This window comes from Antennarius striatus, chromosome 8, assembly GCF_040054535.1.
Source record: "Antennarius striatus isolate MH-2024 chromosome 8, ASM4005453v1, whole genome shotgun sequence".
Taxonomy (NCBI): Eukaryota; Metazoa; Chordata; class Actinopteri; order Lophiiformes; family Antennariidae; genus Antennarius; species Antennarius striatus.
Window position 1 is genome coordinate 11824697 of NC_090783.1, and position 114568 is coordinate 11939264.

Genomic DNA, 114568 nt, shown 5'->3' on the forward strand with positions numbered 1-114568 from the left:
TAATAAAGGATGGTGTTTCTAGATGTACTTCATCTACTAAATGAGCAAGTTAAAACCATATTGAGATGAGCAAGAAAATATATTGTCCTACAACACAATAGACAGACAGATAATAGATCAATACATAATTACCGGTATGCATCGTGGTCAAGACACATTTCACAGTAAAAATTGAATTAAATAAAACATGCAACAGTAAAAACAATAAAGACAAATATTAGAAGATAACAGAAAACGTTAAGGACAAAATAAAGACATTAAAAAAGCATTCAGTAGACACTTCCATTTACAAGAATTAAATGGTGGTTGAAAGGGTGATAACTAAATACTTTTCAACCTTGAACATTTCAACTGAGGTTGCCCTTCATTCATTAAGTGTTTTCCAGAGATAAGGAGCAAGCTAAGAAAATTTTATGAAGCAAAGTGATTCTTTTTCTCTGAAGAGTAGCATTAACAGAAGACTGTTATATTGTATATGGTCTAAGTAACTCTGGTAAGTAACTTGGTGCGGATATATGCAAAGCTTTAGAGGTTAAAAGAAGAACCTCAAAATCAGCTCTCACTTGTAGTGGTAGCCAGTGTAGAGAGGCCAGAATGTGTGTCATATGATTGTATTTTCTAGTTTTCAGGAATCTGGCACCAGTATTCAGTACATTACAGTAATACATTAGGGAGGGTATAAACACATGGATTAAAGTTTCAGAATTTCATAATGGCATTCACCGCGGTGCACCGGCGTCGCGCCCGGAGTTTTCCCCGCCTCACGCCCTCTGTCAGCTGGGATAGGCTCCAGCTCCACGCGACAGCGAATAAAGCGGTAGAAAATTAATGAAGGAATAATGGCATTCAGACATGACCATGCCTTGTCTCATGTAATGATGTCAATTCAGAACTGAATTTTTTCCCCCCTCCGTTTATTTCAATATTTTCTGAGCTAAAAAATTTCTTAAATGACTTTCCAGCCCTGAGCACTCTTGATACTCTCTTGGTGTTCAAGAGCGTATCAGGATAAATAAGGCTAAATCTTATCAATATTACTGAGAAAAATGCTGTCTTGATAATGACTTGATTTGAGACTAAAAGGAGACCAAAAATCACTTCAAAGTCTTTCCAGTTGAACTTAATGAAGTATAGTGCAGCCATCAATATTTAGAGTATGTTTCTCCAACAAATGTTCATACTTTGCTGGTCCAATAACTGACAGATCTACTCTGTAACCACTATTTGCACAATTGTTTGTCCATCAATATTTGATTTATAAAAGTCATGCCTCTAAGTTACAGAACAAAGACATTGATTTGGCTTAACAGGTCCATACAGTTGTCAGTTATCAGTGTAGCAATGTCATTTCCGTAAATTACAAATAAAATAACCTCAGCCTAGGGTCAAAGACCAATCCTTAGGGTATACCAAATTTCAGAAGAGAAAGCAGAAATTGCAGGGCTGTAATAGATATATTTTATTGATCCCAAACTGGGAAATATGTATATCCACTATATATTTTTTTTTCACATATACATGTTCAGTTCTATTTTGATAAGAATGAATGCCATAAAAGCCCCCTCCAATACCAATATGCTTGTACAAGTAACTTAGAAGTATATTGTGGTCCAAAGTTTCAAAGGCAGCAACTCAGGTAGAGAAGCAGCTGCAATTCTGAATTAGAAACAGCAGTAATTAATAGATGGTGGTAAGTAAACTGGTAACGACAGTCCTTCTAAGTAGTATTTGTCGGGGTTAGCATTATGCCGGGAGGAATTGTGAATCCAGAAGCAGACTCTAACAGAATAATGGATACGTTGTTGCAATTCAAAAGACTAGGCAAAAGGTTCCCTGCACAGGCAGACAGGGTTGAGCATGCACAGCAGAGGAACAGTCAAGACTGAGGCAGATTTCCAATGGTCAAAAAGAAAAAAGAAAAAAAAGAAAAAAGGTACACAGGCAGGCAAAGAAAAACACAAGGTGTGGCACAAGGGACTTGACAAGACCCACGTGGTTCTACAGAAATAGGGTTGGCAACAGAGGTGATCAAGCAAAGCAGAGGTGTCCAAGAATTGGTCGTCAAAAATCACTCAGCAACAGGATAAGTTCTTGTTACAGCCCAGCTCACTAAATGAAAGTTGCAATTAAAAAAAGGTGATATAGGATAGAATAAAATGATTTATAAACCAAGAATTACTCAAATTCTTTGCAGAGGGGAGTTTCACAAAAAACAACAACATAAGGACAAATAGATGCTCCTAGAACTAAGAAAGAAGTACTGTATAGGACTTCAAAAGCAGGGTTAACTAATTTGTCTTACATGCCTGAAAGAGAATTTAACCAAAAACCTACCAAATCCTGTAGATAGTACAAAACAGTGAGCAGCACCCAGATACTTCAATTTATAGTAAAGCATTACAACAAGTGAGCAAACTGGATTGTGATTATGAAAGCCGCCGCCACGTCCAATCAGCTACCAAACTTTTAGGGATGCCACTCTAATTGATGCCCAGGTGGCAAAGCACGGCGCACCAATCAGAACCCAGGAATGGAACCAAGAGGTGGAATGAGTCAGGACAGAAGTATGGCTGAGTGAGACCAGGAAACTCAACAGGTATACCAACATGCCCACATGCACGTCTAAAGCAGGCGTGTCCAAAGTCCGGTCTTGGTCCGCGTGCGGATTTAAATGGCCCATGCTTTATATCTAAATGGTTTGCATATGTCCAGAGGAGGGCGGCACGGTGGCGCAGTGGTTAGCGCTGCTGCCTCACATCACGGCGGACCCGGGTTCGAGTCCCGCTGTGTGCGGAGTTCGCATGCTCTCCCCGTGTCTGCGTGGGTTCTCCGGCTTCCTTCCACCTCCAAAAGCATGCGCTTCAGGTTAATTGGCCGGTCCCAAATTGACCATAGGAGTGAGTGTGTGTGTGTGAATGCTTGTTTGTTTCTGTGTGGCTCCGCGGTACACTGGCGTCGTGCCCGGAGTGTCCCCCGCCTCACGCCCTGAGACTGCCAGGATAGGCACTGGCTACCCCGCGACCTGCGTTAGCGGATTAAGCGGGTTGGAAAATGAATGAATGAATGAATGTCCAGAGGAGAGTGAATATATTGGTAGAACTAGAGGAAGACCAAAGAGGTTTATGGATGTAGTGCACGAAGACATGAAGGTAGTTGGTGTGAGAGAAGAGGACGCAGAAGACATGGATAGAGGCAATTGATTCGCTGTGGCAACCCCTGAAGGGAAAAGTTGAAAGAAAAAGAAGTACTGTACATGCTTTATGTCTAAAAATGTGCAATACAGAACTTAGCCGGCCAGACAGTACACAAACGTGCACTTCCCTAGTTTCACTCTTCATATCATTGTCAGTGGTTTATTCCTTGGTTTGGTGTCAGAGCAACATGTCTTATCACAGAGTTGTAATTTTCAGAGTATTCTATGTGTCCTGACATCTGAATGCTTACATTTGGTTACTTCATTGTTCACTACATTAAAAAAAAATTCGAATATGCACATGCATCTTTGTTTTAAATATTGTCATCAGGGATTGTTAACCCTCAGACACATTCCGTTTATCAAAGCTGGCCCAATTTCCAAAAAGTTTGGACATCCATGAAATATGTTGTCAACAGACAAGAACTTGGTTCCTCATTGAGAAATCAGGAACAATTTGGCCGATTTTCTCCTTCCATACTAATTCTATGTAAATTTCATACAAACTATTTTACATCTTTTTATGAACATTGACAATTAAAAACAAAATATATCCAATTTTATTTTTTTATCATTTTTTACTTATGACCATTTAATAACTGAAATCCATACAGAAAGCATTTGTCCTAATACATAACACAAGTCATTTGTTTCATCTATGGGAGATCGGAATATGACAGACTAAATGGGTAGAGAGGTCTGTAACGCTGGTCATGCCAAAGCAGCTTATTTTCAAAAAACTTGATCGTTTCCAGCGTGAGGATGACTGCCTCGTGTTTCAGCAAACTGTGGACATTTAGACCTGATGGAGACAAGACAAAAACTTACGTTGCTTACAGCATTTGCATACTTCTATAGACAGCAGGAACATTTTCATACATAATTAACTATATTAAAGTTACTTAAACAATGATGAACAAGGTCTGTGCCAGTAGCTGCTAGGTCAACCACACACACACACACACACACACACACACACACACACACACACACACACACACACACACACACACACACACACACACACGTTGAATGTAAATTTACCAATTGCTGGAATAACGTTGACAGTCTTCAAATTCATTGTTGCCTGCTTGATGTTTTCAGGAATCTCTGCATCTCTAAGAACAACAAGGACATCTTCAGCACTGAGGGAACCACAAAGAACATCTCACATTGCTGATTATACTCACAGATTAACTATTAACAGTGACTCTCCCCAGTGTCTGTGTCTGATGAGGTCCAGCAAGTACTGAGAGTCTGGTGTGGGTATATTTAGTGAGTCCACGATGTAAAGGTAGTTCTGAGGGAATGTGCAAAATTCAATTCAACATGTGAGTTTGTAACTCAAAATAGTATTGATAACCACAACGTTGTTAAGATATTATTTTTAAAATATAGGAAATGTTCATGACTGAATTAATTCTGATGATTTTATTTTGATGAAGTTGTGAAAATCTGATATATTGATTGACTTATGAAGTTAACTAGAACCAAGGCAGTCAGAGACTGCAAGATCCCGCGACACCCCTGAATTCAAAATTTTACCCTGACCTTCTTTTAGGGTAGGTCAGGGTAAGTCGCGGAATGTTACAGTCTTTGAATTCAAAATTTTACCCTGACCTACTTTCATAGGCCAGGGTTATTCAAAGCATAAGTTTTGATCTATGGCCTTATTCACACTGGCCTTCTCCCTTGTCTGTCCTAAGTGTACAAAAGTTGAAATTTGACCTTGACCTAGTTTTCTCAAGGTCATCATCTCATGTTCATCCCCTTTGCCGCCCGAGTAATGTGCTTTTTGTTTCATCTTTCTACCTACAACGGTTGCGAAGATATTTAGTGGACTAATGGACGGACGGACACACAAACACTGACAATTACATCCTTTTACATCCTTTGCGGGAAGCAAAAAAAGGTATTGGAACTAAAAGTTAAATCAAATATTTTGACAATAAGATATTTAATTGAAACCCTGTCTGATTCAACTGCTCAAATAATATTTAGCTTTGTTATATTCAAGTAATTTGAATAGCTTTGAAATTTTAGCAAGGCAAATACGTATTTCTCAATCCTGAATAATACACGGCTAAATAAATAAAACAAACCAAAAACTTGATTGAAGGTAGGTATTCAAACAGAGACTGCTTTTAAAAAAAGCAAAAACAGTGCACACACCTGTGCCACCTTGGAACTCAAAGCCACTTTGAGCCCCTGAACTCGAACCTTCATGGGTAGCATGTAATAGTAACTCTTTGGCCCTCTGGGTCCATGGGACACCCCACCTTAGAATAACACAACACATATCAGTGTCTTATAATTTCATACCTGTCAATTAGTGAGAACAAAAACACTGACAACAGTGCCAATTCTAGGTAGGAGGTTCCAAGTTCCTTCAGGATGGTCAATGATATACATGGTGCTTTTATATTTAAATAAAATTAGAAATACGCAGCAGATGAAGACAAAAGCTACAATTTGGTACCTCCTCTCCATATCGGCGATCTGATGCTTCCATGGCGAGCTCTTCCACTTCCTTTCTGACGCCATGGTTTCTTGCCTCCCCCTCTGACCTCCGACCTGACCTTTGTGTTGGCATGGCTCTAGCAGATCACAACAAACATCAGTAAAGGAATTATTTATGCTTTCCTTTGTATGGTTTCAGTTAATCAGTCATGATTCTCACTGCTTGCTACAAATAAGATGGAAAATCTCTCTGGTAGTCTAGTGGACATGTTGGATGTCATGTCCATCAACAACTTAATTTTGACTCGTCAGACCACAGTAGTTTGCCACTGGGCCTTGAGCGCATTGACAGTCATGATGTTTGCGGATTATGGGCGGTGGAAAATGATGGTAAGACAGAGGCATTAAAATATGTCCCTAAGCCGACGCAATTCTTTTCACAACAGGGTCAAGTCTGTTTTCATGATGCTTTGACTGCAGATAATGAATGTCCAAAATATTTACAGTTCTACATTGAGAAATTATTTGAAAAGTGCTGTTGGCATCAAATTCAAAATAGGTATATAGTGCGCCCTTGTTCTTTGTGGTTAATGCGTTCCAGGAACCATACGCAATTAATGAATTGCGCGAAAGAGCAACGATCTATTTATCTTATTATTTATGGTAAATTAAACGTTTACGACCTTCCCCAGGTTTTGCAGCAACATTGCATGTAGTTTCTTTCATTGCTAAATAATAAGTTGTGAAGTTGTTACTATGAGTGTTTCCCAAAAAAGGTGCAACCCGCAATACCAGACTTCAAACAATTCTGTGTATCCAGTGGATACTGCACCTTGAATATGTCCACATACAAATAGGAGATGCTTTTCAAACATGCATTATCCAATGCATGTTTATTAAAAAAAATATCTTTGCCTTTTCTTTAACTTGTTTTCTTTTTACATGTTTGACATTAATATATACATTAAAGTGAGTAAATCTGTAACTTACAATTCTTTTATAATTTCTCTGCCATATTTCCACCTGATGGAGAATATCGAGCCTGGAAGAAAAAAAAGTGTGTGTCTCATTTCAGGCAGACTTTCCTTTTATGACTACTGACTTCAGTTGTTTCTTAGGATACATGGTAGCTGTTGAGTAGTATCAATGCCCCTCATTCTGCTCAAATAGACTGTTATTTATTGCGGATTGTGTCCACAGCTTTTGACAAAAATAATGGAATGTTCAAGAGTATAGTTCCTAAACCACACAGTTGGTGGCACAGATAACCACTTACTGATGCTGAGGACAGGAATTGATATTTTTTTCTGACAAAAGGCAAGAATTTTATTATTGAAGCTTTGAAGACTCAGCTCACCTCGGGGGCACTGCAAAGACATCTGGGTGGAGATGAGCCAAACCCAAAGGCTCACTGTCTTCTGCCTCTAGAGTCTCCACCCATGTCTGTATAGGGCTCAGATGAGCAGGGACAACAGCATCACATTTTCTCAGGACAGGCATGGGGCAGTCTGAAGCAGGAGGAGCACGCTCTAAAGAGGTATAATCCAGTTACGTAGGAAGATAAGTAATATGATAAATCACACAGTTTATATTGTATTATCAAGACATCTGAGAGAAATTAAATTATGAAGTACACGCATTTGCAAACTCTAAGAATAGGTGTAATTAATGAGTAATTTTCTAACAAAGACAAAAAACTTCCGAGGAACAACATGCACAATCTAGTAAAGTTATTTCAAAAACTTTTTTCTTGATACTTAAAAGTATCTTAGCTAGAACAACAGCAGCATACATGTCAGATATTTCAAGATTTATCTCACTTAATCTGGCAGGATCCACAAGGTTTGTGGGAAGCAGTAGATTTGGCGGCAGAGTACTTGTACTGGAAAAGACTGAGGCAAACTGAGGAGGAGAAAACCAAGCATTTAGTGGAGCAGCTCAAGAATTAAGCATGCAAGAAAAACATTTCTTAATTTTGAGTACGTAAGTGCAAACCCTACACAAATCGCATGATCAAATTTATTAGTCAGAACAGTGTTATAGAATTAAAATTGGAGCTTGTGGCTGCCACCACTATCAGTCTTTAGTATTGACAAATTTTTATATACAATTTAAAAATGTTAAAATGGCATTCCAATTATAAGTTCTTAGCATAACAACTGATGATGTCAGGTAATTTGATCGTACGTGGGTCTTAGCCTAAAATATTCCGTGTACAATACAAAACGTTTTATAAGTACAAAATATTTTTCTAAACATTATAAAAATGAAATATTTTCTATACATGCTTTTAATACAGAAAACAATTATTCAAAAATTATATAAAATGAATGAAAATTGTTAATTGAAAGAAAATCACCGTTCATAACTTTCATTAGTGCGTGATAGAATAAGTGGGAAACAATTATTGGCAACAAATTTGAGACCTTGTTTTGCTATCTGCCTCAATGCTAACTTTACAGCTTACCGGTATAGTGTTACAGCTACGCTCATCGTCACTTAGGAAAATTGCGACCACATAAAAGGTCATGTTCATAGCAAAGCACGATAATGACGCAAACAAATGTAGGCCTATAGTCAGTGTGGCTGCAGGTTAAACATTACTCACCCTTCTAGCAACTCCTCTGCCGCAAATGACCTGACACCAAAGAAACATTTCACTTGTACACACAGTCCCACGGGCAAGTAATCTAATATTATTTTAATTACTTGAAAAACATATAAACAGAAAAGACTGGATAGAAGGTCGCAATCCTCGAGGATGAAATGTACTGGCGCATGCTGATTACGTAAGGACGTTCGTCGTCGTCGTCTTCTTCTTCTTCTTAAAGTGGCAGCTTTTAAATTTTATTTCTGGGGAGGCAAAACTTGCAATTCATGTGACCAGGAAGAGGAAAATTGAAAACGATACCGCTCAAGAAGCAGCTACTGTTTTTTGCTGTAACATCAGATGTCGCTTAAAACTAGAGTTTGGTTTCTATAAATTGACAAAAGACCTGAATAACTTTAGGAACATCTGGTGTTACAAAAATGTCCTATGCACTTTAGTTGATGACCACCTCACTTTTGCAAACTTCCTGTTATAATGCACTAATTCTTATATTGTATTTCTCTTTGTTTCTTGGTGTTTAATGTTTTTGAGTGTTTCGTATTTTTGAAATTTCATCTGATGAAAATTTGTAAAATGTTCTAAATGTTCTAAATGTTCTACATGTTAAATGTGATTGAAGTTTGTTTGGAAAAGATGTTTTGAGGCACTTAAATGCTTTCATCTAATGTAAAACTGCAAAATATTTGAATGAGATTAAAGTGTTTTTGCAAAAATCAAAAAAAAAAATCTTCTTCTTCTTCTTCTTCTTCTTCTTGGTCCCACCTGACAGAAGGCAGGGTGTCTTTAGCCAGGCTGGATCGCTTTTACTGTTTTAAACACCATTTCAATGCTTTCAAAGACTGTAATATAATGCCAGCTGCTTATACTGATCATTCTCTGGTTTCATGTCGCGTTGTGATGGGAAATATTTTACCTAGGAGTGCATACTGGCATTTTAATTCAACTTTAGCCTTGGACAGAGGCTTTAGAGAGATCTTCAGTTATTTTTGGAGCACTTTTAGACTTAGAAAAGCTGATTTTACCTCTCTTAGCCAGTGGTGGGACTATGGCAAAACAGAGATAAAAGTCCTGTGCCAACAGTATACTTTGAACGTCACACGAGACACCTGCCGGTCAATGAAACACCTAGAGGCTGAAATTGTGGAGTTGGAGACAAGCGCTTCCACAGGAAATCAGAGGTGTACTGAAATCCTCAAGTCCAAAAGAATGGCTTTAGCCGACCTGTTGGATACTAAAGTACAGGGTGCCCTAGTTCGATCCAGGGTACAAAACATCACCGAGATGGATGCTCCCTCTAGCTTCTTCTTCGGCCTGGAAAAAAAGCATGGACAGACCAACGTGATCCACTCCCTGCTGTCTGACACAGGACAAGAGCTGACAGAGCCTGGTCAGATCAGAAGGCGAGCTGTGAGTTTTTATTCATCTTTGTATGACAGTGAATACCGGGAAAACCAGCCACTGTTAGAGGAGTTCTGTGCAGAGCTACCTCAAGTCTCCACGGAGACAAATTCACAACTTGACCGGCCGCTGGAGTTAGAGGAACTCCACACTGCCCTGCAGAACATGCAGGGACGACGTTCTCCGGGTATCGATGGTCTAACGGTTGAGTTCTATACAGCCTTCTGGGACATTCTAGCATGTGATATGCTGGAAGTGTTCACCGAAAGTCTATCCTCAGGCTCTTTGCCACTGTCCTGCCGGAGGGCGGTCGTTGCCCTCCTGCCTAAAAAAGGCAATCTGCAGGACATCAAGAATTGGCGCCCTGTGTCACTGCTCTGCACCGATTACAAGATTCTGTCCAAGGCTTTGGCTACCAGGCTGAGGGAAGCTATGGAGCAGGTCATCCACCGGGATCAAACCTACTGTGTGCCCGGCAGGTCCATGGCAGACAATGTCTACCTAATTCGTGATGTTTTGGAGGTGTCCAGATCATTGGGTATAAACGCTGGTCTCATTTCGTTAGATCAGGAAAAGGCATTTGACCGTGTTGAGCACGGCTTCCTCTGGACAACCATGGAGGGGTTTGGGTTCAGCACCGAGTTCATTGCCAAGATCAAGGTGTTGTACAGTGACGTTCAGAGTATTCTGAAGTTTAACGGCAGTTTGTGTGCCCCCTTCGGGGTGCATCGGGGCATCCGGCAGGGTTGTGCCCTGTCTGGGATGCTCTATGCACTCTCTCTGGAGCCCCTCCTCTGTAAAATTCGCAAAAGCATCGACGGTTTGATTTTACCTGGTGTTAGAGAGAACATTCTTTTATCTGCCTATGCTGATGATGTTGTTGTTCTTATAAAAAACCAAAGGGATGTTAATGTTCTAGTGGGTTTGACAAACTCATTCAATGTTTTAACTGCTGCAAAAGTAAACTGGAACAAAAGTGAAGCCCTTGCTGTTGGTGAGTGGCATGGCAACCTCCCAGTTCTTCCTCAAAACTTGTGTTGGAAGACTGATGGTCTCAAATATCTCGGTGTGTACCTGGGAGATGAGACAACAACCAGGAAGAACTGGGAGGGCGTCATTGACAAAATAGAAGGGAAACTTAAAAAATGGAAATGGTTGCTCCCCAGAATGTCATACAGAGGTCGAGTTTTAGTGATAAACAATCTGGTAGCCTCGCAGCTGTGGCACCGCTTGACCTGTATGGAACCTCCATCAGGGTTTCTAGCCCAAATCCAGACCAAACTTGTTAACTTTTTCTGGGATGGGCTGCATTGGGTACCTCAAGGAGTGTTGTTTTTATCAAGAGAGGAGGGGGGACAGGGCCTCATCCACCTGGCTAGCAGAACAGCCACGTTCAGATTACAGTTCATCCAGCGGTTTCTGACCGGACCAGCGGATCTGACGTGGAGAGAGGTGGCCGGCTGCATATTCAGACGAGTGAGCCACTTGGACCTGGATGCTGCACTGTTTTTAATGGACTCTAAGCTTCTAAAGTTGGAAGGTTTGCCTCCGTTTTATCATGGTGTTTTTAAGTCGTGGGCCCTTTTTAAAAGCAGCCCAGGAAAAAACTCTGACTCTTTGTTCTGGTTACTGAGGGAACCACTAGTGCATGGGGCCAGGCTGGACGTCTGCAGTGGAGCCACACCTGGTCTGTCTACAGCGCTTTGCAGAACCAGGACCGTGACCCTCCAGCAACTGGTAGACAACGTCGGGCCTGCGCTGGCGGATGCCCAGGCTGTGAGCTCCCTGCTGAACATCCAGTCCACCAGGGTGGCTCAGAGGGTGCTACAACTGTGGAGGCAAAGACTTTCCTGGAAGGAGAAAAGCCTCCTCCTGGACTATAGTACAGGGACTGTACCAGACAGCAAAGATCCTTTCCCAGAGGTCCACATCAGTCCCCTGTTTGGAGAACTGGAGGGTCCTCTCCTCGGAGATGAACGACAGATCAGCCTGCACACGGCCAACAAAAAAATACTGTACAAACAATGTGTAAAAGTAATCAACAAGAAAAACCTGTGTAACAGAGCACCTACTACCTGGGCCAACAAGATGACGGGAAATGGACCTGACCCGCAGTGGAGACTTCTGTACAAACCTCCCCTCAAGAAAAAAACAGCCGACCTCCAGTGGAGGATTTTGCATGGTGCCGTCGGTTCCAATGCTTTTGTCTCTGTTTTTGCCCCTGCGGTGTCCAGCCAGTGTCCCTTCTGTCCTCTTCAGGAGACAGTCTTTCATACTTTCAGTGAGTGTGGGAGACTTGCAGTACTCTTCACTCTTCTAACAAATGTTTTTAACTTGTTCAATGAAAACTTTAGTATCAGGAAATTCATCTACGGTGCTGGGTACAATAGATCGAATCAGAGAAAGTGGCAGCTTTTAAATTTTATTTCTGGGGAGGCAAAACTTGCAATTCATGTGACCAGGAAGAGGAAAATTGAAAACGATACCACTCAAGAAGCAGCTACTGTTTTTTGCTGTAACATCAGATGTCGCTTAAAACTAGAATTTGGTTTCTATAAATTGACAAAAGACCTGAATAACTTTAGGAACATCTGGTGTTACAAAAATGTCCTATGCACTTTAGTTGATGACCACCTCACTTTTGCAAACTTCCTGTTATAATGCACTAATTCTTATATTGTATTTCCCTTTGTTTCTTGGTGGTTAATGTTTTTGAGTGTTTCATATTTTTGAAATTTCATCTGATGAAAATTTGTAAAATGTTCTAAATGTTCTAAATGTTCTACATGTTAAATGTGATTGAAGTTTGTTTGGAAAAGATGTTTTGAGGCACTTAAATGCTTTCATCTAATGTAAAACTGCAAAATGTTTGAATGAGATTAAAGTGTTTTTGCAAAAATCAAATCTTCTTCTTCTTCTTCAGTCCCCTGTTTGGAGAACTGGAGGGTCCTCTCCTCGGAGATGAACGACAGATCAGCCTGCACACGGCCAACAAAAAAATACTGTACAAATACTGTGTAAAAGTAATCAACAAGAAAAACCTGTGTAACAGAGCACCTACTACCTGGGCCAACAAGATGACGGGAAATGGACCTGACCCGCAGTGGAGACTTCTATACAAACCTCCCCTCAAGAAAAAAACAGCCGACCTCCAGTGGAGGATTTTGCATGGTGCCGTCGGTTCCAATGCTTTTGTCTCTGTTTTTGCCCCTGCGGTGTCCAGCCAGTGTCCCTTCTGTCCTCTTCAGGAGACAGTCTTTCATACTTTCAGTGAGTGTGGGAGACTTGCAGTACTCTTCACTCTTCTAACAAATGTTTTTAACTTGTTCAATGAAAACTTTAGTATCAGGAAATTCATCTACGGTGCTGGGTACAATAGATCAAATCAGAGAAAGTGGCAGCTTTTAAATTTTATTTCTGGGGAGGCTAAACTTGCAATTCATGTGACCAGGAAGAGGAAAATTGAAAACGATACCACTCAAGAAGCAGCTACTGTTTTTTGCTGTAACATCAGATGTCGCTTAAAACTAGAATTTGGTTTCTATAAATTGACAAAAGACCTGAATAACTTTAGGAACATCTGGTGTTACAAAAATGTCCTATGCACTTTAGTTGATGACCACCTCACTTTTGCAAACTTCCTGTTATAATGCACTAATTCTTATATTGTATTTCCCTTTGTTTCTTGGTGGTTAATGTTTTTGAGTGTTTCATATTTTTGAAATTTCATCTGATGAAAATTTGTAAAATGTTCTAAATGTTCTAAATGTTCTACATGTTAAATGTGATTGAAGTTTGTTTGGAAAAGATGTTTTGAGGCACTTAAATGCTTTCATCTAATGTAAAACTGCAAAATGTTTGAATGAGATTAAAGTGTTTTTGCAAAAATCAAAAAAATCTTCTTCTTCTTCTTCTTCTTCTTCTTCTTCTTCTTCTTCTTCTTCTTCTTCTTCTTCTTCTTCTGTTTGGTTTAATGGCAGTTTACCCCTTCGTGTCTGGAGCATTACCGCCACCTACTGAGTCTACATTGGAACTGGAGATTAGGCAGTTACAGACTAGAACCCCTTAGTGACGGATCCTCCAAAATTCTGTCCATTAACCTAGTTTCCCGCATAAAGTCCATCAGTCGCCCCTGTCTTGCATTGTTATCAACTTTTAGCAGGTGTCCTAATCTAAACGGTTCCTTCTCCTTCTCCATCATTGCATTCAAGGTCTTCCTCTCCTCTTTGTATCTCTCACATTCTATCAACACATTTTGCACTGATTCTGTTACCCCACATTGTTCACATTTCCCATCTGTGTGTTTACCTATTTTGTACAATGTTTCATTCAACCTTGTATGCCCGATCCTTAAACGTGTTAATGTTGTTTCCTCCTTCCGGTTCCTTCCAATCCTCCTTCCCTCTCCCACCTGTCTCTGTATTGAAAATAAATGCCTGCCCGTTTCTGCCAACTCCCAGTATTCTTGCCACTGTTTCTGACTGTATTTTTTAATGAGTGCCTTCCCTTCTGGTTTGCTTAAACTGATTTGCAGGTCTATGTCTTGTTGCCTTAATGATTGCTTTGCTAGCAAGTCTGCCTCCTCATTTCCCTCTATTCCCACATGGGCAGGAACCCACACAAAACTCACCCCCAGCCCTCTCTCCCAGATTTCATACCGATTACTGTGTGCCTCAAATATTATATCTTGTCTACATGAATTCATTGTTTGTATACTTGAAAGAGCTGCCCAGCTGTCTGATGCTATAACTGTGTATTCCTTCCCATGCTTTTTATCCACTGTAATGCTATTATTATCGCTACTACTTCTAATGCATAAACTGATATGTGATCTGAACACCTATGCTTTATTCTAATTTTTCCTCTATGGATATATACTGCAGCCCCAGTTTGGCCAGTATCTGGGTCCTTTGATCCATCTGTGAATATAATTTGATTATTGTCATATTTCTCTTCCAAGTATTTCATGGCTATGAACCCAGCTGTGCTTTGTCTCTTCGTTTCCTTAAGAAGTTTCTTAATTTCCCAATTTACTTCTGGCATCACAAAAAACCATGGGGGAATCCTTGATACTGGAACCGTTTTACCTACATGAATCCGGCTTAACCCTGCCCTTTCTGCAGCTCCATTCCCAATTCTACCAAAACTGGCTGGACTGCTGTTTTCATACTCCCAACAGTCCCTCAGGATATTCTTTATGGGGTGATCCTCTCCGTGCCCCTTTATATTAATCCAATATGCTAACATGGTTTTACTTCTTCTAATTCTCAGTGGCTGTTCTCCTGCTTTTACCTGTATAGCTGCCACCGGGGAGGTTTTAAATGCACCACAACATATTCTCAACCCTTGAGCTTGCTGCACCTCTAATTTCTTCAAATGAGTATCTGCGGCCGACATATATGCTATACACCCATAGTCTAATGTGGCTCTCATCACGGCTTTGCATATCCCTAACAGTGACAATCTTGATGCTCCCCAGTCCCTTCCAGCTACACACTTTAATAAATTATCTACTTTTTTGCATTTGTTAACAAGGCTGTCTATATGCTGTCTCCACGTTTTTCATCTATCCACAACCCCAAGAATCTTACTGTTTCAGCCTGTTCTATTGTTTGGCCATATAGATATAATTCCACTTCCTTACGTCTTCTTGCAAAGCATATTGCCTTTGTCTTGCTCCCTTAGAATTTAAATCCCCAGCATTCTGCCCACCGTCCTACTCTCCCAATAGTACTCTGGGGTTTCTGCTGTAAATATTGTATATTTCGCCCCCTAATCACAGAGCCCCACCGTCCGCAAATAACGACTTCCCTACGTTTGGTTGTATTTGCTCAAAGATATCATTTATCATAATATTAAACAATGATGATGATGATGGGGTGGCAGTGGCTCAGCGGTAGAGCAGACGTCTTGTAGACAGATCGACTCAACCATCGGTGGATCGAAACCCGCTCCCGCCAGGATACCAGGAGTGTGAGCTGACGGTGGGAGGCGTTAGCTCACCTTCCAGCCACTGCCGAGGTGCCCTTGAGCAAGGCACCGTCCCCCCTACAAGTTGCTCAATTGGGGCGCGTTCCAGAAGCCGCTGCCCGTCACTCTGTCTCCCTGATGTGTGTTGTTTGATGTGTACTAACTGCATGCTTGCAGGCCCCTTTGTGTGCTGTGTTCAGGGGGCCTGTGTATACATTGATTGTTAAAAAGAGCTAACACAGCAGCATGTATTGAGTGACTGTGTAATTTCCCTGCGGGGATAAATAAAGTATACTTCTTCTTCTGATGGACTGCACACACTTCCTTGGGGAGTTCCATTCTCTACACTGTACTGTCTGGAGTAATTTGTACCCACCCGCACCTCAATCTTCCCTTCAAACAGAAAGCTCAACACCCAGTTGTACATATTTCTTGTGATTCCCATTTTGCTCATTTTCATGAGGAGACCTTCCTTCCACATCATATCATATGCCTTTTCAATGTCAAAGAAGACTGCTAGAACTATTTCTTTATTAGCTTGGGCTTTTCTAATCTCTGACTCTAACACTAATACATTATCCATAGTCCCTCTTCCTTTGCGAAAACCACTTTGGTACTGTGACATGAGGTTTTTGTTCTCCAAATAGTAATTTAGCCGCTCCATAACCATTCGCTCCATTATTTTCCCCAACTGAGATGTCAGTGCAATGGGTCTATAACTTGCTGGATCTGACTGGTCTTTCCCTGGTTTTGGTATAGGGACTACAATTGATTCCTTCCACTTGGCTGGGATTTTGCCTGACTCCCATACTTTATTGAACAACTCTAGCACAGTATTGAGAGCTCTCTCACTCATCTGTGCCAGCATACCATAACAGATTCCATCCTTCCCTGGTGTCGTCTGTTTTGCTTTAGCTACTGCTCTCTTTATTTCTGTTACGACCCAGCTAGAGGACTGGATAGATAACATAATACGGATTTCAAAAAGGGGGAACATAAAACATTTATTCGAAATTCTCGCAAACAAGAACAAAGGTTTAACTAAAGTTCTCAGCCAATGGGCGCATTTCAAAGATCAAACTTTCACTAACAAAATTACTTAAATTAAACAAGATTTAACCAAGGGTCTGATACAAATTCAACATATAAGCAAGGTCACAAGTTCGTAATTCGTCAGAGGTCAAAGGCGTGCTGCCACAGTCAGACAGGCGCCCTGACTAGCTGGCTTGCAGAGCCTTTTAAAGTGTCCCCGCCAGGTGACGTGGCAGGGCTTGGGCCAGGCAGGAGGACAGCACACCAATCAGGAGCTGGTCTGGTGACGAGGTGCAGTCAGGAGTCCCAGAACCACCACACCTGGCACTGACGGAGGGCGAAGCATCAGGGAGCAGAGCAGGGCAGGGCCAGCAGCTCAAAGGCAAGGCCGCAGAGGGACACACAATCACAAACGGATGAGCTACGACCGTAACACTCCCCCCCTTAAAAATGGAACCCCACTGGGTTACATATCAAATTACCCATTTAAACTAAAAGCATACTTACTACAAAAATTGTTCAAATCTCCCAAAATACAAACACCATACTTACTGTCTGGACAGAGCATCAGCCAACACATTCTCAGACCCCTTTTTAGGTTGTATGTTCAGGTTGTAGTCCTGAACGACCAGTGCCCACCGCATGAGACGCTGGTTGTGATTATACATGCGGGATAGAAAGGTGAGAGGGTTATGATCTGTAAAAACTGTAACTGGCAAAGGACTGGACCCGAGGTAAACTTCGAAGTGCTGGAGTGCCAACAACAAAGCTAAGGTTTCTTGCTCAATGGTGGAGTAGTTGACCTGGTACTTGTTGAATTTTCGTGAAAAGAATGCGATTGGGTGATCTACTCCATCCCCATCCTCCTGCAGCAGGACAGCACCGGCTCCCACCCCACTGGCATCAACCTCTAGTTTAAAGGGTCGAGAGAGGTCAGGCGCAGCGAGAACGGGAGAGTGGCACAGAAGTGATTTTATACTCTCAAAAGCAGTCTGACACTCTGGGGACCACACAAATTCTACTTTTGGGCTAAGGAGGTTGGTTAGTGGTCGCACCACGGTGGAAAAATTTCTACAGAAGCTGCGGTAGTAACCAGCCATGCCCAGAAAGCGGCGCAGGGCTCTCCTGGTGGATGGCACAATGAACTCTGAGATGGCACAAATCTTAGCCTCTACAGGTCGCACCTGTCCCTGGCCCACCTGTCTCCCCAAGTAGGTGACAGTGGCCTTACCGAATTCACACTTGGCCAAATTTATGGTGAGGGATGCGTTGGCGAGGCGTGCGAACACCTGTTCCAAGATCTGGATGTGCTCCTCCCACGTGGAGGTGTACACAATAAGATCGTCCAGATAAGCACTACAATGAGATAAACCGGCCAGCACGGAGTTAATGAGACGCTGAAAGGTGGCCGGTGCGTTACACATACCGAAGGCCATGACGGTGTATTCCAAGAAGTAGTCGGGGGTTACAAAAGCGGAAATCAAAGATGCACGCTTGGTTAGCGGCACCTGCCAGTAACCTTTGAGCAAATCTAACTTGCTCACGAACTTTGCTGAACCCACATTATCCACACAATCTTCCATCCTCGGTAACGGATAGGAGTCAGGTACAGTAACGGCGTTGACTTTTCGGTAGTCCGTAATAAAACGATGTGAACCGTCGGGCTTAGTGTCCAGAAGACACGGAGAACTCCAGGGACTGGAGCTGTGGATGGCTAAACCATTTCCTAATAAATACTCAGCCTCTCTTTTCATTATGGCGCGCTTAGAGGCGTTTACACGATAATGGTGTTGTTTGATCGGCCGAGCATCACCCACGTCAATGTCATGTAGTGTGACAGTAGTCCGGGATGGAACGTCACCAAACAGACAAGAGTATCGTTTTGTTAACTCCGTTATGTCAACCTGTTGCTCAGGTGACAGGTGGGATAAGTGATCTGCCAATACCATTAACATTTCCGAGTTGGACAGACGGGGGCTTTGATGGGTGGAGGCGCGCACAGCTACGTCATTGGACTGGTCGGGTGACTCCGCCATTATTAGTGCGCAGCTTCGGGGAGTCACAGGTGGCTGTGTAGGCTCGGACAGCTTCTCGGTATTTTCTGGACTCTCTCTGGAGTAATACCGCTTCAGCATATTTATGTGACATACACGGGTTTTGCGTTTTCTCTCGGGTGTACAAATGACATAGTCCGTCTCACTGAGGCACTCACGGACTTCATACGGGCCGCAAAACTTGGCCGAGAGCGCGGGGCCCGGGATGGGCAGTAACGCCAAAACTTTGTCACCGGGGTGAAACCGTCGTGGAACAGCAGAACGATCAAACCGACGTTTCATTTCATTTTGAGAGGAGGATAAAGAGTCTTTTGCAAACGACCGAGCATGGTGCAATCGCTCACGAAATTTACTGACGTAATCTAACACGTTACTCTGAGGAGAAGCGGTGGATGACAGGAATGTCTCCTGAAGAAACTTCAACGGACCGCGGGGCGTGTGTCCAAAAACAAGATCAGCGGGGCTGAATCCGAGGGATTCTTGTACGGCTTCACGAGCCGCAAACACAACAAAGGGGACTCCTTCATCCCAACAGTTTGCAGTCTCCAAACAATATTTACGAAGCATCGACTTTAACGTCTGGTGCCAGCGTTCTAACGCGCCCTGAGATTCGGGATGGTACGGGCTGGAGACTACATGCTGCACCTTTAGAGTGGACAGCACCTGCTTGAACAGGTTGGATTTAAAGTTGGTGCCTTGGTCTGTCTGAATAACACGCGGAAGGCCGAATGTGGAAAAGAACCGTGTCAAGGCTTTGACTACGGATCTGGCTGTGATATTTCGCAGCGGGATGGCCTCGGGGAAACGAGTGGCGGCGCACATAACGGTCAGTAAAAACTGGTTTCCACCTTTTGTTCTGGGTAAAGGTCCGACACAATCTACTATTATTCGTTCGAATGGTTCTCCTATGGCGGGTATGGGGTGCAATGGAGCGGGAGGAATGGGTTGGTTTGGTTTTCCTGAAATTTGGCAGATGTGACAGGAGCGGCAGTATTTGGCGACATCAGATTTCAACCCAGGCCAAAAGAAATGTTTCATAATTTGTTGGTATGTTTTAGTCACACCCAAATGTCCATACCACTGACTGTCATGTGCCACAGATAGCACATGTGAACGGTACACTGAAGGGACAACTATCTGAAATATATCACTCCATTCTGCATCAGAGAGGGAAGGGGACCATTTACGCATTACAATTTCACCATCGAGTAAATAAGCCACCTTTTTACCCTTTGCTTTGTCAGCACTCACCACACCTGAGAAGCATTTCTGTAGCGTCGGGTCTGCCCTTTGCGCAGCACACAGGCGGTCACGAGACACCGGAAGAGACGAGCTTTTCAGGAGAGGTTGGAGTGGCCTTTACGCACGGAGGCTCCGGGGCGCATTCTGCCTCCGTCTCTGGCTCAGCCTCTCCTGAGAAGGCCGGCATCAGAAAACTGTCGGATAGAGACACATTATCACCTTTTCGAGCTTGTGCTCGAGTTAAAACACAAGATGGAAAGGCCTCAGAAGACGACCGAGGTTTATATGTCTGTGCGCACTGAGGGATATCCAACACTTCTAACGCGGGGGTAACTTTACCACCAGCTATATCGTTACCCATTAAAAATGATACACCTTTAATAGGCAGCGCAGGACAGATAGCAACTGGGAAGAATCCTGTTACTAGTTTTGACTGCACGTGGAGACGGTGCACAGGACGCGGAACATAACCCATCTCAATACCACGTAAAACAGCACTGTAACCACAAGCAGACGTCTCAGAAAACGGCAACACATTAGCCAGGATCACAGATTGTGAACAAGCAGTGTCACGCAACATACGCACTGGGCACTGGTCATCGGGTTCACCTGATAGGGAGACTAAACAGTCTGATACAAACGGGTTAAAACAGGGATCAGGCGGCTCACCAGTGGAGTCCGTGCTGACGCGTGACTCGGCTCTAATTATACCGACACCTTTTGGCTGTGATGAGCTCAAAGACTTGTTTTTCAGGGCTAAGCAGTTGGCGATGAGATGTCCAGACCTATGGCAGTAAAAACACTCCCTGTTCTCTTTCTTAGGGCTACCAGAGGGGAGAGAGTTTTGCCGAGCAGGAGGCGAATGAGGCTTTTCCTCGGCACCAGAGGAAAAAACTGTTTTGTGCGTTAAAACAAACTCATCCGCTAACACAGCAGCAGAGGACAAGCTGGACACCTTTTGTTCATTTATATACACCACAATGCGTTCTGGAAGACACTTTTTAAAATCCTCCATCAAAATTAGCTCTTTCAAAGAGTCAAAGTCGTTAGCCTTACAAGCAGTACACCATTTATCAAAAAGAGTATTCTTCTCCCTGGCAAACTCTACATGAGTCTGGGATGAGGCCTTTTTAGGATTTCGGAATTTCTGTCTATAGGCCTCAGGTACAAGTTCATAGGCGCGAAGGATAGCAGCTTTAACAGAGTCATAAATTAAACTATCCTCCACCGGAAGACCTGCGACAGCTTCCTGAGCTTTCCCCTGAATTTTTTTGTATTGTAGCAAAAGGGCCCACACATCAGGTGGCCACTGTAAAGCTTTAGCTATACGCTCAAATGCACCAAAATAGGAGTCCACTTCAGTCTCTCGAAAGGTAGGAACCAAAACAATGTTCTTACCGATGTCAAAGGCCGCTGGCAGGGAAGTGGTGGAAGAGTGGGTTCTGGTATCAGAACCAGTAGACACACTGGGCTTCTGAGTCAACCTCAGAGCCTCAATCTCCAGCTCACGCAGCCGTACAGCTTTCTCCATCTCCATTCTCTTTACCTCAAGCTGATACTGCAGCTCAGCCTGTCTGGTTTCCGCCTTCACCTGGGCTTCCATTTTCAGGCGAGCGATGCGCACCTTCAAACGGGCTGCGTCCTTGGACCCGGAACTGCTGAGGGAAGGGGAACGGGAGCCCTCGTCTGAGGCTCCATCATCATCCCCACCCTTTGAAGAGTCACCCTTAAGTGGTAGGCTACCAGCCTCTCCACCCAGGGGGACCTCTTCAACCTTGGCTGACCCTGTTGGCATTGGAGCCTCAATCAGTCCCACTTCCACCAACTTACCCGTAACCAGAGCCTTGAGCTCCCTTTTCAAAATTGGTTTTGGCACCGAGAGACTGAAATGACTGGCTATATTTAATAAGTCATCTTTTCTACAGATATTTATTACCGTTAGCGAGGGGGAAGCTAAGAAAGTGTCTAAGTCAAACTGGGACATGACAGCTGCACAAAATCAACGATCTCAATTAACACACGAGTGAGAGGTCAATTACCCAACTAGTGTGAGAGGACAATAAACCATCTAGTGCGAGAGGTCCCGTGTTCGATTCCCGGACGAGCCCCCACTTATGTTACGACCCAGCTAGAGGACTGGATAGATAACATAATACGGATTTCAAAAAGGGGGAACATAAAACATTTATTCGAAATTCTCGCAAACAAGAACAAAGGTTTAACTAAAGTTCTCAGCCAATGGGCGCATTTCAAAGATCAAACTTTCACTAACAAAATTACTTAAATTAAACAAGATTTAACCAAGGGTCTGATACAAATTCAACATATAAGCAAGGTCACAAGTTCGTAATTCGTCAGAGGTCAAAGGCGTGCTGCCACAGTCAGACAGGCGCCCTGACTAGCTGGCTTGCAGAGCCTTTTAAAGTGTCCCCGCCAGGTGACGTGGCAGGGCTTGGGCCAGGCAGGAGGACAGCACACCAATCAGGAGCTGGTCTGGTGACGAGGTGCAGTCAGGAGTCCCAGAACCACCACACCTGGCACTGACGGAGGGCGGAGCATCAGGGAGCAGAGCAGGGCAGGGCCAGCAGCTCAAAGGCAAGGCCGCAGAGGGACACACAATCACAAACGGATGAGCTACGACCGTAACAATTTCAAACATCCTAAACGGCACATGTATTCCCTCCCTAGATATTGGTTTTTTACTCTTAATACCATGGTTTTGTTCTATCATCTTTTCTCTATTATTTTTAGCATTCGGAGTTAGGTTTTCAGAGCTATGTACCCTGACAAACGTCTTTGCTAGAACCTCTGCTGTATCTTTCCCCACTATTAATTGGTTATCGACCCGTAGCCCTGGGATTTCGTAGTTTCTGTTTATTCCGCTCATTTTCCTTATCATTCCCCATATTTCTTTTAATTTTGTTTCTCGCCCTATCGTATTACAGTACTGTCTCCATGAAGTCCTCTTTGCTTGGCGTATAACTCTGTGCACTACTGCCTGTGCTCTTTTGTACTTAGTCAACAACTCCAGAGTATGGTGCTTTTTTAATTTCCTAAATGCTCTGTTTCTTTCCTTGATTGCTCTGCTACAGTCTTCATTCCACCATGGCACGCTCTTCCTTGGTCTTTTTCCCTTCATCTGCGGAATTGACTTTTCTGCTGCTATCCTTATTGCTCCCACCACTTTCTCATTAAACTCATCCTCATTCGTTATTCTTTCCTCATCTATTTCCTCACATTTACTTTTACTTATTTCTCTGAATCTTTCTCAGTTTGCACTTTCTAGCTTCCACTTTGGCGGTCTGTCCTCACTATCCTGTATTGGACTAATTCCTATTTTAATTATTATTGGATAATGATCACTCCCCATAGCTGTGCATTTTAATACTTCCCATGTACTAATTCCCGCCATCCCAGCCGACATTAAAGTGAGATCTATTGCACTTTCCGTATTCCTAGAGGTATTGTATTGAGTGCCTCTGCCGTCATTTACACACACCATCTCGCTATCATCTATGAATTCTTCTATTATTTTCCCATTTAAGTCTGTATTCATACTCCCCCATAAAGTGTTGTGAGCATTAAAATCCCCGCACCATACTACACTACCCTCCACCTGTCCGCCTGCTTCATGAAGTACCTCCCTAGACAATCTATTACCTGGATTATAGTAGTTTATTATTGTCATACTATTAGTTTCTGTCCATATTCTTAGTACTATCGATTCATGTTTATCACTTGATTTTTCTACCCTATAGTTCACTCCTCTTTTAATAAATGTGGCCACTCCTCCCTCACTTCTACCTTCTCTGTCATTTCTTACTGCAGAGTACCCATTTAACGTAAAGTACCACTGTGGCTTTAGCCATGTCTCTTGAATACATATTACTTTGACCTCTTCACCCCTTTCTTCTATGAATTTCTTAAATTCTTGACCATTTGCAATAAGACTTCTAGTATTCCACTGTAGGATAGCTAGGACCATGAGGAGTGTCCAGTCCATGTCACTGAGTCTACTTCTCCAGCTAATATTTCCTGAACCTTTTCATAGCTGAGCCCTTTGATGTCAAGGTACTTTTCTGCAGCCTTGATAATTATCTTAATCTTCTCCGTTTTGCTATTAGTTTGCGCTGAACAATTTATCACTTCCACCATGAACAATACAAAGTTGTTCTTACCCACTGTAAGTGTATTTTCCTTTGCTTTAGCCACACTATCTTCGACTCTGTTGCTGGTGTCTGCACTCACCATTTTTGCTGGATTTATCTGGCTCGCCCCCACTTTCTTCGCTGCTTCTGCATACGATATTCCCATTGATGTTTTCACTTTCTGAATCTCTGCCGCCTTCCTGCCTGCCTCACAACCTTGATAGGCCGAAGCGTGCTCCCCCCGCAGTTGCAGCATTTGAGCTTGGCTCCTTCTTGACATTTACCGTACTCATGATCCCCTGCACATCTCACACATTTCTGTTTCCCCCTGCAAACCGCTGCAACATGTCCGTACTTCTGGCACTTAAAGCACCTGAGCGGTGGGGGGATCAAAGGTCTAACTCTATAACACATATAACCTAAGTATACATTCTCTGGCAGCTTTGGTTCATTAAACCTGATTTTAACAGAGAGACTGTCCATCTTCTCTCCATTTCTACTCATTTTTAGTCTCTGCACTTCCAGCACTCTTGCCCCCTCTATATTATCCCTGATCTTGTCACAGGTAATAGCTGTGGGAATATTTGAAATAACCCCCACAGCCCCTCTCCTCTCTTCTGGCATCGAGCATGCTACAGACTTTCCCTCCATTCTACTCACTCTTATTGCCTTTCCTTGCTGTGCCCCATCCCTACATAAGACCAGCAATGCCCCATTCACTTTCACACTTTTAACCTCTCCCAGAACTTTATGTATAGCTTACGTCAGCTTAACCGGGTTCCACTCACCATACGATTGTCCTTCTTGAGTCATTCTAATAATTACTTTGTATTCCTCATTTTGTTTTGGCCTTACACTTTGCTCTCCTTCACTGCTTGATACCGATGAGTTATAATCCCCTCTCCTTGCTGCCTCCTTAGCCACTTTCTTCCGTTTTTTCCTATTCAAACGCTGTTCACCTGCAATACTCCAAACTTCCTCGCCCATCTCACTTCCTACTCCGTCACTTCCCTCTGCCATCTCCATTCCAATGCACGCCCAAGGACGTTCATCGTTTTCCGGTGCATTTCTTTAACATAAGTACCGACGCTGAAACAAAGTCAGCTCCGAAGATCACGAACATCAGTAAAACTTTCCTTATTTCATGAACAAGTTTTATGGGCTCGGTCCCTAATATATAAAAACAAATTTTCTTCCCATTACGATAGGATGTGGAATAATGTGGACACGCTGTACAAAAATAAATCATTATACAGTATTTCCCTATCAGGTTGAGAAACAGGTTATACTGTACAAGTACAGTGCGCACTCGCACATTCTTGCATTACTGCTTGCTACTTCAATTTCATCGCAGACTTTTGGTAGGCAGTCATGTGATACCGTACGCTCATTCTATTGGCTGACGTCATCCGCGGGATTCGTTAATCGTGTGTGGTTCCTAGAATGCATTGACCGCAAAAAACGAGGACACACTGTAATTCAACTTTTCAATTGTAATGGACAACTTATGTCATATTCAGATTTTTTAAGAAACATACATTTTCAGCCACACCTTAAGAATATGCAATTGTACTTGATGCTACAATGCGCATGTTGAATTTGGCAAACGTTTTACGACGGATGCCCTTCCTGACACTATCCTCGATTTATCTGGGCTTGGGACCGGCACAATAAGACACTGGCTTGTGCCCTCTTGCGGCTACATTCCACACCGGATTGGTCAAGGTACGGGTTAACAACGACCGCCATCGGTACTGTTCACCTAAAGGGTGCCAGTTGAAATTGGACTACTGTTGGTCGAAGAAGGAATGGAGGAAAGTGTGTTCGTAGGAAGAGAGAGAAAAGGAACACCAAGAGTATAGGACTGAGAGTAGGGATGTTGAATGTCGGAACTATGACAGAAAAAGGTAGAGAGTTAGTTGACATGATGCAGAGGAGGAAGGTTAGACATACTGTGTGTCCAAGAGACCAGTTGGAAAGGTGGCAAGGCTAGAAGTTTAGGAGCAGGATTCCACTTGTTCTATCATGGTGTAGATAGGAAGAGAAATGGAGTTATCTTGAAGGAGGAGTTTGTTAGAAATGCCCTGGGGGTAATAAAATTGTCAGACAGAGTGATGAGTGTGAAGCTAGAAATTGATAGTGTGATGTTCAATGTTGCTAGTGGGCATGCTCCACAGGTAGGATATCAGCTGGAGGAGAAGGAGAAATTCTGGTTGGACTTTGATGAAGTGATGCAGAGCATAACCTAGAAGTGAGGGACTTCAATGGGCATGTTGGTGCAGGAAACAGAGGTGACGAGGAGGTGATGGGCAGGTTTGGTATCCAGGAGAGGAATAAAAAAGGACAGATGGTGGTTGACTTTGCAAAAAGGATGGAAATGGATATAGTGAATACTTTCTTCCAGAAGACGCAGGAATATAGGGTGACCTATAAGAGTGGCGGTAGGAGCACACACGTAGACTACATCTTGCGTAGACGGTTTAATCTGAAGGAGATCAGTGACTGCAAAGTAGTGGTATGAATGAGTGTAGCCAAACAGCATAGGATGGTGGTGTGTAGGATGTCTGTGGTGAGGAAGATTAAGAGGGCAAAGGTAGGGCAGAGGACGAAATGGTGGAAGATGAAAAAGGTAGTGTTGCATGACTGTTAGGAAGGAGTTAAGACTCTGGGTGGTCAGGAGGGGCTTCCACATGACTGGACAACTACAGCTAGTGTGATCAGGGAGACAGGTAGGAGAGTACTTGGTGTGTCATCTGGAAGGAAAGTAGATAAGGAGACTTGGTGGTGGAATGAGGAGGTACAGGAGTGTAATAAAGAAAAAAAGATATTAGCTAAGAAGATTTTATTTTTGATTTTTGCAAATCGAAGACACTGAGATGACTGAGGAGAGTAGACAGGAGTATAGGGAGATGCAGCGCAAGGTGAAAGTAAAGGTGGCAAAGGCCTGGCAAAGGCCTACTGGCAGTGGTGTGATGGAAGATGAAAAGAGTACTTTGAGGGGTTGATGAATGAGGAAAATGAGAGAGAACAAAGACTCGAAAAAGTGGCTGTTGTGGACCAGAAAGAAGCAAAGATTTGTCAGGATGAAGTGAGGATGGCATTGAAGAGGATGGAGAGTGGAAAGGCACTCGGTCCTCTCCTGGACAATTTTATACCTTCATAGATCTTGACAAATCTTTGAAGGTAGAAAAGTGTCTAGGAGAGGTGGCAGTAGAGTTTCTGACTGGGTTGTTCAACAGGATATTAGATAGTGAGAAAATGCCTGAGGAATGGAGGAGCAGTGTGCTGGTGCCCATTTTTAAGAACAAGGAACATGTGCAGAGTTGTGGCAACTACAGAGGAATAAAGCTGATGAGCCATACAATAAAGTTATGGGAAAGAGTTCTCTACAAGAACCTTTTAGTTGTTCTGGAAAAGTTTTATATCATAAATGTAAACACAATAAGCAAAGACCTGCATTTGGACATTTTTATAATGATACATTGGGTTATATTAAATTTATGTGTAGTTCACAGAACAAAAAAGGTGTTAAAAAATTCAAATATTTGTATGACTTATAAATTGAATGGATGTAATGTTCTTGCACATTATCCCCTGGCAATTGTTATGTTCTCTGTACACTCTCTGTTTTCGGTTATCCATCCATCCATCCATCTTCCACCGCTTATCCGGAATCGGGTCGCGGGGGCAGCAGCTTCAACAGGGAGCCCCAAACTTCCCTTTCCCGGGCCACATCCACCAGCTCTGCATGGGGGATCCCAAGGCGTTCCCAGGCCAGTGTTGAGATATAATCCCTCCACCTGGTCCTGGGTCTGCCCCGAGGTCTCCTCCCAGCTGGACGTGCCAGAAACACCTCCCTAGGGAGGCATCCCGGAGGCATCCGCACCAGATGCCCAAACCACCTCAACTGACTCCTTTCCACGCGAAGGAGCAGCGGCTCTACTCTGAGCCCCTCGCGAACAGCAGTGTTTCTCACCTTATCTCTAAGGGAGACACCAGCTATCCGCCTGAGAAAGCCCATTTCAGCCGCTTGTATCCGCGATCTCGTTCTTTCGGTCATGACCCATCGCTCATGACCATAGGTGAGGGTAGGAACGAAGATTGAACGGTAGATGGAGAGCTTTGCCTCTCGGCTTAGCTCCCTCTTTGTGACAACAGTGCGGTAAAGCGACTGCAATACCGCTCCTGCTGCCCCAATTCTCCGTCCAATCTCACGCTCCATTGTTCCCTCACTCGTGAACAGGACCCCAAGATACTTAAACTCCTTCACTTGTGGAAGGACCTCATTCCCCACTTGGAGAAGGCATTCCACCGGTTTCCTGCTGAGGACCATGGCCTCAGATTTGGAGGTGCTAATCCTCATCCGCGCCGCTTCACACTCGGCTGCAAACCGGACCAGTGAGCGCTGCAGGTCACAGGCTGATGATGCAAACAGGACCACATCGTCTGCAAAAAGCAGTGATGCAATCCTCAGGCCACCAAACTGTAAAGCCTCGATATCCTGTCCATGAAAATCACAAACAAAATTGGTGATAAAGCGCAGCCCTGGCGAAGGCCAACAGCTACTCGGAACAAGTCCGACTTACTGCCGAGAACCCGAACGCAGCTCTCACTTTGGGTGTACAGGGATTGGATGGCCCTGAGGAGAGGCCCCCTCACCCCATACTCCCGCAGTACTTCCCACAGTATATCCCTGGGGACACGATCATATGCCTTCTCCAAGTCCACAAAACACATGTAGACTGGATGGGCATACTCCCAAGCCCCCTCTAGGATCCCCGTGAGAGTAAAAAGCTGGTCCGTTGTTCCACGACCAGGACGGAACCCACATTGTTCCTCCTCAATCTGAGGCTCGACAATCGGCTGGACCCTCCTTTCCAGCACCTTGGAGTAAACTTTCCCAGGGAGGCTGAGGAGTGTGATGCCCCTGTAATTGGCACACACCCTCTGGTCCCCCTTTTTAAAAAGAGAAACCACCACCCCAGTCTGCCACTCTTTCGGCACTGTCCCAGACTTCCACGCAATGTTAAAGAGGCGTGTCTTCCACGACAGCCCCTCAACACCCAGAGCCTTCAGCATTTCCGGGCGAATCTCATCAACACCCGGGGCTTTGCCACCGTGCAGTTGTTTAACTACCTCGGTGACTTCGCCCCGAGAGATTGACTCTGATCCCCCATCATCCTCCAGCTCTGCCTCTGCAACAGAGGACGGGTCAGTTGGGGTAGTTGGATTCAGGAGTTCCTCAAAGTGTTCCTTCCACCGACCGACAACCTCCTCAGTCGAGGTCAACAGTGTCCCATCTTTGCTGTATACAGCTTGGATGGTTCCCCGTTTCCCCCTCCTGAGGTGTCGGACAGTCCTCCAGAACAACTTTGGTGCCGTTCGATAGTCCTTCTCCATGGCCTCTCCGAACTCCTCCCACACCCTCTGTTTTGCCTCCATCACAGCCGAGGCTGCAGTCCTTTTGGCCTGTCGGTACCCTGCAACTGCTTCAGGAGTCCCCAGGGATCACATGCCCCTGAAGGCCTCCTTCTTCAGTCGGACGGCTTCCCTGACCACCGGGGTCCACCACGGTGTTCGAGGGTTACCGCCCCTTGAGGCACCCAAGACCTTGAGACCACAGCTCTCAGCTGCAGCATCAGCAATGGAAGTTTTGAACATCGACCATTCAGGTTCAATGCCCCCAGCCTCCACAGGGATGCACGAGAAGCTCCATTGGAGGTGTGAATTGAAGGCCTCACGGACAGAGTCCTCCTCCAGATGTTCCCAGTTCACCCGCACTACTCGTTTGGGCTTACCAGGTCTATCCAAAGGTTTCCTCCGCCAACGGACCCAACTCACCACCAGGTGGTGATCAGTTGATAGCTCTGCCCCTCTCTTCACCCGAGTGTCCAAAACACATGGTCGAAGATCAGATGATACGATCACAAGATCAATCATTGACCTCCGACCCAGGGTGCTCTGGTACCAGGTACACTTATGAGCATCCTTGTGTTCGAACATGGTGTTAGTTATGAACAATCCGTGACTAGCACAGAAGTCCAACAACATAACACCGCTCGGGTTCAGATCAGGGAGGCCATTCCTCCCAATCACGCCCCTCCAAGTGTCTCCATCATTGCCGACGTGTGCGTTGAAGTCCCCCAGGAGAACAATGGAGTCCCCTGCAGGGATCCCTTCAAGGACCCCATTTAGGGACCCCAAGAAGGTCGAATACTCTGAACTGATATTTGGTGCATATGCACAAACAACAGTCCGAGTTTCCCCCCCACAGCCTTAAGGCGTAGGGAAGCGACCCTCTCATCCACCGGGGTAAACTCCAACACAGCGGCGCTCAGCCGGGGGCTTGTGAGTATCCCCACACCCGCCCTGCACCTCATGCCTTACGCAACTCCGGAGTAAAACAAGGTCCAACCCCTATCCAGGAGTTTGGATCCAGAACCGAGGCTATGTGTGGAGGTAAGCCCCACCAGATCCAACTGGTAGCGCTCCACCTCAAACACAAGTTACGGCTCCTTCCCCGCCAGTGAGGTGACATTCCACGTCCCCAAAGCCAACTTCTGCCGCCCGGGTCTGGTCCGTCGTGACCCCCTGTCATCACTGCCACCCATATGGCAGCGCACCCGACCCCATCGGTCTGCCCTGCGGGTGGTGGGTCCACAGGGGTGGGAAGAATCCACGTTGCCTTTTCGGGCTGAGCCCGGCCGGGCCCCGTGGCAGACCTGGCCACCAGGCGCTCGCTGACGGGCCCTTTGTCCAGGCCTGGCTCCAGACATGGGCCCCGGGCTTCCTCCGGGCAGGGTCACATTTTTCCCTTTTCCGTTTTTCATGGGATCTTCTGAACGGTGTCCACACGACAGCATTTTTAAAAAAATCTCCGTCCACACGTAAACGCACCAGTGCGTTTTCGAAGACGGCTATAAGCATGCCAAACCATGTGGTGGCATTTATTGAGTCAAATTTTATCCAATAGGAATCCTCCGTGTTTTGTTGTCAGAACACACGAGCCCACACAACATGGCATCACTGTAAGTCCCGCTCTGTGTGGAATTTGAATGTTTTCCCTCTGTGTGGGTTCTCTCCGGGTTTGTCAGCTTCCTCCCACCTCCAAAAACAAGCACTACAGGCGCATTTCCCGTAGGTGTTAGTGTGTGCATGCATGCTTGTTTGTCTCTACGTGGCTCCACGGTGCACTTACTTCTCACCTGGAGTGTCCCCTGCCCCACGCCCCCAGTCAGCTTGGATAGGCTCCAGCAGCCCGTGACCAATGGCAGTGGATGTAGCGGGTATAGAAAATGAATGAATGAATGAATGAATGAACATGCAAAATGCATTAATGGAAATTGACTTTCAATGTATTTAAATAATACAAATATAAAAATATATAACCTTGAAAAAAAGATAAGTGCTTGAAATTTGCAAAATAAAAATAACAAATAAGAGCAAAATAATAAAAGAGCGGTAACCCTTCTGAAGGTACAATGTATATGGACACTCTGTACTTCTTTTACTTCAATCAGTTTTGCCGCACTATAAGGGTGACAAATCTAGAAATTACATTTTTATGTTCAGCTTTCTCATGCATGTCTTTCTCTCCATGGACATCAGAGACAGATATTGAAGTCTGGTTTGACCCATGGTCCTTCTCAGTCAGGTAAGGAGCCAATGCAAGGCATGAAAAGACCACTCACAGCTGCAGCTGCTCACTAGTACTACGGCAACCTGAATAACAGCTTTCAATGAAGAGAACATCTCATAATCTAGGAAATTGTACACTGTCAATGTGTCTTGAATGGCACCAGCCTCACTCATGCAGTTCAGAAAGTTGTACGCAACCATAACTTCCTCTGATTAAAGGTCAATACAGTGCCAGTGCAGACAAAGGAGGCTCAGACAAGAACTGGTCTGAGGTTTGACTGCATGCTTGAATTGCATTAAATAAGTCCTGATTCATACCACAAGAATGATTCTCCAGTTCAAAGATCATTCTGTCCAAGGAAGGAAGCAACAATTTCATTTTGAATTCCTCTGACTAAGAAGAACAACAGACATCAATACCTGCCCCACAAATTGACTCAACAACAAATCCAATCACATTCCTTGTCTACCGCCTCTGTTTAGATGAAGGTTTCCAGACTCTTATCTAGTTTGCCTTACAAAATGCTTTTACTCTTTTGTGAAGACTTGCAGCAATGGTATCATTGCGTTTCTGCTTTTTATTATACTGAGTTTTGCCTCTAGTCCTGCTACTGTAGGTATTTTGACAGCAGAGAGTCACTTTTAGCAGGAGAATTGTCAAGCACTGCAGTCACTGAATCAAGTTGGCATGCCAAATGTGTGTTTGACAACGGCATAAGTTCACTTTGCGTAAATTCTAAAATTGTGAGTGTCCATAAACTTATGATAGTTCACGAGAAACGCTGAAGAATGGTCACTTTCCAGCATGCTGAGGGCTCTGTGGCTTCAGAAACAGCTCTAGGTGTGTGACATAGGATGATATTCAACTCATGCGCATAGCACGGCACATATATTGCCTCGGGCCAGTGCTTTTGAAAATGGGCTGCCAAAGTCCGACATGCATCCCTTACTTCCGCTGTCCACCGTCAGGGGTTACCGCTGCGACAGGCACCAGAGACCTTGCAACCACAGCTTTGAGCAGCCGCTTCAACAATGGAGTTGGAGAACATGGTCCACTCTGAATCAATGTCCCCAGCCTCCTGCGGGATCTGAGAGAAGCTCTCTCTGAGGTGGGAGTTGAAGACCTCACTGACAGAGGATTCTGCCAGACACTCCCAACCGACTCTCAAAACATGATTGGGCCTGCCGAGTCTGTTTGGCCCCCTTTTCTGCCAGCGCATCCAGCTCACGACCAGGTGTTGATTGGTTGACAGTTTAGCCCCTCTCTTCACCCGAGTGTTACCCATATGCAGTCAGAGATCTGATGACACGACAACGAAGTCGATTATTGATCTCCAGCCTAGGGTGTCCTGGTGCCATGCACTTATGGACATCCCTGAAGTTGAACAAGGTGTTTGTTATGGACAAACTGTGACTAGCACAGAAGTCCAATAACAGAACACCACTCATGTTCAGATCGGGGAGGCCATCTGAACACGATCACCCCTTTCCAGGTTTCACTGTCAATGCCCACTCTCGTTCACTGTGGTGAACTCCAACATATGACGGTTGAGCAGTGGGGCTATAAGCAGGCCAAAAACCGGCCAGCCGCTTCTCACTGTGGGCAACACCAGAAAAGTGGAGAGTCCAGCCCCTCTCAAGGGTTTGGGTTCTGGAGTCCAAGCTGCGGGTGGAGGTGAGCTCGACTATATCTAGTCGGTACCTCTCAACCTCCCTCACAAGCTCTAGCTCCTTTCCCCCAAGCGAGGTGACACTCCATGTCCTGAGAGCTAGAGTCTTTGTCTGGGAATTGGGTCGTCGAGCCCCATGCTGACGACCACCACCCAATCCACACTGCACCCATCCCCTACTGTTTCCTCGACGGGTGGTGAGTTCACCGGAGGTTGCGTCCATGTCGTCCCTTCGGGCTAAGCCCGGCCGGGCCCTGTGGGCAGAAGCACGACCACCAGGTGCTCGCATACGAGCCCCAACCCCGGGCAGCAGGGTGGGGCTCCGGTTCGCCACACTGGGTGACGTCATGGTCCTTGTTGGAAAATGCAGGTAGGCTTGTCAAATTATGAAATACACCAATTTCAGAGGCAATGGATTTTACTCCAAAGCTATTTGTATCAGATCTACCAGCTTTACTTTTATATAGCAGACGTCTTTTCTTCTGTCTCTCGTTGTTGCTAACTCTGCTATCTCTCTCAAACTCGTATTGGATAAACACTCATTAACTCTCACTGATTCCTTCAAAATGCCAAAAGGAAGAGAGAAATCTGAGGAGTCTGAGAATAAACATGTGAAAAAAAACCCTGGAGCGGGTGGTCTCTGGGTTGGAGGCGCTAACCCGCACTGTGGACAAGCACAGGAGTGACTTCAATAAGCTCAACAGTGAACTTGATAAGAGGCTGGAAGAAAAGCTGATACCGTTAATTAACCGCCTGCAAAAAGTGGAGGATGACATGGGAAAAATGCAGAAAGGCGTAGAGCAAGGACAACAAAGAATGGAGGAATTTGAACAAAGCATTCGAATAAATGATGTGATCATCAGCGGCATCAAACTTAAGCCAAGAAATTATGCTCATGCCGTGACCAGAGGAGTGGAAACAGAACACAGCACTGATTATGAGTCGGTGGAACAACAGGTGATTACTCAACTGAGGAACCTGGAGATTAACATCGAGCCGGACCAGATTTAGACATGTCACCCACTACCGTCTGGAGGTAGGAGACCACCTGCAGTGCTGATAAAGTTCTACAACCGCAAGTTCAAAATTGCTCTTCTGAAACAAGGCCCTAAACTGAGAGGAAAAGACATCTACTTCAACGAGAACCTCTCCAAAAAGAATGCTGATATCGCTAAACGTGCTTGACAGCTGAAGAAGAATGAGCTGATTGAAAGCACCTGGATCAACAACTGCAAGATCTTCATCAAAACAAAGGGGCTTTATCCGGAGCAGATGAAAACAATGGTGATCAAAAATGTGGAGGAAATGGAGAAAATCAACCAATAAGGTATGACCAAAGAGAAAACCTCTGTAACTTCAACACAGCCGAGCGCAACCATCTCTGCACTATCTGAAGAAATGAAAGATCTGATACAGAGAACCGCTGATCAAGATAATCTGGAATTGAAAACCGATCACTTTGTGGATTATACCCTGTCTGACCCAAATGGAATTATTGGCCCGGATAACAATTTTTACAAAGACACGATGAGAAAGAATGGATATCACGTCCAGGAGCAATTCAACAAAAAGTTTAAACTGGATGGTAAGCTTTCACTAATTCACTTCAACAGTAGGAGTCTATACACCAATTTTGGACGCATTAAAGATTACCTAAACCAGTTCGATAATCCATTTAAAATCATCGCTGTGACGGAAACTTGGATTAATGAAAACAAAGGCATGGATTTCTATTTGGAGGGATACAACATGACTTGTGTGAACAGGAGGAACAAAGGGGGGGGGGGGGTTGCCCTGTTTATTGAAAATAATATTAAATTTGAGACTCTAAAAAATATGTCGATAACTGTTGATAATATAATGGAATGTGTAACTGGAAGTGTTTGTGAAAAAGGTAAAAATATTGTTGTAAGTTGTGTCTACAGAGCACCTGATTCTAAAATAGAAGATTTTACTAAATGTGTGGGAAATTTACTCTCGAAAATCAATCACAAACATGTGTTTTTATGTGGTGATATCAACATTGATCTGTTAAACCCCAACAAAAACGGACAAACTGAAAGCTTCACTAATACGATGTACACATTCGGTTTACAGCCTTTAATCACTACACCAAGTAGAATAACGACTCATAGTGCCACCCTGATTGATAAAATTTTCACCAATGTTATGCTTAATGAGACTATGAGCGGTCTGCTGATCAATGACATAAGTGATCACCTCCCAATACTTACCAATTATGACTGGAAACAAACTGTGTGTGGGGAACAGGTCCAAACATTCTACAAGAGAGTCAAGACTGAAGAAAGAATGAATGCACTAAGAAATGACCTATTAGCTCAAAACTGTTCTGATGTTTACACTGCTGAGGATGTTAACACTGCATATGACTATCGCACTGATAGAAGAATTGTACAGTTTGCATTGTCCAACGAAGAAAATTTATCTAAACAAAAAAGGTGTTAGGAAACCATGGATGACTAAGTCATTGATCAATGCCTGTCGGAAAAAGAATACACTATATAAAAAGTTTGTTGAACAAAGAACAGAACAAGCAGAAGCCAAATACAAAAAATATAGAAATAAATTAAATGTCATAATACAAACATGTCAGTCAGTCAGTCATTTTCATATTACCACCGCTACATCCGCCACAGCGGGTCACGGGGAGCTGGAGCCTATCCCAGTGGCATAGGGCGTGAGGCGGGGGACACTCCGGACACGATGCCAGTGCACCGCGGAGCCACACACAAAGACATACAACCACTCACACACACACACTCACTCCTACGGGCAATTTGGGACCGGTCATACAAACATGTAAGAAAGAATATTATAGTAATCTGCTTGCAGAAAATAAAAATTACACTAAAAAATTATGGGACATAATCAATAATGTTATAAAAGAAAGTAAGGCCAAATCGTCCTATCCAGAATACTTTAATATTAAAAATACAAAATTAGAGGGCATGGATAAAGTAGCAAATAAATTTAATGAATTCCTTGTGGGTGTTGGACCTGAGCTGGCAGAAAACATTCCTGTCTCACACTTGCTCTGGGATTATTTTTACAACATTGGAGGAAGGAACCCAAACTCAATGTTTCTAGCGCCAGTGAAGGACACAGAGATGAGACACCTGGTCAGCCAATACGTAGCTAAAACTTGTACTGATGTGAATGGATTTGATATGAAGCTAATTAAGGACATACTGGATGGAATTCTGCAACCATTGACACACATATGTAAACTGTCATTTCAAACTGGGGTGTTTCCTGACAAAATGAAGATTGCAAAAGTGGTTCCGATATATAAAAATGGGGATGCTTGTGAATTTACAAACTACAGACTTGTTTCAATACTACCACAGTTATCAAAAATCCTAGACAAGCTGCTCAATAACAGACTGGACAAATTCATAACAAAGCACAATCTCCTTGACTGAAGTCAGTACGGCTTCAGGAAGGATCATTCCACTGCCTTAGCGCTGACAGAAACAATAGAACTCATTATTGATGCCATGGATCAAAAGTTGTACTCCATAGGAATCTTTATTGACCTTAAAAAAGCTTTTGACACAATTGATCATAAAATTTTAATTGAGAAACTAGAACGATCTGGATTTAGGGGTACAGTGGTAAATTGGATAAAGAGTTATTTACATGAGAAGTCTCAATATGCCACTCTGGGCGAGAGGACTTCAAAAACATTAGACATTGTGTGTGGGGTGCCACAGGGGTCAGTGTTGGGTCCAAAATTATTTACACTTTATATAAATGATTTATGTAAGGTTTCAAAGGTACTTAAAATGATACTCTTTGCGGATGATACAACCATCCTTTGCAAAGGAAATGATATAAATAAACTAACTCAAACAGTAAACAAGGAATTAGCCAAGATGCAATTATGGTTTGATATAAACAAATTAGGAGGGCGGCAGTGGCTCAGTGGTCAAGTGGGCGGTAAAGCGGGTCGTCCTATGATTTAAGATCGGCGGTTCGATTCCCGCTCCCGCCCCCCCAAAAATACCCGGAGGTGAGCTAACAGTGTGAGGTGTCAGCTCATCTCCGGAGCACTGCCGAGGCACCCTTGAGCAAGGTGCCGTCCCCTTTACAAATTGCTCATTTGAGGCGCACCAAGAAGGAGCTGCCTGCCACTCTACCTCCCCTGCATGCCTACAGGCCCCTTTGTGTGTGTGTGTGATACAGGGGCCTGTACTCACAAATATGTATGCATGCGTTTGTAATCAGTAGCTAGAGTGTGCTTTCTTAATTTTCCTTCGGGGATCAAACCAGTACATAAAATTGAAAATTAAATTAAATTAAAATTATCCTTGAATCTAACTAAAACTAAGTATATGTTATTTTGGAAGAAAAGTTGCAAACACAAAATCAATATTAAGGTGAATGATGTAGATATTTAAAGGGTTAATGAATTTAAAATGCTAGGAGTGATTATTGATGAGATGCTAAATTGGAAACCTCATTTAAGACAACTGCAAATTAAGTTAGCTAGAAGTGTATCCATACTCTGGAAAACTCAAAAACGATTAAATCAGAAGGCACTCCATATAATATATTGTGCACTAATCTTGCCCTATCTGAACTACTGTGCTGAAGTCTGGGGAAACACGTTCAAAAGTGGCTTGCAACCTTTATTCCTGACCCAGAAAAGATCCTTGAGAATTATTCACAATGAACATTATAGAGCTCACACAAACCACTTATTTATTAAATCAAAACTACTGAAAATACATGACATCATCAGCTATAAAACTGTGCAACTTATGTATAAAGCAGCCAATAACAATTTACCTCAAAACATACAATCACAAATACAGATTAATGAATCCAGTTACCAACTAAGAGAAAACAGAACATTTGTACAGAAAAAAGCAAGAACAACATTAAAAACATTTTCATTATCGTTCACTGGTGTCAAACACTGGAATAAACTGGATAATGAAATTAGGAGTATGGGGACTCTAACTACCTTTAAAAAAGCATTTTAAAACACGATTATGCAAGGTTATAAATCTGACGTGAATGATGGTTAAAGGACTGCACTGTTATGACGAATTAAACTTCTTGTTGTCAATCCTGTGAAACAAATGTCACTGTAACCTTTGTGCAGTAACTGAGTATATGCAAATGTTATGACTGCTACGAAGGTGGAAAGGAAAGGAATGCTGAGTAAACAAGGACACTACTGACCAGAAACAACCCTTGAAAGGAATAACAAAATGAACATTAACAAAATTTGGACTCTTCTCAAGAATTGACAAAGAGGTGTGTAAAGATGCATGCTTATGGACTAAATAGACGGATTAAAACAACAATGTACCAGAATAAAATAATTGAAATTGATTTGTGACATGCAATGTATGAATTGGTTGACAATGTGCTGTAATGAGAGAGATGTTGATGATTTAGGGGACGGGAACCCTACAAGCCAATGGCTTCTACCCGTCAACCCTTTTTTTTCTTTTCGGATGTTGTTTCTGATGTCTCAACACTGATGAAAGTAAAATCTGTTGTACTAACATGTCTGGAAAGAAGAAAATAAACGGAATAAATAAATAAATACACTGTCTGCACATTGCATACATTTCGAGGGAAGGCTCAAATCATTTTTGAGCCACCTGAGTGCTGTATTTTTGTTGGTAAAATATTACATTTCAAACATGTATGGTTTTCACTTTTTCTTGTATTTTAAAAACAAACTTTGAGTAAAATCTAAAAATCAGCAACCTCAATATATTTTTTTGGGGGGGGGGCTATGAATCAATTTTGGGGTACTTCGAAGGATAAGATTTATATAGAACTTATCCTGCAAATCACTATTATATAAAATGTAAGAAAAAACAATGACTTTTGCTCTACTGGAAAAAGTTACTGGTTTGGTTTTTTTAATGTTGTTGGGTTTTTTTTTCCAAAAAGAGTAGTAACAAAATGAAGGAAGTATTTATAACTAGCTTGGGGATTTTTATTAGAAAAATGTCAAATTTACAAATACCTTACATATTTAATCCAACCCAAACATTGGAGGGATAACATTAAGAATGTAAACATGGTTAAGCTTTAGGTTATATCTGGGACAAAGGCAAATATCTGGACGTGGATTTGAGTATGAACCGTCTGTCAAAATTCAATTAATGAGCTGGTTGAAAACATTTAATGTCTGAGTTTGTTGACAAAATATTGTAATGAAAGAGATGTTTGTTAATTCTGGGCGACGGGAATTTCACAAGCCTATTGGCTTCTACCTGTCAGCCCTTGTTTTTTGGATGTTGTTGATGTAAATGTGATGAAGGAACGAAATCTGTTGTATTAACATGCTCTAAAAAAATACACCAAATAAATAAATTAAATGAAAATTACAAGGATTGGTTTTATTTAATGTGAACTACAGCTTGAATCTCCATCTCAGTATGGGATGTGTACAAAACAGAATGGGTAACAATAGAAACATACAGTATATCAAACAATCTTAAACAATCTTATGTAATGAGATTGTAAAACCCAGAATTTTCCTTGAGTTTCAATATCAGTATTCAACCAGAGAATACATTTATTGATTTTAGAAGTTTGGGTTGACATTACTTACATAAATATATTATAAAAGCATCAGCAATACAAGTATTGTATATACAAATACAGTGCAAAATAATACAGTATTGAACATACATAACACATAAAATAAATTGAAACAATATTATGTCATAATATAGGTTGAATATTTACAAAGAAACAATCTTCTCTTCTTAAACAAATAAATGAGGCAATATTTTGATTCTTTTAAAAATGTAAGTACATAAATTATAAAATACCACAGCTTAAGTCAAATAAATACTTCTAAAAAAATACGAAATTTAAAAGAAATATTCAATACCACCTATGGAAACATCAGTGGTTTGAAACTATATGAGGTTGGAGAAAAAGTATGTTGAACCTTTAAGGTCATTTTCATCTGGAACGTCAAGGTCCATATAAAGTCCAGGGCGTCCAAGTGTATTATGTTTATTGTTTGAGGTCGTTGTATTTTGTTCTTGAGTGGGGAAAACAGTGACGTAGTATCCATCTGTACTGTTAGATATCTTTGATTTCCCATCATTAGAAAGATTTGGCAAACTGGCATTAGGTAGAATTTGAGTTGTTTTAAGAGCCTTTGCATGAATGTCAAAATTACTAGTTGGTATTCCTATATTATACCTGGAGTCTGTCATGTCAATTTTAACACCTGACGGGGAGCTCACATGTCCACTATTTTGTAATATCTGGAGGTCCTGTTTTGAACCTCTGGCTCTAAGTACATGATCCTTTCCTGTGAAATCATCTACATTGAGGTCTGAGCGGTTCAAATCAATATGGTGGCCAAAATTAGCATTTCTCTGAGGACAGCTGGACCTTACTTTCATCCTGGATGGCTTTTTATCAGTGTAAGGAAGTCTGACATCTTTATCTACATCCAGAGTAGGCATTTTCATATTTGCTTCTGCGATATCTGACCTGGGATCCTTATAAGGGCTTAAATTTAGTGAAGAATCATCAACATTGAGATCTGGATTTTTGAAATTAAGTGGTGAATTTGGCATCGCTGCTTTTGGATTGGTGAGGTCAATGATTGGATCACTCACATTAAGACCGGTCACATTGCCCCTCATCTGTGGGGGTTTCATGTTCAGTTTAGCATTTGGAGGAGAAATATCTGTATTTGCTGATCTGATAGAGGTACCAAAATCAATATCAGATCCTTCTCTATTTGGAACTGGGGCTCCAAATTGAGGGAGCTTTAAAGAAGGAAGTTTAAACTTTCTGTCAGCAAAATTGTGATCCAACAGAGGATCTTGGATTTTGCCTGAGAGAACATTTACTTCAAAGTCGTTTGCTTCTCCTTTAACTTGAGGGGTAATAAATTTTGTGTCAGGTATATTCCCATTTCTCTCAACATTGGGGCCTTTTGGCATCTTAATTTTGTACTTTTTAATGCTGGCTTCAGGCAAGCCAATACTGACATCTGGAGTGTTCATATTAACCATAGGAGCTTTGAGGTCTGCATTTGGGCTGCATGACATATCAAAGTCAGGTTTATCAACCTTTGGGGCATCTAAATCCAGCCTGGGGCTCTTTAGATCAACTTTTGTCTGGTTTATGTCTGGTGCCTTTATTCCACCACTGAATTTAGGACCAGAGATATCCAAGTTTGTTGATTTTAGGCCAAAGTCAGGCCCATCAAACTTTGGATCAGAAATACTAAAATCAGGCATGTCAAAATTGGGCTTTTTGAATTTTCCTAATGAACCACCAACATCAATATCAAAGTCACGTTTAAGGCCAGTGGGGTTGACGGTGGGTGTATTTAAATCAACATTCAGTCCATTTCGGTCCAAGTTTCCATTAATTGCAGGCCTTTTTAGGCTAAATTTGGGCATTTTCAATTTTGGCATGCTAAGCTTTGCTTTGGGTGAACCAGTGTTAACATCTGGAATATCCACATTTAATTTAGAATTTTCAAGGCCTGCTTTTGGTAAGTCTAAGTCAGAGGTATTAATTCCACCATTAATATTGGGATTTTTCAGACTTAAGTCTGGTGATTTCATTTCTGGGTTTATGTTCATATTTGGTTCTTTTGGTAATGTACCAAAAAGACTAAATTTCTGAGATTTTCCAAGGGGATATCTAACATTCCAATCTGGGCCAGGGACCTCGGCATTTATTCCACTGAGATTAGGATTGGAAATATCTATTTTTGATGATTTAAGTTTTAAGTTAGGGCCATTTAACTCTGGACCAGAAAGGCCGAAATCAGGCAGACTGAAGCCTGTTTTCTTTAAATTTACTGATGAATTGGAAATTCCAATATCCGATGTTTGTAAATCAGCTTTGGGACCTTTCCAATTGTCACTGTGTACATTTAAAGCAGCATATGGACCGTTTACACTTCCATGAATCTGAGGTCCTTTTAGTTGGCTTTGATGACCAAATTTAGGCATCTTAATTTTGGGCATCTTCAATTTTGATTTAGGTGAACCAATATTAACTTGTGGAGCAATCACATCTAACTGTGGAGCTTTAAGGTCAACTTTTGGTAAGTCAAGATCAGGAGATTCAATTCCACCCTTTGGTGATTTCGAATTAAATTCTGTTGACTTAAGGTCTGAGGTTAGGTCCACATTTGGCCCCTTTGGTAGTGTTCCTGAAAGATTGACTTTAGGGATTTTCAGTTTACCAGAGGACGCATTAATATCCAAGTCTGGATTGTTAAATTCTGGCTTAATCAGTTTACCTGTTTTGAAGTCAAAGTCTGGGGTACTGAGATCCAGTTTGGGATTCTTGAGATTAACTTTAGGCATATCAATGTCTGGTGACTTTATACCACCATTGAGATTGGGACCAGCAATATCAAGGCTAGGGGATTTAAGGTCTAGGTTAGGGCTACTAAACTTTGGTCTAGAAAACTCCACTTCAGGCAGGGTTATGTTTGGCATCTTGAATTTTCCTGCGGATCCATCAATATCAGCATCTGGAATGTCTAAATCAGCTTTAGGAGCCTTGAAATTCATATTTGGTGAATCAAGGCTCATGTCTAGACCATCAAAACTACCATTAATCTCAGGTCCTTTCAAGCTAGGAAGACCAAATTTAGGCATCTTAAGTTTATGCATCTTTAATTTTGATTTAGGTGAACCAATATTAACTTTGGGAGCATTCACATCAAACTTTGGAGCTTTCAGATTCATTGTTGGGTCATCAAAGTCATGGGATTTAATTCCACCTTTTATCTTTGGGGCTTTCAGTGTCAAATCTGGTGACTCAAGACCTGAGTTCAGGTCCAAGTTTGGGCCTTTTGGTAATGTTTCTGAAAGTTTTAATTGAGGCATTTTCCATTCACCTGAGGGAGGACTAACATCCCAGTTTGGTGTGTGAAGTTCTGGTTTCACTAGCTTACCTGATGGCTTCTTTAAGTTAAATTCTGGGCCATTAAGGTCCAGTTTGGGCTTTTTGAGATCAACCTTTGGTATATCTATGTCTGGTGCATTTATTCCACCCCTGAGATTGGGACCAGAGATATCAAGGCCAGGCGATTTAAGGTCGAGGTTAGGGCTACCTAATTTAGGTCCAGAATTCCCCACGTTGGGTAGGGTTATATCTGGAATGTTAAAATTTCCCCCAATTCCAGTGACGTTGCCATCTGAAATTTCTGAATCAGGTTTCAAACCTTTGACATTGACATTTGGTGCATTGAGGTTCATGTCTGGACCATCTAAACTTTCACTGATCTCAGGTCCTTTCAAGATAGGAAGACCAAATTTCGGCATTTTTAGTTTGGGCATCTTTAATTTGGATTTAGGTGAACCAATATTCACATCTAACTTTGGAGATTTCAGATTCATTTTTGGGTCATCAAAGTCAAGGGTTTTAATACTATCCTTTATCTTTGGGGCTTTCAATGCCAAATCTGGTGACTTAAGATCTGTGTTCAGGTCCAAGTTTGGGCCTTTTGGGAATGTTCCCGAAAGTTTTAATTGAGGTGTTTTCAATTCACCTGAGAGAGGACTAACATCCCAGTTTGGTGCATGAAATTCTGGCTTCATTAGTTTACCCGATGGCTTTTTAAAGTTAAATTCTTGGGTATTGAGGTCCAGTTTGGGATTTTTTAGATCAACTTTGGGTATATCTATGTCTGGTGCATTTATACCACCCCTGAGATTGGGACCAGAGATATCAAGGCCAGGCGATTTAAGGTCGAGGTTAGGGCTACCTAATTTAGGTCCAGAATTCCCCACGTTGGGTAGGGTTATATCTGGAATGTTAAAATTTCCCCCAATTCCAGTGACGTTGCCATCTGAAATTTCTAAATCAGGTTTCAAACCTTTGACATTGACATTTGGTGCATTGAGGTTCATGTCTGGACCATCTAAACTTTCACTGATCTCAGGTCCTTTCAAGCTAGGAAGACCAAATTTCGGCATTTTTAGTTTGGGCATCTTTAATTTGGATTTAGGTGAACCAATATTCACATCTAACTTTGGAGATTTCAGATTCATTTTTGGGTCATCAAAGTCAAGGGTTTTAATACTATCCTTTATCTTTGGGGCTTTCAATGCCAAATCTGGTGACTTAAGATCTGTGTTCAGGTCCAAGTTTGGGCCTTTTGGGAATGTTCCCGAAAGTTTTAATTGAGGTGTTTTCAATTCACCTGAGAGAGGACTAACATCCCAGTTTGGTGCATGAAATTCTGGCTTCATTAGTTTACCTGATGGCTTTTTAAAGTTAAATTCTTGGGTATTGAGGTCCAGTTTGGGATTTTTTAGATCAACTTTGGGTATATCTATGTCTGGTGCATTTATACCACCACTGAGATTGGGACCAGAGATATCAAGGCCAGGCGATTTAAGGTCGAGGTTAGGGCCACCTAATTTAGGTCCAGAATTCCCCACGTTGGGTAGGGTTATGTCTGGGATCTTAAAAATTCCCCCAGATCCAGCAACATTGGAATCTGGAATTTCTAAATCAGGTTTAGAACCATTGAAATTGACATTTGGTGCATTGAGGTTCATGTCTGGACCATAAAAACTGCCACTGATCTCAGGTGCTTTTGAGTTAGGATGACCAAATTTCGGCATCTTAAGTTTGTGCATCTTTAATTTTGATTTAGGTGAATCAATATTCACATCAAACTTTGGAGCTTTCAGATTCATTGTTGGGTCATCAAAGTCATGGGATTTAATTCCACCCTTTATCTTTGGGGCTTTCAGTGTCAAATCTGGTGACTCAAGACCTGAGTTCAGGTCCCAGTTTGGGCCTTTTGGGAATGTTCCTGAAAGTTTTAATTGAGGCCTTTTCAATTCACCTGAGGGAGGACTAACATCCCAGTTTGGTGCATGAAGTTCTGGTTTCATTAGTTTATCTGATGGCTTTTTAAAGTTAAATTCTGGGGTGTTAAGATCCAGTTTGGGATTTTTTAGATCAACTTTGGGTATATCTATGTCTCGTGCATTTATACCACCACTGAGACTGGGACCAGAGACATCAAGGTCAGGCGATCTAAGGTCTAGGTTAGGGCCACCTAATTTAGGTCCAGAAAGCCTCAAGTCTGGCATCTTAAGTGATATCCCAGGTCCAGCGACGTTGGCAATAGGAATGTCTAAATCTGGATTTGAACCGTTGAAATTGACATTTGGTGCATTAAAGTTTATGTCTGGACCATCAGAACTGCCATTGATGTCTTTCGAGCTCGGAAGGCTAAATTTAGGTATCTTTAGTTTGGGCATCTTTAATTTTGCTTTAGGTGAAGCTATATTCACTTTGGGAGCATTCACATCTAACTTTGGAGCTTTCAGACTCATTTTTGGAATATCAACGCCAGGAGGTTCAAGTCCACCCTTTATATTTGGGGCATTTAAAATCAAATCTGGTTGGACATCTGGTGCCACCGGCTGTATATCTGGCCCCACTAAATCGCCATTTAAAACTAAATCTTGGATATGTGGTAAATCAAATTTTGGCATTATAAATTTAGGAGCCTTGTATTTTCCTCCTTGAACTTTACTGTCAGCAGATGAAATGTCAGTAGCTAAATTTGGTCCTTTTAGTTTGGCTTCTTGCAGTATTTGGTCAGGTGCTTTTACACAAGCTCCATTTTTTACTGTCATATCTGTTTTGGGCCAAGTGAGTTTACCAGGTGGTGCATCCACATCCAAATATGTAGATCTAAAATCCATTTTTGATTTCTTAAGTTGCACTTTGAGTTCCTGTGAGGTAATGTCAATATCCAGCCCACTTAAACTAGGTTGTGGTACACTGATACCTGGCTTTTCTCGGTCTAAGTCAGAGGATTTCCCAGAAGGGTTAACCTCTGGGGATTCTGCATAACTAGAAAGGTCATCGACATTGAGATCTGGGTTTTTAAGTCCTTGGGAAAACTTAATTTTGGATTCACCTGAAAGAACATCTGGGATGCCTTCATCTTGTGTCTTGACCTTATATTCTGGACCAATAAAAGTGTCCTCAGAGAAACCTGAGTTTGGCAGCTTTAATTTTGGCACATTCTTGTTAAGGTTTATCCCCATGTCAGGGGTCCTAACATCTGAACCTTTTAAATTCAAACCTACTTCCTGAGCACCTAACTTTTCATTAACTTGCAGCCCAATATGAGGTCTGTCAAGATTTGGCATTGACAAGTCAGCAACAGGGCTATCAGTGTTTTGCGGTTGTACTCCAGCAGCACTGTTGACATTTGAATCCTCTTGTAACATTGTAGATGAATGAAAGTCTGGAGTGTCAAGCTGTGGACTTCTGACATTGACTTTCATTCTTGGCACCTGAGCTCGAGAAAGAGCTCTCCCAATTGAACCAAGACTCAGTGGAGGAAGGTTCAGATTTGTGCCATAATTTAATTCTCCAGTATCCTTACATTGTGAATCACTGTTAACATCTCTGCTCAGTTTCTTTGTTTTCAGTCCAAAATCAACACCAAGGCGGGGCAACTCTGTGTTGTGGTTTAGGTTGACTTTGGATGAGGCTGGTACAGTTGGTTTAGCGGTAACATCCTTATCTACAGAGGACTCTTCACCATTTCTCATAAACCTCTTGATTTTGGCATTGTAGAACTTGTTGTAGGAATCCTGCAGCATCTAAAAATATAAACCACAATGTTGTAACTGTAATATTAATGTTTCATATACATTATTGTCTAAAAAATCAGATGGCATTCTTTAATCATGATCAGTGTTTGAGGGCCCTACTGTATATCATGTAAATGTATAATGCATATACTGTCTCAGAGGTTGGGTAAATTGATATGTAGATATATACTTTTTTATCATTCATTCATTAATATTAATGTACCGCCGCTGTATCCGCCGTGGTGGGTCACAGGGAGCTGGAGCCTATCCCAGCTGACATAGGGTGTGAGGCGGGGGACACTCCGGGCACAACACCAGTGCACCGCAGACTTTTTTTAATCAATTATTATATATTGGTCTTTAGTGCTAAAGCTATAAAACATGGCTATAGAATATAGCAATTCTAATACGACACCTCTCGTTTCAAATTGGTCATCAAGGAAACAAACCCAATGCCTATGTACTTGTGCAAAATAAGTTTACTTCAAACACTATGTAATCTAAAACTGTTGTTGTTTTCCTTACTGTATGTATAACCATTAGAGCACATTAACTACGAAACTGTTTAGTTCCTGTCCTGACATGAATTTGTAAAAGGATCACCTGTCTATTAGAGTCACATTCCATTTGTCATTTTAGTGGTCCTAGCCAGGTCTGAATGCAAAACTCTTGCTTTGTTCAAATATGGATTAAACTTTTACATCAGAATATTTTCACAGTCGCAGATCACTGTTGTATTAGGGTAAAATTCACAAATTTCTTTTCATACTTAGCACTATCAATGTTTCACTTACTGTCTCAGGATTCTTAATGTACTGATCCAGATTTCCAATGCTTTTGCTTCGTTTGTCCCTCGTAACGACTTCAATTTTATCATCAAATGGTTCCATTAACTTAAGCACTTGCAGCACCTCGTCCTTTGATAGATGACCAAAATTGATTGTTGCCCCCAAAACTTCATCCCCTATAAAAAACAATATATATGAGTATTAAATCAATAACTTCTACAACATTGTCACAGTAAACAGATCAAAGGTTTACTGTGGTTATGCATTATATACAAAAACATATTTAAGATTTAAAAAAACCTTATGTAAGGGCATTGCTTTTTGTTAAAAAGAATCACAAAAAGAAAACAGTTGACTAACAAATCAAACCACAGGTTTTATGCAGGCTTTATAGATAGATAGATAGATAGATAGATAGATAGATAGATAGATAGATAGATAGATAGATAGATAGATAGATAGATAGATAGATAGATAGATAGATAGATAGATAGATAGATAGATAGATAGATAGATAGATAGATAGATAGATAGATAGAGATACTTTAATAATCCCGGAGGAAATTGTACATATCCCCACTGCTCAGGCATTACATAGCAAATAAATACCTTCTTTTAGTCCCTGACTGGCTGAGATGCTGGTATTGATACTGGATACAACCAGTGCCCCATCTTCCGACTGCTCCAGGGTCAAGGCCTCAGAGAGACTCCTTCCTCTACGGTGTGACGGCTGCAAGCAAAATCATTTTGTAAAGTGTTTAAAACAGAAGCACATCTCAACAGTAAGATATTTCAACACAAAAAGATAGCAAACTTTCACACCATGATACTTGTGTTCCTGTGGACAATGCAGTTGAAGAATCCCGTTTCAATTAATCTGTAAAAGAAAATGAACATTCATTGAGCAGAAATAACTATTAAAGTAACATGATAAACGTGTGATTTACACACGCATCTTTTTAGATAACAGATTTGTGTAATGTGTAAGAACATATAAAATGATGACAATCCAATAAAGGACATAAACAATATGACTTTCATGTCAAAGCATAAAAAGATATACACTGCAGATTACATTATAATTGGGTCATTGATGATATACAGTATATTGAATATTTCTAGTCAAATCAATTTTTGTGTCAACTTAATCTGTATTGCAACTAATCAACTAAGTCGCAAATAATATCAAGGTACTTTATAAAAAATAGCAGGTCTAAATCAACTCTTTGTTATTCAGACACTCAAAAACATCCCCAATGTACAGATGTCACGAATACGCACCTTTATAAAGAAAAAAAATAGAATATCATGGAGATATATAACTGTTTTTGTCAATTCTAAAACGTGGATATACTGTATCTAGATTCAGTACATGTTACATGATTCAGTAAATGTTTCAAATATTTTTAATTTTCATTTTGTTAATTACAGCAACATTGCCAGAGCAAACTGGGCTTTCATAACACTTCAGCTGATGTACCTATTTGTGCAAAAGAAGGCATGGCTAAGTATTGAATACATAAGCGGTTACTGTTTTCATTTAATAAATCCTTTTTTGGAGTGATTTTATTACATATTTTAGTATTTTTTAATACCAGATTTTTTATTTTAATAAATTATTGAAATCAGAATGAAAAAATACTTGGGATATTTTAATTTATGTGTAATAAATCTAAATGCTATATTGATAAAATTTGTCATCAGACAGAAGTATGGATTGCATTAAAATTTCTTGGAAGATTGCATCGATTTTGACATGGCCTCCAAATCATCACTGGTTGTAAACAATTAATATTATGGCGCAGTACCACACAAGCTAGTCGAGTTTGCTTTAGAATTCTTCCACGTGCCTGAGTGTGTCAGTAACATCATAGCCAAGTACTACGACAACCTGCACATGTGCTTCTCCATAAATGGCTATATGTCTGGTTGGCAGCGGCTGGAAGTCGGAATTGCCATGGGCTGCTCAATATCACCGATTCTCTTTGTGGCTGCATTTGAAGTATTGCTCATTGGAGAAAGGCAAATGGCCAAAGGCCTGAAATCACCGTCAGGAGGGAGACTCCCCGCTCTGAGAGGATACATGGACGATGTGACAAGCATCCTTCAAACCGCCCCATGTACAGCACAACCCCTCAAGCGGTTCGATGCACTGACAGTCTGGGCAAGGATGGAGATCAAGCCTGCAAAGTCCAGGAGCTTTTCGATCAAAAAAGGGGTGAGGGATGACAGGACGGTGTTCGCGGTGGGAGGAAAGAACATACCACTCCTGGCAGAGCAGCCCATCCGAAGCCTCGGGAGGGAGTACACACCAGAACTCTCGGATAAGCAGGTGGGGCGAGCAGCTCAAAAACAGCTGAGAGAGGGTCTTGCAAAGATCGACAATAGCCAACTCCCAGGGAAACTGAAGGTGTGGTGTTACCAATTCACACTCTTCCAGCGTGTGATGTGGCCACTGAAAGTAGGGGAAATTCCATCTTCCCTAGTCAGCAAGATGGACGGCATTGCCAATAAGTACATCAGGAAGTGGTTGGGCCTTCCCCGCTGCTTCTCGGACGCAGGCCTGTTCGGAAAGAACATCCTGCAGCTTCCTCTGAAGTCGATCAGCCTAGGATACAAGCAGTAGAAAACCTGCCTGGTCCTTGAACTGAGGGAAATTCAGAGACGAAGCGGTAAAGGACGCAGCGGTGGCTGTCCGTACTGGGCGGAAATGGAAAGCCAAGGAGGAAGTGGAGTTAGAGTTCCCTCAGTAACCAGAACAAAGAGTCAGATCTTTTTCCTGGGCTGCTTTTAAAAAGGGCCCATGACTTAAAAACACCATGATAAAACGGAGGCAAACCATTTAACTTTAGAAGCTTAGAGTCCATTAAAAACAGTGCAGCATCCAGGTCCAAGTGGCTCACTCGTCTGAATATGCAGCTGGCCACCTCTCTCCACGTCAGATCCGCTGGTCCGGTCAGAAACCGCTGGATGAACTGTAATCTGAACGTGGCTGTTCTGCTAGCCAGGTGGATGAGGCCCTGTCCCCCCTCCTCTCTTGATAAAAACAACACTCCTTGAGGCACCCAATGCAGCCCATCCCAGAAAAAGTTAACAAGTTTGGTCTGGATTTGTGCTAGAAACCCTGATGGGGGTTCCATACAGGCCAAGCGGTGCCACAGTTGCGAGGCTACCAGATTGTTTATCACTAAAACTCGACCTCTGTACGACATTCTGGGGAGCAACCATTTCCATTTTTTAAGTTTCCCTTCTATTTTGTCAATGACGCCCTCCCAGTTCTTCCTGGTTGTTGTCTCATTTCCCAGGTACACACCGAGATATTTGAGACCATCAGTCTTCCAACACAAGTTTTGAGGAAGAACCGGGAGGTTGCCATGCCACTCGCCAACAGCAAGGGCTTCACTTTTGTTCCAGTTTACTTTTGCAGCAGTTAAAACATTGAATGAGTTTGTCAAACCCACCAGAACATTAACATCCCTTTGGTTTTTGATAAGAACAACATCATCATCAGCATAGGCAGATAAAAGAATGTTCTCTCTAACACCAGGTAAAATCAAACCATCGATGCTTTTGCGAATTTTACAGAGGAGGGGCTCCAGAGAGAGTGCATAGAGCATCCCAGACAGGGCACAACCTTGCCGGATACCCCGATGCACCCCGAAGGGGGCACACAAACTGCCGTTAAACTTCAGAATACTCTCAACGTCACTGTACAACACCTTGATCTTGGCAATGAACTCGGTGCTGAACCCAAACCTCTCCATGGTTGTCCAGAGGAAGCTGTGCTCAACACGGTCAAATGCCTTTTCCTGATCTAACGAAATGAGACCAGCGTTTATACCCAATGATCTGGACACCTCCAAAACATCACGAATTAGGTAGACATTGTCTGCCATGGACCTGCCATGGACCTGCTAGAATGTCCCAGAAGGCTGTATAGAACTCAACCGTTAGACCATCGATACCCGGAGAACGTCGTCCCTGCATGTTCTGCAGGGCAGTGTGGAGTTCCTCGAACTCCAGCGGCCGGTCAAGTTGTGAATTTGTCTCCGTGGAGACCTGAGGTAGCTCTGCACAGAACTCCTCTAACAGTGGCTGGTTTTCCCGGTATTCACTGTCATACAAAGATGAATAAAAACTCACAGCTCGCCTTCTGATCTGTCCAGGCTCTGTCAGCTCCTGTCCTGTGTCAGACAGCAGGGAGTGAATCACGTTGGTCTGTCCATGCTTTTTTTCCAGGCCGAAGAAGAAGCTAGAGGGAGCATCCATCTCGGTGATGTTTTGTACCCTGGATCGAACTAGGGCACCCTGTACTTTAGTATCCAACAGGTCGGCTAAAGCCATTCTTTTGGACTTGAGGATTTCAGTACACCTCTGATTTCCTGTGGAAGCGCTTGTCTCCAACTCCACAATTTCAGCCTCTAGGTGTTTCATAGACCGGCAGGTGTCTCGTGTGACGTTCAAAGTATACTGTTGGCACAGGACTTTTATCTCTGTTTTGCCATAGTCCCACCACTGGCTAAGAGAGGTAAAATCAGCTTTTCTAAGTCTAAAAGTGCTCCAAAAATAACTGAAGATCTCTCTAAAGCCTCTGTCCAAAGCTAAAGTTGAATTAAATTGCCAGTATGCACTCCTAGGTAAAATATTTCCCATCACAACGCGACATGAAACCAGAGAATGATCAGTATAAGCAGCTGGCATTATATTACAGTCTTTGAAAGCATTGAAATGGTGTTTAAAACAGTAAAAGTGATCCAGCCTGGCTAAAGACACCCTGTCTTCTGTCAGGTGGGACCAAGTGTACTGTCGGCAGTCTGGATGCATCCTCCTCCACACATCCACTAGGCCACGAGAAGAGACCAGCCGTTTTAGAGTGTGTTGGGATGCTGGGTAAGGCTCCGCGTGGTTACGGTCTAACATCCCATCCTCAGTACAGTTAAAATCCCCACCCAAAATTGAAAAGTCTTCCGAACCACAGCTATCTAGCTTAGCTTGTATTATTTCTAGAAAGCCCTTCCTTTCTGCACCGTTTGTTGGAGCATAAATATTTACAAAAACCAGGGTGCGGTGTTCAAAATGTGCCTTTACTAAGAGACACCTCCCCTTTACGACATGCTCGATTTCTAGAGATGTTGGGTTAAAAGTTCTAGAGAACAGGAAGCCCACTCCACCACTCAGCGTGGTGTTGTGGTCCAGGATCACCTGTCCCTCCCACTCCTTCATCCAGTCCACCGCATTGTTGTCATCACTGTGTGTTTCTTGTAAAAACAGAACATCAATAGTTTTCCTCCTTGCTGTGTCAAAAATTAGTGCTCTTTTCCTCTCCTCTCTGGCTCCATTTACGTTTAATGTCCCCACTCTAAAATAATCCATGATAAGGGAAAAAGTTAAAAGTACCTTAAAGTAACTACACACAGACAGCCCTATCAAACCTCAGTTGTTTGCGGACTTTACTCATTTTCTTTTTGAGTCAGTATATCTCTTGGTCACTGAGTTCTGATGTTGCTCTGTTTTGAATAAGTTGTTTTGCCGAATTATAAAAAATTAATTTAACAGGAAAAAACTGTTCCAGGTTCAGACCTGTAAAAACAATTTAAACATTTTTTCAGGGTACAAATCGTGGTTTTGACTGGCAGTGACTGGAGTGTGAGATAGGTCACTGCAGTCAGACATACATTCATCACTGTCACTCCTGTCTGGAACACTGGGTGTGTTCTCTAGTCGACCAGCTTTACGTCCGTCAGGGTCAGTTAAAACATTCTTCCGCTTACCGCGGCGCCTGGCAGAAGCAGGAATCCATTCAGACTCACGCTCGTCTGTGATATCTTCAGGACCTGTCTGGCTTCCTGTCTCAACATTCTCATTTTTATCACCAGTCCCCTGTCTCTTGTTACCTACTGCACTTGTCACCACCTTAGTCTCACCCAGTGTACTGTCCTCACCCAGTACACCTGCCACCTCCATCTGTTATGTACTGATGTGCTTGCCCTACTGGGGACTGACGTCATATCCAGGTGCCAGGGGCGCGCCAGATATGGACTTGTGTGTATTGCCACGGAGCCAACATGTGTGCAGACGAGTGAGTCTAATAAATGCAATTGTTGTTTAAATACGGAGTTGATTATTGAAGAGAAGTAATCACTACCCAACACCATCCTCTCACCTATTTTTCTCACTACCTCTCCAGTCACCCCCTGTTCACCTGTCAGCCCCCCATTGTCACCCACCGCAACTGTCGCGTCACCCATCTCGCTGGGCGCCGCCCCACTCTCACCCATCACTCCACCTGCTCTCTCAGCCACCCTGCCACCATCCTCACTTGTCCCACCTTCACTCCGCCCCCTCACGATATCACTGGTTTTCACTGCTCCTACCTGCATCTGACTCAGTCTCGCCCCTCGGAGCATCCCTCCGATCCGCGTCCCCGAAGCTTCGGCGCCGCGGAGCCGGAACGGGACGCCACGGAGCGGCGGTGCGAGCCGCCATGTTACCGGGACCCGGAGCATCGCCGGCGCGTTTCGGACAGACGCTAACAACGTGTCCCTCCTCTCCACAGCCAAAACACTTCATCCGAGAGGAGGTGGCGTACCACGGGTAGTCATAGCCGTCCACTCTAACAACAAAACGGTAGTCAAATTCCTCCGTCCTGTTGTTCAGGATCATGGATACCTGTCGGCGGTGACAAATGAGATGCCCCAGATGTGGGGACTTAAACCCCGACGTGATTCTGGTAACTGGCGACACAACTTTTCCGTGTCGAGAGAGTTCTCTAACCAGGAAGTCATCACTGATGAAACAGGGGACGTTCGACAGTGTGATCGTTTACCCCCGCTCCACCAGCAGCTTCACCTGGGCTACCTTCGCCACGAACATGACGATTGCCTTGTTCATCCGGCCGGCAGACTTCAGTTCTTTATACCCGATAACTTCACCCACCGCTAGCGCTACCTCCTCCACGCCTAAATGGGACACCACTCTAATCCCGTGGTCCCTTGTCAGCGTAGTGAAATCAAACCCACCACCCGCCATGACGGCGTCCAAGTGGCCGCCAACCGGCACACACCTGGTCGGCTAAAAAGGTATAAAACCTGAAAATAAACGACGTTAAACACGCAATACAAACACAATTAACAATACACAAAGAGTAAAAACTCAAAAACGGAATGTGACGATATAAAAAATACTGAAAATTACTCAGCAATGTCTCTACTCACCTCACACACTCCTCACAGGAGAAGATCAAGGAAAGAAGAAGAAGAAGAAGAAGAAGCCTGTGCAACTTTCCTTTTATAGCTAAATTGGAGGAATATGATTTAATATTCTCATCAAAATAGATGTAAATTAAAATCAAATCTATCAGATTTTAAAACTGAGTGAGCCACACAAATCTCAAATGCACAATAGGTATCAACAGCAGAATTTATCAGAAAAAGATGGCATTAACTTAATTCCTACTAGGTATACTTGTTGCCACTTCTGCCACTTCCTGAATTTCCCTTGGGATCATTAAAGTATCTATCTATCTATCTATCTATCTATCTATCTATCTATCTATCTATCTATCTATGTACTCATTATAAGTTAAATATCATAGAATCAGTAAACCAATCAATAAAATCTGAGTGTGTTGAATTCCTAGAAAGCGTCAAACAAACACAACCACTTCTACATATACAGTTCTTAAGACTGACTAAATAAGTTCACATTTACCAGGAGTCTTAATTTCAAGTGAAGTTCATTATCTGGGATAGCAGGAGCACTTTGTTAGGTAACTTGAGTTTTTAGAAGAGCAGACGATGAACTGGCTGCTGCCAGTGGTCAATGCTTTGCTGTACAATGTATTTGAAAAATGTGCTGCTTTTGCAGCCCATAAAACAAACAAATAAGCAATAATTTGTAGTCAACACACGTCTGCTTTTCAAAGTCTCTCTTTTATCTACCTAAAGGTGCTAAAAAGGTCTCCAAAAAATGTTCAAGAACTGCAATGATTCCCAGTTGCTTTGTAGCAGATGCAGGGGATCTTACTTACACACTCATAGATGTGTATGTAATTCTCTACTAGTCTGAAGACAATTCATGTGACTTATTAAATAAAATTCTACAAGGTAGACACCTAAGTAATGTAGGGTGTCAAGTGGAGAAAGATTGCCTGCGTGTGTGTGTGTGTGTGTGTGTGTGTGTGTGTGTGTGTGTGTGTGTGTGTGTGTGTGTGTGTGCGTGTGTGTAAAGATTGTGGCAAACTCCAGAGAATTCTGCCATGATTTAACAATTGGAAAAGGCATGTTAATGATAGCATTAATTTGCCAAAATATCTAAGTAAGTGATTGTAAAATGATAGTACATCATACTCCTGAATGGTGCAGTTTCACAGTTAAGAATTGCTCAATACAGTGGTACCTCTACTTACGAATGTCTCTACTTACGAAATTTTCTACTTACGAAATTTCTCACCAGAAAAATATTGCCTCTACTTACGACTTACGTAATGTAAAATCGGCTGATACTCGAATCTCCCACAGGTTCCTGAACGCAACATTCTCGGAGGTGCTCTGCCATTGGCTATTACCTATTACGTATCTTCCTGGCATTCCATTAGAGGGATGCCACTCTACCTCTGTGTGGAGCTAGATCGGTGCTTATGCAGAGTGTCCCACATTCGGCACTCGACCCGTGAGGTAGTCTAATAGTTTTGCTTAAATATAATAACTTTCTGAGTATGTATTTGCTATGGACCCCAAGAAAGTGATGGAGAAAAGAGGAAAAGAAAAGACGAAGAAAATTGTTTTTTGTCCATACAAAGCAAGAGATCATAGAAAAGCGTGAGAAAGGGATGCGTTTGGTTGATCTCGCCAAAGAATATGGCCGTAATGCATCTACAATCGCCACGTTATTAAAACAAAAGGAAGTTTACGGAGTTTAAGGCATTGTGGATGGAGAAGTTAAGGGTGGTTGGAGAAGTTCAAAAGGAGGACTGGAATTCACTCTGTTCGGCATCATGAGATAGGAGCGCATGAACCAAAGAGAACAAAAAAAAAAATGGAGACAGCAGTTACAAGGTAAATAACCATCATTTTTATTCTTTACTCTATTCTTTGTTTTTTATGTTATGCACAACTCTTTTATTGTGTAATAATCCAATTCTAACATGTATTAGTTACATATTTTTATACTTTATAAAACATTTATGTCGGAATTTTTTGGGGCTTGGAACTGATTAGGGCATTTGCATGGAAAACTTACGTAATTTTCTACTTAAGCAATTTTTTCCAGAATCACTTAATTTCGTAAGTAGAGGTACCACTGTATATAGGTTTTTGACAAATGCTAACAATGACATTTCTGATACTGACTTCAGAGTATAGCTGACACTAAATGGCATCTGAGCAAAGTTAGTCATTTTCAGATTACCACCGCTGTATCCGCTGCAGCGGGTCACAGGGAGCCGGAGCCTATCTCGGCAGCATAGGATGTGAGGCAGGGGACACTCCTGGCACGATGCCAGTGCACCGCGGAGCCACACACAAAGACATACAACCATGGACACACACACTCATTCCTACGGGCAATTTGGAACGGCCAATCAACCTGAAGTGCATGCTTTTGGAGGTGGGAGGAAGCCGGAGAACCCGGAGAGAACCCACGTAGACAAGGGGAGAGCATGCGAACTCCGCACAGAGTGGGACTCGAACCTGGGTCTGCATTGTTGTGAGGCGGCAGCGCTAACCACTGCGCCACTGTGCCGCCTCTGAGCAAAGTATTCCTTGAAAAGTTAAATTTTAAACCATTTTCAGGTAAGGGAAAGTGAATGTATTCAGTCAATCTTAGCTACAAATAATAACTGACTCCTTTTGAAAAGGATTCGTTTCACTTGCAAAACAAGCTTGTGTGCCATCAGATCTTTACTTCACCTGAAACATGTGCAGTGTGGAGTACAGGAGGTGCAGGTGCAGATGAGTGAAGTCCATGAAAACTAATGGACATATATTTCACGTAGTAATCAGGAAATCTAAACTCTGAAAACAAAATCTTTCACAGAACTTTAATAAAAACAAATACTGAATTAACATAACACACAAGGAGCTGATTAAAGCAACTGCATAAACAAAAAACATGTTCAACGATTTAAAAAAAGAAGTCACAATAAACAACCCAAAAGCTGAGACTTGACAGAAAGTACGTTGGGACATGAAAACACGTAACAGAACACCCTACAGAATGAAGCAAACACAGCATAAGAAGAAGCCCGAAGTTGAAAAGAAACCTTGTCAATAAAACTGACCTCAGGGTCCATCAGCCTGGTGTTTTGGCTTCTGTGTTGTTGAAATTGTGTTAAGAATCAAAGCGCAAAGTTCAGTCAGTCCATGCTGTTTGCTCTGCAGGTTGAGACTGAGTAGAGGAGTGCCGGGTGGACAAATACTTGAAGCAGAAAAACAGGTTCCTCCTTACATGTCCTGTTTTCAAGAACTGTCAACAGACTGTAACATTCACATCTCACACCCTAATACAAAGAAAACCTTGACACACCTTGACTACCACATACCTGTTACTCATGCACAAAAACACACACAACAAAACTGTCCTACTTTTCGTCATAAATTACAACGTGTTTTCACATGCACCAACATATAGACAAATAAAATGACATTATATGGAAAACCTCAAATTTAGGGAGCCAAAACAGAAAAAACTGGTTGGATAAAACAGTGTGATGACAGTGTATATATGTAAACCATAATTATTTATTGTAATTTCTTTATCAACGACCCGTATGTATTACTTTTTTTTTTTACCAGTCATCAAAATATACGTAGCAACATTGTGATTATAAAATTTACAAGTACATTTTAAAATTAGCTTAGCTTAACTAATATTTTCTGGAAATTAAATTTCCATAAAAATGCAAAACATTTATTTGTAGATCACACAATTCCTGACTTACAAGTACAACTGATCAAAAAAAGAACACACAGTTTTTTAGCCCGAGTAGCCCAAATCCTTCTCAAATGATAAAGCAATTGGATTCACACTAAATTTCCAAAAAGTGTAGTGAGTCCAACTCAGTGGACAGGTCACCTAATAAAGTTCAATAAAATAAATCCTTTATTAATAAAACAGATAATTAATCATCTGTTTTTGATCACCTGATCATCTCACGATGACCGATATCTGCTTTAAAGTGTGTCCTGAAAACATCTCAATACAATATATAACAGTCCATATGATGTTGTCTGGATTTGGATTCAACTTTAATTCATGAAGCATTTTTAACAAAGATGATGGGAAACATGATCACCTTGTCAGTGGTAGATATAGTTTTATTCCTGACAGCTAAAACTAGATTAAACCTGCAGCAAATTCACATTTCAGGAGACCTTTAAAAGATAAAATGTAAAATGAGGTGTGTTTCCTCTTTAGTGTCCTTTTTCATCATCTCACTCTCCTTTCTGACCAACCAGTCTGTTGAAGATGGAATGTTCATTTTGCATGAGAACAGTGGGGGTGTCAAACTCCACCACTTTCCCACCAAGCATCACAAGCACCCGATCATAGTCCATGATGGTGTTAATCCTCAAAGACAAAAATAAAATTATCAGTCAATATCTTATCTTAAAGGTTTCATTAATAAGAATTTATCATGTACAGTAATATCAAACCTTGAAAAAGACATCAGGAGAATCTTTACCTGTGTGCAACGGTGAGGATGGTCTTATCCTGAAACTTCTCTCTGATGGTTTGCTGCAGCAGTTTGTCTGTCTTCTGATCCACGCTGGCCGTGGCTTCATCGATACATAGAAGCTATGTGATGGTAAAACAATGCAGAGTGTTAAATAAGTGTGTTATTTAAATGGATGTTAATATTTGGCACGGGAATTACTGCTAATGATGGTAGGAATGAAACAGATGTAACACTTGTTCACAAGAAAATACTGGAGACAACAAAACTCAGTAATGTCACCTGAGCACAGACATTTACTTTCGCATTATTGTGTGTACAGTATATCTGCATATGAGCACATGCTCAATGTGTATGTTACTGTTAAATCAATGGCTGGGTTAGCATCTCACAACTGTGGCCGTGTTTGATGAGATGCACATTAGGGGAAATATAAGTACACATAGTACAACCTAGGTTAAAATATTTACAATGACTCATCTTTTGTGGATTGTGAATGTATTTGTGTGATAATATTTCATACAGAGTAGAACAGACTTTCTTTAGCTGATATCATGTTTCTCTAAACACGCCCATGTTTACATTATATTTCATATCCTACTCAGATCACATGTACAGTATATGAGATAACTTTCATATTAGGATTGGAGGTGTGGAAAGGAGTCAGGGCCATCAATCAGCCAATAAACTTTTGTTTGTAAAGTGCTTAATCCTATTAACAGATATTTGAAAATGATTTTACGGGAAGAGTAACCCAACAAAAGAGAAACACCTCCAAGGCAATCATAAGCGACAGCGGGAGGGACAAAGTACCTCATGAGGAAGAAACAGTGGTCGGGGACCCAGACTCTGGAGGGCGGCAATCCGCCTTGACCGGTTGGGTGGAAAATAAATACAACTGAGATAGGGGCTGCTTTCCTTACAGCACATGTACGGAAAGCAGCAGCACTGAGATAACCGGGGAAGCCAATGATGAAATGTAGGTCAATGTTGTGAATTCCATATGTATAAACCTGCTGAAAAATAGTGTTCATCCAGCACTGAGGGCCAATGAGAAGGGGGATATATATATATATATATATATATATATATATATATATATATATATATATATATACACACATAGGGACAACACGGTATGTACCACGGTCAGATAGAGGAAGTGGCTGATACCAAGAAGACCTACCAATGGCTGGATAAAGCTGGACTGACAGCACAGAGGCACTGATCATGGCAGCACAAGAACAGGCCCTAAGTACAACAGTAATAGAGGTCAATATCTACCACAGTAGATCTGACCCAAGGTGCAGGCTATGTAAAGAAGCCTCAGACACAATCCAGCATGTGGTAGCAGGGTGTAAGATGCTAGCCAGGTCAGCATACATGGAGAGGCACAAGCAAGTAGATGTGATAGTGTGACATCTGTACCCAGTATGGAATAGAAATACCCAAATCCAAATGGGACATACCACCAAAGGTGGTTGAGAACAACAGGGCTAAGATCCTGTGGGACTTCAGTTTCCAGACTGATAAACAGCTCCTGGCTAACCAACCAGACATATTGGTGGTGGACAAAGAGCAGAAGAGAGCAGTGGTGATATATGTGGCGATTCCAGCTGACGCCAACATCATGAAGAAGGAACATGAAAAGATTGAGAAGTATTACAGCAGACTTCACTTTCATCAGTGTTGGAACATCAACAACATCCGAAAAAAAAAAACGGTTGACGGGTAGAAGCCATTGGCTTGTAAAATTCCCGTCCCGTAAATCAACAACATCTCTCTCATTACAACACATTATCAAGTTTTTAAAACCTTTTTTAAAGGCAAATAGAGTTCCTTAGACTCCTAACTTCATTGTCAAGTTTGTTCCAGAGTTTAACGCCAGTCATACCTTATTGGTTGAATTTCACCAATTCTTCCACTTTTTTGATCACCATTTTTTTCATCTGCTCCAGATAAAGCTCTTTTGTTTTGATGAAGATCCTGCAGATGTTGGTCCAGGTGTTTTCGATCAGCCCATTCTTCTTCAGCTGACGAGCTTTTTTAGCGATATCAGTATTCTTTTTGGTGAGATTCTCATTGATGCATCTTTTCCTTTCAGTTTTGGGCCTTGTCTCAGAAGAACAATTTCGTACTTGCAATTGTTAAACTTTATCAGCACTGCAGGTGCTCTCCTACCTCCAGATGGTAGTGGGTGACATTTCTCAATCTGGTCCGGCTCAATATTAATCTCCAGATCCCTCAGTTGAGAAGTCATCTGTTGTTCCACTGACTCATAATCAGTACTGTGTTCAGTTTCCTCTGCTCTGGCCACAGCATGAGCGTAATTTCTCGGCTTAAGTTTGATGTCGAGAAATTACGAATGCTTTGTTGGAATTCCTCCATTCTTTGTTGTCCTTGCTCTAGGACAACCATCTTTCATTCTTTTTTATCTGCGTCTTTTCTCATTTTATCCATGTTATCCTCCATTTTTTTGCATGCGGTTAACTAACGGTTTCAGGTTGTCTTCCAGGTCAACAGTGACCTTATCAAGGTCACTGTTGAACTTATCGAAGTCACTCCTTAGCTTATCCACAGTACGCCTTAGCTCATCCACTGCACAAGGCCACCCGCTCAAGGGTTTCTTTCATGTTTTTATTCTCATACTCCTGATTTTCCTCTTACTCTCGTCATTTTGCGGGAATCAGTAAGAGTCAGTGAGAGTTAACCCAAGTATGAATTCGAGGGAGTAGTGAGAGTTAGCAACGACGAGAGACAAGAGAAAGACGTCTGCTCTCGTTGAAAGTCGGATGACCATCTCAAACAAGTATCAAGGGTTGAAAGAACAGCTGGACATATGTGGAAGATCAAGATTAATGTGATCCCCATGGTAATAGGAGCACTTGGGAGCAGTGACCCCCAAACGGGAAGAGTGGCTCCGGCAGATTCCTGGTAAAACACCTGAAGCCTCAGTCCAGAAGAGCGCAGTCCTAGGAACAGCTTGGTCCTCTGGTAGAGGACCCAAGCTTGAGGATGACACACAGATACCACCCTACAAGGGTGAGAGGGATATTTTTTTAAACATATATACATTTATATAGATAGATAGATACATCGAACGCATCATTAAAAAGGAAGGATACTGGGGACCCAAACATTCTGCATGACTGTCATTGTCGATTACTTAAACATGTGGTGAGATTAAATCAAAGAAAAACAACAGTTGAACTCACGGCTGTATTTAATAGTGATAGTAAGAGCATTTCTACACATACAATACAAAGGGTGCTCAAGAGTTTGGGACTGAACAGCTGTGTAGCCTTAAGAAAACCACTAATCGGTGTGGTTGACTGGACAAAAAGGCTTCAATTTCCTCAGGAGCATAGAGATTGGACTAAAGATTGGAGCAATGGAAGAAAGCCATGTGGTCTGATGACCCCAGATGTACCCTGTTCCAGAGTGATCAGGCTAAGAGGAGAGGCAGCTGTAGTGCTGAACCCATCATGCCTAGTGCCTACTGTACCAGCCTACAGGGGCAATGTTATGATCTGGGATTGCTGCAGTTGGTCAATTCCAGGTTCAGCAACAGTATGTGCTCAAAGGATGAGCTCAGCTAACTACCTCAATATACAAAATGACCAGGTTTTTTCCATCAATGGATTTTTTTTCTTCCCTAATGACAAGGGCATATTCCAAGATGACGATGCCAGAATTCATCAGGCTCAAATTGTGAAAGAAGCATGAGACATGGTTCACGAAGCATGAGACATCATTTTCACATATGGACTGGCCACCGCAGAGTTCAGACCTGAACCCCATTGAGTACCTTTGGGATGTTCTGGAGAAGACTTTGCGCAGAGGTCAGACTCTACCATCATTAATGCAAGATCTTGATGAAAAAATAATGTATCACTGGTTGCAAATAACTTGTGACATTGCAGAAGCTTATTGAAACACTACCACAGGGAGTGCATTCCACAACAAAAACTAAAGGCGGTCCAACAAAATATTAGAGTTTGTGACCTTTTTTTGGTGGTGACTTTTTTGGGCCAGGAAGTGTATATATACACACACTGTTTCTTCTTGTGTAATTAAACTAAATGATAAAATTAGCTTTCACCTTGGCCTGGGTCAGAAGAGCCCTGGCCAAACACAGCAGCTGCCTCTGTCCCACAGAAAACAATTTTCCTCTTTCCCCAACCTCAGCATCCAGACCACCTGCAAGCACACACACACACACACACACACACACACACACACACACACACACACACACACACACACACACACACACACACACACACACACACACAGAGACAGAGAGAGAGAGAGAGAGAGAGAGAGAGAGAGAGAGAGAGAGACTGTATATGAGCATTAGAAAAGCACTCAGAACTCATACATTCACCAACAAGGTTTTGATTTATGCAGAGGTCATTTGTAGTATGCTTAGACCCCCATTAAAATGGAAATAATTGAGCACATACATTTATTCTGATAACCAAAACTATCACTGTTACACAATTTTTTTTCAATTGTTAACTCAAAAGCTTCTTTTTTTTTAGCATTTACATAATTTCAATGTGTATCTTATATAATGCACAAACCCATACGATAAAGCTACTGAACAGGTTAAAAATTGTTCAATAAGTCCTGTTTTAATCTTTACATCAGTAAAGTGTCAATGACAGTGAGAACTGTAGCTGTTTTCACACTGATATACTGCGTTATGCAGAGCAAAAAACATGATTGGGTCAAAATAAATTCATCATTTAGTTGAAAAATGAATGGTTAGATGTAATCTGTCCGTGCCTCCTGTAAAATAAGAATTACTGAATTAGGGGAATTAATAAATCATAAAAAGTTTCTGGTAGAGTGAGGGGTATGGTAAAAGTATAATCTGCAATTACACAAACAGTCGAAGCTTTATTGTATACTATGACAAATATTTATACATGCTAACACAAAATGGAATATCCGGAGAGTGGCTGTTTTACTCTGGGGTAAAAAACTCCCAATTGCGAGATGTTGCTGTTGCAACATGTCAGTGTAAACCAAAGAAAACATTCTGTAATAACTGTAGTTAATGTGAACAAGACAGGTGGAGTGAACTTTGTGAATACTCGTGAGTCATTTCTACTTTTTCCAACTATCTGTAATTTACAGTCATCTCCTCACATAACTTAATTTGACTCATAACATGTTCTTTGTAGAAATCTCTCACCCATCAAGTCGACCAAAGAGCTGAGGTGGCACTGCTCCACAACATCCACCAGCTGCTGCTCTGAGTGTCTTCCACATGGGTCCAGATTATCCCTGATAGTCCCACTAAACAGAAAGGGGTCCTGAGGAATAATAGCCAACCTGGACCTGCAGAGGGAACCAACACAACACACAAAGTGTCAGATGATAACTAACGGCATTTTTGAAATAGAGCCTTGTATCATTTCAAGCTTGAGGTGTTATTTTTTTAAGAATGGAATTCAAGAAGAAAGTAAAATCATCCGCTGAGTCATGTGATTCAAATGTAATATGCAAATTTTACAGGAGTTTGATGATGAAGAATATTTGTTATAGTCACTTAACAATATTTCTCTCACTTGACTGAAATAAGTGTTACAGTGCACTTGAAGGGTTCCATTGAGACAAAACATAGTTTGAATATATTTGAATGCTTGTCTTGTGCTAGGACCTGCCAAGAGGTCCTCGCACAAGTTGCTTTAACATGAGCTGAAGTTAAAGCAACCAGTTTTTTCTAGGCTTGAACAATTTTGAATTTGTTTTAAGTAACCAAATGAAACAAAAGGAAACATTTGATAAACTGACCTCTGGATCTACTTGCAGATGAAATCTCTTTGAGCAGTATCTATGTTTTATTGTGAAAGAATTAGCCTTTCCAGTATGCCTCTCTGAATGGCTCTTGATGACACATGATGTGTTTAAACTAAACAGGATGAAGTGTTGCATTGGAGCACCGAAAATGCAGTGTGAAACCACTCCTCCCTGTAGGTTGCTGACTAGATAACACAGTGTCCTGGGAGCTGTGGATGAACTTATAAATCAAACTATGCTGATAGGATCATATTAGCTTACCGATTGTTATCTAATTTTCATTCAAACCAACACTCATTTCAGACAAACCTGAGTTGAGCCAGGCCCACAGTGCGGATGTCCAATCCATCCAGGAGAATCTGCCCTTGGTTCAGCTCAACCATTCGGAACAAGGACTGGAACAGAGTGGACTTGCCGGAGCCTGTGCGCCCCACGATGCCCACCTTCTCCCCGGGTCTCACTACCAAGCTCACTCTGTCCAGAGCATTAGGAAGACCATCCCTGTAGGCCAAAACTACAGAACGGAACTCCAGCCAGCCCTGCTCAGGCCATTCCGGGGGCAGCTGATGTTAAAGAAGAGATAGCGGAGTGACATAAAAGTTACAACACAGATATGGTTTAATGTTTTGTTTTGACTGTTTATTTGTAGTCACACAGTCTTGCTGCGACACTTTCTTATTTACTGAGGTTTCAATGGAGTAGTTCTCCAAATAACTGAAGAAGGTGCGGCTTCCCACAATTAAAGCTGAAGACATAAGCATCCACAGCATCTGAGGAATGTGCCGAAACTCTGCTGCGAGAACATAGTGACAAGATAACACAATGTCCTGTTGTTGAATTGAGCTGACAACATTTTGTAAACTTAAAGTACACTTAATAGCTTGACTTTGTATTTGTTTTTTTCCTTTTTTGTTTTTCACTTTTGAGATGAAATTCACATTTTCTTCAGTTGTTTCGGAGAAGGTAGCATTGCTTTTCTGCTGTGAAGAACATTAGCTCACCCTTTGGTAACATTATGTATTTATCAATACTTTATCGATCTGTTGGGAACTTTTCACTTGGAAATTTGTTCTCTGCATTTGAGCAATCACTATTAAACATTTGGCGGGACATATGGTGCCAAGGGAGCAAGTTGGAGTTAAGTATTGTGCTCAAAGACACATTGGCATGTAGATTGGGGGAGTGGTTCTCGAATTACTGACCTTCCGATGAGTCAATCGACGCCCTTACCACCTACAACACAATTGGGCAACATAGTAGATAATGACTCAGACATTCAATAAGATTTGGAGTCACTAAAATTCTGTACATTCCTGCATCACACCCAGTCTCTAACTGCTGTCAGTATCCATTGATGGCAGCGTGGCAGTTGATCTGACCTGTGTGTTCTGGTGCTGTGGTTCTGAGGGAAGGCTGGTGGAGTACTCCTCAGTTCTTTCCACACTCACCAGCTGCATCTCAGTCTGGGTGAAACTGAATATAAGGCCAGACAGCAGGGCTGTGATGGACAGGGCGTAGGAGAGGGACAGACCTACCATGCCTGTTGAACAACATAATCATAAACATCACAGAGGTGACACACTTGTTTAGCAACCATACCCAGCTTGGACTCACCTGGATCAACAGAACTATGCTGGTGCTGGATTACAGCAATCACTGCGAGGCCAGTCACCACAGCCACACCAATCAGCTGCAAGCGGATATCCAGCCACTGCATAGCGGCATTGCTAAGGAAGAAGCAGCGTTGGTTCTGCTCAAGAAGACGGGCATTCTCCTCCATGAACCTATAGCAACAAAGTGGCATGACATAGGTTTGGCTCAGGACAAGGTAAATATAGGAATGATTTACCCAAATCATGTAGTATGGAGCATCCAGACAGAAAAAAAAGATCAGTCACATCCAACATCTTAGACCAAAACCACAAACCTATATATCAACAAATACAAGTTTTTGCCACCTAATGTCCAATGTAAATAGAATATGCTGATATAATTTTCAAACTCAGTGATAGTTTTCAGGGTCTCACCTGGCAGAACTTCTACTGGCCCGGATGGTTCCAAGCCCTGTCAGGGTTTCAGAGAAGTGTGAATAGATAGGAGACAAAGTGAGGCTGCACATGCGCTTTAACTCCCGAGATGTGTGCCGGTAGAAGTGTTGTGTGCGATGGTAGAACAGAGCCAGGGGAAGAAGTGGCACTAAGACCCAGGGTAGGCTATAGCTTATCACAACCAGCATCCCTGCCAGACTGAACACAGTGGCTAGCAAGATGTTCAAAATGAATGGCAGGCTGTCATCTATGGTGTACAGATCTGAGGAGAACCGGTTAAGAATGCGACCCATTGGAGTTGTGTCAAAGAATGTCCCTGTGGCCTGGGAAAGAATGAAAACAGGAAGACAGTTTGGTTAATTCAAGTAACCAATTTGGTTTAAGTATATTATAAAAATTCTATTGGTGCTCTGATCACCATTTTTAAATTAACATACAGACGGACACACAGTTAGTAGATATCATCAACTTACAATGTTTTTTTTCCACATGCAGCCAACACTGAATGAAAAAATCATTCAGCTGTTGTTTTGCATCAAATTATTGTATGAAAGTCACAAATCCGCAAGATGAGAACAAATATGATACTAGTTCTAAGGTATAAAAGGACTGAGACAAGGCGGTCATGACCCAATGAGCTACCAGAGACTAAGGGCTGAGGGTGGTTGCAATGCAAAGCACATCTGTCAATTCACCTAAATCCATCTGATTCATTGTAAAAAAATAAAAAGACTGATCAAAAACACAAATGTTTCTTTTAAATGAGCAAAAGAAGCAAAGGTTTTGTCCTAACATAGGTAACAATAAACATTACACTTTATCAATGCTGCAACCTCTAACACTGAGAACTGAGTTTTCCCTCTTTCCTCCCTTCTCAACCACCTCGAGCATGTGGCTTTGTGTTTAGCAAATCATACTGATCTCAGTATGATTTGCTAAACTGGTTATTTCATTAGAGCTCACACTATTGTTTTACACAATAGCTGAGACAAGAAATTAATTTGTTCATCTGCTAGTCAGTTTACTGTGGCAGCCGTCTGACTCTTTAACCCTCACTTCTTGCTGCAAAACTCTTTTTTTTTTCTTTGTTACATTTCATTTATTTGTCACTGTGAGTTGAAAATAGCATTGTTGAACATTTTTTCACTTTTCAGTCTGAAAAAAACATTTTGACTCTTTTCAGCTTTTTCAGTCCTAAAACGACTGTTTCTGGCTAAGGAGTCACTTGTTTTCACACATATGCTGTGGAAACCTGTGTGACAAGTAACTTTCTTGTCATTTTCAGGGGCAATGGCATTTTCTAACATGTTTCCACAGGTTTCAGTCTGAAATGAATGGGGTGGCAGTGGCTCAGCGGTAGAGCAGATGTCTCGTAGATGGATCGCCCCAGCCATCGGCGGATCGAATCCCGCTCCCGCCATGATGTCACCAGGAGTGTGAGCTGACAGTGGGAGGTGTCAGCTCACCTCCCAGCCACTGCCGAGGTGCCCTTGAGCAAGGCGCCGTGCGCCCTTGAGCAAGGCGCCGTTCCCTTACAAGCTGCTCAAAATTGGGTCGCGTTCCGAAGCAGCTGCCCGTCACTCTGCCTCCCTGATGTGATTGCACTAACTGCATGCCTACAGCCCCCCTTGTGTGCTGTGTTCAGGGGACCTGTATACTTGTCAACTAACCGAGTGACTTTGTTATTTCCCCTTGCGGGGATCAACTAAGTATACTTCTTCTTCTTGTAGTCAAAACCTCATGTTTTTAGATTTATGCTAGGAAACCTTTGTTACATTTCATTTATTTGTCGCTTTGAGTGGAAAATAGCATTGTTGAACATTTTTGCACTATTCAGTCTGAAATAAACATTTTGACTCTTTTCTTTTGCTGCCAAACTCTAAAACTGCTCAGCTTGACTGCTTAGTTGCTCAGAGCTCACCTTGAGGACCCGGTCCAGAAGTCGGTTGTGGATAACTGAGGCAGCACAAATGACTCCATAGGCAAAGAGGAAAGCTCGGAGTGCGGTGAAGACAGTGTTGGCCGCAGCAACGGAGCTGTACACCATCAGGTAAAACCTCACATCTGAGCTCATGTTGCTGGAAGGTAATGTCTGAACAAATGAGGATGGAGCAGACCTGGGGGAGTAGGTGTGAACGTTTTACCACATGAAGACAGGAAGATGTAGAGCTTGGATGTTACTCTGTGCATTAAAATAAAGAATTAACTTAAACCATACAAAGTTATTTAAACATGATAACAAAAATCTGTAAATTACGGCCGAGCAGTTCAAAACACTTTTTAGAAATGTTTTGATATCAACTTTATGGTGTTATTCTGATCTAAACTGAAAATCTGATGTTCACTTCATTTGATAACTTGAATGCCTCCCATACAAAAAGAATGTGTTATTAACAATGCATGTACTGGATAACTTACATCAACCTTCCAGATAAGAAGAGCAGAAGATGAGGTATGCCAGAGAGAGAACCATTTGTTTGACTGGAACTGTTGTTTTTCAGTTCAGAGATCCAGTGGGATAGCCACCAGTCAGAAAGGTTCTTAGAGACTGAATCACAAACAAAGTTATTAACAGCTGAACTCAACCTTTTTACTATTTAAAAGCCCATCATGAGTCAACTGCATTCCCGTTATGTTTAATAGGAATAAACCTAATAATGTCATTGATGTAAGATTGTAAAATTCATCCAAGCTACTACCAGTTGACCAGCTGTCTGGACTCATCAGATCACACTACATTGTGTTGGTTGATGCAAACCTTGCATGAGGAGCAGAGACATCAGGATAGAAGCAGCCATCACACCTCCTATAGCAAACCAGTAGGTCTTGTAAACTCTCCATGAAAGACTGCCAGACTGCTTCTGCTCCACCCCCAACTGGTAGATGTCATCCTCCACACAAAGATCATGAGATGGACACGGCTTCTCTTCCTCCTGTTCCACATCATCTGGGTCACACCCAATAAGTATTAATATTTACAGCAAACCCAAATTTAAGAAGTGATTAATTTGGATTAAGACAAAACTGATTTATTTACCTTTAATTTCCGAGTGGAATGCATCTGATGTTCCTTTATGCAAGCACAAAATATTAAGTTATTGGTTATTTGTATTCTCCATAAAAAATTTTGGGGTTATGACGGTTCTTATTTCTTCAAGATCGATCCAGTCTGCAAGCTGGACCATGGATAATGGCTTCACGTGATCATGGCAAGGGGATTTAGCCTTACGCAAATAGTCTCTAAAAAGCAACATTAACACCCATAGATTAAGATTTCACATTATGTTAAAATAACTCCGCAAGTGAGACTAAGTGACCCGTTTGCTCTGATGTCAGACTTCATGTGGTCTTTTTGTTTTTGCTGTTGGTGCATCCTCTGCAGTGTTTCATTCCTCTTGTATCCACATCTCTGGGAACTTCTGATCAGGAAACAAACGCAGTGTATTTATGCGCATCAGCAATTCGGGTGAGGTCTACAGTTAGTGCCAGCAAAGTAGACAATAGGTTTCCTGCAAGAAAACTCTTTCACAACCTGTCTGTTATTTCATGTTTTAAATTACTGGCGGGATTGTAGAGGCGGAGAGATGTGAAACCGGGTGGCGGGGGGTCACATTTTGTCTTGATAAATATCAACTGTATGGGAGTGGGGTTTGGATAGAGCTCCATATCAGTAAAATGGAGGGATGTGGCTCAGCAAACACTATCAGGAAGAGAGAGTTGCTTATAAAATGTGAATTTGAGATGAGATGGTTAGTCTGGACCACGGTGGTAGAAATGAACAGAGAAGCTGTGTTTGTAATCCCTACCCTTTAAACAAAGCAGACTGAACCTGAGGTTAGCGTACCTTCCTCTGTCCGGTTATGGTCACTCTTCCATTTTCCCGACACTGTCTCAACCATAGGAAGGATTTCTGCTGGTGTGCCTGTTTAAGAGGAAAGAAAACAGGGTGGAACTTTTTTTAAAAGTTCTTGTAATTTTTGTAATTATTAACTACCAAAAGTGATCAAAGTACAGTAGTGGAATGTGTAATCTCTGCTTTCGAAACAGAGGTCTTAAAATGAAGTTTAATCAGGTACGTTGTTTGTACATTCAGCTAAAAACAAAATAATGAAAGGATTAGAAAGATTAGAGGATTAGAAATAGAACAAAATTAGTAGTGTAATACAAATCCATTTCCAAAATTTAAATAGAAATAAAAAGTGATGCAAAAAAAAAGGAAAACATTCATGCGAAAACGGCAACATATCAAATGCATAAAATTAGAAATAAGGATTTTCCGGGGTGATTATAAGCTCATTTCCAGTAACATATTTCCAAAAAGTGGTTACAAAAAGTTGGGAAATGTGAAAATAAAGCAGCTGGTGGAACAGCTCAAAATAGAGGTTAAGTCGTGACAGGTTACAAACATTTTGGGTAAAAAGAGAGCATCATAGAGGCTGAGTCTCTGAATTGAAGATGACAAACAGTTCACCACTCTCCATTGTCTAAAGTCATAATATCATTAAAAGAGTTGGTGAATCTTAAGAATTTGTGCATCCACAAAACAACTAAAGAAGACCCTCAGATGACCCTGCAGTAAAGACATATATGGTTCTATGGTGGACATCACTGCAGCAGCTCAGGAAGACTCCCAAAAGCCATTATCCATTAACATTAGTCATTGTATCCACAAATGACAGCTAAAACTCTGAGACTGAGAAAGACCACTGTCATCATTGGACATGGGTTCATTACAGATAGAGGAAAATTGTCCTAATCAAAATGTTTCGGAAATCACAGATATCACGTCCTCCAGACTAAAGAGTAAATTGGCCATCCATCTTTTTATCAGTGGACCGATCAGAAAGCAGCCTCCGTAACAAGTTTGTATCAGTGGAGAATGGAAAACATTCCATATTCAAAGTGACACCTTGCAGACTGTTGTTAAAAAACAGACAATGCAAGAAAGGATAATGTGACCCTGTCTCAACATATTTGTCTTGCTGTTATTGAAATTTATGTGAGGAAATAACTTCAAAATAACATTTTAAATGTCCTTTTTGATACATTGCGGGATATGACTATACACAGCATCCTAACATTTTTGGACATGAGTGCTATGTACCCAGAGCCATTTCACCTTATGAAAACAGTCACATGTTGACTTTTCCACCTCCCTGGGAATTTTTTTTAATTTTTTTACCCGTTTTGATGATTGTTCCATTGTTCACGAAGACCACCATGTCCGCTTTGTGTACAAATTCAATTCGGTGTGTGCAAAGGATTCTGGTCTTTCCTCCCAGGAGCTCTAAGATGCATTTCTTCATGAGGTGTTCGGCGACATCAGCATCCACTGCTGCCAACGGATCATCAAGGAGGTAGATGTCTTTGTGCTGACACGGTGAGATCAGATAGCAAAATGAAAGGGAAGAGTGTCATCACATGATGCACGGCATTTTAATGTGTTCACTTTAAATAATATTCTACAGAACAACTTCATTTGTGACAATTTTTTGTGGTCCACATGTGATACATCCTCAAAGCAACATACAGTAAATGGAAACATATGGATATCAAATTATGAAGTGATTGACTATTTCTCGTCTGTCTGTGATCACAACAGACGGGAGGATGATCAGAGGACTCACCATATAAACAGCCCTGGCAAGGGTCAGTCGAGTTTTCTGTCCTCCGCTAAGAGTCAATCCATTTTCTCCCACTTCAGTCATATCACCATGTGGCAATACCTTCAGAAATTTTTGAGAACTACACATTCAACATAATCACCCAAACTCTAGGCAAAGCATAGCTCTTTACGAATTTTATAGCAACTATATTCTATGTTTACTTTTTGATGTGTTGAGGTTTAAAATAGTCCCCATTTTCTTTTTCTTTTTTTTAAGTGGCTGCTGCATCGAGGTTTAGCTTCCTTCTTAAACTGTCCTTTCTCCTTTCCCCTGTGTTCCCACTGTTGTCCACCTTTTCTATGTTGTCTGAGTCTTGCCCTGAGGCTATGTGAGAGCATGTGTGGCAGATCTGCTCAAGTCCATTCATTAAATATTTCCTCACTGACTCTGAGTTTTCCATTTTGTTTCAAGTAGTTACTGAAAAAGTAGTTATCATACTTTGAGGTCATCCGAGAGAGCACAGGCCTCAATCACAGCCTGGTAGAATTCCAGATCAAGGTCTTTTCCAAACAGGATGTTATCCCGAACTGATGCATGCTGGATCCACGGCTCCTGAGACACCAGACCGAAGCCAGCCTCTCTGTCTGCAACATATACAACTCCACTCAACCTGCAGGGGTAGGAAGATGATGAGTAGATACTTGTAATATTTTAAGTCATACTTATCAGCATATACCTGTTGAGTTCTCCACTTAGAGCAGCCAGTAACGAACTCTTTCCACAGCCCACCTTTCCCACCACAACAACCAGCGAGCCCTACAGGACAGACAAGTGTTCATTTTTAGCGAGGCCAAAAAAATCAATTATTAAACAACAAACACATTTATTACATTTTCGTCCCCCCCTCCATTTGAAGGGGGAACAAATGTTGTCTGATGTCATCTGAATCACCACGTATAATTTAATCCCCTACTACCCTCCAGAACAAATCATTGTTTTATGTGGACACTAATATCTCCATGGACATCTCATTGTGACTGTGGAAATGCACTTCTGTTTTCTGGAAAAAGCTTACCACTTAATAGGAAAAGGTGGATGACATTGATTGGTTACTTTTATATCATGTTCCAAACACACTTACAAATAATTTAAAAACTTAATGCATTGGTGCCTCGCACTGACATTATGCAACATTTCATCTGCAAAAGGGAAGAGGTTGCACTTCAAGTGCACTTGCACCATGGATATTAGACAATGCACTTGAGATGATTTAAATAAGGCTCTATATGTTAAGACACGGCTTGAACCTTGGCTATGTGTAGATTGAGGTTGTGCAACAGTAGACTCCCTTTAGCAGTTGTTGTTTCCACTTCTTTGGGATCATTTGGCTCCAGCCAGGAAAACGTTCCCTGGCTCAACAGGACAGATGTCTGACTGTCTTCAGGAGACACTACGACAGATACAGTAAATTTCAAAATGGGTGGATATATGATGATATATTTAGAATATTTAATCGCTATAGGTGAAAATAAACAGGATTCTGTGATACCTTTTTATACATAAATCTAATGCAACATTTTTGGTTGTAACGGCAATACCATTGCAAAATTGTAAATTGAAGTAAAATGAAATGTTGTCTCTTAGATGGATGCTAAGAGATATGACAAATGAATGCTGTGGCTTTGTCTGTGATGAAACACAAACTTCAGAGCATACCTTGAGTGTAGTACGCCTGCAAATCCTGATCAGTCAGTTTGAAGAAACACTGGATTCGCTCCAGAGACACTTTGGCCTCCAGAATGCCATTAAGTACCCAGGGGAAGGAGTTGAGGGGGACGATTAACATTCCTACCAGAGCCAGAGTGGTGAACGCCTGCACAGGCCAAAGTCTGACATTAGTTACCACTTCACTCCCAAATATAACAAACCTGAAAACATGAAAGAAGATGTAATCTTCATTCAGAGACGGAGATGAAGAGGAAGTAATTAGTGATTCTCATGACTGATTATTGAGTATAAAGACAAAAATCTGAGGCTCAATTTAATGAATAAAGATAAGATATACAAAACTAAGAAAGGGATCGATTATCAGACATTCAGCATTTTTCCACATTTTTCCCATGTTGCATTTCTCTGTTTTCCTTTGTAAATTATAAATAATGAAGCAGTTTATTTGATTAACAAACAAACAAATAATTTCAGTCATTATCTTCTCATGGCCATGCTGACGGGAAATGTAAAGTGAAGTCATCTGTTGAACAAATTTTTCACAGCAGAACAATGTTGCAAAATTGTCCTCATCAACAATCTGGGATCGTGTGAAATATGAAGGTTTGGATAAAACATCTTCAGGTGTTGCAGTGCTGTTTGGTGGGCTAAAATAACTTCCACTTACATTTTTGACAGTTTTCTCCATGTTTAGAAAAAAACAAGATTATAAATAAACAATATAAATTCAAATATAAATTTAAAATGATTACCTTGGCTGCAGTCAGCTGATGTCCTAGCTGTACATAAGTGACAAAGGTGAGAATGGAGATGATGACAGGTAGAGCCGCCCAAGTGTAGACACACATGGCATCCAGGTACTTGATGGCCTTGAGGTGGGTCAGCTCCTCTTTACGACAGTCTGTGACCCTGTGATTGAAATGAGGCTCCCAGTTGTAGAATTTGATGACACGAATGCCAAAGAGGATCTCTGTCATTAACTGGGAAAGGAAACACACAAAGTGAAGACTGAAGCCTGAAAGTCAACTTTCTCCTGGTGACCAGAGAGACAGGTCCCAGTTCAGTCAGAGCATCAAATTTTGAATTCCATTTTGCATATACTAATCTTACAAAAACCTGATAATACATAGATATGTGAACAATTGCTTTAATTTCTGACTGCACAAAATATATTGATTCTGAGTACCTTTTCTTGTCTTTACGCTTCTGTGTTTTTCCAACTGCTGTATGCCAATTATCATATAAGTTCATTGAGTCAAACTCCTTGTGCATGTTCATAAACTAAACCAATAATTCCAACCAATACTACATAAGCCAAGTCCTGAAAACACAATGCCTTCAGCTCCCACAATCAATGACACTGAGGTATAAAAGCCTATAAACGACAAGTGCACTGCAATTTCTTGTTTTATGTCATTTGTGTATATATTCAAATTTAGGAATGTTTATCTGAAAATATGAAATCCTTACCGCAACACGCTTGTCCTTGAACCTTAGCATGTGTTTGTTGTTGCTAAGGATACGGGAAGCAAGAAACTTGTTGAATGGCACCAGCAGTAGTGCCACACCGAGCCCTCCGAGGAAAGCCAGGCCTACCTGCAAGTATAGCAAGTAGAGGGTAACAATAAACTGGAAAGGGAGGCTCCACAGCTCATGAAAGCTGTTGAAGAAGTTGATCACGCGATCTGTGTCTGTACTCATTAAGTTCACAACTGCTCCCAGACTGAAGCTGGCTAGGCTGCTGCTGCTGACCTGGAGGACTTTGCTGTAGATGGCGGACATAAGAGCGGCACGTACTGACAGTGCCACCTTGGAGACCTCAAAAACAAAGATATTTTGGAAGACAGAAGCCAGAAAAGTGGTGGCAAAGAGCCCCAGGGCATACCAGGCCCCTGTGCTTGCTGGAGATCCGTCTTCCTCCATGTAGGTCACCAGACCACTGAGAAGCAGCGGACCTGCAAAGCTCAGAATTTTGACCAAAACCTTCAGTGCACCAAGGATGTAGTACCACAACCCAAACGCCTTGTGCAGCACCCGCAGCAGTCTCACATCGCCCCCCACTTCCAATGGTTCCTCCTGGTAGTTTGAACTCCAGGTTCCTCTCATGAGATTTCTGCTGACTGGCCTGGGCCACTGATTCTGTCTATTACTGAGTGAAGTCCTTTGTCTGCAAGTTTCCCAGCACTGGTGGAAGTATCGAAAAACAACCTTCGTCTGTAGTTTCTGAGGTAAGTGATACACATCGGATGGTTTGTCCAGCTCCCCTCTCTTCCCTCGTTTGAGGAGAGGAGTCAACCACAGGTAGAAGAGGCGAGAGACACAGCCGCTGCCATCCTCGGCCACCATCTCACTAGTATCTGGCTGGGGGTGCTCTGAGATCAGAGGAGATCCATCCACAGCATTGATATACAAAGTATATCCAGGATCAGGGATGCAGGGAAATATAAATGCCAATAAATAAACCAGGAGGGGGACTGTCCGAACTGAGGCCAACACAAAACGTGATAATTTAAGAGGCTGTGCAAAGTTCATGAATTCCTGATTGTGACAGTAAATGATCAAGGTGATGACTACATTCGGGACAGACAGGAGGACCAGCAGAAACAGTAACAGTGGTCCTCTGGTTCTTCTGAAAATAGTTCTCTGGAGCACCCAGATGGCACTGAAGTGAACCAGCCAGGCAAAGATGGCACAGCTATCCGCTAGAATGTCCAGGTACATGTCCTCCTGCTGGAGGAGGATGACCAGGACAATATCTACGCAGAAGAGCATTGAAGCCAGGAGAGCCGACACAAACCTGAGGTTCCAGCCACAGGGAGATGTCTGGAGGAGGCTGTGTCTGAAAAGAAAATTAAGAAAATACATACAACATATTAACAGCTTATAGATTTGAGTGGATAGGAAATGCTTCCATCATAGAACACAAACAAGGTAATACATTGGGACTTCATGTATAATGACTGCCTGATTGGATATTATTGGAAAATCTTTGCTTAAACACACAATGCTATTCTGTAATTGCTTGATTTACCATAGCATGTCCAATTCTGTTTTTATGTTTTTTAAGGTATTTTTCAGGCATTTGTTACCTCTATTTGATAGAGACAGCCTAAGAGGTGATGGGAAATATGCGAGAGAGAACGGCCATGTGTGGAATTAACCCCACACTGACTGCTGGAGGCCTGCAGTGTCGAATCTACATTCTAACCACAATGGTATCTGCAACCCAGCTCTGGTTTTACACAGCACATTTATGCTTATAATTATATCAGCAAATTTTACATTAATTATTCAAAACATTTTACATTTAAATAATAAAATAAAATCATTAGACTTAAAAAAATTTTTTTTTAAATATTTTGATTGTTTATTTACATGATCCTGAAAAGGTTAACACACTGAAATGCTTGAAATAACTTTACTGAAAAAGCACTCCAGCTCCACGCGACGGCGGACCAAGCGGTCTAGGAAATTGGATGGATGGACTTGTTTTGAAAAAACCTGGAGGAAGCCTTTTTTAAGCTTGAATAAACCGTGAGTACACATGGAAGGGCGACTGACATCTATAACTGCTAGGTGCAGCACACTTATCACTTACCTTGCCATGCTAACGTAGCAGGCACTGAAAATAGAAAGTCCTACATGAGGCAAGACTCCAAGAATGAGTTGATTAAAGCAGAGGCTGACGTGTCCATTCTGCCACACAGGAAAGGGATTCTGTGGATTTGTATGAGAGATCTGCAAGCAGTCCTGCTGGCCCAGTGTACCTCATTCCTGCTCCAATCTATATGCCATCATTGTAAAAAATGAAATGAATTATGAGCCATGAGGGACATGACGAACATTAAGAAATACACAACTTCAGGTGTGTGTTTAAGTAGAAATCTCTCATGTGTTGATGAAACTGATCTTGCAGTAGTTTGGAGTTCAAAATTATTCTGCTTCAAATTCAAAACAGATTCACGCCATAAATTAATTATTCTATAATCACACTTTGGATAATGCTCATAAACCAGAACTTTGCTCATTTTAGCTTCACTGGTGCAGTTTTAGGTGTTTGGACAACATGAGTCACATTACGAAGCAAGTTCAGTACTGCCTCAGAACCTGATTTCTGAAAATAAGTTACCTTAGCAACCGGGCTGTGTGGAACTTGTTTTCCGCAGGAACATCGAGTAAACCAGACTAACCGGAATAACCCTACTTTATCTCATTTGAAGCGCCTGATTTTGTCAAACAGGGCCTACCCGTGTGCCAATGTTCTATCAAGGTTGGGATAGCAATAACAATAATGAAATTACATATGAAAGTTAACGTTCACTCCACAATACAACCAGAGTAAGTAGAGTTGAGGTAAGAATGGATGACAAGTCGCGTCTTCCAGATAGAATGAAATTCCTCGGTCCATTATTGATGACGTATCAAAAAGCTTTTCAAAATAAATGTCCCGTGCAGAAATGAGCTTTTAAGAAAACACAGTGAAGGGTAGTAAGGTGGAGCTTTACTGACAGGAGAAAGTCCCGTGAATCCGCTCCTAGGCAGCCAACACCGGGCGAGAGGCAGAGGGTAAGACGCTAGGTCTTGAACAAATAATCAGAAAAAGCGCAAACTCACATCTACTGGCTGGAAGCAGACTGGACAACAGTCCTACGCAAAGCACAACTATTTAGAGTCTCTAAAACTGGCACAGGGTACAAGAGAGGATTTTACTAGACTGTAGTGTAGAGTGCCAGACTATTACCTGATTTTAAATAACCAATCATCAGTTAGAAAAATGTAGTTTAGAAAATGTCAGATAACAATCATTTTTAAAAATAAAATGAATTATACATTGATTACTGCAAACAAATGTATTATGGTATGGATATCTCACATTTAGGCTTATGCAACCCTAGTCTGAATTAAGGTTTAAATAAATTTAATTATATACTTGACAGCTGAAAGAGATGACACCAGAAATCTGGTATCAAAATCAGGGCTTTGAACGGGTTCATGGAACGAAAAAAAAAACAACCTTTGTATTTTCCTGGAATGAGAACGAAATAAAAAACTTAATTTGTTTTAATGTACTTGGACAAAATCAGTTATTCGAAAAATAGTAACTGGTTAATACCTTCTGTTTTTCCTTCTTGAAAAGGTATCTGTCCTCGTGTTTCTCAATGCGTAATGAGAGCCGAGAGAAGTTGAGGTTTATCACCAGTAGTCAAGGAGAAGGCAGTCCTCCAGTCTTGTTATTAGATTGACACTGTAGTCTGTCAATCTTTAAAAAATGTGTGATTTAGACACCAACTCTAAATCACACATCTAGAGTTAATGCCAGTCCGGCGAACTCTGCTCTGAAATTTTGGAGCTTTGAAACTTTGTTGTTAGCTCTTTATATTTACAAGAAAGTCATTAACCAGAAACGTTGTGCCGTTTCTGTTCGGAAAGAACCAGCTGGCAAAAAACTCTGATTTAAAGCCCCGGTCAAAAGTAGGGAAGCGTAGAGCTGCCAGACCAAGAAAATACAAACCGGGACGTATCTCGTTATTTCGTGATACGTATCACGTTATTTTGTGATAGTATCACGTTATTTTGTGATAGTATCACGTTATTTCGTGATACCTATCACGAAATAACGTGATACGACTTTTTAAAGTGGTTTCATTTACTGTCTGCTGGCCATCAGTAAATCATGGCTCCTTTACATGATGCCTTGAATTATATTTCATGCTTGGCTTGAGACATGGTGAGATTTTACAGTTATTGGGCTCCGTGGATGACATTTATATAAGCATGCGTACCCTAAGACGACATTTGAAAAAGATGGGGCTATACCGGAGGAAAAACGAGTCGGACCCTCTTGAGGTAGCGTCGTTCCTCATTGATGAGCTGGAGGGACACGGCCGGCTGCATGGATACAAGCTCCATCATCTCAACATAACATTCATTCATTCATTCATTCATTCATTCATTCATTCATTCATTCATTCATTCATTCATTCATTCATTCATCTTCTAAACCGCTTCATCCGCAAACGTAGGTCGCGGGGTCAACATAACATCTTATCACGAAATAACGTGATACTATCACGAAATAACGTGATACTATCACGAAATAACGTGATACTATCACGAAATAACGTGATACTATCACGAAATAACGAGATACGTATCACGACATAACGTGATACGTCCCGGTTTTTATTTTCTTGGTCTGGCAGCTCTACCCTTCCGTAATATAGCAGACTTCACACCTTCATCACATTTACAACATCAACAATAACATCCGAAAAAAAAGGGCAGACGGATTGAAGCCAATAGGCTTGTGAAATTACCGTCACCCAGAAACAACAAATATATCTCTCATTACAATATGTAATCAAGAAACTGAGATATTAAAAGTTTTCAACCAGCTCATACATTGAATTTTGACAGACGTTCATACCCTTATCCACTTCTAGATATTAGCCTTTTACCCTAGAGTATAACCATGTTTACATTCTTCCTAGGAACACAAGGTTTGTTAACATCATGGATAGTCAAAACAAGAAGTTGGCCTTGCCAGTGTTCTCCACAAGAATATAATGATCATATTCACCTCTTTCAGCAGTTTTTATACAAGAATTAACCAGTTTGTTGCAGACAGTTTAACAGTTTTACATGGTATTATCTTGTCAAAAGATATCTGTGTGCTCTTTAAAGTCTCAAAGTTAATGTTATCCCATGTTGTCACAATACATGATTTGTTTTGTTTTTTGTTTTGTTTATTAGTCCATGTTTCTGACGTCGTTGATGTTGATTTTTTCAACTGCTCCATGTAATACTTGACGTGTCCAATATTGTAGAGCTCCCAATCTTGAAGTGACTCTGTTCTGATCTTTGGTTTAGTAACAATTCTTGTCCGTCTTTATTGCTCATATTTCACCAACTCCTCTACACTCCTGATCATCATTGTTTTCATCTGGTCTGGTGAAAGCCCCTTTGTTTTGATGAAAGCCCCTTTGTTTTCATGGACTATACATGGAACTTAATCCAGGATATTCTATGCCCTGCAAAATTTGGATGTTAAATTTTTAGAAAAAGATGCAGCTACTCCGTCTACAACAGTCGTCACCAAACTCCAAACACATTCAAGCCGGACAGTCTCACTGACTTCTATGCCACCCTCTCATACTGACTTCTATGCCACCCTCTCATACGACATAATAGGAAAGGGTTATTAATACAGTGCGCCCTTGTTCCTCACGGTTGATGCACTCCACGAACCACACGCAAATTCTGCAATAGAGCGACAATCAGAATCAGAATCAGAAAAGGTTTTATTGCCAAGTACAATAAAAATTACTCTCGAGGAACTTGACGCGGTGTCGGTGCATAGAAAGGCGGAAGAGAATAGTAGTGAGTGAGGAATAGGATAAGAGTACAAAAACTATTTACATTTCACATTACGGTGTGTTTAGACAAACTGTTTATCTTATTATTTATGGTAATTCAAACATTTATGAACCCTCCCCATACTGACATTAAACCACAATCTCTCTGTATTATCTTTTCCCACACTCTTATGGACTGGTTAAGCACTTTTGTGTCTCATTGAGTCGCAGACTGATGGTACATAGCCCAGTTCCAGATGCTGTCAACCAATAGAATGCGCATACAGTTTCACGTGACTGCCTACCAAAAATCCGCGATGAAGTAGTCGTGAGTGTTGATGCTCGAATGCCCGGGGGCGCACTGCATTTGGTTCTGGAAGATTAATGATTACACTTAAGGACCCCTACAATTGTCAGTTTTTCTGTTGCAAACAGACCCCGGACCCCCACCAGAGAAGGGGAAAGTTATGTGGCCCTAACAGGAAAAAGTTTGGAGACCCCTGGTTTAGAAGCATCTTTTTCTCCTACCAGCACTAAATTTAGAGTATTAAAAATCAAACAAGGATGCAATTAGTTTAAATTCTTTATTGAGAGGATGACTGTAGAAAAGGAGCACCTTTTTACAAGTTACAAAATAAACACATGGCTCTCTGGGTTCTGATAAACAAAATAGGCTGCAGAACATCATGACATATAGGCTCGGAAGAGGATAGGCGTTTAATCCACAGAAAGCACACCATCAGTTACATTGACTAAATTTGGGACCTGGGATTTTAAATCATTACACATTAGCTTGGCATATAATGCAATTAAAAAAACAGGAATTTTATGATTGTTGTTACCAGGAATTAAAAACAAAACATTAACTTAAAAAATATTGGGTGCAGCTGTCTAAGGCATTTTCAATTCAATAGAAAAATGATATATAAATCTGATACAAAGCAGGAATGAAGATAATATTTTACTCCCTACACACTGTACAAAATCTATTTCCTTCAGGACTGGTCATGCCAACCACAAAACTAGGCAGCTTAACTTTTTTTTCCCAATATCCTACAAACGTATTCTGTATTGTGTCGACCGGACACGCTGTATTTACATGTTATATTTATAAATTAGAAACAAATAGGAGCAGCCCCCACTCCCACCCTCCCCCACCCCCCTAACTGGCATGACATGTCTTCAGACACATTCTTGAATATATACAGCAAATATTTACCACTTAAGTTTCATCTGTCGACTTAGGGAGATCACGGAGGAAAACTCCCTCAAAATGCTTTAGAATTCATCTGAGTTTAGCTTTTTGGTCAAATTCTATTTTTTTCTTTTCAAAGTTGTTGGTAATTTTTTAATTGGGCAACAGCATCTATTACACGTTTTTCAAAGCATTATAACTTCACAACGAGATGCTGCTGCTACATGCAACATTTACCAAAAAGCTTCTCTCACAATAAGTTGGGTGTCTTACATGAAAAGAACTCCAACAAATGGTCAGACATCCGTATGTTGATTACATCAAAGATGACAAAAAGTATTTTTTCTTGTAAAGCTAAATTTGTTAATTTCTGAGAATACTCTACAGTTGGTCTAATGCTATCTGCATATCAGAAGAAAAGTTAAGTGTTAACTCACCATTAAAGCCATAATTCAGAATCATGCAAAAATTAACAGATCAAAGCCTTGGGAACATTTTCTTTTCATTTTGAGACAATTATCAAGTTTGGCCAAAAAATAGCAAACCTGATTACAATGTATAACTTGTCCAAACAAAGTGATAATGAAAGTAAAGAAGTGCAGAATAATAGGTACAGATGCCAAATCTATACTTTCTTTGAGACAACAGAACTGCATGCCATGATATAAACTCGTGGGTAACACAGGCATGACAATCACCCAAATGAAGAGAACAAAGGTTTGGGAAAGTTTTTTTTTTTTAAGTTCAAGTAAATATAAAAATGTTAGAACGAAACTACGAAAATGCCTATAACATACGTAAGTGTAAAAATCATGTTAAACAGTACCGGTCAAAACCAAATGAGGGTGAAGTACATGCAAGCGAACCTGTCATAGTATCTGGGGGTCATAACATACTATGGTTATGACCATATTATGTTATTGCATGGTATGACCTGATTTAGTGAAGGGAAGAGGGGTGAGTGGGTGTATCGCTGTGGTGTTTCACTTTTCTTGAGATCAATATATAAGTCTTGGCACCCAGAGTCCTTTTTAACACCATTTCTCAAACCATTACAGACAACTCAGATTTCTCCATGATCATCAAATCGGCTCTGTCCCTACATAAAAATACAGCTGAATGTCTCTGCAGTGCTGTTTGAGTAGTGCAGAATTTTTAAATAGCATACATAGTACTGACTTCATACTGGATGAGCTGCTGAGACAACTTACTGGTATTGTCTCCCATGAGTATCTATATAGCATGTTTAAACTTAAAAAAACAAACCTAGATCTACTGAATTCTTAAGTAGAGAATTATCAAAACTGTCATGTTTGACTTTTCTCCTCTTACCACAGATATTATTGATAGTTTAGCCTCCTTGGACTTCTCTGATGTGACATTCTGCTTCACTATGAGCAGTTTACTGATCACAACATATTTGCAGGGGGAACATTTTATGACAGTATGAGAACTTGAACTGTTTTTAGAACATGTGACATTCTACCTACCCCCACCCCAAAAGTTAAATTAATTCCAATTTTTTCTCCCCGTTTACTAAACTATCAGACACAATTTCAAAAAGTCTGTAAGACTGATCCATTTGACTGACACATTCATTTTAATTATTTGCCTTTGGAGATGCCAGAGCTTAGATTTCTGTGCTGGAATAACTCAGGCCAACCTGATCAGTAACATCAAAATATTGTTGTTTTTTACTTCATGGACTTTATTTCCCAATATGTAAATCGGTTTTTAACAATCATGTGAGAAACATGTTATCATTACTAAAATTATGCATAATAAAATGCAATTAAAAGTTGCTAATATTAACTTCTACAGCATTAGCTTGAAAGGAAATTTATGTAACGCGCTCAGATTTTATTTGGGAGGGGGAGGGTTTTACAGGTGTAACATCAGCAGAGGCTTCTGCTGAAACACTAACAACAAATTTATCACTCCATTCAGGCAAAACAAATTTATGTTACACTTACAAAACAATTCCAAAACAAGAAATCATATAGTTGGGGGTATGAAAACTTAAGATGGAACGTGGAGTTCTGTGGTCGTGGTGCTGATGTCTCAATAGTTGTTGCGCTTCCAGTTTATAAATAAGTGATAAATGAGTTGAATGTCTGTCTGAGCGCTCACCCTTTCACTATCTCGTATATTCAACCTGAGCTGCCTCTCAGCTCCTCAATCGAAAGAAGGAAATATAGATAAATTAGTAATGAATCTGCTGGATCAGTCTGCAGTCAACCAGGACGCTTTTCACACTGTATTTGAGGAGCAATGGAGGATATTGGGAGTATGTCTCATGACAGTAGTTACAGATTCTCCATCCTGTGGAAGCGGTCTCCTCTGCTCCTCGTTCCTCTAATACAGTCTTTAGTTTAAGAGTCCTTTTGTGTATAGAGTCAGTATACAGGCAGCTCACAGGTTCTTGGTGTTTATGTGTGTCTTGTAATGCTTCGTCAGATGGTCGCTCCTCATAAAGCGCTTCTGACACTGGCTGCACTCGAAGCGTTTGTCTCCTGTGACGACAAAAGGGAAAAGAAACACGATTATTATTTAAATTTAATTCATGTAATGTTTGGTTTGTGTTTTTAACCACACAGACCTGTGTGTGTCCTTGCATGTCGTTGCAACTCGTCACTGCGTGTGAAGCGTTTCCCGCAGAAAACCCAGTTGCAGACGAAGGGCCTTTCTCCGGTGTGCAGTCGCACATGGGCTCTGAGCAGTGAGGTTTTCCTAAATGTCTTCTCACAGCCAGGAACGTGGCAGATGTGCTTTCTCTTTCCAAGTTCCCCAGGCCTGTACAAACATACGTAATGACATATAGTTTCAACAGCAGAGGTGAGCATTGGACTACAGGCGTGTACAGACATCATGCGACGGCCCAGGTTTGATTCCTACTTTTGAACAGTTTGGTTGAAAAGATATTTGGTTTAGAATTGGCTGAAATGAAAATATGTTGTCAAGAGAATAATGAGTGAAAACTTGAGGCCTTTTGTTTTTAACCTGTCTTTAATAGTGGCTTCCTCAAACTAGCTCCTAGTGCAAGTCCAGTAATTTAATATGCTTTATCATGTTTTAACAATTCATTATTGCATCAGAGAAATAATATCCCAGTCATTCTAAATTTAATATTCTGTGTATAAATGTTGGAAAATAGGTATTTTACAGCCAAGGAACCACTCACCACGCTTATATTATTATTGTACAGCAAAACATAAAATAAGTTTTTATGATAGCAGGTTATTGATTCAACTTTCAACTCCCGGTATTAAACGTATGATGACTTTGGAAAGGGCATGAACAAGATTGGCTTAGCTTTTGCAACTTTTCCATCTGTTTTCATGAATTAGAGACTGATAATTACATCCCGCGAAGCAGTGATGTATTGTAATTGTCAGTTTTTGTTTGTTCGTCTGTTTGTCCATCAAATATCTTCACAACAGTTGCAGAAGGATGAAACAAAAAGCACATTACTCGGGTGGCAAAGGGGATGAAAATGAAATGATGACCTTGAGAAAAGTAGGTCAAGGTCAAATTTCAATTTTTGTACATCTGTACATAAGCTGATCAGGCAGAGAAGAGAACTTAGGAGGAACTGCTGGACATCATGGACAATGTCAGCCACCCTCTGCACACCGTAGCAAACAACCACAGAAGCCTGAGAAACCTGACCAGCCAGAGGATGTGCCTCCCAACATGCAGAACCAACAGACTTAAGAACCCCTTCATCCCCCAAGCAATGAAAATGCTTGGGGGATGAAAGAGAAGAGAGTCCACATAAGAGCTGAGGGATGACATACATAATACATCAAAAACACTGCAAACACTATGAAACTTTACTTTCCTATGCCTATTTATTTGCATATTCTTGGTGGGTTATGGTTGGGGCGGCAGTGGCCCAGCAGTAGAGAAGACATCTTGAAGACAGATTGCCCAGCCATCGGTGGTTTGAGTACCGCTTCCGCCAGGACATCCTCCGGAGTGTGAGCTGACGGTGGGAGGTGTCAGCTCACCTCCTAGCCCTTGAGCAAGTTGCAGTCCCCCCTACAAGCTGCTCACATGGGGCACGATCCCCTATGCGCGACCCGATTACTCTGCTTCCCCCTACTGTTTGTTGTGGATGTTACTAATTGCACACCTACAGGCCCCTAGTGTGTTGTGTTCAGGTGCCTGTATTCAACTACAAATGTATGCATAACCTAACCCATATATGTAACTGCATGCAACTGTAGTGTAAAGTGTGAAAGGCAATTTACCCACTGAGGGATAATAAAGTGGGCTTGCTTTCTTTAATTCTTTCTAGATGTTGGTACTACTTTCTGTGTGCTGGTAACTTTCTGTGTGCTCACTGTGCTGTGTGTAGTGCGACGGAGAAGTACCCTGACGGAACCTCCTTAAGGGATCATTAAAATTTTACTCTACTCTCACTCTCCACTCATTTTTTTGCACATATCTCAGAACCGGATAAGAAAGACGAAACCAAAACTGTTATATACAGGGAGGCAAGGGGATGAAAATTAGATCACAATATTGACCTTGAAAAACTAGGTCAAGGTCAAATTTTCACTTTTATACCTTTTTAGGTGCACATCTCTGAAACCTGATGAAATATAATCACAAAACAAAAAGCAACATTTTCAGGAAGCCAGAGGCACAAAAATGTGTAGGTCAGGGTAAAATTTTGAATCCAAAGATGCCGTGGGAGACTGCCTTGTCTCATACGGTATCTGACAGCAATGAAACAAGCCTTTAGAGACAACCCTTTCTGAGCGTGTCTCTGTGATAAGTTTACTGCAGTTTCAAAATGAGCAGCCTTGATGAACAAGCTGGACAAGTTCCTTTCTTTAGCAAACGCCACATTACCCCACTGGGTATCCTTTCCTTGAGGACTAGGCCTTGTTGTTTTTTCAGATATAACTGACATTTTTTGTGCTCCATACGTATGTGTGTTTGTAACAGAACCTCCGACTGTGCTGCCTAACAGGAAGTTGAGGAAAGCCTCACAGTTTCTTTCTGAAAACTGTAATGTTCATAGTAAGATAGCAACCCAATTTTGTTGTCCTGAAACTGACAACAAATGCAATCAGGGAAATATATATATTTTTGTCTCCTCTTTACACTCACCTCTTGTCTGCATCTTTACAGTTGGGACATATACAGGCCATACGTCGTTTCTTTTCTCCAGGCTGCTGACCAGGTAGCTCCAGTGTGAGGGTCTGGTCTACCTGGATGGCGGGCTGGCCTTGTGCTGTTGTCAGCTGAAGTCCTCCACCCTGCATTGTCTGGACTGTGAGGTGTTGTTGGCCTACCAAAAATAATGACAAACACACTGTTATGTAGTGTGATAAAGCAGGGCTCTTGCCAGGACAGTAAAAACTCTATTATTAGACAACTAGCTGACTTTTTTTTTTGTGAAATTAGGTTGACATTCCAATGACTGATATTTTACATAATGCAGACACATGAAAAACTAGTATTTGCAGTGAAGATATGATTCCTTCTTTATTTCTTCTCCCTGACATCATCCATCTTCTTCTCCACTGACTCGATGTTTTCTGTGGAAGCTACCACTTCTTGGGCTTTGACCCAGGTTTCATCCACATACCTGAACCTGATGGTCTAAAACAGCAGTCCCCAACCTTTTTTATGCCATGGACCGCTTTCATCCATGACAATATTTCCATAATCAACATCTCTGTTAACAAAATAACTGTAAGAAATAATTATATTAAAAACTCAATTGAAGTGACTGCACTGATGAGTTTTTTTTTTAAACTTAACGACTTACAAATCAGTGCTTCAACGTAGGAGAAATACTGATCACTTCCAATAAAAGGGTGAACAAGTCAATCAAATATTATTAATTACAACAATAAGAATTATTCAGTTTAATTTTCGGTTTGTTCTTTTCTTTCCAGACATGTTATTACAGCAGACTTCACTTTCATGAGTGTTGGAATATCAACAACAACATCCAAAAAGAAAAAAAAAAAGGTTGATGGGCAGAAGCCATTGGTTTGTAAAATTAGTGGTTGGGGACTGCTGATCTAGGGGTAACAGGAGACATGACACCTGAAGTGTGTTCCGGACGTCCGGTCTACTCCGCAATTTGGTTTACTTTACAGTCACTACAGAAAATCCCGCTCCACAAAGACAGGAGGTTGGAAATGGGAGCAGGGTTTTCGATACTTTTTGGGCGATCTCAGGATAATCTGTCTTGACTTTAATCCAGAACACTGGTGCAGTTGTGGGGACTTCATTATGTGGGCTGATAACCTCTCACGTGACCAAGACCTGTCAAGCGGGGCATTCGTCTGTGCATCATTCCGCACAAATGTCACTTTTCAAAATAAAACATCTTTCAGACTCTGAAATAAATAGAACAGAAGTAATGTTAAGTATTTTTTCTTTCTGTGCGGCCCGGTATCAAATGACCCACGGACTCGTAGCAGTCCACGGCTCGGTGGTTGGGGATCACTACTCTAACAGACCACCAAAAGCACACTGTTTGACTATCATCATACATGATTTTGTAACACATTAATAGGTCCCTACCACACTACTAATCTCGTGACTAGTACTACATATGCAGGTGCAGTTGCTTCTACAAGAGCAAAAATTTAGTATTAAATTGGAAAGGTTGATTCTGGCAAGGCAGCCTTAAAACCCATAAGAAGCACATGGGCAAGGCCAGAGCATCCTTTTTCCCTCACCACTTACCAACAGCTATTACTACAATAAGCGATTGCGCATCAACGATTGCAGCTCTACCTCATAGCAGATTTTTGGTTGGCAGTCACGTGATACCGTACACATATTCTATTGGCTGACAGCATCTGGAAGTGCGCTTGTTCTGTCAGTCTCAGACTGTTTAAAGCAGCGGTCCCCAACCTTTTTTGCGCCACGGACCGGGTTTCATCTAAGACAATATTTTCACGGACCGGTCTTCATTTGCTCGATAATTGTTAATGACGCCAGGACAGCTGTAGTCTAATAATAAATCGTCCGCAGTGGTTTTATGTAAAATGTAGACATCAACAGACAATAAACAAACTTGTTTTCATAAATTGATAATCAACATCTCTATTTCGTCTCTGTAAACAAAATAATTATAAGAAATAATTACATTAAAAACTCGATTCAAGTGACTGCACTAATGAGGTTTATTTTGAAATTTCGTGACTTACAATCAGTGCATTCAACGCAGGAGAAATGTTGATCATTTCCAATAGAAAGGTGAACAAGTCAATCAAATAATAGTAATTACAATAATGAGAATTAGTGGATGGGGACTGCTGATCTAGGGGTAACGGGAGACAATGACACCTGAAGTGTGTACCATATGTCCGGTCTAATCCGCAGTTTGGTTTGGTTTTCAGACACAGCAGAAAATCGCTTCACAAAGACAGAAGGTTGAAAATGGAAGCAGGGTTTTCGATACTTTTTGGGCGATCTCAGGATAATCTGCCTTGACTTTAATCCAGAACACTGGTGCGTTTATGGGCGCTTCATTGTGTGTGTTGATAACCTGTCACATGACCCAGACCTGTCAAGCGGTTAGGGTTAGGGTTAGGGTACCAAATGACCCGTGGACCGGTACCCGGGGATTGGGGACCACTGGTTTAAAGCACAGAAGTGCTTTAAACAGTCGATAGGAGTGTGGGAAATGTAATTCTGTACAGATAAAAAGTGGTTTAATATCAGTATGGGGAGGGTTCATAACATTTAAATTACCGTAAATACTAAGAACAGTTTGTCGCTCAATCGCAGAATTCGTATGTGGTTCCTGGAACACATTAACCGTGAGGAACGAGGGCGCACTGTATTGTATTCTTATATCATTAACAGTGTTATTGCAAATACTGTGTACTGTTATTCTTTTACAATTCAGCAAGTTCTCTCTGAGTGGTAAAGTAATCATGGTTTGATTAATATGAATGATTTGATTAATATGGAAAATTAATGGACCAATTCAATCCTCCAAACATGTATAACTAATTTTAAGTTACATAAATAATGATAACGTATGAAAAAAGCACAAGTCATGAAACACACGAGCTTCATCTTTACTCCGCAAACCAGAATGAGTTCTCAGCTTATGTTGTATCCATCCACCAAGTAGCAGTGGTGTCCTGAAACATGGCTCATATCTCAGATTTTCGCCCGCATGTCGTACAAAAGTATGGACAGGGTGACGGCTTGCATCTCAAAAACTCATGTCGAGGAGCTCATATCTCAAGGTACGTCTTCTTTTCCTTCTGGCTTTTCCCTTCGGGGTCGCCACAGCGAATCAGTTACCTCCATCTAACCCTGTCTTCTGCATCCTCTTCAGTCACACCAACTACCTTCATGTCCTCTTTCATTACATCCATAAACATCCAGGTACTACTATAGCTATGCAGCTCTGTAGTGGTCTAGCAGAGTGGTGAAAAACATTAGCAGAGTGGTGAAAAAGGCTACCTGACACTTGCTCTATCAGAAGCATCTAAATGAAAAAATATATAGTACCTCGATCAATGATACTTCAACATGAAAAAACTAAAAATGCAAGGAACAAAAACACTGATGCCAATTAATGGAAAACTATGTGACTTGACTGACTTTAACTACATAAATAATGTGATGATTTGAGATACTACATCAACAAGTAGGAAATTAACTTAAGACTAACCCAGATGAATCCTGAAACTATTGTACTTTGAACACCAGTTCAGGCCTGAACCATGGATGTTTACTTTGGATTTTGCTTGAATCCTTGAGCCCTTGCCCTATTCCTGGAAGAATTTTAGGTCAGCCATGTCTTCGAATAATGATTACAAGGATCTCCACTTGTAGAAAAAGCATCTTGTCACAGATACTTAGAAATATAGTATTTTCCACACTATAAGGCACACCAAAAAGCCTATAATTTTCTCATAAACCATAAGCCTTACAATCCGATGCTCCTTACATGTGGATTAATCTTAATATTGGTTAAAAACAAGATCGCTGAAAAATGGCCAGCAGTCTGGCCTGCAGTCATGCCACACTACGCCACCAGGGGGTGCCGTCAGGGGACACTCTGGTTGGTAGTCTGGCTGGACTACAGCCCCTGACTACGGTAGTCAGGGGGTGTTGCCGAAGTGCCAGCTCTTACTGACTTGTTCTTTGACCGGAGAGCAGCCTGCGGAGAGCACCGGAGACAGTTCAGTCTTCTGGCATTTAATTAATCACTTGCAGCATTATAGAACTTAATTTCTTCATGAACGACTCGGTTTTGGTACGGGCGAACAGCCTCTGTGTAACATATCAGTAACTCGCGGCACCTGGCTAAAGAAAAAAAAGGTACCTGACAAAAGATAAACATCACGATAACGTAGCAAAACATAGTGAAATATTGCAATTCTATTAATGAAGTTTGACTGACTTATCTCAGTATTTCCCAACCACTGTGTCGTCGGAAATAACCCACTTTAAACTAATTGGTCTAAAAACAGCCTGTAAACATTTGGAGATGCCGTGTTGAATTATACCTTGCATCTACTAGTCAAACCGGGTCGACGTTGAAATTGTGTTGGTCTGGCAAAGCAAACCGTTGGAAGGTTGCACAGACTTCAAAGTCAACTTTACCCTTACTACCGTTGTCCAAGAGGTCACCTCACATCATTTTGCTCTCAACGAAGTAAAAATTGTACATAAGTAACATCTTTCAACTTGAGTAATTTGTTTATTACTCACTGATTTAAGCAATCACTTAATTGTCCTGGGCAGTGTAGGTTTGCAACTATTCAGAGTCTCATGTATTTTACCTTCATTTTCTTCCTTATCTCCTGAAATTTACGTATCCATCCATCCATTTTCCTTCACCACTCAATGACGCCAATGTACCGCGGAGCCACACAGAGACAGACAAGCATGCACGCACACACTCACACACTACGGTCAATATGGGACTGGCCAATTAACCTGAAGTGCATGGGGGGTTTTTTTGGAGGTAGGAGGAATCCGGAGAGCCCCTAAAGAATCCACGCAGACACGGGACAACATGCAAACTTCGCACAGTGTGGTGTGCAAACCCAAACCACCTTGCTATGCGGCGACAGCGCTACACACTGCACCAACGTGCCACCGTCCTGGAATTTATTTTCATTTTAACGTTAAAAGCTGAAAGTTACCTGACAACTTCATACTAGTGAAAATGGTTGATTAAAGGAACAATTAGGCACTAATGTGTTAAGTCTAAGTTACCAGTTATCAGTGCCATTTTGCAGATTTATTAATTTAGTTTTCATGGGGGAAATATATTTTTGCACTGTTGTTTTAAGTATTGTAGAGGTATAATAATAGCAATACTTTGGGCTGTTCAATGAAAGATTGTTATCAAATCTGACCTGCCCAAACAGAAGAACGATTCTGAAAGACTTTCTCTTTTAATTTTAAAACACTAACAGCAGACCCAAAAAGTTTTATCACCCTTTTCTATGTTACGCATAAAATTCCATATATGTTCTTTCATGTTATTGTTTTCACAAACTGCACAAGGACAAGATCGTTTTGTGTCAAATATATCTCAAAGTCAAGCTCAAAATTATAACTGAACATGATGCAGTGTATTGTTCCTCACTTTGTCTACTATGCTTTGCTTTCCCCAAGTAAAAGGGTACAACAGATCTATTAAGTAAACACAATGGGAAATTAATTCTTTGCAAAACATCTGCATTATGTACATAATTGTTTCCAACAAAAATAAGGACCTGTGATAATTTGTATGTCAAATGACAATTTCTCTTTTATGCCCATTTGAATCTGATGTGCAAAAATGCTTCCAAGTTTTGGAAAGGGCACAGGACTGAAAACGTTGTAACATTTTGGGGAACACCTTGTTAATGAAGATAACTTTCAGCAGGTTTATACCATGATTGAGTAAAAAAATAAAAGCGTCCCAGAGGACTTTCAGTCTTTCAGTACTCTGAAAGACTGTTTAGGACTATGTTTCTCAAAATAAAATATCATTGGGAAAATCCTTGCATACAGTACATAATACAGTGGTACCTCTACTTACGAAATTAATTGGTTCTGGAATAAATTTCATAAGTAGAAAATTTCGTAAGTAGACTCGTTTTCCATGCAAATGCCCTAATCCGTTCCAAGCCCCCAAAAATTCAGACAGAAATGTTCTATAAAGCATAAAAATGCATCAAAACATGTAACAAATACATGTTAGGATTAGAACTACGTGATGTCCTTAGGAAGAGGCTGCTGACCCTCCGCCGAGCAGAGTGGCATAGGAGGCGGGCTAAGGAGAGAGCCAAAAGACATGCTGCATTCCTAGCTAACCCCCTCGGATTTACCAAACAGCTGCTAGACCAGAAGCGCAGTGGCCAGCTCACATGCTCCAAAGAAGAAGTAGACATCTACCTTCATGACACCTACAGTGACGCAGCCCGGGAGGACGACCTAGGTGAATGCAGAGCCCTGATCGACCCACCTGCACCAACCACTGAATTGAACACCAAGGTTCCCAGTTGGAGAGAAGTCCAAACGGTGATCAAGGTTGCTAGAAACAACTCAGCACCTGGACCCAATGGTGTACTTTACCTGGTGTACAAGCGGTGCCCCAAGCTTCTGCACCGTCTGTGGAAGATCCTTAGGGTGATCTGGAGGAGGGGAACAGTCGCCCATCTCTCTGCTTAATGTCGAGGGGAAAATATTTTTCAGCATTCTTTCCCACCGGCTGTCAGACTACCTCTTGAAGAACCAGTACATCGACCCCTCTGTGCAAAAGGGGGTATCCCAGGGGTTCCAGGGTGCCTTGAATACAGTGGCGTGGTGACACAACTGATCAGAGAGGCTCGAGAGGGGAAAGGAGATCTAGCTGTACTATGGCTGGACCTAGCCAATGCGTACGGCTCCATACCCCACAAGCTAGTAGAGGTGTCATTGGAGAGGCACCATGTCCCTTGCAACATCAAAGTCCTCATCATGGATTTACTACAACAGCTTCTGCCTGAGGTTCACCTCTGGCACAGTCACATCTGAGCGGCAACGCCTGGAGAAAGGGATCATCACCGGATGTACCATTTCAGTGATACTCTTTGCCCTGGCCATGAACATTCTGGTCAAGTCTGCCGAGCCAGAGTGCAGAGGCCCCAAATCCAAGCCGGGAATCCGTCAGCCCCCCATCGCGTTTATGGACAACCTGACAGCAACAACAGTGTCAGTCCCAGGATGCGCTTCAAGCCTGAAAAATCCAGGTCTCTAGTCCTGAAGAGAGGCAAGGTGACTGAACGCTTCCACTTCTCTCTAGGAGGTACCCACATTCCATCAGTCACAGAGAAACCTGTGAAGAGCCTCAGAAAAACCTTCCGACTGCTCCCTAAAGGATGCCGCTTCCATCAGGGCAACCAATGAACAGCTGGAGAGTTGGCTGACTGCAGTACAAAAGTCAGGTCTTCCGGGGAAATTCAAGGCGTGGGTATACCAGCATGGCATCCTGCCAAGGATTCTGTGGCCATTGCTGGTGTATGAGTTTCCCATCTCCACTGTGGAAGGGTTTGAGAGGAGGGTCAGCAGCCGCCTGCGATGTTGGCTGGGTCTGCCTAGAAGCCTAAGCAGCATCGCCCTTTATGGCAACAAGAACAAGCTGACGCTCCCCATCAATAGCCTTACTGATGAGTTTATGGTCGCCAGAGCGAGGGAGGTTCTCCAGTACAGGGAATCCAAGGATCCAAAGGTTTCCCAAGCAGGAATTGAGGTGAGGACCGGCAGAAAGAGGAGGGCGAAGGAATCCGTGGACCTGGCAGAGTCACAGCTGTGCCACAAAGAACTTACGGGAGCGGTGGCTACCAGCCGTGCAGGACTGGGAACCATTCTAACAACCCAGTACAACAAGCTCAAGGGCAATGAGGCGGAACCAGGTCCAGCTCAAGGTGAGGGCCGGAATCGAAGAGCAGCGTACAAGCCAGTGGGTGGGATTGGGGCAACAGGGTGTGTGGACCACATGGGAGGAAGCCACGGACAGAAAGATCTTGTGGAACGAGCTGTGGAGGGCCGAACCCCTCCCCATGAAATTCCTCATTCAGTCGGTCTATGATATTCTGCCCAGCCCATCAAACCTCTTCTGTTGGGGCAAGGTTGAAACTCCTGCATTTCCCTTGTGCTTCAGGTTAATTGGCCCGTCCCAAATTGCCCATAGGAGCGAGTGTATGTTTCTATGTCTTTGTATGTGGCTCCGCGTTGCACTGGTGTTGTGCCCGGAGTGTCCCCCGCCTCATGCCCTATGCCAGCTGGGATATGCTCCAGCTCCCCGTGACCCGCTACAGCGGATACAGCGGTGGTACATGAAAGTCGGAATGTCTTCGAAACTAGAGGCAATATTTTCCTGCTGAGAAATTTCGTAAGTAGAGGTACCACTGTATAATTAAAAGATTCAGATAATCTAGAGAAATCTGTGTACAAAACCAAACGAATGAAAACCAAAACAAGATGACCATGATCTTTGGGCCCACCACAGTTAGAACAGATGTGATTCTGCCATGATAAAAACCACTGCATTTTCTCAGGAAGATGTCTAAAAGCCTTTTTTTGTGAACAAATTTTTTTTGCTGCATCCACAACTAACAGGTCCTTTACTTTACACAAAAGAGGTAAACCACCCATAAACCGGATCCAGAAACAGTGCTGGTTTCACTGGGCTGGAACTCATTTAAGATGATAAAACTGTACATCAATTATGAGAAAACATTGTGCTTACAAATTGTTATCTGAAATGTGTTGCTGGAATCAAACTCTATATGAGAATTTAAATTACACAAACAATTGTCTCCATTTCAGGATTTGAAATGTTGTCTTTGTATTATTGTCAATTATAAATAAGGTTAAATCTGTAATCATTTGTATTTTCCATTGTCAATAGTTTTGTATTTTGTGTCACTCATGTTCTTTGAGGACCTAAAACCTGTGAAGACACAAAGAAGGTAACATTTTGCATGTTTTCCTTAAATTTACTTACCAAAAAACAAAATCAGGTGGTCCTGAAGAAATCCTCTAGGAAGCTTTCTCAAAACTGATTTCATATGGAATGACAATGCAAGTCAACCTCCCGTGTTTACTGCTGGTATATCCTTCCTGTTGCCTGGACATGGTCACATCAGTCCAAATTTTGTTTTGTTTTGTCAAAAAAATACTACTCAATTACTTTTATTTAATGGTCCTGCTGGCTAGTGGGTGGTATCTTCCATACATGCTTTTTGCTTATATATTTGTGTTGTTCATTATGTAGTTCACGTGAAAATTGAATGATACAATTCTGTAAATCTCAAGGGGATAATTGAAGTGCATGTAGTCCTCAAGATTCAAACATCTGACTTACAAACATTTGTAGATGCAAACCATTGCGTGCCACCATATCTGACTAATGTAGTTCCCCTTACTGCCGCACCCCTGCCGAGCAGCACCGGTGCGCATCTTCAACACTAATCTCCACCAGTTGGTTCTTGTAAATATCTCTGAGAACATCTCAGAGCACCAGGTTTCGTACCTCCTTGGATACTTTAAAGTTTATTGTGGCTGATAAAGCAAAGGCTCGTGCCAGTAGTATTGGCAAGAAGCATGAGGTAAGTGATGATAGTGATAATGGCGACAATCTCTCCGATGACAACCCTGCCTCTCACTGACAATAACTCCCCATCCTCCTCCTCCTCTTCCTTCACTCTAAAGTTACTTTACGTTACTACAGTGTTTTATTTCATTTACTTGTTGTTTCTGTCATTGTTTCTGGTAAGGCTTAGGGAAAAGTGCTTTATTTAGAGCAGTAATGGCATTAAATGACCTCAAGTGGTGATTATAGATTCGAAATTAATAAACAAAGACTTGAACAATTCAGCTTACGAAGAGCGTTTCAGAACCAATTGAGTGTGTAGGTTGAGGACTTCCTATAATCTGTAATGTTACATTTCATGTCATGCAATTCAAATTCACTATCACTCTCATTGTAAACAAACATCAACTCACCCCCTGCATTGGTGATGGTGACAGGAACTCCCTGAACTTGAACTCCATTGATGTTTATCGTTTGCATTGCCTGCGCTGCTGAAATCTGTGATGTGTTCATAGCTACTATCCCCCCCGCTGGTGCAATTTTTGCCAAAGTCCGTTCCTTACGAGCTCCTGCTAGCGTCCTCTTGGTGCTTACTGCTGGTGACGTGGTAGTGGTGACGACAGAGGAGGTGGGAGTCACTGTTGTGGGTAACGGATCTTGGAGCTGAACAGATTGCCACTCACCCAATCCTGTTCTGAAGAGGATCTAAGTAAAACAATGTCAGTAGAATGTAAGAAGTTCCATTTAAACTAGAGTGTGCTGCTTTTACAACTTTGTTGTAGAAACCAAAAAAAAAATGAAGTTTTTTGATATTTTTAGGGAATATTGAAAAATGAATTGAAAAACAAATACAACTCCTATACAGGTGTTCTGTTTCATTTAACGTCTGCATCTCAACCTACAAGAGAATTTGATGAAAATTAGTGCTTGTTTGGGATAAATGGTATATCATACACCTGACAGTGTAAAACCCCAAACTCTGTGCAAGTGTACTTAAAATTTGCACTCTTTAGAATGCAAAAAGCTGAACACCAAATCAAGATTTGATTTAGATTTGTCTGGTTCGTACACTGCATTTTTAAAATCTCATATCGTTACAACCCCAGTTATATTTAATGATTTTCATTTGGTAAAATAATTTTACTACATGACAACAATGCTGAATGAGTCAGAGCACAAAGTCAGAAAATGTTGTACTGTAAAAAAAAACAACCTAATTTTAAGGTGCAAATACAGTGGTAGGAAAAGTTTGGCCACCCCTGATAATTTTTCAAATTTTCTTTTAGAAATTAATGGTTTTTCCAATCAACAATTTCATTTAAATATATCATATAACAGACAGAGAAGTGAAATGAAGTTTATAGGATTTACAGAAAGTGTGCAATAATTATTCAAACAAACGTAGGCAGGTTTATAAATTTGGGCACTCATGTTGCTTTATTGATTTGAATACCTTTAGAACAAATTATTGGAACACAAAATTTGTTTAATGAGCTCATTGACCCTTGAACTACATGCAAAGGTGAAGCCAATCATGAGAAAGGGTATTTACGGTGGCCAATTGTAAGATGATGTCCTCTTCGCTTTTACTAATAAGAGTGGCAACAGCGGAGCCTCAAAACAACTGTCAAATAAAATGAAAACAAAGACTGTTCAACATAATAGTTTAGGGGAAGGATCCACTGTAAGGAATGTAGTGAGGAAATGTCAGACAAGCGGAGGCGACGGATGGTGAGAACAGTCCAGCTCCAAAGACCAATAACATCATCTCGCTGCAGATGGTGTCACTGTGCATCGTTCAATTATTCAGCACACTTTGCACAAAGGAATGCTCTATCTGCAAGAAAGCTTTGTCTGCACACATGCCACAAAGAGTCACTTGAGGTACGCTAAAGCACATTTGGACAAACCAGCTGTAATTTGTAATGAGATGCTCTGGACTGATTGAACTAAAATTGAGTTATTTGGACATAACAAGGGGCGGTAAGCAAGGCAGATGAAGAAAACAGTGTTCCAAAACAAACACTTGCTAACCACAGTAAAATTTGGTGGTGGTCCCATCATGCTGTGGGGCTGTGTGTCCAGTGCAGGTATGGCAATCTTGTTAAAATTGAAGATTGCATGATTCCATTCTGTATCAGCAGATTCAATGTTTAAGAATCAGAGAAAGTTGAAGTCACGCTGGGGCTGGATACAACAACAGGGCAGCGACCCTGTTCAAATTCTACTCAGGCATTCATGCAAAGGAACAAGTACAATGTTCTGGAATAGCCATCTCACTCCCGGACCTGAAATGCTGTCAAAAATTTGTGGTCTGACTTAAAGCAGGCTGATCATGCTGGCAACCATCAAACCAACCAAACTGGAGAAGTATTGTGAAGACAAATAGTCAAAAATACCTTCAACTGAAAATCCAGACCCTCATTGGAAGCTATGGACAGCGTTTAGAGGCTGTTATTTCCGCAAAAACAGGCTGTACTAGATACTAGTGTAATTTTTGTGTTGGGATGCCCAAGTTTCTGCACCTGCCTACTTTTGTTTAAATAATTATAGCACATTTTTTGTAAATCCTACAAACTTCATTACAATTCTCAAACACCACTGTGTTCATCTGCTATATGATAAAAATAACTGAAATTTTTGATCCAAACCACTAGGGATTTATAACGGAAAATCTGGAAAATTATTGGGGGAGCTGATAATTTTTCATACCACTGTATGTCTAAAGAGTTTGAACAAATACCTGTGTTGGTTCAGTATGGGAGACCTGCAGGTTTGAGGAGACTGACTGTCTCTGTGGGACAGGTGGTAGCGTTGCAGATGCAGCCTGCACCACTTTCAAAGCCTGCTGGGGGATCTGAACCACCTGAGAATCTGGCTTTGGCTGGACCAGCTGGACTTGCTGCACCATAGCTGGTTGCCCAGGGCTCTGTACGATGAGAAGGTTGTTACCAGCCTGCAACGTAAGGTAAAAAAAGTTAGCCTGAGGTAGTCAGGCTATAAGTCTCTTGGCCATCAATCACTTCTGACCCCCTTCCCAGCATAAATGAATCGAAAGTACAAGGTTGGCAAAAGAGAAACAATTTTCCAACTGAGCAATTAATGTTCAACAAATGATGGGGGTTCAGGGACAGTGTTACTCCCCTGAGGCAAAGAGGTTTTCAATAACTTAGAACTGAAATGCTTGGCGCATTCTCACTGTTCTAAATCATTTCCTATTCATACAATCGCCAGTCTGTTAACAAGCACATTGAAGTTAATCAACTTTGCTGCTGTTTGAAAAAAATGTTTTTAAAAATTGAGTTGACACACGATACTCTTCTATGACAACAATACTACTAAGGTAGTTAAACATCTAAGTTTAGCAATGGCATGTGCCAGCTGACTACCTGACTATACTGTGCAACCAGAATTTTCCATAAATAGATTTTTTTGCTTCCTAGACGGCAGTGCGACAAATCACGGGATACAAATTGGGACAAAGTGGATCAGAGACCATGAATGCCAAAAAGTTAAAAGTTTGTCAAGTTTATTCTGTACTAAAAGCAGGGCTACCAACCAGTTCATCAAACGAAAACCAGAAATGTTTATATTTTTTTATGTTATGGACTAGAATCTGATATTCTAAATAAAAGTAAGAGGATGAAAAGTGGAAAGGCACTCGGTCCTGATGATATACCTGTGGAGGTATGGAAGTGTCTAGGAGAGGTGGCAGTAGAGTTTCTGACTGGATTGTTCAACAGGATCTTAGATAGTGAGAAGATGCCTGAGGAATGGAGGAGAAATGTGCTGGTGCCCATTTTTAAGAACAAGGGAGATGTGCAGAGTTGTGGCAACTACAGAGGAATAAAGCTGATGAGCCATACAATGAAGTTATGGGAAAGAGTAGTTGAAGCTAGACTAAAGGCAGAAGTGAGCCTAGTGACAGCAGTATGGTTTTATGGCAAAAAAGGAACTGCAGTTGTAGTGATTGCTTTGAGAATGTTGATAGAGAAGTACAGAGAAGGCCAGAGGGAGCTGCATTGTGTTTTTGTAGATCTGGAGAAAGCTTATGACAGGGTGCCCAGAGAGGAACTGTGGTATTGTATGAGGAAGTCTGGAGTGGCAGAGAAGTATGTGAGAGCGGTGCACAACATGTATGAGGACTGTAAGACAGAAGTGAGGTGTGCTGTAGGTGTGACAGAGGAGTTCAAGGTGGAGGTGGGACTGTATCAGTAACCAGCTCTGAGTCCCTTCTTGTTCGCGATGGTGATGGACAGGCTGACAGACAAGGTTAGACAGGAATCCCCATGGATTATAATGTTTACAAATGACATTGTGACCTGTAGTGAGAGCAGGGAACAAGTGGAGAAGCTAGAGAGGTGGAGGTTTTTCCTGGAGAGGAATGGAGGTTAGCCGCAGTAAGAGAGTACATGTGTGTGAATGACAGGGACCAAAGTGGAAGAGTGAGGTTACAGGGAGAAGAGATCAAGAAGGTGGAGAGTTTTAAGTACTTAGGGTCAACAGTCCAGAGCAATGTAGAGTGTGGAAAAGAGGTGAAGAAGCATGTACAGGCTGGATGGAACGGGTGGAAAAAAGTGTCAGGTGTGATGTGTGATAGAAGAGTTTCAGCTAAAATAAAAAGGTGTACAAAACTGGTGAGACCAGCGATGTTGTTTGGCCAAGAGACAGTATCACTGAGGAAAAGACAGGCGACAGAGCTCGAGTTAGCAGAGATGAAGATGCTGACGTTCTCTTTGGGAGTGACCAGGATGGATAGGATCAGGAATGAGTACATCAGAGGGACAGCACATGTTAGAAGTCAGAATGGTCAGACTGAGATGGTTTGGACATGTCCAGAGGAGACATAGTGAATATATCGGTTGAAGGACGCTGAGGTTTGAACTGCCAGGCAGGAGGCCTAGAGGAACACCAAAGAGGAGGTTTATGGATGTAGTGAAAGAGGACATGAAGGTAAATGATGTGAGAGAAGAGGACGCAGCAAGCAGGGTTAGATGGAGGCAACTGATTCACTGTAGCGACCCCTGAAGAGAAAAGCCGAAAGGAGAAGATGATTCAAAATAATAGTAACCTGTTAATTCCGGTCAATCTTAAAAACTGTTTGATATAGACATCAACTCATTGGCTGCCAACCATTTTCAGAGCAGAGTTCCTGCTTTGAAACTTTGAAACCTTGAAGCTCTGTTGCATCATAAGCTGCTGTAACTTCTCCATCTTCCCTCTGATTGTCCATACCGGAAACGTTGTAATCCTGTTTCTTTTCCGAACAAACCAATTGGCAAAATTTTTTGGTTCAAAGCCCTGACTAAAAAAAGACATTCTATGCAAGTCCTCTTTATGCTGTCAAATGATTAATACCACTGTAAATACCACTGTAAACATGTACGTACAGAAAATAAGGCATTTGTTTGTTTTTACTACTTCCTCACAAGAGTATATAAAGTCAACCCTCAGTTTTTGAACATAATCCGTTCCAGAAGGCTGTTCGAAAAGCGAATTGTTCGAAATCCAAAACTATTTTTCCCATTATAATTAATGTAAATAATTTTAATCCGTTCCAAGTCTAAAAAACAACTTTTTCCAAGTATTGTTTTACTATTTTACACAATAAACTGCACTGTATACTGTTTGCCATAAATAAAAAGGGGTAGAAATACACACTGTGTTTTATTCTAATAAAAGATATCCTATCGAACTTTGAACACGAATGCGCTACGAAGGAAGCATCCTGGGCAGTTCGCTTGGCTCCCAAGTGAGTTGCGTTCAGGTACAGTCGGCTTCTTTCGGTTTACACCATAAACTGCACTGTATACTGTTTACCATAAAGAAAAAAAGGTAGAAATAGACACTGTGTTTTATTTTAATAAAAGATATCCTATCGAACTCTGAACAGGAATGCGCTACGGAGGAAGCATCCTGGGCATTCGAGTTCGCTTGGCTCCCGTGTGAGTCACGTTCAGGTACGCTCGGCTTCTTTCGGTTTACACAATAAACTGCACTGTATACTGTTCACCATAAATAAAAAAGGGTAGAAATAGACACTGTGTTTTATTTTAAAAAAAGATATCCTATCGAACTTTGAACACGAATGCGCTACGGAAGAAGCATCCTGGGCATTCAAGTTCGCTCGGCTCCCGAGTGAGTCGCGTTCAGGTACACTCGGCTTCTTTCGGTTTGATCGAGAGCCGAATTTTGGTTGAGTTCAGAGACGTAAAATTCTCTGATTTTCTGGTCGGAAACCGATTTGGTCGAGAACAGAAGCGTTCGTAAACCGAGGTTTGACTGTATGTATATGCATATATATTGAAGATTTCCTGAAGGGAAAAGCCGAAAGGAAAAGAAGATATACACATACGTACAGATTTTTTTTTTACAAATCCCAATTTCCATTTAAATTTGATCACACCTCATTAAAAAACTGACCTCATGAATGTTTTCAATGATTTGAGACATAATCTATAATTCGTTCGTCTGTACAGCACTTTGGTCGACTGTGGTTGTTGTAAACTGCCTAACAAATAAATTTGGATTGGATGACAATGACTGTGCTTTTAAAAAGCTCCATCTCAAATTGAACGGATGGACGAATGGATGAAAACACTGACAATTACAATACATCACCGCTTTGAAGTGGTGATGTAATAAGAATTAGGCAGTCAGAGACTGCAACATCCCGCGACACCCCTGAATTCAAAATTTTACTCTGAGCTTCTTTCATAGGTCAAGGTCATTTAATAAAAGACCCATGATCCAACAGGTAACTGGTGCATTCTATTTGTCATTTAGCGGTCATACATTCTTAGATATTAAATTACCAGTACAGTACACCCTCGCGCATCAACAATTGCTCCTCCACCTCATCGTGGATTTTTATAGGCAGTCACGTGATACCGTACGCGGATTCTATTGGCTGACAGCATCCGGAAGTCCGTTCCCTCAGTCTCAGACTTTCGTGAGACACAAAAGTGCTTTAAACAGTCGATAAGAGTGTGAGAAAGGGTAATACAGATAGCAGGTGGTATAATATCAGTATGGAGAGGGTTTATAAATGTTTAAATTACCCTAAATAATAAGATATATAGATCCTGATCTCGATCGCTGAGTCCTCAATTTCGTGTGACTCCTGCAACGCATTAACCGCAAAGAGTGAGGGTGCATTGTACAAGATAATCATGGTCTGACCAGTAAGTCTCTGACAGATGTATTTGTATGAAGTGATGTGACATTGGTGTACACATGATCCAAACTTGATCCAGAGTCAGTTGTAGGCCCAGTCACTACCTGCTTCAGTTCATGCCTTGCCATGGTATCACTGAGTCCCTTGTGTTCTGGAGCCTGACGGAAATCTCCTCATACTAGGATGGACTGTGTGGTCTAAGCCAGCCCCCGAGCCCCGGACCGGTCCAAGGGTCATTTGGGACTGACCGCACAGAAAGAAAAACATTTTAGATCAATTCCATTTTATTTATTTCGGAGTCTAAAAACTGTTTTATTTTGAAAAGTGACATCTGTGTGGAATGACGCAAAGCAGTCAGTGCAGTCACTTCAATCGAGATTTTAATATAATTATTTATTACAATTATTTTGTTTACAGAGATGTTGATTATCAATTTATGAAAAAAAGTTTGTTTATTCTCTGTTGATGTCTGCATTTTACATAAGGCCACTGCGGATGATTTATTATTAGACTACAGCGGTCCTGGCATCATTAACGATTATTGAGCAAATGAAGGCAGTCCGTGAAAATATTGTCTTAGATGAAACTGGTCCGTGGCGCTAAAGAGGTTGGGGACCGCTGGTCTAAGCTGTTAACTGAATCATTGAATCCTTGGAGAAAGGATGTGTTATTACTACCCTGACTTTTATAGATAAGTAGTATGTCGAGTAGCTGGGGTGGATCAAAGCTAGTGATTTGATCTATGGTCTTGCACTGACCTTCTCCCTCGTCTTTCAATCTTATCCTGGTTCCGAGTGTACAAAAGTTGAAATTTGACCTTGACCTAGTTTTCTCAAGGTCAAAGTCATCATTTCATTTTCATCCCCTTTGCCGTCCGAGTAATGTGGTCTTTGTTTCATCTTTCTATCTGCAACGGTTGCGAAGATATTTGGTGGACGAACGGACAGACAGACACACAAACACTGACAAGTAAAATGCATTACTGCTTTGCGGGATGTAACAACTGCATTTTTTTGAAGCTCTTAATTTTGCCATGTTCATTTCCTTTAAACATGCTATAGTATTAGACTGAGGCCTTTGGTACACAGATAGCCCATTAACTGATCATGTGACTAAAAATGTTCTCTTCTGTGTCATATTAATGACTGGCACACTGCCTTGCGGTGCTCAAAGTGGTTGCAAGCAGACTGCAGGTGTATTACTGCCGCGTTCTGGCAATACTGCTACATTACCACCAGGTGAAAGTACGAGTAAATATAATAATAATGTATGGTGATAAATTTCTATTTATTGATGACTGCTCGAATGTAAAAAAAAACAAACAAAAAAACAATATCCATCCTAACTCAAAAAGCTTTGCCGTAGTTAAAAGTCTGATTCCAGCATTCACAATAGATCTAATTAGTTCTTTCAGGCAAAGACTATTTGTTGTACAGTGTGCCCTCGGGCATTTACGCAATATGTTTTTTTACTGCCTGTGTGTTTAACAGAACTGTAAATTTATCTGTGCTGCATGTTGTGCATATATGGTACATTTGACAATAAAATTGACTATTACTGTGACAACACTCAAGACTTTACCTCATCGTCGATTTTTGGTAGGTAGTCCTGTGATACCATATGCGCATTCTATTGGCGTTCCGGGAGTCTCGGAACGCAACGCACCTCCATTAGACAGAAAAGTGCTTTAAACACTCCATAACAATGTAGGAAGAGGTAATACAGACAGAAGGCTGGTTTAATTTCAGTACGGGGAGGGTTCATAAACGTTTAAATTACTGTAAATAATAAGTTTGTCACTATGCAATTTCCTCCGGGATTAATAAAGTATCTATCTATATTACGGAATTCACTATTCGCATGTGGTTCCTGGAACGCATTAAGCACAAGTAATGAGGGCACACTGTATTTACATTTACATTCTCTCACTAGTTTATATTTCTCTGTTTATGTTTTAGTTATAGTTTAATATATGTCCCGTTAACGCTACATGTGTCTGTTAGTATAGTGTATGTCTTGTGGTATGTCCTGTTTTGTTTTTTCCTGGTGTTTGGCTGAGCAGTGGATATTTGCGATTTCCTCGGGGTTATTAAAGTATCTATCTATCTAGTACATATGGCAAACATTTGTATAACTATACTTCACTACTGTCCAATCAGATGTCCCTAAAGCTGCAGAACACGTCACACAGTTAACTGTCAGATGATTCACCCCAACACTTCATGCATTTATTGCAGTATGAGCCAGTACATTAAGTAAGAATATCAAGAAAATCAGGTTTGTATGTGTTAGCCAGTACCTGAATAATGTTGTCACCAGCTTCTATAAGTATAGTTTCCATTTGCTCTGGGGGTGGGGAGGCAGCCTGTGCAGGAGGCGGCGGTGGAGGAGCAGGAGCAGGAGCAGGAGTCGGAGGATTGCCAGAAGTAGCCACAACCACCTTCTTCTTCCGCCCTCGTCGTCCCTTTCCTGATGTGGGAGATGCAGCTGCCGTTTCTGTGATGATTTGAGTGCCTCCTACCTCACCGGTGGCCACATTGAGCGGCAGTGTTAAACCACCGGTTAGCTGTGCCATGTTTGAAAAGTTGTTGGGCTTGCGCAACTTGGGTGATGGCTTGATGGCAGTCTTCTGTGGCGTGACTGGCGTGGCAGCAGCTGCAGGGCCTGGCATAGTCATGGGAGTGGTGATGATGGTGTGGTTGGTTCCTGGTATAAGCTGGATTTGACCTCCCTGTGGCATTACCTGAATGGTCTGTGCACCCTGAATCTGTGGCACCACCTGGTACTGAATATTTGTGGGGGCAGAGGTGTTGGTGCGAGATGGGCTCTGTTGGATTGTTAGCACAATGGGACTGCCGGGGGGCGTGGCACCAAGGCCAGCAGGGAGCTGAATCACATTGCCCTTAGTTGACAGGAAACCCAGATTTTTGGGTGGTGCAGGAGCAATTGGAGCCGGCTTAATAGGGAGAAGCCTGCGAGGCTGAGGTTGCGTGGGAGGAGTGGTGACAGGAGCCTGAGCAGCAGGAGGGCCAATTTTACTGCAAGTGGCAGCCAGGAGAGCTAGAGGGGAAGGCTGGGTGTCCTGCTGGAGGAAATACAGTCAAACATATTAGTTCTGGTGGAACATAGTCTGCACATTAACCTGTCTACAGAAAAACAGTTATCTCATAAGGGAAAAATAAGTTGGAAAAGGTGAGAAATAAGAATTAAATGAGGAAGTAATGACATTAAGAGTAGTACAATTTAAAATCCAGATGTTGATCAACAATAGGCCACAGACAGCATTTTAATTCCAGAAACCTTTATTTTGCACCCTGATGTCTGTTTGAACACAATGAGAACATAATGTCAGTTTGGTCCACTAGTGAGGAGCATAACTACTCTATGCAACACCTCAGGCAGAAGTAACAGCTTGTTGAACCAACATGTTTAGGTGTGCAGCCTACCCCAAGGGATGCAACTATTCTGTACCAAGATGAGGTCTGTTATTTGAAGATCAAGAACTAAAGATAATCACTAAACCAGTTAGGGAGGACTGAAAAATATATAAGCTGTTATGCTCACTGTTGTGTCATACACCAGTAGTTGAAGTTGCGAGGCGTGGCCTCCATGGACCTGATTTGCTCATCAAGTACATTGCACAGATGCCGGACTGGATTGAGATTTGTGAAATCCAGTCCAGTGCAGTGTGAGGCTTTTGCATCACTCTCGCCCTCTTGCATCCTGGTGCCATGTGTTCTCCAGGAAAGCAATGCACACACCCGGTCACGTGATATAAAAGAAAATGTGATTCATACAACTAGGCAACATTCTTCCCTTGTTCTGTGGTCAAGTTCTGGTGCTCATGTGCCCATTGTTGATGCTTTTGGTAATGATCAGGAGTTAGCATGGACATCCTGACTGGTAGTGGCTATGCGGCCCCACATTCAACAAACTGCAATGCATTTTGTATTCTGTAAGAAGACAAGACTGTTGCTGGTTCACAGCTTTTCCTTTCCTGTTGTGTGTGACCACTGTAGCCGGGAACACACAACAGGAACTGAAGATGGAGATGTTGGAGATATTGGAGATGCTCTAAACCAGTCCTTTCGTCAATACAATTTTGCTATTGTCAAACTCTGGTAACACTTGGTCATATCATCAGTCATGATTTAATGGTCATATGTCTGTCGTTTGTGAATCAATGGATGTCGTAAATCATAACATTGCAAGAATGGTGACTTACATTGCATTGTGATGCCTTGACTCCTCTAATTTGAACACCCCAAATGGGTCGCTTAAAAGGGAACCTACAATAACCATTTCCCAGGCACACTTTTATCACCATCACTCTCTCGCTCCCGAAGCCAATGTTATAGTATGATGGCCATAAAATTTTATACTGGGGTACACAAGAAAGCGGTCACTGTTGTAACCCTAAAGCTCTAAAGCTAAATTATGTAAGAAGGGTGAAAGCACATGGATAAAAACAATATTACTAATAATTTTACTTTAGTTTATTTTTTGTATTTTATTTTAAATACCGGTACTGTTATAATCCTCAAAGAGAAATTAAGAATGCACATTCGTATGTTAGTCAGTCACACGCATGCATATTAGTGTGTAGAGACCCTTGTAATACACAACCCCATACAAGGCGGCCTGTAAGCACGCAATGGGAGGTAGAGGGGCGGGCAGCTCCTTTATGGTGCGCCCCAAATAAGCAGCTTGTGAGGGGGACGGCACCTTGTTTAAGGGCGCCTCGGCAGTGGAGGTGAATTGACACCTCCCACTGTCAGCTCACACTCCGAGTGTTTTTGGGCGGGAACAGGAATCGAACAGCTGATCTTGGAACATTGGACGACCCGCTTTACCACAAGCTCTACCACTGAGCCACTGCCACCCCTTATTATTATTATTGTTATTATTATTATTATTAATAGCAATAATAATAATAATGTATGTATGGAATTAGTGATGTGTGAGGTAAGACAAATTTGTGAGGATGTCATGGTTTAATACATTAACTGGAATTTATTCCAATTGCTAATTTAGTGTTTTTTCCTATGTGTCCTGTGAAGGCGTTTTTGCAGGTTTGAGGTAGTTAATAGTTTTATGAAGCAAACAGGTTCTAAAAGGTCATGTGAAACATTAAAAAATAGGTCATTCAGTATGAACCTGACCAAAAAAAAGGGTATACAATGTGCAATACAAAAGAATCACAAACTGCTGAGCAGACAGTAGCTGGATGTAACGTATGGCTGTTACTCACTTGTGTAGAAGTGGTGGAAGGCTGAAGGTATTCACTGGGATTGACAGCAACCGTGGTGGCCATACTGTCCTGTTGTTCTGTAAAATACAAACAAAACAGAAAATTGTGTGTCTAATTTCAGTGGCTAAGATGATTTAAAACAACATAGGGCACTCCTCCTAAATTCTATAAGCATCTAAAAGGATGCCAAAGACTTGCTGTAGTCAACATATAATTAAACATCAGTAATTACACAAATTAAGTCATTACATTATTTAGTGTGCAGAGTTGCAAATGTTTACACTTTGACATAATGTCGTCATCCCAATCATGCAGAATATTCCAAGACTTCACCAATAATTCAATGCTTTTTAGTTATGCTTTCCATTAATTTCTATTTCATTGTGTATTTTTACTGATTTATGTGCTTTCAATTGCCTCTTGGATACAAATACCTGTAAAGTTTTTTCAACTGAATTCAGTGGTACACAGCCCAGATACTCAAAACCAGATATGCTGTATGAGATTCCAAACTCCACTCCAAAACATTGTATGAGGAAAACATTACATTCATAAGCTTATAATATTTCTTTTAAAACTCCACAAGTACATTTGGAGCTGGGTGCTCAATAGATAAGCGCAGGGTACATCTTAAGTATCTGCCAAAGTTGTATGCAGCTAATCAGCCCATTCTCTAAGCTCAAGTGATACACCCCTCTATTTCACAGCACAGTTTATTCCTTTAGTCATCAAAACCTGGAATGCAATTCCGTGCATTCACAAAGACAGTAGATTGTGACTGTGAAGATTGTGAAATAAATTGAGATAAAACAAAAAACAAAAACAAGTAGTCTGTTTCAGTTAGTGTTTTCAGTGTTTTGTATTCAATTTTACGTGTTACTTTTAAAATGAAAATTAATTGAACAACATTAACTTTACTTGTCACCCGTAGGGGAAATTCAACATGTCTCATGTGTTTTATGTAGTAAACCAACTGAAATAAACAATGTTCAAATTATTAAGTACGATACATTTATACTAATAGTTTAAGAATTTCAATTTCAGCTCAATTAAATCAAATCTTGGATTGTTTGTTTAAATGTATAGTATGCTATATTGTACTTAATAACATGAACATTGTTTACATATTGGGTCAACCTGTATGATCTGTGCAATGCCAAAAAATTTCACAATTGGAAAGAAGTTAATTAAGCACTTACAAATGGTACATTTTCCCCTATCTTGGTGATTCAAAGAGTGCCATGGTGTGTTAAAAAAACAACAATAAAACAAAAAAGAAATGCTTAGCTGAGAATCTAATACAACAATGGTGCATGAAATTCGACTTCATAGCAACGACAATAAACTAAAAAATTGCTTGTTTTAAACATGTAAAATTAAAATTAAAATCTATTTCCAGCAATATCAACAACTTCAGTCTGCCACCTACTCCACTCTGTCAACACTGGACTTTATCACGAAAGAAAACAAACTCGGTGTTGCTCACTGCTGAACATGGTCGCTCTCACTCAATTAAAGTATTGCGAATTCAGCTTCTTCTAATGGTGTCTTAACTTCAGTGTCAAACCTTATAACGTACACATGTGGAAATCCAAGCCTACAGGGACACTTTTCCAGATACGTAATGAGATATACAAACGTATCTGGTTGATTGTAGAGTCGCTACAATAAGAAGAGAGCTTCACAACAATAAGCACTGCTTTAGAAACTTTAAAATCACAACCAATAACACAAGTGTTTTACAATGCATAGTAAGAATGTGGCCTCAAAATTGCGCCGCCATCAAACACGTTCTGTTAGTTTGCTCTTCTGTGGGTACCAACTCAATCTTGGCAAGCTAGCTATTCCAATTGTAGACTAACAGGGATGTAACCAAACAACGTAGAGGGCCAATTTGTTAAATAATTCATTCATTTATTTTTTATTGATATTGAAATAACGGTCGGAGATAAATGGACGTCCGAATAAAAAAATGTAGCTACATTGCTAACATTAGCATATTTCGCTAGCCGACGCGTAGCTAGTAAGACAACTCTTGATAACGTTGCAGAAAAGGAAGCCCTTTTCCGGAAGTGCATCGCTTAGTTTTCCCACAATTGGCCTAGTCCCACTAAGACACACTTGTACCACATCATACTCAGTGCTTTTCTGTCCATCTCAAATAAAATGTTAAAGGAAGTACAACACAATATAAGCACCAATGTTTCCTACCCACCGCTCATGACGACATTTGCTCTCCGCAAGCCTTGGACTCCAAACCCATAGAGGAATCCGCCCGCGCTGCTGCACCAATCCACGGACAAAAGATGGATAAACGACGGACAATTTGACCAATACCCTTGAGAGATATTTGTGATTGATCTTCAAAGTAGCCAATCATCGTGTGACATTTTTGTACTGAGCGCACGGATAGTTGTTTGACCAATGGGGCTTTCAATTCGTGCTTGCCAGGGGCGTTTCCGGTGAAAAAACCTCCTGGAGGTTGGGGGCTGGGTCCGGTGACAACAGGTCAAGTCTGCTGACGTCTCCGACCAACAATATGAATTTTGAGTTAAAAACGAGAATAAGAACCGTCAAGTTAATCACCCATGCATTTAGTGATGTGTGTTAGCTGTCTATTTGTCCTGTGTTTCCTAATGGGGTAAAGACTTCCATGTGGGATTACAGAGATTGCACTAAACAGAATAAACAGATTAGGTTTTAATTTAAACCACGGAATTTACAGCGGTATGATGACATAATTGTTATCGTTCACTGCCGGTAGTCCCATCATTATTTACAATTACAAAAGAAGTACTAATACCATAATGTCAAAAATACGTAATCACAAGGAAAACTATTTCACTATTAACTCCTACCCAAATCAATTGCAGGCTCCTCGGAAACTGTTTACATATGTACAGCAGTTTTCTTTTTGGTCGCAGTAGGTAGCACTGTTGCCTCTCAGCCAGAAGATTCCAGTTCTGATTCCTTTCTGTGCAGAATTTGCATGTTCTTCCCATGTCTGTGTGGGTTCTCCGGTTCACTCCAACCTACAAAATCATGCAGTTAAATTGAATTGGTCACACCAAATTGTCCATAGGTGTGAGTGTGAGCGTGGATGATAGCTTGTCTTTCTTGTGGCCCAGCGATAACCTGGCATCTCATCTGGGGTGTGCCCTGCTTCTTGCTGTTAGCCAGCTGAGACAGGCTCCAGCAGACCCCTGATAAGCTTGTCCACCTGTCCGATAATCAGTTGTACAAGATGGATGGATACACTGCATTATTTCCCAAGTATAAAGCCAGTAGGTCTTGAATCCAGCCTTAAAAAATGGTTGGATATAAACAATCACCACTAGCACAAGATTGCTAATTTGCTAGAGTCACTGTCTATTTCTATTTGCATGTATTAATTAACCTTTGAGCTGCTAATACTAGGAAGAAAATTAATACTGCATCTCTTATACACACAGAATGTCTGAAAATAAGCCCACTTCACTTCGGTATCACTTTGTAAGAAAACCTCACGGTTGCATTTATAAATAGAAACGTAAAGATATTAGAAACAATGTTGTTGATAATATACGATAAATATGGAATCAGGTAACGTTGATTTTAGATAGATAGATAGATAGATAGATAGATAGATAGATAGATAGATAGATAGATAGATAGATAGATAGATAGATAGATAGATAGATAGATAGATAGATAGATAGATAGATAGATAGATAGATAGATAGATAGATAGATAGATAGATAGATAGATACTTAATTAATCCTGGAGGAAATTGTACATATCCACTGCTCAGGAATTACATACCAAATAAATACTGGATAAACACCAAGAGAAAAAGAAACGCTGACATCACAGGACATACCACAAGACATACACTATACTAACAGACACATGCAGCACTAACAGGACTTATATACTTAACTATAATTAAAATATAAACAGTATAAAATTAAAATATAAACAGTATAAAATTAAAATATAAACAGTATAAAATTAAATTAAATCCATTCAACCGCGTGCTGACCTCGCCACCTCCCCCCGCTCCTGCTGAGAGACTCATTGTACCCCCTGATGGCACGGGGCACGAAGGAGGACCTCAGCCTCTCTGTGGAGGCGCTGTGTGAAAGCAGTCTGCCGCTGAAGGTGCTTCTCTGCTTGGAGAACGTGGTGTGCAGGGGGTGGCTGGTGTTGTTCATGATAGCCTTAACTTTAGACGTGGTCCTGCTCTCCAGAAGCGTCTCCACAGAGTTCAGGCTCAGTGCGACCACGGAGCCCGCTCTGCGGATGAGTCTGTTCAGATGGCCTCTTTCCTGGCCCCCCC

The 114568-nt window shown here is 41.5% G+C and overlaps 3 protein-coding genes across 12 annotated transcripts; all 3 read right to left on the minus strand.

Annotated features, from left to right (window-relative positions):
* Positions 1-2823: 2823 nt before the first annotated feature.
* mrpl4 (mitochondrial ribosomal protein L4) lies at positions 2824-8435 on the minus strand. The gene is made up of 9 exons (XM_068321199.1): positions 8262-8435; positions 7474-7555; positions 7011-7182; positions 6644-6695; positions 5673-5790; positions 5366-5472; positions 4384-4493; positions 4238-4311; positions 2824-3995 (listed from the first exon to the last, which is right to left on the minus strand). Exons 1-9 carry the CDS (start codon positions 8307-8309, stop codon positions 3850-3852), a joined length of 909 nt encoding a protein of 302 aa, XP_068177300.1. The 5' UTR covers positions 8310-8435; the 3' UTR covers positions 2824-3849.
* Positions 8436-38131: 29696 nt separating this feature from the next.
* Positions 38132-79066, minus strand: abcc10 (ATP-binding cassette, sub-family C (CFTR/MRP), member 10). 4 transcript variants are annotated; one of them, XR_011036892.1, is made up of 27 exons: positions 78826-79066; positions 78295-78480; positions 76167-77535; positions 75449-75676; positions 74685-74841; positions 74276-74418; positions 73705-73784; positions 73467-73638; positions 72990-73088; positions 72545-72734; positions 71207-71284; positions 70400-70432; positions 70121-70309; positions 69781-69910; positions 69284-69479; positions 67342-67685; positions 66929-67098; positions 66694-66854; positions 65624-65877; positions 64707-64852; positions 63606-63703; positions 59513-59625; positions 58109-59397; positions 48652-48706; positions 48439-48559; positions 47836-48005; positions 38132-47050 (listed from the first exon to the last, which is right to left on the minus strand). XR_011036892.1 is itself a non-coding variant. In XM_068321179.1 (23 exons), the coding sequence occupies exons 2-23, from the start codon at positions 78300-78302 to the stop codon at positions 59262-59264; spliced, it is 4494 nt and encodes a 1497-aa protein (XP_068177280.1). In that variant the 5' UTR covers positions 78303-78480; positions 78826-79066; the 3' UTR covers positions 57861-59261. The 4 variants fall into 4 exon arrangements, 2 of the variants coding, with proteins under 2 accessions (XP_068177280.1, XP_068177281.1); XM_068321179.1 differs by lacking the exons at positions 38132-47050; positions 47836-48005; positions 48439-48559; positions 48652-48706 and having other exon boundaries at positions 57861-59397; XR_011036893.1 differs by lacking the exons at positions 38132-47050; positions 47836-48005; positions 48439-48559; positions 48652-48706; positions 63606-63703 and having other exon boundaries at positions 59263-59397.
* Positions 79067-82621: 3555 nt separating this feature from the next.
* On the minus strand, positions 82622-112522 carry sp2 (sp2 transcription factor). Of its 7 annotated transcripts, none has more exons than XM_068321195.1 (8): positions 112465-112522; positions 110250-110326; positions 107298-108083; positions 100565-100750; positions 98235-98526; positions 88368-88548; positions 85846-86039; positions 82622-85759 (listed from the first exon to the last, which is right to left on the minus strand). In XM_068321195.1, exons 1-8 carry the CDS (start codon positions 112469-112471, stop codon positions 85659-85661), a joined length of 1824 nt encoding a protein of 607 aa, XP_068177296.1. In that variant the 5' UTR covers positions 112472-112522; the 3' UTR covers positions 82622-85658. The 7 variants fall into 7 exon arrangements, with proteins under 7 accessions (XP_068177296.1, XP_068177290.1, XP_068177291.1 ...); XM_068321189.1 differs by having other exon boundaries at positions 100565-100777; XM_068321190.1 differs by having other exon boundaries at positions 100565-100777; positions 107298-108080; positions 112465-112513.
* Positions 112523-114568: the final 2046 nt, after the last annotated feature.

Coding starts and splice junctions, on each gene's coding strand:
- mrpl4 (XM_068321199.1), bottom strand. CDS start 8,309: ATGTTTCTTTGGTGTCAGGTCATTTGCGGCAGAGGAGTTGCTAGAAGG. Junction 5,791..6,643: donor AGAGAAATTATAAAAGAATT/GTAAGTTACAGA, acceptor GTGATCTGCTAG/AGCCATGCCAACACAAAGGT. Junction 4,312..4,383: donor TCACTGTTAATAGTTAATCT/GTGAGTATAATC, acceptor TGTTGTTCTTAG/AGATGCAGAGATTCCTGAAA.
- abcc10 (XM_068321179.1), bottom strand. Junction 69,911..70,120: donor GTCTCTGCTCCTCATGCAAG/GTTTGCATCAAC, acceptor TTTGTGATTCAG/TCTCTAAGAACCTTTCTGAC. Junction 67,686..69,283: donor TTCTGGACCGGGTCCTCAAG/GTGAGCTCTGAG, acceptor ATTCTTTCCCAG/GCCACAGGGACATTCTTTGA.
- sp2 (XM_068321189.1), bottom strand. Junction 108,084..110,249: donor CTTCCACCACTTCTACACAA/GTGAGTAACAGC, acceptor TATTTCCTCCAG/CAGGACACCCAGCCTTCCCC. Junction 100,778..107,297: donor CTGGTGACAACATTATTCAG/GTACTGGCTAAC, acceptor CTTACGTTGCAG/GCTGGTAACAACCTTCTCAT.